The sequence below is a fragment of the Cnephaeus nilssonii genome, assembly GCF_951640355.1.
Source record: "Cnephaeus nilssonii genome assembly, chromosome: 9".
Taxonomy (NCBI): Eukaryota; Metazoa; Chordata; class Mammalia; order Chiroptera; family Vespertilionidae; genus Cnephaeus; species Cnephaeus nilssonii.
In genome coordinates this window covers 4115880-4258745 of record NC_137080.1, presented here as the reverse complement: position 1 = coordinate 4258745, position 142866 = coordinate 4115880, and the positions used below count along the sequence as shown (strand labels likewise).

Here is a 142866-nt window from a genome sequence, read left to right as displayed (position 1 = left end):
TCCCTTTCACAGATACTGCACCTTATTTGGTGTCTCCTGAGAAACTCTCCTGGGCATGGCCTCGGAGGGGCCCTGGCTCCCGGGCACAGCTGCTGGGGTGTGGCCTTAGATAGGCCGTGTGGCCAGCATCCACGCAGCTCCCATAGGAAGAAGGGGCTGGGGGTCTCCATCAAAATCGCAGCCTGGCCTGAACGAGCTCACCAGTGACTGGGAACTATGCTCATTGGGTGGCTTGGTCTCATTTACACTTAAAAAACACACATCTTTTTATTGATTTTCGAGAGGAAGGGAGACGGAGCGAGAGATAGAAACATCAATGATGAGAGAATCATTGATCAGCTGCCTCCTGTACGCCCCCTACTAGGGATCGAGCCTACAGCCTAGGCATGTGCCCTGACCAGAAATCGAACCGTGACCTCGTGGCTCATAGGTCCACACTCAACCACTGAGCCACGCCGGCCGGGCTCATTTGCACTCTTTAGTTCGGTTCAGCTGCCAACCACAGCACGCTCCTCACCCTTAGTGGCTGACACTGGGCAGTGATTTCTTCTCTTGGTTATGAGAGCTTTTCTGATGCACCAGCCCTGACGGTTTTGACTGAGACCCAGGATGATCCGGGCTGTGGGTTAAAGCTCCGTAATCTCCCATGTGAAAGGGCTTTGGATGAGAGAGGGCAAGGCCAAGAGGTGATTCTGGAAGCCTGACGCGGCCTCCTACAGAGAAAATGAATGAGCGGAATGAGCTGAGGGAGTGAGGACAAGGGTATGCTGGATGGACAGGGTGTGCAGGAACGGAACTGACATGCACAGGGCCTCAGCCCTCCCCTTCCGGGTTGGATGGAAGGGCCGGGCCTTGTGGTGCTCTTCACACTGCACTCCCGGGCTCTTCCTGCAGAAGAGAGAACCACAAGCTTTCCTCCTGCCTTTGGCTCGAAAGACCTCATGCAACATGCCAGGAACTCGGAGACACACACGTTAGAAAGTCTATACCTTTCCTAACTTTTACACCTGTTGATCGCACAAGTGGGCCCAGATGCCATCTGCCTGAGAAACATTCTTTGTGACTGCAGTAACTCTCAGAGGGCAGCCACGTTTCCCACGTGTCGTCCAGTGGTGATCGGCAGCCTCCCGAGGCCCACGGAACCCAGATGCGGGCCTCGCCCCCAGCTCTGGGCCAGCAGGTCTGGGCACAGGCCTGCGAGTGCGCAGTCTTGACAAGCGCACAGCCCACACTGACACAGCTGGTCTGGGACCACGTGGGAAAGACTGCGGAAGAGCCCGAAGGAGTGACAAGCAAGCGCGTTTTCCTCCGGCATCCTGGGCACTGGAGGTGCCCTCCGGGGCAGTTTCAGAACCACCAGGCTATTCCACGGCCCCAGCACCTCGCTGGCTCTCCTGCGTGTCTGGCCCTGGGAATGGGCCTGCAGCCCTGACGACGTGGAAGTTCACACTGACACGGGGATGAGCCGGAGCCGCAGCAGGAAGTTCACAAATGCTCCATTTTAAGAATGAGCACAATGACCGGCCTCCAGGCAGAGGTTCTGCTTCCGCTTTGACCAGACCCCTGGGTGCACCTGCTTCTGGTTGCTACGCTCGGCGCCGTTTCCCAGACAGAAAGCTGCCGGCTGCTCCGGGGGACGTGTGCAAACGCCCGTGTGCCAGAGAATCCCGCACCTTTCCTAGGTGGCCCCAGAGATAAGGCAGGCGCTGCTCGACTCAGAGCCCCAGGATCTAAGGCGGTAGATCTCTGCTCATTTTTATTTTACCTTTTTTCAAGTGCTGCGGTGTTCCCCTGTGGGTGACTCACTTCCAGTGGCCGCGGGCTGAGGAAACCAAATGGACCACAGGGTACACGAGCGCGTTCTGAACCGTGCAGCTGGCTCTTTGCCTGCAGGGTGTCTAGTCCTCATTAAGAATTTGTTCCCCACAAACGACACTTCTGCAAATCCCTAAGCACTGAAGGCAAGGCTTCTTTATTATCATCTACCGGAATGTGCCGTGTGTGTGTGTGTGTGTGTGTGTGTGTGTGTGTGTGTGTCACTCTCTCTTTTCACTTGCACATCACAAATGACAGGTAAACCAGTGCTGGTGGAATCTCTCTCGCCTAGTGAGAAGAGGCAGTTTCGAGTGTAAACACCAGACCTTTGCACACTTTGCTGCACATCAGAACCCCCTGGGGAGCTTTTAAAAAGTCCCAACACCCAGGCCACATCCTATGCCAGAGAAGCTGTGATTTCTGGAGACGGAGTCCGGACACCAGTGTGCTTTAAAACTCCACAGAAAACGTCAACATGCAGTCAGATTTGCGAACCAGTGGTCTCAGCAATCAACCGTAGGCACCAGACAATCTTAGAAGCAGCAGGCGCATTCCTGCCCAGGGTGGGAGGTGGGGCTCAGTTTCCCTCCACAGATGAGCGCCAGCTCAGGAGGACTTCCCTGACTCACACAGAAAGTGAGAAAGTTGGGGTGACTTTGGATCTGTTGCAATCCTGTGGTTGAATGGGGCCAGACATTCTTTGTTTCTCTCGGGAGATGGATTCCACTTCCCCACTCCTTGAAGCTGGGCTAGTTTCATAACTTGCTTTGACCAGTAGAACGTAGCAAAAGGGCTGTGGGGTGAGTGCTGGAGTCCAACAGGACAGGTGCTTCACTGGGTGTGGAGAGACAGGAAAAGGACATGGTTCCCAAGCCCCAGGAGCCAGTGTCGTGTTCCTATCGTGTCCTTTCAGTTTCCCAAGCCATCAGCTGCTGACAGCACGCAATCTCCGTCCCTACGTGGGAAGTCATACCTGGCTCTTGTGGAGAGTCCCGCGGTTCTCCAGTGCAAAGGAGGGCACAGTGCTCCCCTCAAGTTCTAGGGATTGGAGACTGGATCAGGAATGAGTGGGACCTTACACCCACAGCCTTGAGGGGCTTCTTCTGGGCAATACATTGATGTAATTCAGCATCGAGAATTAATTAAATGCGAAGGCTTTGCCTTCCACTAACCACTCCAATTGTATCACCTTCTCATGTAGATCACACACACACATACACACACACACACACTCACTCACTCACTAAGGCTCCCATAACACAATACCAGCTGGTGGCTTAACCAATAGACATTTTTCTTGCAGCTCTAGAGGCTACAAGTCCAGGGTCAAGGTGTCTGCAGGTTTGGTTTCTCCTGCGGCCTCTCCCTTGGCTTGCAGATAGCCGCCTTTTCACTGTGTCCCCACGTGGCCCTTCCTCTGTGCGTGAGTATCCCTTGTTCTCTCTGTGTGGCCTCATCTACGCTTCTTAGGAGGACACCAGTCCTACTGGCTTAGAGCCCTTCCTAATGGCCTTCATTTCAACTTAATCACCTGTGAAAGCCCTCTCAAAATACAGTCACCTTGTAAGGTGCTCTGAAAAAATTAGATGTGCATATATATTTTGATTTTTCATTGACAGTAAGTGTGCCTGCATATGTTTCTCTGTCAAGGGGTTAGCATTGCTGTGTCTTATGTCAAAACCTTCGGAGATAGCCCAGCCAGCACGGCTCAGTGGTTGAGCATCAACCTATGAACCAGGAGGTCATGGTTTGATTCCCGGTCAGGGTTGTGGGTTTGATCCACAGTGTGGGGCGTATAGGAGGCATCCGATGGATGATTCTCTCCATCAATGATGTTTCTATCTCTTCCGCTCCCTTCCTCTCTGAATAAAAGCAATAAAAAACCCACAGAGACAGACAAATGGGAGAGGGAAGCAGGTGGCTTGAAGCAGCTCATGCTCACGCCTGAATCACTGAAGGTGAAGGCCAGGAAACTGCAGGAAGTCTGGGGGCTAGAGGCCACTCAGCCCACGCATCCCACACACACTGGGCTTCTCCAGCCTGCATGGCAGGCCAGGCATCTTCACACCCCTCACCCTCGGAGCATGTTCCCTGGAACACAAACCCATCTCCTTCCGCGAGGTTGCTCAAGTTCCTATTCAGAAATAATAATCAAAGAGGAAATTACAAATTTGGCGGTTCTTTTCTCCCTCCTCATTTTAAAACTCTCCTTTCTGTGATAGGCAGACGGGACTTCCTTAAGCCAGTCGCTTAGTTCCCATTTTCTCTAGCTGGAGGCATTTCAGATAAAAGGCCAGGTTGTGAGACACACAAGTCAAACGTTTCTTAACTGAAGGGGAATTCCACAGATAATAGGAAACCTGGGAACAGGAGTGAGGGTGTTTGCGAGAATCCAACATTGTGTATTCATGCACAAACTCAACAGATTGTGTTAGAGAATCTATCCAATACTCGTGTCTGAGGAACCTCCTCCCAAATGAGTCCACAGACCTTTGCTCCTCTTCCCCGGAGGAGCCTTTGGGAGGTGCCAGGAGAGACCTCCCAGACTTCCCCCATGAGGGGCTGGAGACATGGCAGTGGGAGGTGCAACCTCCTGCGGCCAGGGACGGGGAAGACAGGGTTCCAGAGGGAAAATAGGAAAAGCCTACACAGGAACACAGTGACACAACGCTGCATCGCAATCCTCAAACTGGAATTGTCAACAAAAGCAGCCAGATGAAAACCTCAGACCCCGGGGCCAGAGGTCGCGGCAAGAAGACTGGTACATGCTGCCATGTCCCTCCCAAGTCCCAAACGTGGTTTTAATTCTGTGGTTTGTTTGCCATCCTGCACCCAGTTATCAAGGTGGAAGAAATGGGTCCCTATAGGGGCCACTGGTGAGCATAAAGCACGCAGCCATGACTGCAGCTAATGGTGATGGGAGGCGGTCAGATGGCAGGCACTCACTAGCTGGGCCCATCCAGGGGGTAGCCCAGTCAGGAGGGAGGAGGAGCCGGTCATGCTCCAGCGTGGGGGGCTGAGTGGGAGGGGAGAGGGCATTTCCTATGCCTGGTTTTCTCTGTGCTCCATCCGGGAAGTGACTCGGACAGTGTGACCAGAGGGCAGAAGCCTCTCCCAGCTGCCCCTCGGAGGAGCTTTTATGAGAGCTCAGGAAGAGAGCCTCAGCCGTGGGAGCAGGCGGCCGCAGAGCAAGAAAACGCCTGGTCTCTGGGTCTGAGCTGGACGGGGGCTTCCTCACTATTGGTGACTGCGAGAAGCCAGTCTCCCCCCCAGCAACAGGAAGTGATGTGCTGTGACCACTAGTGACCCTTGACTCGTTGGAGGGGATATAAAAGCTTTAGAGTTCAAGTTCCTTCTCATCTTTCTCAGAGCTGGGTGTTTCTCACAGCAATAAGCCTACTTTTCTCTTAAGAGGAAGAAAACTATCCCTAAGTAAGAACTGATTTCCCCTTCTGCCGTGTCCAGTACTCTGCGTCCTTTTGAGTCTGGAGACGGGGTGGCTGTGTCCTAGGACAGTGGGGCACGGCTGCCCGACATCAGAGCACTCCAGGCTGTCTGAGCACCCCTGTCCCTGCAGGACCAGGTCGGTTTCTCTGGAATTCTTCGATTCAGCATCCGTATTTTTCAAAACCTTCAAAGTTTAGAGTAAATCATAGTCCTCAAATGCAAAGGTTTTGTTTTTAAAAAAATAAGGCCAAAGATTTAATTGGAAAAGTATACTTTGTTCATATTCACATAACATAAAAGCTACCAAGGGATTCCACCCCCAGAACTTTCCATTAATAAAAAACAAAACATATACTGAAAACAGTGATGAGAAAATTCAGCCTAAAGTAGAATTTTCCAGAAAGTTAAGGGCAAGTGACAAAAAAAGCCTATCATTGAAAAAGCTGCTTTTCCAGGAATTTCCTCTTAAATCTGTTTGCAGTGAATGTCTCATTTCAAAGATGGATAAACAGCATTTGCCAAAAAGCCCCACCTCCGGCTGCTGCTGAGAAGCTTGGTGGAAATGCCCACGACAGAGTTAACTCAGGCTGACTCAATGCGGGCTTTAAAGAAAAAACGAACAAATGCTTAACAGTAAGAGCACACGTGGGTAACAAAATGAGTAGCAGCAAAGTGACTAGCTGAAAAGGACTGTCTTGATAGCAAGGTCTGAGGGCTCATCCTGCAAACACAACTTTCAAATCAACCTTCCTTGTGATGGCAAGGAAGCGGGTCTCCCATGAGATGATACTATGTTCTGCATGGTCCTGAGCATCTCTCATTACATGATACTATGTTCTGCATGGTCCTGAGCATTTCTCATTACATGATACTATGTTCTGCATGGTCCTGAGCATCTCTCATTACATGATACTATGTTCTGCATGGTCCTGAGCATTTCTCATTACATGATACTATGTTCTGCATGGTCCTGAGCATTTCTCATTACATGATACTATGTTCTGCATGGTCCGGTCTCCCTTAGATGATACTATGGTCTGCATGGTCTTGATCAACTGTGAAAGGAGTGGGAACAGTGTCAGGGGACCTATCAGTTACTGACCCAGCCTGAATGCGTCAAGTAATTGTTGCTCCTTTGCTGTACTTTAATGAGGCACAAAACACTGACCTCACCCACAGCTTCACGTCAGCCCTGCGATAAAGCAGAAATCCCTCAGGCCACCATGCAAGCCCTTTCCTGATGAGGTGACACGTGCCTTCCCAGCCTCACATGTCATGTGCCTTCTACTGGGCCGGTGTTCTTACGCCTCCAGAGAAGAGGCTCAATCACAAAGGACAGCCCCAGAGTCTCCCAAACTCTTCCGGGTTTTGCTTCTCTTCCACTGATGGGCTTTTCCTCTAGGCTGAGCTCTCTTAAGCATTTACAGACTTTATCAAACAAGCTCCTTACCCCTAACCTGGGAGGCGGGAGTTAGTACTCCGTCTCCCTCAGAACCTCCTGGCGCAGCTGCAGGCTCCTCCTGAAGGCACCAGGGTTTGTGCTCTAAACGTGAACAGTCCCTATGCTCTCAGGTTCACGTGGAGCGGAGGTGCAGGCAGATGCCTACTCCTGGGTCACGCGGTTTCTTGGATGTTTTTACTGAGCACAATGTCTGTGAGGGCCTGGAGCAAAGCCACTCAGGGCAAGGCCGAGCTGGAACAGCTCTGCAGGAATGGGGGAGAGGGCGTTCCTCCTCCAACATTTCTTCTCACGGCTGAATCAGGATTGGGTCTTGGGGGTGACGGGGTCATGATGGGGTAACTTACGGAACAGCAAGGAAGGACCCTCAGATGCAAAGTGCAGCCCACCCCTCCGATGCCATGGCTGGCCCGTCGGTATGTGCATGGCTTTTGTGCCTCGTCCCTCTGCTGGAATGCCCTTCCTACTCCTCTCCCATGATCCAGTCTAGTCCTGCCTGAAAGGCTCTCAGATACCACCTACTCCCCACCCCCAAGTCCTCCCCTACTTCTCCATCGTGAGGTTAACTGCCTGTACTGGGTTGAATTGCCACCCGCCACCCCCCCACCCCCACCCCATAAGTCTAAATTCTAACTACTGGTACCTGTGAGGGTGACCTTATTTGCAAATAGTCTTTGCAAATGTAATTAACTAAGGATTCTGAGATGAGATCATCCCAGGGTAGGGTGTGTTCATGAGAAGGGTGTCCTTATGAAAGCTAGGAGACACAGAGGCACGAGGGGAAGCCATGTGGAGATGGAGGCAGAGGCTGCTGCATCGACAAGCCAGCAGTACCAGGAATTCCCGGGACCACTGAAAGTGAGGAAGTGGCCTGGCAGACTCTCGCTCAGAGCCTCCCGAGGGCACTGACCCTGCCGACACCCCACTCTGGACTTCTGGCCTCCGGAACAGTGAGAGAATATCCATCTGTGGTTTTAAGCCACCAGGTCTGTGGTGATTGGCTGCTGTAGCCTCAGGAAACTACTACCCTACCTTTCTCTGGGCTCTTTCTCATCCCACCTGACTTCCTCTTGAGTCCCATCAAATGTGACTCCGAGTTTTACTTCTCACGTCCACGTCCACCTTCTCCTGGCAGATGCAGCTGTTACCCTCGGGTCTCTCACAAGGCCTTCTGCAGTGCTGGTGCTCTGACAGTGTCTGCAGGGCGTGCACGGGGAGTTGGAGCAAAGACAGGTTCATGCTCTGAAAGTGGCTGGAATAACTCAGAAGAAGGCTTGGCCTCCAGGTGGCTCTTCCCCTCCATGGAGGGAGCCAGCCCAGTTCTGAGGCCCCTTTGTCACGTCAGGACTTTGGGGTGCCCTCATCGCGCTAGTGCACTGCAGGCAGCCCTGACCAAGGGGTTCTTTCCCGTGCTTCCCACTGTCCACATTGGCAGCTTCGCCCATTTTCCAAATGATCTCCCCAAGCCCTGCCTTCACCCGATGCGCAGCTGGCTGAGGCCAGGGGCCACGACTTCCTCTTCTTTGAATTTCCATAGCTCGGTACTAAGGGCATAACAATGTCCAGTGAACATCACTTAAAGCCCTTAAGGATTTGGTCTCCAATTAGCTTTTTAGGATCCTTTTGTCTTATTTGTTTATTCTGGCTGCCCCTCCCCTGGCCTAAACTCTCCCACTGCCAGTCAGTGATGCCAACCTCCTGTTTAGGTGTTGAATTCCTCCCCCTCCCTGTCCCCTCAGAATTATGGCCTTTCTTGGAGAGAATATACTAGTATTTACGCAGATAATCAAGTTACAGTGAGGTCATCAGGGCGGGCCCTAGACTGCTAGGACTGGTGTCTTTGAGGGAAGGTGATGTGAAGACACAGGGAAGACAGCTGCCTACAAACCAAAAAGAGCGGCCTGGAGCAGACTTCCTCACTTCCTCAGCCCTCCGGAGGAAGCAGTCCTGTTGACACCTTGATCTTGAACTTCAAGTCTCCAGAACTGTGAGCCAACCAAGCTCTGCTGTTTCAACTCCCCCACTCCCCGACCAGTCTGTGTACTTTATCATGGTGGCCAGAGCTGAGGAATACACTGAGTTCTCAGACACCAGCCCTCCCTCCAGCCTTTGCATGTGCTGGATCCTGTCCATGCTACGCATGTAAAAGCTCAACTCTTGCTGAGCACAGTTACGTGGGAGGCTCTGTGCTGGGAGGTTTACGTGCATGACCTCATTTAATTCTCGTAACAACACGGTACCTGGGATTTCCTCTCCATAAAAAGAAGTGTTGCATGTGCTGGTTGGCCTGTACTGACTTTATCAATGGAATTCGTCTGGCTGAACCAAGAAGAGCAGTTACATGCTTTCCTGATGTCCTAGTGACCACGTGGAAGGAGCTGGTCAAAGGGCACGGCTGGCCATCCTTGGGTGCCCCAGCCTGGTCCAGCATGACACCGGGGCATCTCTTGGTCACCTGATATTGGATGGGTGGGACTTCAAAGATCAGTAAGAGAAACCATTTTTGTGATTTAGAGGAAGCTATTAATGGAAAAAGGAAATCCGTGAGATGCCCAGTTTGAAAGCCTCTTATTCCACATGCCACTGGGGTGTCTCCAAGAAAAGGGAAGTGGATGGCTTGTAGGTCAAGTGTTGAGAACAGTGCTGGGCACGTGCTAAGCCTATGTAACTGCTGGCTGACATTATTACTATTGCTCTGAGAATTCTCTGCCAGGGGAGACTTCTCTGCCACAAACATTAGGTTTAGCTCCTCCCTTGCGTATGCGAGCTGATCCTATAAAGTTTATAGGATCACAGTTATCTATTGCAAGGGTAAAGTGTAAACCGTTTTTGAAGAATAGTGTAGCAAGCAAAGGAAGGTGACACAATGCCGGCTGCTTCCTCCCAAGCCCGAATCTGCGGCTACACACTCTGCAGGCCCTAGTTCCGTACAGTGATGCTCAGTGAGCACCTAGGTTCTTATGTGTGACCCCAACCTCTCAGGTACACGCTGGACCTCCTCATGGCCACAGAGGGACCCCCCTTCTTGGCCCCCTCCTCTGCAGGTGCATGTGTGTGCTCTACCCACAAAACCTGTGTCCACGCTTTGCCATTAAGTGGTTCTCCAGAACAGTTTGAAGTAAGCTGGGAGTTGTTGGGAAGTTTCTGAAGAGACCGAGATCAGAAACTGTGAGGGACAATTCCAACCTTATCAATCATCTAGGCCAGGAAGCCCATCTTCCCTGACCTGGAGTTTCTCTTCAAGAAAAAACACGTAGCAAGTGCCATTGGTGTCAGGCACCTGCTAAGCTCCCAGAATCTCACCAAAGCTGCCTCACTCCTCCATCCTCAACCACATGCGCCGGCAACTTGTTTCTTCCGCCTCACAACTCTGTGCAGCAGATACAGCTATTTCCTCGGCAGAGGAGGACTGACTAGGACAATGCTTGTGCACATGGACATCAGGGCTTTGACATACACAGGCCTGCGATCCGTAAGCGGGCTTCTCGCGGCGTGACTGTAGCACCCCCTTTCAACTCGGTGGGCAGAAGCCTTGGTCGCTCTGACCTTCTGCTGGAGGAGGGAGAGGGCAGCTCCCATTGCCGTGCCAGCCTTCCTGAGTGACAGACTTCCTCACTGGGCTGAGTGCTCACACCTGGGCTCTAAGGAACAGAAATGCTCCTATTTGTCTAACAAACACCTTACAGGGAAAGAAAACTCAGGCCTGAGTCCTAGAATCAGCAGTGAACTACCAAAAATCAACAGTGTCTCCTCCTTTCTTATCTTTGCTCACAATCTGCGTTTTATTCCTTTAAAAGTAACTAATTGGTAGGAAATGCAGGAAAAAGCAACAACAGACTCAGAGGTAGCCCTCGGCTAATGACAGTGCAGACCCTCCTCTGATTCTCCAGGGGAGACATCTGCACATTCTGCTGTGGGGACAGGACAGTCCTGAGTAATTAAGGGGCGGGGATCTTGGTGCTGTAAACCCGCCACTGAACGTGGAGGCCCTCACGGAAACTCGGTGACACAAGGCTAGAGGCCACCGTGCAGAAGACAGCGTTTCCTCGGCTGGTGACGAGGTTGTGTCCTCATCCGCAGCTCTTAGGAGACCTGATAAAACCCCGGAACACGCATTTGAAAGAATACATGCACCGCTACGTTCACTGCAGCGTTATTTACAACAGCCAACATTTGGAAGCAGCCCCAACCCTAACCCTAACCGTGTAGTCCCTGTTCGACTCTGATGTTCAGCAGAAAAACTCCAAGGAAAGCCAGCCACCTCGTGAAACTCCCGAGAACCCCATGCAGAAGCTCGGTCGCTGCTTCTTTCCCACCCACAGCTGTCATCTGAGCAGTCACCACTGCAGAGTCTGGACAGTGCCCAGGGAGACAGGGCAGCACCGGCGAACACTGCTGGGTCTGCAGGTGTGCGCTTGGGGAAGAAGCCATCCCCCACTGGCTCACCCGCCCCGAGATTCCCACCAGGTGCCCAGTTCAGGGAACGGACAGTGCTTGAGATTTGGCACCAGGGACACCTCCCCTCGACAGGGCTGAGGAGGGAACGTCCCTACCCAGCCCCATCTTATGCAATGACTGACCCAGTGGCCAAGTGTTTGATAATGAAAGCAATCGTAATAATGAGGGTGATTGTCCTCTCCATTACTTTTCTTTGAAAGCATCAAAAGTAAAAAAAAAAAAGTCAGCCAAAAGCCATTGGCCCCCACCTCTTAATGAAGAGACTCCTAGCTATGTTGTAGGTGTAAATAAAAAGCATGATATGATAGAGCAAAAGAAAAGCACAAGAGGATCGCAGGCACTTACTAATGAAAAGTTACAGAAGAATTGGAGCTTATTAGGCACTTTGAAGGATGAATTCCTCAAGAAATTAAAAATGGAATTGCCTTATGCTCCAGCAATTCCACTTCTGGGAATATATCCCCAAGCCCCAAAACACCATTCAAAAGAATATATGCACCCCTATGTTCACTGCAGCGTTATTTATAATAACCGAGATTTGGAAGCAGCCCCATACCCATCAGTTGACGAGTGGATAAAGAAGCGGTGGCACACTTACACAGTGGAATAATACTCAGCCATAAAAAGAAGGAAATCTTAACTTCTGTGGCTGCATGGGCCTGGAGAGCATTATGCTAAGTGAAATAAGCCAGCCAGAGAAAGACAAATACCATATGATTTCACTTATATGTGGAATCTAATGAACAAAATAAACTAACAAAATAGAAACAGACTCATAGATACAGAGGACAGACTGACAACTGTCAGAGAGGAGGGGAGTTGGGGGGCTGGGTGAAAAAGGTGAAGGGATTAAGCAAAAAAAAAAAAAAAAAAACCCACAAAAAAACAGACACAGCCAACAGGAGGGTGACTGCCAGAAGGAAAAAGGGTGGGGGAGATGGAAGAGGGCAAAGCGGGATAAATGGTGGTGGAGATACTTGACTTTGGGTAGTGAGCGCAGGTTGCAGTATGCAAATGATGTATCATGGAGTTGTTCACCTGAAACCTGTATGGCTTTATTAACTAATGTCACCCCAATAAATTCAATTAAAAGGAGAGAGAGAAAAACAACTTAAGAGTATAAACGTGTGTTGAAACATGTCTTCTTGACAAGGGCAACCTTGAAAGTCCCCCTTTCGAACTGAGTGGCCACCCCCATGTACCATGTCATAATTATTATAAGGCAGGGAAACAAATTCTGAAAATGCAAGAAATATTCACCCTAGAAGCAAGATAGCTCTTGACTTCTGGACTCCCAGTTCTTTCAACTCAACATGAGAATTGTTGGCAGAAAAACAACTGTGGCTTTGGCACAAAGTAAAATGCTGAGAGCCAGGCTGGGGTGGCCTCCTCATCCCCAGATTTAGGAAAGAATCACTTTATCTTCACTAGTAGATCTGAGCTGGAGAAGAGGAGTGGAATAAATAGCAAGTGCAAAACAAGGGACCCATAAATATCACGTAGCTTCAGCATATTTTCAAAACATCCCAGCCACCCCAGAAGTACATGGCTGCTCCAACACATAATGGCAAACCTTGATGATACCCAGGGCATCAGAAAGACTTCTGCTTGGCGTGGGGGAGAGGTTGAGGGCGGAGAGAGGACAGTGGCAAATCATCGTAGCAATTCCCTCATTTCCCCAAAGATTAACGGAAGGGATTCTATTGGCCATCTGGAAAAAAATCCAGCTATCTGTAGGGCATGCTGACCTGTCAGTCCTAAACATATATATTTGCAACAACATTTTTTTGCTTAAAATAATAAACAAGGACTATGGCTGCATTTAGTTTTTCTCTCACATTTGTGCTACCTTAGGTTAGTCTTAGGTTATTAAGACTGCTGAGATTGAGGACAAATGGCCAATGGCATCCCCAAGTTAGGTACCAAGGACAAGTTACCATGCATTTTTCTATGGTTCTCATCACTGTGCAAATTCATTCTCCTTCAGGTCACACACTCGCAGCCATCAGACTGTTCTTTGGAGGTAAACAGCTATCTACGTCTTCCTCCTGAGAACTGGAGAGCCTCAAGGACCCAGACTTGGTGAGAACAGCTGTCTTCAGCCGCCCCCGCCCCCCACCCCCCGGCACATTTTTGTTCCCAAGAGAGCTGTGTCTTGCAAGTAACACATCCCTCCCTCACTGCCTGCGGCCTGTCAAGAGCAATGAGAGATGCCGGGTGTTTTTAAACTCAACTCCACATCCTTCTACAATTTGAAATTAAAAAAATATGCTCTTGATACTCAACAGTGGCTCTCCCTTCTTCCACTCCACGCCCCCACCATACCAGCCGCTGTGTTTTATGACCTTCATGATGGGTTTTTGCCAACCACCTTCTCCAGGGGCTGGCTTATTTTGTGTTTGTTTGTGTTATTTTGGTTTGTCTCTAGGTGGCTCTCCAAAGGACAAGCCAAATCCATGATTTCTCCCTTTTCTACAAACTTAGCTGACAGAAAGACAAAAGGCTACTTCAACCCAGCAAGATGCCATGCTTTTTGTTCACGTACAAAGAAAATCAAGAAATGGTCAATGGTTTCTCTTCTGGGAGGCAGTGTGGGGTGCTCATCCCTCCAAATCAGCTCTTGGCTTTTTACGGGGGGTGGGAGGCTTTGTTTTTATCTGCATCAAGACAGAAGATGAAAACACAAGCTGTGGAAAAACAAAACGAAGAACACACAAGCTGTGACATACGATTATAAAGTAGTGACATGGGTGCCAGAAATGACACAGCAAGCCGTTTCCTTGCTCTGTAGCTACCCTTCACGTGTGGTCATTAAAGCGTGAAGTCAAATGGGGGAACTCCGATGGCCCGGGGCGGGCAGGGGAAGGCACAGGACGGGCCTTTCCCTGGAGAGGGTCCCCAGGATGTGTGGGGTGGTGACGCTGCACTCTCTGAAGTGCCTGCCACCTTGCCTCACTCCTACAAGGTGATGAAACCACGTGGAGTTGACTCAATCCATGTGTCCTCAGCTGAGAGACAGCTCAGAGCATCCCAGGGACTCTCACATGCCCGTGGACAGCACTGCATTGCTATTCCGGGGAGACACCTTTCTTACCCCCAGGAGTCAGGGACTGTGCAACAGGGATGTCCTCCCTCTGCTAAGAGAAGGTGGCAGCGGCACAGCTGTGCTGTCTTGGAAGAGGTTAGAAATGCAGAGGCCAAGGCTGCATTCCCTCAGGCTAGGGAGACATCGCTGAAAAGGGAGATTATTTGTAAGCTTTCACTAGCGATGGTGACTAAACAGCTGGGTGGGAGTTGCCTATGTATCTGGGGGAAGGAGGAGGTAGGTAAAAGTCAACTGGGCTCCCCAGTTAATGTGATCTTGCTAGTTCACTGGGTTTCATCAAATACTGCTGTTTCTGCCTTAGCCAGTATTCATGGGTCAGGAATCTCATGATTATATCTAATACCACACTTCTAGAACTTTTGCTTCCTGTTGCCCCAAATTTAAGCTCTTCTTGGAGATCTTGGCTTATAAGGGGGGAATGCTTCGCCAGGGGGCCCAGCAGTGGTCCCACTGAATCAGCAGCTGAGGCGGCCATCTGATCAGTTGAGGCTCCTCATGTCACTGAACCAAAAGGAAAAAAGGGGATTACCTGTGAAATCACAAAACATATACGTCTTTGTCTCTGCTCCAGTTCCTGGCACAGAGTTCCTAAATCCTTGCAATGTCCTGAGTGATAAGAGCACTTAGGAGCATCTTTGATGCTAATATCTGGCCTTTGACCCTGGTTCCTGACACAGCTGCTAAATCCCTTGGCCTTTCCTGGGTGATAGGGCTGTCTTTTGTTCTAATAGGGTGACTTCGTGGGCTCCAAGAAAGCTTCAGGATGGGGACTGGTCACCAGAAAGACCAGTCCACGAACAGAAACATAGCATTTCCAGCCTCTTAGCCCTGCCCCCCCCGCGCCCCCTCCCCCCCCCCCCCCTCTCCCCGTCATCCTCTGGGAAGGGGAGAAGAGCTGGAGAGTTAACCCTTTGCACTCGCTTGCTTTTTTCTCGATTCCTTTATTCTACTTGGGATTTAATTTTTTAAATACCCCAGATTTTACAAAGCGCGGCAGTAGAATGAAAAACTGGAGTTTCTTTTCATACAAACTGGATTTTTTTATATTTCAAATTACTGATACATTCAAAGAGTAATTTTAATCTCGATGCTAACCGTGTCGAGTCACACTCGACATCCGAGTGCAAAAGGTTAACAACCCAGTAGAGAAAAGCTTCAGTGGCTGTGCAAGGGGGGGAGAGAGAGAGAGAGAGGATAATTTAAAACAACAAACAGGGTAAGGGCAAATTTTGGTGAGACATATTTTGACGGACTATCATTTATCATGTTTTCCAGAAATGCCTCACATTTTTATGCAAGGAAACTTAGTTTTTTGTTGCTGATTACAGAGCAGAACTATACATCCACTGTGTGCTTCTCTTTTGTCTTTTTCCCTCCTCTTTACTAGGTGTACCAGTTAATAATGCGGATTTTTTTCAATAGATGGAGTTACACATATGTTGATATATATGTGATTTGATATTTATGCTATTTTGTTGTATTGACAAGCTTCAAAACTTCATATGTCAAATTTGCTGAAGGTGTTAACATCATAGATATTTTTACACTTAAAAATGTCGAATTTCGTGCCAAAAAAAGAGCATTTGCGGAAAGTTATAATTCATTACTTTATTTTGAAGAAAAGTGCTTCTGAATACTTCAAGAAGCTTATGGTGAACATGCTCCATCTCAAGATATTGTGAACACTGGTTTAAACGCTTTAAAAGTGATGATTTCTATGTGAAAGACAAAGAACGTCCCGGTCAACCAATAAAGTTTAAAGACCAACAATTACAAGCATTATTGGATGAAGATTCGTGCCAAACCAAAAACAACTTGCAGAAAGATTAAACGTTGCTCAGCAAATTATTTCCAATCGTTTACAAGCAATGGGAAAGATTTTAAAGGAAGGAAAATGGGTGACACATCAACTGAACAAATGGAAAACCGAAAAGTCATCAGTAAAATGTTTCAACGGCACGGCACAAAAGAAAGTCTTTTCCGCATCGAACTGTGACTGGCGATAAAAAGTGGATTTGAGAATCCCAAATGCACAAAATCATGGGTTGATCCATGTCAACCATCAACATCGACTGCAAGGCCAAATCACTTTGGAAAGAAGACAATGCTCTGAGTTTGGTGGGATCAGGAAGGTGTGGTGTATTATGAGCTTCTAAAACCAGGTGAAACAATTAATACTGATCGCTACTAACAACAAATAATCAATTTGAACCATGCTTTGATTGTGAAATGACCAGAATGTTCCAAAAGACACAGCAAAGTAATTTTGCTTCATGATGACGCACCATCACACACTTCAAAACCAGTTAAAGACACGTTAAAAGATCTTGCCTGGGAAGTATTAACCCACCCGCGGTATTCACCAGACCTTGCTCCTTCAGATTACCACTTGCTCCGATCGATGGCACACGCACTTTCTGAGCAGCACCTCAAAACATACGATGTGGAAAATTGGGTCTCTGAATGGTTTGCCTCAAAACAAGAAAAGTTCTATTGGGTCGGTATCCACAAATTACCTGAAAGATGGGGGAAATGTGTAGCTAGCGATGAACATTACTTTGAATAAAGCACTTTTGATGTTTCTCTTGAAATTATCGTGTTTCCTTTGACTACAAAATCTGTTATTATTAACCGGTACACCTAGTACAGGGGGGAAACAAGAATAAATGCAATTCAACAGAGAACATATATATTATATATATATAATGGTGTCTAAATTTCAGACCTGACAAAACAAACTTTAGTATTTGAATTAATCTGGAAGTACTCTGTCATTGAGTACAACCAGGGTTCAAAGTCATTGAAGAAAAAAAAGCTATGTTCACATTACTGGTGCAGAGCAATGCTTTGCCCCCAGTCACACGCACAGAAGTTAAGTAACATGACAGGGAACAAGGTGTCTGCCCCCTGGTTCTAACTCTCACCAGCCTCACAACCTTGACATTTGATCTTTTGTGACTTGGCAAGCAGAGCTAGGAGAGCAGTAGCAGAACTGGGTGGTGCGAAAGCTGTCGTGTGTTCTGTAAGACTGGTCTCCTTTCTTCTGTTCAGTCAATATTTGGTGAGTGGCTACTATGTGTCAGAAACTATAATAGGTGTTAGTGAATAAACAAAGTCTCTACTTCATTGGAGCTTACTGGAGACTGAAAAACATTGTATCAGACTTTACACATGTGTTTAAAAAAATCTATGGATATTTGAATTCTTAATTTTTTATGGAGATATCTTGTTGAAAAGTAAAAAAACAAAACAAAACAAAAAAACAGATCATAGTAGTGGGTGCTAAAGTCCCCAAAATCCAACCTTCTACATATCTAAGGCTCTCCATCTGCCTGTGCATCTTCTTCCTGCAATTCGCTCATCCATTCGCTCTAATGATGTTAGATGAGATGGCACACCTCTCTGCAAAGGCGACGAGCTGCAACGTGGAGAGAGAATGGTGGTATCTATCAGTGGGGTTGGCTGAGGCGCGAATTCCAGAGAAAGGGAGCAGCAAATGCAAAGAACCTGAGTTGGGGAAGAGTGCATTCCCTTTGCTCCCAGGCTGCCATAACACACATCACCATCATTCACCCGCAAGAGCCTCGCCATGCGCGCGTTCACCTCTTCTCTTCTCCCTTATCATGATGACCAGCCATGTTCACCTCTTCTCCCTTATCATGATGACCAGCCGCGTTCACCTCTTCTCCCTTATCATGACGACCAGCCATGTTCACCTCTTTTCCCTTATCATGACGACCAGCCGCGTTCACCTCTTCTCCCTTATCATGATGACCAGCCGCGTTCAAGATCGAGCCTGTTTCCTGAGCTGCGTCCTGGGGTGAAGGAGCTGCGGCTGAGTGCAGCTGCCGTGCAGTGGGCATGCAGCAGGAGAAGGAAATAAACCTGCAGGTGCTCGGCCACTGAGATAATTTGCGTTGTTTCTCACAGCATAAGCTAGCCCACCCTGACACACATTCTTCATTGCGAGGCTTCGCAGATCCTGGACCAAACTGCTGTGCTCGTGCCTCTCAAGATGAGCTGGGGATGAGTGCACTGCCTTTCCCGGTCCAAATGCCCAGCAATCTCTTCACTGAAGCATCTGTTGGGGTTGAACGGCTGTTCCAAAGAGGGCAAGTAAATAAATGGTTGCTCGTGTTTCTCCGATGAGATTGAAAGCCCCCAGTGTACACCCTGGGACGAGCATAATGCCCAGCACAGGATGAAGTTGCTGGAAATAAAAAAAACTTTCATTCATCCCTGCCACCTCCATGTCCACCCTGTGAATGATTCATTTATTTATTTGCAGTATCAGTTTCTTGCTTTGGGGACCGAGTTAAGTACTTGATGCCTCCTGCTCAAGTCCAATGAGATCCTGCCTGGCCGTGGAACTACCGTTGACCTCCACAGGCGCCCCCTTCCCGGAGGCGAGAGCTGCGTGAGGACCAATTCCCAGACGAGCCGGGGAAAATAAGCACACAGGATTCCAATGCTGACAACTGGGCAGCAATCTCTGGGCAACAGAGATGTTTTAAGGCCTGTACTAATTTTAGAAAATTCTACCAGGTCTTCAGTTATTAGAACGCTTTTTGAAGCTCTTCAAATGGGACAATGACAATAGCTTCTTAAAAGATGGGGTGGCCTGGCCGGTGTGGCTCAGTGGTTGAGCATTGACATATGAACCAGGAGGTCATGGTTCGATTCACGGTCAGGGCACATGCCCGGGTTGTGAGCTCAATCTCCAGTGTGGGGGGTGCAGAAGGCACCTGATCCATGATTCTCTCTCATCATTGATGTTTCTATCTCTCTGTCCCTCTCCCTTCCTTTCTGAAATCAAAAAAAAATATTTTTGAAAAAGATGGGGTACTGACGGGGAAACAGTGTTGCCACAGGGAAAGAAATTGCAGGAGAGAGAGGTCCCCTTCGTCAGAAGAAAAGGGAGCAGCGTGGTGGCCTCCAGCTCCTGCTCCTGCCCAGACCTGGGCCTGTCATTTCCGCTGCCCTGGCTCCAAGGGGGCGGCCCTGCAGCGAGTGGGAGGACAGGAAAAGTCAAACCACAGAGTGGGCTTCTGGCGCAGTGGCCACTGTCCTTTCACTTGAGGGGGCTCCGGAGGTGGGGGAGGCGGGTGTGAACGTGAAGGCCCTGTCACGGTTTCCGTGGTAAACCATGGGTTTTCCAGACCTTCAGTTCCACGGCCCACCCCGCTGTGGCCTCCCGGCCCAACACCTCTGCCGCTGCCCCGTTCACTGAGGAGGTGGGCACTTGGCCCCCTTCTCACTGACGCGGGAAAGCACTTCTCAAGTCGGATTTTGATTTGTAAGAGATTAAGGAAAAATAAATAATAAAATCAGAGCTTCGTGCGTCCAGAGCTTGTTCTTAAGGTGGCATTTAATGGGCACTTCCGTGGCCCCGGCACTGGGATCAACATTTTCCATCATTCTCTCTGACAGCCACTTGCCGGTCCTGTTACTACTCCCATCGGCATGGGAGGAAATGGTGGCCCGCTTCGCCCGCCCCCTCCCCCCCTCCCCCGATGGGGCTGAATCCTGCTGCTCCTCACAGGGGCCGCCTTGCATGGCCCTGAAATGTTCAGGCTGAAACACCAGCTCTCGGCTCCGCTCCTACCGGCCAGCACGCCCCACCTACCCAGGGAAGGCCTGTTGGGCTCCTGCTTTGAGAGCCCACGCTGACCTCACTGTCCAGGAGGTGCCTGGATCTAGTGTGATCACAGGAGACAAGGCATTTCTGCGGGGGAGTCAGCGAGGGGTCCCTGGGTGTTTTGGGAGCTGTAAGTATCCCTGTGCACAGTGGGGTGGGGAGGGCGTCAGACGGGAGAGAAAAGTGACCCCCAGGCCAAAGTTGTTGGACTTAGAGCAGAAGGTGTGTGATGTGATTGGCAGTTTCACTGAGCTGATGTTTGACATTGAGGACTGGAAGTGATGGGAGGGCGGAGAGGTGGGAGGCTCGATGGGATGGGAGTCATAGAGCGATGGGCCGCAGATGAGATGGGGCTGGGCAGGCAGCAAGGCCAGGGCAATCGTCCAGAGGAGGGAGGACAAGGGCCTGGAGCGAGGCAGAGGGCACAGGGTAGTTTCCTGGTCGGAAGTCGCTGGAGAGACAGTGGGATTCAACTGGCAGCAGTGGCTTCACCTCCCTTCCTGCCTTCCACCTTTCACCTACTCAGCACTGTGGGAGCTCCCCTGGGTTATGGAGTTTAGCATTCAGGGCTCATGCTTTGGCAGAAAATCAAAACATTTGGTACTTAGTAGAAATAGACGTGAGAGACATGCGATGAGGAAATATTACCCTGGGACAATTCAAGGATAATCTCTCTTCCATACATTTGAATCACCAAGAATTAAAAATGATGCTGTCAGAGAACATGTGGACTGTAATATGGGGAGGAGGGGAAGGCAAATTTCGGAGGCCTCTTTAAAGACCCTAGGTCAGTGATGGCGAACCTATGACACGCGTGTCAACACTGACACGCGTAGCCATTTCTGATGACACGTGGCCGCTGAGGTTTATTAAATACAATTATATATTAAAAAAAAATAAAAATAAACACAATTATATATAACAATTATACATTTATGTTATTTAAACTATAAGTATTGCAAAATAATGTTTTTCTCAAAGTGACACACTACCCGAGTTATGGTCAGTTTTTTGGCGAAGTTTGACACACCAAGCTCAAAAGGTTGCCCATCACTGCCCTAGGTAAAACTGGGTTACAGCCTCCTGGGACCAATAGTTTATTTTATAACTAGAGGCCCGGTGCATAAAATTCATGCATGGGGCAGGGGGATTCCTCAGCCTGGCCTGCACCCTCTCCAATCCAGGACCCCTTGGGGGATGTCTGACTGCTGGTTTAGGCCCGATCCCTGTGCAGTTGGACATCCCTCTCACAATCTGGGACTGCTGGCTCCTAACTGCTCCCCTGCTGGCCTGATCGCCCCTAACCACTCTCCCCTGCCGGCCTAATCACCCATAACTGCCTCTGCCCCGCCACCGTGGCTTTGTCTGGAAGGACATCCAGGAGATGTCCGATCTATCCAGTCTAATTAGCATATTACCCTTTTATTATTATAGACTAGAAGCCCGTTGCACGAAGATTCGTGCAATAGACCTTCCTTCACCTGGCTGCCAGCACCAGTTTTCTGCCGGCACCAGTTTTCCTCCAGCACCAGGGACCCAGGCCTTGGCTCTGGCCACTGCCTTCCACCTTCTTTCAGGGTTGGGGCTTGGACCCCAGCGGCGGTGGCGTGGGGCGGGCGCTGCTGGGCCCTGCGCCGCCATCCATGATCTGGGCGCCTCCGCTGCCCGGGTCCGTCAGTGGCGACCAATCATAGCACCTCCCACCAGCCCAGGTCCCTCAGCAGCAACCGATCGGGTCCCCTCATCGCCCGGGTCCCTCAGCGATGGGGGGCGGGCAGCGCGTGGGGGCCGCCATCTTTGCTGGGTTAATTTGCATAGCACCCTGATTGGCTGTGGGCATAGCGAAGGTATGGTCAATTAGCATATTAGGTAGGATTTATTAGGTAGAATTTTTCCTACAATTTTGTTCTGCAGTTTTTTTACCAGCTCTATCAAGAAAGCTTAGGTCACATCCAGGCCCAGACTTAGGAGGCCCCATGCAGCAGGAATGCATAGGCTCGGGGGATGGGCAAACTAGGTTCAAATCCTACTTCACTGCCTACTCGTGCTGCGATTTTAGGCAGGAAGTCACCCAAGCATTGGCTTCCCCATCTTCAAATTGAGAATAAAAATACCAATGATGGGTTGTTGTGTGGATTGAATTACATAAATATAAAAACGTTAGCACAGAGCCTGGCATATAATCAACAGAGTAAATTCAACCCATACTACCAAGCTCATGGGCAGCGGCATTTGGGTGCCCTGGTAGGCACACAAAGGGCTCGTGGCCCAGCAGAGCTGCCCCACTTAGATTCTCTCTGGAGAGAGGTGGGCAGCCGCAGTTCCTTGTGGTCAGGAAACAGACTGGGCCAAGGTGCATGCAGCACAGAGCTGGACACATGGCAGGTGCGTTTCAGGTCCTGCTTTAACAGCACATTAGTGGCTCACCAGAGGCAGGGGGCCCATCTAAAATAACCCTGGGCTTCCCCTGTCCCCTCCCCCTCTAAACTCTAGGCCTGTCCCATCTGTGCATGGCAGGAGGTACAGTAGTTCCTTTGTTGACACTGGGCCACTTAACTGCCCACATCCGGTAGTGGGACAGTGGGCTGGCAGGGGACTGGTCACGGGGTTCCCCTCACAGAAAGGGCTGTGGGTGCACACACTAGCTTCTGAGAAAGGAAAAGTCCCTTCTTTCCTCTGAGCTAGTCTAATAACGTTCCACAAAGGGAAGAAATAGTCTTCAAAAACTTGTCTTGACTGTTTTTGCACATTAAGAATTTAAGAATCAGTTGTACTTTAAGTATCCCAAGGGATATTGACTGGCACAACAATTATACAGTAATTTGGAGGAGAAATAATAACTTCACAGTTGAGTCTTCCCATTCAAGAATATGGTGCTCTTATCCAAGTCTTCTTTTGTTTCATATTTAATTAAAGCTTTTCCTATAAAGGTCTGAACATTTAAAAATATTTACTTTTATATTTTAATGATTTTGTTTGCTACTGCAAACTAGATATTTTTCCTTATTTTTATTTTTACATTTAAAAACTTTTATTTCCAACTTTTATTTTTTTCTTTTTCTACTCACCTTGATGTATTTTAATTTTGATTCTTTATATTTTTGAGTTAAATGATTGATTCATATATTATGACTCTCTTTTATATTTTAATAATTACATTTTAAAATAAAATATTATCTAACATGGGCTGGTTTTAAAATTTTATATCTAACAGTAAAACATGAGATCCCATTTTTAAATAATAAATTTATTTTTAATAATATAGTTGGAACTTTACCAAAGTTATATTTAAAGTTTTTGAAAACAAAGATACAATTTACACATGCAATTATCTGCAGCTGAATAGAAATTAAGGTAAAAGTTTCATAAGTGAGATATAGGGTGTGTATCTCAATTGTGCAATGACATGTCATAAGAATACTTTTGTGTCTATGAAAGTACTAATGTTGCATCACCTGCATATGAAGTAATTACAACTTCATCTATTTTGAGGTTAATACAAGATTGTCATTTCTCCTTTAATGGTGTTTTCTTTGAATTATGTTTCGTAACCCTTTAGCCTATTATGATTTGATTTGGTCAGGAATAAGAAACTCATTGATAGAATACAAATGACTGTATTTCCTTAAAATTTTAAGACTGCCCACATTTGAATCATTTTGCTTATAGAAAATCAAAATGTCAAAAATTTTAAATGTAAAAAAATCCTTCTCATCAATGCAAATTAAAACAATGAGATATCACCTCATACCTGTCAGAATGGCTACCATCAATAAATCCACAAACAACAAGCTTTGGTGAAGATGTGGGAAAAGGGAAACCTTGTACACTCTTGGTGGGATTGCAAATAGGGGAAAACAGTATGGAGTTCCCTCAGAAAATTAAAAATGGAACTGCCTTATGACCCAATAATTCCACTTCTGGGTATTTACCTAAATAAATCCAAAATACTAGTTAAAAAAGATATATGAATCCTTATATACTCATTGTAGCATTTTTGTAATAGTCAAAATATGAAAGCAATTTAAGAATCCATCAACAGATGATTGGATAAAGAAGATGTGGCACATATAAATAATGAAATATGACTCACCCATAAAAAAGAATGAAATCTTACCACTTGAAACAAAATGAATGGACCTAGAGGGTATTATGCTAAGTGAAATAAGCCAGATGGAGAAAGACAAATCCTATATGATTTCACTTATAAATGGAATCTAAAAAACAAAATAAATGAACAAACAAAATACAAGCAGACTCATAGTTACAGAGAACAAATTGATGGTTGCCAGATGAGATGGGGTTTGGGATCTGGGAAAAGTTAAAGGGATAAAGAAGTATAATTTGGTAGTCACTGGGATGTAAAGTACAGCACAGGGAATATAGTCAACAATATAGTAATAACTGTGTACGGTGCCAGGTGGGTACTAGACTTATCAGGGGGAATCACTGCATAAGTGATATAAACGTCTAATCACTATGCTGTACACCTAAAACTAATATAATATTGAATGTCAACTATAATTGAAAAAAAATTACTTAAGGACAAAAAAACCCTTTTCTCATTAATCTTAATTATATTCATCTTATTTTTGTTATAAGCACTTAATGTACAGCTATTAAAAATTTAAAAGTAAGTTATATGATTTCACTACTTTTTTTATCCATTGCCTACAAAATTGGTTACAAAATTTAGAAAACAGTCTTAGAAATTTATTCCTTATACATGCAAATGGAGTAGATTTGTAGATTCTGATAAAAATTCTCAAAAATTATACTCAATAGCTGTAAAATCTTTGGAATTCCATGAATTAAAAAATATATATTTCAAACTATATTTAAACATAGTCAAAGTATAACAGAAAAACTTCCCATGAATCAATTCTCAAACAGTGGGAAAATTCTAGTTATATTTAAAACTATTAATTATAAATAATAATTATGAAGTTGTATTTTTTCCTCATTGCAGACAATTCGAAACTACAGAAAAATATAAAGAGAATAAAGTTTTGGATAAGTAGTGGGATTTTATAAAGATTCTGGGAGTAACCTCTATTTGGGGGTATATGACAAGTTGTGATTCCACCCCTGGCCTGGAGTAGTGCCCTGGACAAGCCTGTAGGTAGGAAAGTGATCTCTAGAGTCCCCTTCCCTGGCCTCTCTCCACTCTGTGTCAGACCTTTCATGTGTCTTCCCAGCCCACAGGAGCTTTTTCCTGCTCCCCACTAAGCTGCCCTGCAAAAAAGCTTGGGTTCTGGGGCCAGTCTGCTTGGGTTTAAATGTCAGCCTCTCCACTTCACATTAGTGGAACGCTGGGCACGTCTCCTAGCCTCTCCTGGTGTCCCCATCTTTAAGGTGAGTATAATAATAGCACCTGTGCGGGATTCGGTTTTTGGCCTCATCTTCATTCCACTGTAGTAGTATTACACATCCATACTCCTGATGTGGCCGCCTGGTGGGCAGAGTGTACATCCCGGACCCTTGACTTTGGGCTTGACCTTTGGATTTGTTTAGACAATAGAATGTTAGTATGTGTGAGGCAAGCAAAGGCTTGAAGCAAACTTGTGAGGTTTGGTGTGCCCTCTCACACTTCTGCCATCATCCTTAGAAGCACAAACCTTTAAGGTCTCAGAAGAACACTTCACACTGGGAAATGCATGAACTTGACCTGTGTGGTGGATGCCCATGCTCAACTGAGCCCAGTTAGACCAACCAGAAACTAGATGACCTGCAGATGCATGAGCAAGAAGTAAATGCTTGTTTCCATTAAGCTACTGTATTTTGAGATATCTATTCTGCGTCATTTTTGTGACCTTAGCTGACTAATATGGTACCTGATGTATGAGATGATTGTAAAGATAAAATTAGTTAACAGTATGTAAAGGGCTTCGTGTTCATCACACAGTAACGGCTCAGTGAGCATTAGGTTTTGGTCTTTCCAAATCTTCTGTCATGCCCTGGCTTCCTAACTCCTCCTCCCAGTGTGTGATTTTTCCAGTGTGTGACTCTCTTGTGAAAGGCACCCAGATGTCCCTACAATGGTCATGACCCCAGGGTGATTCCTCAGATAGAGCCCCACAGACAGAGGGCTGATACCTATAAGTAGGATCCTCTATCATACAACCACTTCATAGTTTCTGCTAGCAAAAATGAGAACACTACTCATTTCAGAGACTCTTATAAAGAATTTAGAAATAGCTTTTATTTCTACTGCCTTTTTCCTCACCAGTGCTCACCGGAGCAGTTCAGATAACCCCCTATTCCTGTGCACGGAGATTACTTTTTCAATGAAGCCAATGACGCAAGAAAAGAATTTTAACACCAGTTAAGTAAAGTGAGACTTAATGTCAGCTTCCCATTTCTTAATAGTGCCCAAAAGGAGCCAGCGTCTGGCTTTTAACAAGGCTCATAATTCACCTGAGTAATTGTCACTTGCCAACTGGCCATGCGCTGTGAGGCAGTGAGGTAGCTCTGTGGCCAGAGCAGGTATGCAGGTGCGACGCAGGGACCGTGCAACTGCACAGAGCTGCTGGGGGCACCTAAGTGAGGAAGACGTGCGAAGTGATAAACAGGGCATCTGGGCCCCGGTGAGGGCCAAGTAAATAACAGTGCTATTTAAACTTGGCACAAGCTAAATGGAGATGGTGCAGTGGGCTCATTCCTTCCTAAGTGGCCAGCAGAGAAGGTGAGAGCAGGGGCAGCCATGGGAGAGTTTATATTTATCAAATGAAATGCATTTCATGAATAATTCTGAATGAGTAAAAATCCTGGTATGTCTGTTTCTATTTTATCTACTTGAATCACATTGAAGACGTTCTTTTGGCCAGTTTATCACATTATTTTGTTTCAACGACATGAAGAACTATTGATTCTGTAGCATTATAATGGCCATTTTTTTCTCTCTAAGATCCCTAATTCATAAAGAGAGTTTGGATTAAAGCTATGTACTCAAATTCTAGTACTACTTTTGATTACATCAAACAGAGACTGAGAAGAGTTAAAACTTAGTGAACTAATTGTTTTGAGATTTTTAAAATATGACTTCAATTTGGTATGTTATTTAATATCTTATGTTAATACTAGTTAATATTTTAACTAGCTCTTTCATAATTTTCATTACAAATATATTTTGAATGAGAAGGGTGCTGATTTATGCCTCACAGTAAACTCCAATTAGATAATCTTAAATCACTAATTAGATATTTTCCTCTGGTCACCAATGACCTCCCATCACCTAGTACACTGCCCAAATTTTAGTTCTCTCAGGAGGGGGGAGGGGTGAGGCAAAAGTAGGTTTAAATTTGTTCATATGGAAAAGAATACAAAAAGTAATAAATAATAATATAAGAATGAACTGTTTCATGCGCTCACAACTGTAAACCTACTTCGCTATGAATTGCCAATTCCTTTTACCCAATTCTACTTTCCCCCATAAGCACACACCACTTTCCAAAATACTAGATCACTTACATGTTTGACTATTTTCTATCTCCCCTTGCTAGAACAAAAGCTCCGTAAGAGCAGAATTCATTGTCTGTTTTATCCCAAGTGCCTGCCATATAGAGATGCTCAAAATTTCCACTAAATGAACAGTTAGGTAACTAGCACTGTTATCTGGTGGCAGAAACATCAAGGCCAAGACCTAAGAAGAAACAATACTTTTGATGGATCTTACACACCAGATCAAATGACAAATATCAATTTGTACACCTTCATTAGTTTGCTGATTTGCTGAACTTGGGCCTTTGAAGTTCCTTCTGAGCAGCAGAGTAATAAAGAATGCAAACTCTGAAACCTGCCTGCCTGGTCCTGGGGCCCCTCTATCACTGACGGCTCAGTGACCGTGGGAAGTTGCATAACTTCCATGCGTTTCTATAAAACAGAATAACCTTTCCGTGTTGAAGCATCCAAGGGTAGAGTCCTTGGTCTCTTCTCTCTTTTCACAGTCACTTTTTTGGTGATTTTATCTGGTCTCATGCCTTTAAATATAACATATTAATATGATGGCTTAAAAAAATCTGTTCATAAATCCTTTGGTATATCTTTTCCCCAAAGGTGAAGCTGCACTTTCCTTTTTTTGAGTGTGGGCTGGACTTGTTAACTTGCTTCTAAGAACAGACTATGGCACAAGTGATGGGATGTCATTTCCAACTCGATGGGAATTTTTTCTAGAACTAAATGAATTACTACAAGGGAAAGGCTTAGGCCAGTGCTTGGCACAAAGTGAGCACATACTGTTACGTTTGCAACAGGCAGCAGGTTTGCTCTTTGGGCCAGCCCCGAAAATTTCTCTTTTTAAATGGGCTGCCTTGGGTAAGTCTTGATGAGGAAAACTTCCCAAGGTGTGGGAATAAACAGGTATCTGTTGGTCACCAGAAACAGGTAACCTAAATTCCTCTAAAGCCTGCTGTTCGATAGTGTAGCCCTTGTGAAAGGAGTGCTGGGATGAGCTACGACAGCGTGTGAATGAGAGCGCACAGTGAAATCTACGCTGAACTCACATTTTCAGACTAAAACAATGAGAGCCATTTATTTTAATTCAGAAAACATGAGAAATGCACTTACATAACTTTTATTTTAAAAATAATGTTGATGCTGTATTTATTTTATTCTAAAATGTGATTTTTGGAAAAGAAATGACCTTTTGCAGAGTGAAGTAAATGTTGTGATATATTGATAAATGTTGGTAAATATGTCAAGTAAAGGCCTTAAGCTTGGAAATTTCTTAAATACGTTAATACGTGAGTGATAATGTTAAAATACGTTACATCCATAAGAGGGGCAGCCAGGGCCAACCTCATGGACATGTGACCTTGCAGGCACACAGTCCCCAGGCCCAGAAAGCGCTTGTCCTTGGTTTCAGGTTCTGCTCTTTGAACAAAGCACCTCCTATTTTCATTCTGCGCTCGACTCTGCAAATGATATAGCCATTGTGTACTGCTACCGCCTTGGGGTAAAGGACATTTCAAAACCATCTGGGCATGTTGTGAAATACACATTTTTTGTGTTTCATACTATTTATAGTAAAATGCAACCGAAAGCATTTGCCTTTGGCTGTGGAGGCAAAGGGTGTGTGTGTTCTTGTCAATAGAGGCTATCACTGATTTTCATCATGGATGCTAATCACACAGGCCTGAAAAGAACTCTGGCTCAGAGTTCTACATGCTGTCAAAATCAGACATGAAATCCTGTAAAAATATACTAACACATCTTTAAATCGTTTCTTGTTATACATATTTGAATAGGGTACCAAGTACATCTTGCAAACATACATAAGATTGTACTCTACATAGGAGTTTCCCTCCTTGCATTAAAAATTACACAAACTAATGAGTTAGGCATCATTCCTTTGCTTTGGCCATCACGGCTGGTGGACTTTAAACTTTCCTACTTCATTATAAACTCCTGGAGAGCCTGGACCTTCTGTCTTACATACCAGAGTGTAGCCTTCTCTTCTCATTTTGGGCCAGGGGTGGGGCCCCAGAACCCTTCCTGAAAAGCACTAGAGAAAGTGACTCCTTTTCAGAGTAAACACTTACCATGTGCCAGGCCGCTTCTCAGCTTTGTACATGCAGTCCTTCTTTTGTGGACCACAAAAAGGGTTCTATGGAAAGTAACCTCACAGGGTGACCTGATCATAAATTCCCAACTGGGCAGGTGTGGTGAGCAGCCAGGCCCCAGCCCTTCCATGGTTTTTGTGCATCTAGGTCACCGCATCTTTGAAATACCTGAAGGGGATATTAACCCTCAAAACAGTACATAATTTTATCAACGAGCCTGTAATCCCGTGGTAGGCAAACTGCGGCTCTCGAGCCACATACGGCTCTTTGGCCCCTTGAGTGTGGCTCTTCCACAAAATACCACGGCCTGGGCGAGTCTATTTTGAAGAAGTGGCGTTAGAAGAAGTTTAAGTTTAAAAATTTTGGCTCTCAAAAGAAATTTCAATCGTTGTCCTGTTGGTATTTGGCTCTGTTGACTAATGAGTTTGCCGACCACTGCTGTAATCCAATTCCTGCCTTGCTCTCTCCCACATCCAGGTACCTTCCCTCCTTAATTTCAACTAAGTAAAAGAAGCTGCAAAACTATTATTTGAGATCTTGATCCCCAGCATATGTCATCAGTTTGGCTCACATCAACTCTGACAAAAATTCCCTATGGGTTTGGACATTTCTAACTTCAACACTTATCCCATTCCATCCTATGAGGTAAATAGTATTTTTATCCCATTTTACAGATGAGGAAATTGAGGCAGTAAATGGCAGAGCAGGGACTCACTCTGAGCAGTGTAGTTCCAGGGTGTGTGCTTTGATTGTGCACCGAGCATGGGTGAGAGCTGGCCACGGGAAAAGGGAATGTGCCTCCCTGGTGGCCGGAGCAGCAGGAGCAGAGGCACAGAGACAAGGAGGAGCCAGGGCTCTCACAGGGGATGCAGATGCGTCATAGGGCTGGGCCATGGGGTGTGTGGACATCTAATATTCCTAGAAAGTGCTAGCACCCTCGTTTTCCTTTGGAGAAGCAGAAAAGAAGGATCCCGTGGTATCCTTTGAAGCAGTGGGCTGAATGCTCAGTCCAGGGCCTGGAGCGCTGGCTTTGCTACGGGCCTTGCAGCCAGGGGGTGGCCAGGTCTGCTGAGGTCTCGAGCTAAAGTCACCTGGTGCCTCCAGCCAGCCCACAGCGCCCCTCAGTGTAGGTGGTGCACTCATTGCTGACTGTGGCTCTCAACAGACGCCGGGCTCTCGGAGCTGAGTGGGCCTAGCACCCCTTGCTTGTCCTCCCCGTGCGTCCCTTACTGTGGGCGAGTACAGTCTATTCTGAGGAGGGATTCGGGGTGTCACTGGGACGAAACTGAGCTGCGGTTCAGCACACGCTCCGGGCAGACCGGGCAGGAAGGGGCCAGCTCACTCTCTCGGGATGTGCTGGGCAGGATTTCCCCTGCGGCTGTTTGTGTCTCCGGGGATTTCTCAGGGCTCTGAAAACAACACATCCCTGGCCGGGAGGGATCTCGGGGGGAGGATGCCAGATGTGTGTTAATTCTCTGAAATCTCTAAGCCTCTAAAAAACATAATCATGGTGGGTAGGTGTGCGAAGTTCGTTAAAATGTGGCACACTTCCCCCTAAAGCTTAAAATAGAACGTTTCGAGAGAAATTAAAGTGTAAAAGAATTTGTAAATGCTTCTTCAAAAACAAAACAGCGGCACAATGTTCCGGCCCCTCCACGGCTGTCATCGTCCACGCACAGCGAGTCCTCCTCCTTCCCGCAGCTCTGGACCACGCTTTGTATGAGGTCCCTGCCGCTGACGGGGGACAGAGAGCTTTCCCTCAGGGAGCCCCACTGCTTCCCTGATGAATCGCACAGCCGAATGCCTGTATTTATCCCCCTGCTTGTCCTGCCGGCGTGAAATTTCCAGAAGGCTGCCACACATTCATTCCCTTCGCCTGCCCATGTCTTGCTGAGAAATACAGGCGATCCTGTTGGATGTTTATGTGCCCCTGGGAGCATGGCTCAGGCGGGATCCCCCAGGATCAGAGGGGATGTGCCTGGTGTGTGTTGGGGAGCGGGGGACAGTGCTGCACTGGGAGGAACGGGGTGCAGGCTGACGGCCTGCTTCCTCTGGGTAGGACTCGGGGCCGGCCCGCAGCCTCTGGGCCTTACCTTCCCCATCGGTGAAGGGGGTGTAAGGCTTAAGCACGCCGATGTGTGCAACGTGACTGAGGGCGGATGCTAGGCCAGGAGCAAGGCCCCCAAACAGCAAGCTGCCACGAGTTTGACTTAACTGGGTGGAAATTAGCAGAGAAAACACCCAAGAGGCTAACTGCAGGTTGTTTTCCTAAAACCTGAACTTTAAATAAATAATGGATTTACAATAAAGAGCAGACGGAGGGGATCAATAAAGAGCACATCGGGGGGGGGGGGGGGGTCCTGCTTCAGGGAGCCGCTAATAACGGCTTGTTATTGCCTATGTAGGGTTTCTGTGAGAACTTGAACCCGAGGCCATGCTTCCCGAACTCTGTCACTTGGCAGCACACACGACTCACAGCCTGGCGACATTTACACCCCACCCGCGGTGCCCAGCGGCCGCGTGCAGCACCGCCAGGGCCGGCGCAGGGTGGCGCTGCCTCAGTCACGTTCTGAGAAGTCTCCCTACCGTTGAAGAGGCCGAGGCTGTCCTGCTGGGAAACCTAAGCGAAGGACGAGGTAAAGGGTCTTCGTCCCTGCCGCGCTTCAGCAGAAGGGCAGCGCCCGCCTCACCCCGGAGCTCCCGCTCCAGCGGCCGTAGTTCCCGGCGGGACTCCCCATCGTCTCCTAGCGATTCCCGCAACCCCAGAACAGCTCCTTCCCGCCGCTTCCTCACAGCTTGTTCACTTCCGGGTCACTCACCCTGTCTCTGGCACAGACGGAGGACCTGAGCGTGCGTGCTGTGCGTGTGCGTGCGTGTGTGCGTGCATGCGTACGTGCGTGCACAAAAGGAGGGCCGGACAGTGACCTTTCTCGCGCTCTGGAATTAGCCCTTAAAGATGGCCACCTGCCGGCTGTTAAGACTTCCGCTCACGTGCACCTCCTTTCCTTGTAAAGGCAGCAACGCTAACTCCTGGCGGCAGCTCTCTTAGACAGGGAACCTTCTGGTTAATTCGAATGTGGTCTTTGACCAAAGCTGCGTTGGGCTTAAGGACACGGTTTTGTTATTAAAAGCAAACAGGACCATTTCCGGTACCCGGTCTTCTCCGGAAATGAGTGGTGTGGCCCGACCCGGGCTGAGCTCCTGAGGAGCAGTTCCCGCTCTGGCGCCGCTCTGCGCTCTGACCTTTCCGCCCACCACACACCTCCCACTGCCCCAGCCTGGTTTCTTGCAAAAGAAGGAGGTGTCCTCATGTGCTGCGCCCCAAGGAAAGCCTGGGGTTCAGAAGTGAGCTGTTTGCAACGCTCCCTGGGGGCGAATCAGGGAGAGGAACAGGATAGAGGAGTTGGGACTAGAACTCCCCTATCTCTTTGTAAGTGTATTTGGGTTTTCTCTGAATTTATTTGGGAAAATGCCAGATGCCATCCATATACGTAAAGGATTATAACGCACTAGTATGGAGTTCAACTTTGTTATTCTTTTTTTCAATTACAGTTTACATTATTTTGTATTAGTTTCAGGTGTACAGCCTAGTGGTTAGGTAACCATATATTTTACAAAGTGTTCCTCCCCCACCCTTGATATTTCCAATACTCACCTGGCCTGGTACAGAGTTATTACAATACTAGAGGCCCGGTGCACGAAATTTGTGCACTGGGGGGGGGGGGGTGTCCCTCAGCCCAGCCTGCACCCTCTCTAATCTGGGACCCCTCAGGGGATGTCTGACTGCCAGTTTAGGGATAGGGCCTAAACCAGCAGTCGGACATCCCTCTTACAATCTGGGACTGTTGGCGTCTAACCACTCACCTGTCTGCCTGCCTGATTGCCCCTAACCACTTTGCCTGCCAGCCTGATATCCCCCTAACTGCTCCCCTGCTGGCCTGATTGACACCTAACTGCTCCCCTGCAGGCCTGATTGCCCCAACTGCCCTCCCCTGCAGGCCTGGTTACCCCCAACTGCCCTCCCCTGCCGGCCATCTTGTGACGATGTTGGGGCGGCCATCTTGTGACATGAGGGCATGAGGGTCAATTTGCATATTACCTCTTTGTTATATAGGATTATTGACTACTGGAGTACAAATTTGTCTGTCTATCTATACCCATCAGACATTGCCTAACCCAGAATTTTCACCCTCAAATACCTGAGGGGCAGGCAGGAAAGGTGAGTGGGTGAAGAGAGTGGTAGGGAGTGGTGGGGATTGTGGGAAATGGCAGAAGCCATGCTGTGTGTCCAGAGGGGCAGCTCACTGGCCCCACATATGAATGTGCAATCAGTGTTACTGCAATTATTTCAAAAGTCACTAAATCAAAACTCTATTAAATGTTAACTACTTCTAAGCATTTATTTCAACACAGCGGGGAGAAACGCTCTGATCTCTGGCCTAATTCATCTCGTCATGTGCAGATTTAGAGCACACGAAAGCATTCAGATGATTCAGAGCTTCTGGTGATTTGGGCAAAATGTTTGAATACATTTAATATGATATTTATAAACCACATTGACAGTAACAGATCTAAATCTATTTTATAGTCTGAATTATTCATTTGAGCTTTTAAAACTATGGACACAGATAATCCATGACCAGTAAAAGGAAGTAAAGTTTCTTTCTTCAGAACTCTGCTCCGCCAAGTGCTTTTCCACATTTTAATCTTGGTCTAGACACTTCCCCCCCCCCCCCCTTTCGCTTCTCTTTTCATTGCTGTCCTCCCCTAGTTGCCCCCTCCCCTTTTTTTGCATCTCTTTGAGGTCCCAGAAGAGTTGCCCGCCCCTCCTCCCCCAACCCCCCCCCCCCCCGCACCCCACCCCTTTGGGGCTTTAGTTCCACACCCAGAGAGGAATCTGAGTGAGGTCATGAAAAAGAAAGCACCCCGTGTTCACCATATTTCACAACAAAGCCTCCTCAGCGCTCTCACCGGGGGAAATTTTTGAAACGCACTGACATAGGAAACAAGTGATGTAGCAAGTACCTGGTGAACGGAAATAATCGCCCCTTTGCCTTCCCACGTGGTGCTGAATTTCCAGCCCGGGGCGCTGGATGTGGCTTCTCATAGTGAAAGTGCTGGCTGGCCTCGCTCGAGTGACATCAAATCTGCTCCCCCAGAACCTGACGTGGAAAATGACCGAGTATCGTCAGGGTCAGCGTGTGGCCTGCACAAGCTCGGGAGCAGGCCTGAGAGGGAAGGGGAGGCTGCTGGGTGCCTCACGGAGGTGGAGTAGACATGCTCCATGTATGAGGTGCGGCTCACAGGAGCAGGGCACATTTCCCGCCAGGCGCTTCCTCGACCTGAACTCCTTTCCTGAGTCTGTGGGTTTGGCATAAAGGAATGGAGGGCGACCAAGAATCTGGGGGCTCTCTGAATGGCTGGTGACCTTGGGAACAGCGCTGTCAAATTGATTTCAGCTGTAAGGAGCCTGAGCATAGAGCCCACCTTCCCCAGGGGCGGGGTTAGAGGCAGCACGGAGGTGGGTCCTCTGAGTGAGACCACGGGCACACTTCTGTCTCTGCAGTCACGTCTTGTTTGTTTGTCTGTCTATATATTGGATTTCAGAGAGGAAGGGAAAGGGAGAGATAGAAACATCAATGATGAGAATCCTTGATCGGCTGCCTCCTATTGGGGATCGAGCCTGCAGCCTGGGCATGTGCCCTGACCTGGAACTGAACCAGGACCCTCTGGTTCATAGGGCGACGCTAACCACTGAGCCACCGGCTGGGCTCTGCAGTCATATTTTAATGTGGTTTCTCCTGAGGTCCATGTCGGCCTTGTTGCCCAACACGAGGGTTGCACAGCAGCTCACCTTTGCTCATTCCCCTTTTCTTACTATTTATTTTCAAGCTTGACTCCAACCTATAGCATGAGTTGCCATGTCCTTCAAGGGAGCTGACCTTTATTGGACGCCTGCCATGTGCCAGATCCATCTCCCTGCTCCCATTCTTTTGTAACCCTCACAGCATGTTCATATAACTAGACCCATTTATGGATGAGGAAACTGAGGCTCAGTGATGCCCCGTACTCTGCAGCTCACACAGCTACCAAGCGGCAGAGCGGTGAGCTGGAGGAAGGACTTTGCCTTCTTCTCAGGTCCGAATTCCGTCTCCCAGATACTTCTCACTTACCCCTGCCCTTCCTGCTCATCTCAAGCTCCAAGCTCTGGGGGCATGTTGCCTGTATTACTTGAATAGTTTCTGATGGTTTCTTGCTTCACATCTTAACTCTTCCAATTCTGTATCCCCCGCCATCCTTCACATAACTACCTGGGGATTTTTTTTTTAAAGCTTGCGCCCCTCCCAGGCTTAAGTCCTGCCGTGCTCCCACCGCCTGCCTGAGACTGTGCTGGGTGAGGGCCTTCTCAGGCCTGGCAGGCAGTCGCTCATCTGATTGGCTGCTAGCCTGTCCGTCTCCTCTGTTGTCATGCAGATTCACTTCCACAGCCAGCCAGCAGCTGGACGTGGAAGAGGCACAAGGAGTGAATGAAGGCAGGCAGCACAGAGGTGGTGAACTCTGGTCCTTCACTGGCTGCTCCCCCATCACCACCGTGAAGCCGGGGCCAGGCGGTGGCCTGATGGGCAGAAGCAGCAGCCGGTGGGACCCCAGGGCAGCGGCCTCCATCTGGGGCTCTGCTCTCCAGCAGACAAAGCATGGAGCCGGGAGGCCCCCCTTACAGGGTGGCCTGGCCAGCCTCACCCACCTAGCCCCCCTCCCCCCCCCCCCCATCCTAGCAGTCTCGCCAAGTTCAGCAGCTCTTTTAGGATAAAAATGAGCACTCGCTGGGCACCTACGCTAGTCAGCCAGTGCTCCAGGAAACGCTGACCAGGAACTCTCCCCTGGAATTATATTGAGGGTCCTTTTCTTTCCTGCCCCTTTCTAAACCGTATACGAAACCAATAAAAGTATTCATGATGCCTTATAACCAGTGGCAGACACTGTTTATTCTCTCTACTGGGTGTCTGGCCTTTATTTTTTTAATGTCAGAATTTTATTTTGGGGTTACAGTTGCCAGTTTTTTCCTGTGATGTGATCATTCGCCCTTTAATGTTTTTTTTTTTCTAATAATAAGGTTTAGAGTTCAAAATGCTTTCACCCTATCAGCTCACTGGGCTTTCATTCTCATCTGCCTGTGGACTGGGCGGGAACCCTCAGGCCCTCTTCACAGAGGGGCCGCCTGGCTCAGGGCAGGTGAGGGACAGAAGGGTCCGCGGCGGAGGAGGGTGTAAGGCCAGGCCCCCAGACTCTCAGCCTTAGTGAGAATGCCGGCCTGCCCAGTCGGCCTGTTTACTTGTTGAGCGCTTCCTAGACCATCGTCTAGAGCAGGCGTCCTCAAACCACGGCCCGCGGGCCACCTGCGGGTGTTTTTGCCGGTTTGTTTTTTTGCTTCAAAATAAGATACGTGCAGTGTGCATAGGAATTTGTTCATGGTTTTTTTTAAACTATAGTCCGGCCCTCCCACGGTCTGAGGGACAGTGAACTGGCCCCCTGTTTAAAAAGTTTGAGGACCCCTGGTAGAGCCGTCACGGGCAGGAGGCCGCGGCGGGAGGCTCTGTTTGCAGACCCCGCTGGCTGAGGGGCGCCTGGCTCCGGGGAAACACCGCGGGGAGCCTACCGCTGGCTGCCCGGCTCCCTGCCCCTGACGCCCTCCGGGTGCCACGTCTCCACCAGCAGCTCTGGGGGGTGGAGACCTGGCTGGTCCTGGGAGGCAGAGGCGGGGCCGGAGCCCAGGGCCCCGTGGCTGTGGCTGAGGGTCAGCGCGGATTCGCCGGCTTCCACGCACTTTCCAGCTCCCACGAGGGTTTCTTAGACGGAGTCCCGGGGTGGCTTCGTGGGGGAGGAGCACAGCTGTTCTTGAAAAATCAGATTCTCTGAGGGCTCCGTGTCCCCAAGTGTTTAAGCGTCACTCTTCTATAGGAACATCCTGGCTACCTCCGAAGCAGAGGCCCTGAGCTCCCCCGTTTGTGATCGTATGTTGCTGGGCTGGAGACATCAGGGTCCCCTGCTGCCCTTCAGACGCTGCCCTGGGGATGGGGCCTCCTCCACCTGCAGGGGCCCCCAGCCTGGCCGCCTCCACCTGTCAGAACCCAACTCAGATTTCACCCGTGCTCCCGCCGTCCGGGCTCCGGGCCCCTTCCCTAGCCCCCAGCACCTTGCTCCGGCTCCCACCCCTGTCACTGTCCCGAGGCTAGGAACGCCTCGAGAGCAGGACCTTTGTGCACCTACCTGCCCCCCAGCCCCCAGCTCTGTGCCAGGAACACAGACGGCGCTCGGTAAGTCTGTGTGTGCCGTCTGGAAGCCGGGCCGATAGGAGCAGAATGAAGCCAGCTCTGCTCTACGTCAGGTCAGCCGGTCTGGGCAGCCTGGTCCCCACAGACTCGCTACGTGTCATATGAACATGGCCACTGGCCTTTGGATGGTCTAGTCACCATGACAACCAGGGCAGAAGTGTCAGCGACTTACCGAGCACCTACTGTCTGCAGAGCACTTACCGAGCACCTACTGTCTGCAGAGCACTTACCGAGCACCTACTGTCTGCAGAGCACTTACCGAGCACCTACTGTCTGCAGAGCCCTTACCGAGCACCTACTGTCTGCAGAGCACTTACCGAGCACCTACTGTCTGCAGAGCACTCAGCGGGAGGCGCTTCGGAGAGGATGGTGACCTGTGGCTTCGGGAGGCTCACGGGGGGTGAAGGCCTGGATCCTCGCCTGGGTCCCCGGCCACTTCCTCCGCCGGGTGTGCGGCTCCGGGCTCAGGTGCCGTCGCGGGAACTCTGTTTCCTAAAGTGACACAGCCGGTAACGGGGGCCGTTGGCCGGTTAGCCGGCCTCTCTCAGACGTCTTTGAAGCCTGTATCCTGGTATCCCATGTTCTCCGGCCCTCTGTTTCATCTTTCAGTCTTAGGAAGGAGAGCGGACTCGGTCGGCTGAGGCAGGTCACTCGTCGACCCCAGTAGCGACCCTAGGTAGCAGCGCGTGCAAGCACCTGGACGTGGGGCCCGGAGGAGAGGTGACGCCTGTGCTCCCGGCACAGACACCCTTCAACTTCGTTTGCCGCCTCGCATACATTCACCGCGGCAGCAGCTTTCCTCTGACCCGGGCAGGGTTCGACTCTTCTGTAACCGCTCCCACCACGACCTTCCCCCTCCACGCTGGGTGTTCTCTGGGGAGGCAGATGCTTATCCCCGGCTGCCTTTCAACGCCCCCTCCCCGCTCCTCCCAGGGCGCCCAGCATCCCCTCCCGGGTGGAGGGGCGACGCCTGGGCCCTGGCATGCCCGCCCCTCTGGCCAGGGCCCTGCCTGGCTTCAGGCCGCTTCCCGCTGAGCGCAGGAGGCCCGGGGAAGGACAGGGAGCTCCCATCGCCCCCTCCCCCCCTCTGCTCCTGCGGGCTGGGACTGAGGGTCCTGACCCCGTTAGGGTCCCAGCTCAGCGCCGCTCCAGCCCCTAAACAGTAATGCTCGCTCCGCCCAGGCCCCGCTCTGCATCCCCTCCCTGCCTGCTCCCCGGGACCCGAGAGGCCGCACCAGTCTCTGCCAGCACCAGCTCCTTGGCCCATGGTGGTGGTGGTGGGGGGGGGGGGGGGGCTGTGTCTGCAGTGGTCCCCAAGGCCGTTCTGCCCTCCTGTCCCCTCCCCCTTCCCTTCCCAAAAGTTGTGACATCAAACTCACGACTCAAAGGCAGCCATAGGCAGCAGCCGTGTGACCTTCATTCTCAAAAGACAAGCGAAGGCGAGGGAGTCCCGGCGCCCTGGCTGCGTGGCTTCCCCCCAACACTCGGCTGGTGCGGCCCAGCGGACTGCCACGGGAGGGCGGCTGTGGGTGTGGGTGCGGGCGTGGGTGCCTCCCTGGAAGCCGGCCCCTCCTGCGTGGGCCCCGTGCCCGTGAGCCGGGTGGGCTTTGTGCCCGAGAGGGGGGCGGGGTGAGGGAGACCCCGTGCGTCCCCGAGGTGCCCCCTTCCCGAGGGCACTCGGCTTTGCCATCGCCGTCCACTGCCCGTGGCTGCCGTTCACGGCTCCTCCCGGGTCCCTGCTCAGGCCACGTGAGGGTCCTCGAACCCCACCTCCTGCGAGGATCTGACCGAGCCAGGCCTTATGCTCGGTGAGGCCAGCCTGAGGGGTGACCACCCTCCCAGGCCCCAGGCTGGAGGGTGACGGGCACCGGGCGGTGACGGGGCGGCACCTCCCAGGCCGGGTCCTGCCCACGGCCCTGGCCGATGTTCATCCAGTTCGGACCACTCCAGCCGAGGCAGCTGTAAGCGCCCTCCGTGGGCTGTTCCCGCGTTTGGGAGGGCTTTCCTGCCCGCGGTTCTCGTTGGAGCCTCCGGCTCGGTGCCCAGGGCGCCCGGTGGCCCAGTGAGCACTGGCCTTGGCCGGGGACCGCGGCCGCGGACGAGCCGAGCCTTCTCTGCACAGTTCGTCTTGGCGGCTCCATCCCTCTCCGCTGCGGAGGGCAAGTCCCCCGAGGCAGGGACAACTGAGCGAGGCAGGGACCTCCGAGCGAGGCAGGGACCTCCGAGCCAGCGGGTGACCAAGCGCCAGACCCGCCTCTGCTCCCGGAGGCTCCGGGCTCAGAGGTCCCTGGGAGCCTGTTCACTGCCGTGGTTTCACCGACCCGGGGTGGCCCGGCCCGACATGGAGGTGGCCTGGCCCGGCATGGAGGTGGCCCAGCCCGGTGTGGAGGTGGCCCGACATGGAGGTGGCCCGGCCCGGTGTGGAGGTGGCCCGACATGGAGGTGGCCCGGCCCGGTGTGGAGGTGGCCCGACATGGAGGTGGCCCGGCCCGGTGTGGAGGTGGCCCGACATGGAGGTGGCCTGGCCCGGCGTGGAGGTGTCCCGGCCCGGCGTGGAGGTGGCCCGGCCCGGCGTGGAGGTGGCCCGGCCCGGTGTGGAGGTGGCCCGACATGGAGGTGGCCTGGCCCGGCGTGGAGGTGTCCCGGCCCGGCGTGGAGGTGGCCCGGCCCGGCGTGGAGGTGGCCCGACATGGAGGTGTCCCGGCCCGGCGTGGAGGTGGCCCGGCCCGGCGTGGAGGTGGCCCGGCCCGGCGTGGAGGTGGCCCGGCCCGGCGTGGAGGTGGCCCGACATGGAGGTGTCCCGGCCCGGCGTGGAGGTGTCCCGGCCCGGCGTGGAGGTGGCCCGGCCCGGCGTGGAGGTGGCCCGGCCCGGCGTGGAGGTGGCCCGGCCCGGCGTGGAGGTGGCCCGGCCCGGCGTGGAGGTGGCCCGGCCCGGTGTGGAGGTGGCCTGGCCCGGCGTGGAGGTGGCCCAGCCCGGTGTGGAGGTGGCCCGACATGGAGGTGGCCCAACATGGAGGTGGCCTGGCCCGGCGTGGAGGTGGCCCGACATGGAGGTGTCCCGGCCCGACGTGGAGGTGGCCAGGCCCGGCGTGGAGGTGTCCCGGCGTGGAGGTGGCCAGGCCCGGCGTGGAGGTGTCCCGGCCCGGTGTGGAGGTGGCCCGACGTGGAGGTGGCCCGACGTGGAGGTGGCCCGGCGTGGAGGTGTCCCGGCCCGGTGTGGAGGTGGCCCGACGTGGAGGTGGCCCGACGTGGAGGTGGCCCGGCGTGGAGGTGGCCCGGCCCGGTGTGGAGGTGGCCCGACGTGGAGGTGGCCCGGCGTGGAGGTGGCCCGGCGTGGAGGTGGCCCGGTGTGGAGGTGGCCCGGCCCGGTGTGGAGGTGGCCTGGCCCGACGTGGAGGTGGCCCGACGTGGAGGTGGCCAGGCCCGGTGTGGAGGTGGCCCGACGTGGAGGTGGCCAGGCCCGGTGTGGAGGTGGCCCGACGTGGAGGTGGCCCGACGTGGAGGTGGCCAGGCCCGGTGTGGAGGTGGCCCGACGTGGAGGTGGCCAGGCCCGGTGTGGAGGTGGCCCGACGTGGAGGTGGCCCGGCCCGGTGTGGAGGTGGCCCGGCCCGACGTGGAGGTGGCCCGACGTGGAGGTGGCCCGGCGTGGAGGTGGCCCGGCGTGGAGGTGGCCCGGCCCGGTGTGGAGGTGGCCCGACGTGGAGGTGGCCAGGCCCGGTGTGGAGGTGGCCCGACGTGGAGGTGGCCCGGCCCGGTGTGGAGGTGGCCCGGCCCGACGTGGAGGTGGCCCGACGTGGAGGTGGCCCGGCGTGGAGGTGGCCCGGCGTGGAGGTGGCCCGGCCCGGTGTGGAGGTGGCCCGACGTGGAGGTGGCCAGGCCCGACGTGGAGGTGGCCCGACGTGGAGGTGGCCCGACGTGGAGGTGGCCCGGCCCGGTGTGGAGGTGGCCCGACGTGGAGGTGGCCCGACGTGGAGGTGGCCCGGCCCGGCGTGGAGGTGGCCCGGCGTGGAGGTGGCCCGGCCCGGTGTGGAGGTGGCCCGACGTGGAGGTGGCCCGGCCCGGTGTGGAGGTGGCCCGGCGTGGAGGTGGCCCGGCCCGGTGTGGAGGTGGCCTGGCCCGACATGGAGGTGGCCCGACGTGGAGGTGGCCAGGCCCGACGTGGAGGTGGCCCGACGTGGAGGTGGCCCGACGTGGAGGTGGCCAGGCCCGACGTGGAGGTGGCCCGACGTGGAGGTGGCCAGGCCCGGCGTGGAGGTGGCCAGGCCCGGCGTGGAGGTGGCCAGGCCCGGCGTGGAGGTGGCCCGACGTGGAGGTGGCCCGACGTGGAGGTGGCCAGGCCCGGCGTGGAGGTGGCCAGGCCCGGCGTGGAGGTGGCCCGACGTGGAGGTGGCCCGACGTGGAGGTGGCCCGGCCCGGTGTGGAGGTGGCCTGGCCCGACGTGGAGGTGGCCCGACGTGGAGGTGGCCAGGCCCGGCGTGGAGGTGGCCTGGCCCGACGTGGAGGTGGCCCGACGTGGAGGTGGCCCGACGTGGAGGTGGCCCGGCCCGGTGTGGAGGTGGCCTGGCCCGACGTGGAGGTGGCCCGACGTGGAGGTGGCCTGGCCCGGTGTGGAGGTGGCCTGGCCCGACGTGGAGGTGGCCCGACGTGGAGGTGGCCCGACGTGGAGGTGGCCCGGCCCGGTGTGGAGGTGGCCTGGCCCGACGTGGAGGTGGCCCGACGTGGAGGTGGCCCGACGTGGAGGTGGCCAGGCCCGACGTGGAGGTGGCCCGGCCCGGTGTGGAGGTGGCCTGGCCCGACGTGGAGGTGGCCCGACGTGGAGGTGGCCTGGCCCGACGTGGAGGTGGCCCGACGTGGAGGTGGCCCGACGTGGAGGTGGCCCGACGTGGAGGTGGCCAGGCCCGGCGTGGAGGTGGCCTGGCCCGACGTGGAGGTGGCCCGACGTGGAGGTGGCCTGGCCCGACGTGGAGGTGGCCCGACGTGGAGGTGGCCCGACGTGGAGGTGGCCAGGCCCGGCGTGGAGGTGGCCAGGCCCGACGTGGAGGTGGCCCGACGTGGAGGTGGCCCGACGTGGAGGTGGCCCGGCCCGGTGTGGAGGTGGCCTGGCCCGACGTGGAGGTGGCCAGGCCTATTAGCACCTTCCCCTATTAGGTCCCCTCCCCCTCTCCCCAAAGGCCCGCGTGGACCTGGTCAGCTTTTCCAGATGGACAGGGGGCGGGGCAGGCGGAGGGCGCCCCCAGGCCTTGGTGAGGTGTTGGCGCCTCTGCCGGCTGCGGGATGACGGCTGGGTGAGGCGAAGCCAGGCCCCGCTCGGCACAGAGGGAACATGTTTGGGTTTGCGTGGGCATTTCCTTTCTGTAGTGACAGTCTGAGTTTCGGCAGGAAATCCACTGATGTGTCACCACATGGCACAGCCTCGCCTTCCATTCAGCCATGAGACACACATTTCTACACTGTACAACCCACACTGAGCACCCCACACTGAGCACCCCCCACTGAGCACCCCCCACTGTGCACCCCCCACTGAGCACCCCACACTGAGCATCCCCCACTGAGCACCCCACACTGAGCACCCCACACTGAGCATCCCCCACTGAGCACCCCACACTGAGCACCCCCCACTGAGCACCCCACACTGAGCACCCCCCACTGAGCACCCCCCACTGAGCACCCCACACTGAGCACCCCACACTGAGCACCCGGGATGACCCAGAGGCGCAGCGTGGCTCTGCCTGCGGGTCCTAAAGACGAAACAGCGGAACCGGCCACACGACAGCTGTGCACGTACTACACATGCGCTCTTCTGCTAAAACAGGAGGCGTCTCTCTCCTTGTTAGTTTCTCCTTCTTTGTTTGTATTTATGGAACGTTGAGTGCCTACCATGTGCAAGAAAGAGCCACATGAGAAGCAAAAGTCCACAGGATTCTAAGTAGACGTCTCACCTGCGTGGAGTTGCCAGTTCTCAGAGAGTCTCTCTCCAAAATTCATTGGTTGGGATCTTCCCACAGTGCACGGACTCCAGGGGAGAGGAAAGGACACAGATGTGGAAATAGCGGAGGTCTGGGTTCCTGGGGCTCCGTCGCAGCAAGCTCTCTGCTCACAGGAAGGAGGCCGCCGGTCCCGTCATCTTTCCCACGATGGATCTCTGGTGCCCTCTGGTGGCAGATCTGTGCGCTGCCATGGCTATTCCCGAGGCCTCAATGAGGTTGGATAGAATGGACAGTCAGGGTCGGTAGAGGTATTTTTATTCCGTTGTTTCTCCGGCTGGAGTCGCGGCCAATTCTGAAAAACCTCTGAATTCTCTGTGGGATCAAAACTTTGAATTTCGGTGATGATCTAAAATATAAGCCTATTCTGCGTTACGTGGACGGCCACTTTCTGATACACACCACCCTGACATTCTGTCTTCCTCTGTGTGTTTGTGCTGTGGCCACCTGGTGCCAATGTTACTGACTCAACTGCCACGGGAGGCCCCCGAGGCTCGGGCTCCCCGTACCCAGAAAGGCTGTGCAGGCTGAGAACCGCAGGCAGCACCCCGCGGCGTAAGCAAGCCCCACGCTGAAGGCCTGCCTGTCAGCACCGCACTGCGGGGCAGGGGCAGGGGCGTTCCGAAACGTGACATTCTCTCTCATGTCAGGCTTTCCCCTATTGAGTCCTACTGGTGTGCAGTGTTGTTATTATTTATTTTTAAAATGTTTTTAAAATGTGCTTTGGTGATACTGAAGATCTATCAGGTTACACTTTCTCGCATAACTGTGCACATTTATGTGTTACAGTAAACATGAAGGACCCCAACTGGGCAGGTCTGCAAATTCTCCCTTGAGAGGAGTCCCCTGCTGCCCATGCTGAGCGGATGCAGCGCAGGCCGGGGCGTGACGGCGGCCGCAGCATCCGGTGGCGGTCGGTGGCCGGACAGAGGCAGGGGGCGAGGAGCCTTCGGGCTCGCAGGCCTGTGTTCCCTCCACGGGGCCACGGAATGATCTGGATGGAAAACCCATGTGGATTTAGACAAGCCCTGCTCTTTGCTTCGCTTTGTCGGCGGAGACCTGATCTGTAATCATTGAAAAAGAACAGGTAGTTGGGGTATGTTACTGCGTTCCATGTTGATTCAAGTCAAAATGTATTTCTCATTGCTCAGCGCACTGTTCTGAGCGCCGCAAAACATAATGTGATTCTTGCCCGAGAACGCTTTAATAAGAAAATCTGGGGGAACCTGTATGGGATGTTAAAACAATTAAGTGCAGCAAGGTGACGCTGTGGGTGGCTCCCTGGCACCCTTCGCCCCTCCCCCCCCCCCCCACCGGGTGTCTGTTAACGCTGCGTTCCTTCTTCCCTCAGCAATTAGCCATCAGCCGCCGGGCGACCCGGCCAGGAGCAGCCCGCTGCCTGTGTGTGGCCCGCGGCCCTGTCACCCACCAGTGGGGCTGCACATGCCAAAAGCATTGCTACCACGAGAGTGTGCCTGTGTGTCCATGCGTGTGTGCACACGGGCACATGCATATGCACGGTTGTGGGCGGCCTGGTGGTTTGCAGCCACTGTAGGGAGTGAAGCAGCTCGGGGTAGAGTGTGGGTGTTTCGGGCAGCGAGTGATGCTCCACTGGGGACCCTGAGAGTCGAGACTGCGGCGGGGTATCCCTGACTCCGCTGGGACTCTCAGAGCTAATGTGACTCCACCCCAACTCCCAGACACAGGTGTTTTCTAGCCCCAGGCTAATCAGCTGTAACCCAGGCGGTGTCCTTTGAAAGTACATACGTCCCGGATCTATAACATGAGTCGTGTGTACAGGTGCCGGATCTGTGAAAACCAGGATGGTCCCCATTCATTTCCAGCGTAAAGGTCCCTTCTTTCCAAGCGGGCGTTTTATCCTTTACCTGGTGGGTAGGCCAGCTGGTGTGGCCGGCAGTGGGACGATGCCACCCCCCGTCCTCTGACAGGCTGGCCTGGGCTCCCTCACCAGGTGCCTGTCACCTTGGCTGATGTCCCCTGGGCCAGGACACATCACATGCCACGCCCAGCCTCAGGGCGGGTGGGGGAGTGGACACCACCTGGGGGTGAGGGGAAAGGAGCCACAGAGTCACGTGGCAGAGGGCGTGCAGCGAGGGGCTGGGACTCTTTGGGACTCGCCCACATCCAAAGAGCAAAGATGAAAGCACTCTCCCCACCCTCTTAGATTCAGAGTCGGGGTGCCCTGACCCAGTGTCAGGCTCAGTAAAGCCAAGGGCGGCGGCAGCCGGCCCCTGTGGTGGGTGGAACGCCGGCAGGTGCCCAGGAGGGTGACTGCAGGCCCCGCCAGTGCCCTGAGCGGCAGGGGCAGGTCTGCCACCCTGGCCAAGCGGCACGGAGCCCCGGGCGTCTGGGGTGGGGAGAGGGTGCGTGGAGCCGGGGGGGCGGGGGGGGGGGCGCTGCCAGGAGAGGTGGCAGCTGCGCCCGTTTGGCTTCAGCGCAGAGGGAGCTGCCTGATGCTATTCTTAGTCGCGCTCACATTCTTGCTCAGGTGATTCTTGAAATTTCACCAGCAAGTTTATCCAAAACTTGTACAACTCCCCCCCCCCCCCCCCCGCCCCGTCCCCCCGGCATTTATTGGTGTAAGTGACACCGCAGAATGAAAAATATGTGGATGGATTTATGGCCCTGTCCAAGGATGATTTATTCAATCCCTTTTCCCTTGTAGGTGCATGTGGATATTCGGTGGGAGTTCCCTTTCTCATCCCAATTACACGATCAAAGGCAAACACACAGAAACATTTGTAGCCGAGGCGGTTCAGCTTCAGCTCTTTGGATGGAATCTGGCCCCAGAACCCTGGCAACCCCGAGAGCTGACACTGCCGAGACGTGTTTGTGATGGCCCGCAGCCACGCCGCAGGACTGGGGCTCTGCCGGGGATTTATGGAGGCGCAGGCTGCAGGGTGTCCCCACCAGGGACTGAGTGTGCTGGGTGCTCCTGGCCAGGGGGCGAGGCGACAGATTTATGTTGCTCTCTGCTCCTGGGTGACACAGACCTGCCCACCCCTCCATCCTCTCCTCCCCCCACGCGTCTCAGTTTCCCTCTCGACTCCTTCCCTCGCCCCTGTTTCTCTTCCCCCCGAAAGGAGGAAGCAGCGGTGTCTGCACCCCGGTGAGCCCGTCCGTCTGTGAACTCTGACTGGAACGGGGAGCAGCCGGGAAGGGAAAGCGTGGCCGACTTTTCCAGGGGGGCCGGCAGGACGCAGACACTGCAGGACGGGGCTCAGAAACGAGAGGCTTTAACATCATCTCGAAACTAGAGTTTGTAAGATCCCCTTCTTCCTGTTGGCAACCCCCTCCCGCCCGAGGTCCTGGCACGTATTCTAAGGCTTGGCACAGGGTGAGGGACGAGGGAGAGCGCGAGGCAGGCAGTGCCCTCCGTCTCCAGGCCTCTGTTTGCTGGAGGGACAGAGGGGAAGAGGGCGGGAGAGAGGGAGGAAGCGGGGAGGAGAGGCCACATGCCCGGCTGTGGGCCGCAAAAGACAGCTGATCAGTGATTGTCTCATCATTGATGTTTATCCCCTTCCACTCTGAAATCAATAAAAATATATTTTAAAAAATGTACCGGTGGGAACTCTGCCGACCAGTAAGGGCACGTAGAGAGAGAAGGCAGAGTGATGTCCTGGAAGGAATCGGATCCTGTTTGGGGGTGTGAGACTCGAGGCATGAAGCTCACTGGTCCACGGGGCAGGGTATTAGCCCGTGTTTTCATCGGCAGGCCGTGCTTTGCACAGTCCCCCCCCCACCCCCCCGCCGTGGGAGCTGGAGGGCCAGGTGGTCCCTCTGTTCTAAGTGTGACACAGAAGTCCCAGGAGCGCCACCAGGATGGAGGCTGGCGTGTCAGGAACGGGAGGTGTCTCGGTGGGATCGGGTGAACGTGCAGTGGGGGCCCAGTGGGCTCTGCACCCTCGAAGCTTCCTAATGTAGAGGCACCTCCTGGGAAGGGAGAGGGAGGCCCAGAACACTGAGGTCACGGTGCTCTCACCTTGGCGAGACGGGGAGTCAAAGGAGGAACCCAGCTGAGGCACAGAGAGCGAGACCGGAGACCCACACCCACTGCACACAGGTGAGTGCCAGTCGGTGGAGCGGGCGGCAGCCCCGTGCCGTTTCGTGGGCACCTGACACTTTCATGGGGCCCGAGAGGCTCTGCCATGCGTGTGGTTTCTTGTATAAAGTGTCTAATGTCTCAGACCGCCAGGCAAGTACAAGGGTTGGTTAAACCAATAAATAAGAAAAGCCCTATGCAAAAATCACACCCTGACTTTATGCTTTGCTTTGACTTGCTTTACTTGTAAGTTTGCCCAAGGCCACGTCACCCCCAATTCAGAGTGGGTTAGAGGAGTCTTAACAAAGCAGAGGCAGGGCAGCCTCTTATTTTTATTTATTTACTAGAGGCCAGGTGCATGAAATTAGTGCACTGGGTGGGGGTCCCTCAGTCCGGCCTATGCCCTCTCCCAGTCTGGGACCCCTCGGGGGATGTCCAACTGCCGGCTTAGGCCCAATTGGACATCCCTCTTGCAATCCGGGATCCCTCACTCCTTACAGCCCACCTGCTCACTCCTTACCACTCGGCTCGCTGCTCCTTAGCACTGCTGCGGAGGCGGGAGAGGCTCCTGCCATCGCCGCTGCGCTCTCCAGCTGTGAGCCCGGCTTCTGGCTGAGCAGCACTCCTCCTGTGGGAGCGCACTGACCAGCAGGGGGCAGCTCCTGCATTGAGCACGTGCCCTTTGGTGGTCAGTGCACATCATAGTGACCAGTCATTCTGGTCATTCCGCCGTAAGGGTCACTTAGGCTTTTATTATATAGAGTTCACTTTATTTTTATTAACCCTCACCCAAGGATATTTCCCCATTGATGTTGTTGTTGTTATTATTATTTTGTTAATCCTCAGCAGAGGATATTTACTCCATTGATTTTTAGAGAGTGTGGCAGGGAGTGGACAAGACAGAGAGAGAGAAAAACATTGATTGTTTCCCACACGTGCCTCCCCACAGGGCTGGAGATCGAGGCTACAACCGAGATCCGTGTTGTGAACTGGAATCGAGGCCACAACCCTTCAGTACGAGGGCCAATGCTCTAACCACAGAGTCAAACCGTCCAGGACAGGTCAGCCTTTTAAAAGCAAAACATCCGAGGGACTTAATTTTTATGCACATAAATGTTTACTGAGTCCCTAATCTGACCCAGAGCCAAGGGGTCTCCTGACCTTTTCAAGATAAACAAGGTGGGGGCCTGTTTGCTTGGCTAGTGACTCCCCCTCACCTTCCCTTCCTGGTAACTCTTGAAATGAAAGATGGCTGTGTCAGACCCTTGCTTCTTAAGGAACGTCTGTTATTAATTTTGTTTCCTATCTATAATATGGGGAGGATGATATTTGCATTGCTAATTATCAAGGCAATAGAAAATAAGTGAATCCTTGTAAAGACTTTGGCTTTGACCGGAGGAAACCAATGCTTTCTCAGTAGATAATGTTGGCAATAATATTGACAGTGATAATGTGGAAAATGATATCCTATCTAATAAAAGAGTAATATGCAAATTGACCATCACTCCAACACACAAGATGGCCACCCCCATGTGGTCAAAGATGGTTGCCCCCATGTGGACACAAAATGGCTGCCACAAGATGGCAGGGGAGGGCAGATATGGGCAGTTGGAGGTGACCAGGTTGGCAGAGGAGGGCAGTTAGGGGAGACCAGGCCAGCAAGGGAGGGCAGTTGGGGGGGACCCAGGCCTGCAGGGGAGAACCCTTGGGGGGGATGCAGGCCTGCAGGGGAGGACAGTTGGGGGGGACCAGGTCTGCAGAGGAGGGCAGTTGTGGGAGATCCAGCCAGCAGGGAGGGCAATTAAGGATGACCGGGCCAGCAGAGGAGGGCAGTTGGGAGGGAACAGGCCTGCAGGGGAGGACAGTTAGGGGCAACCAGACTGGCAGGGGAGGGCAATTAGGGGTGACCAACCTGGCAGGGGAGGGCAGTTAGAGGTAATCAGGCTGGCAGGCAGAAGTGGTTAGGGGCAATCAGGCAGAGGCAGGTGAGAGGTTGGGAGCCAGCAGTCCTGGATTGTGAGAGGGATGTCGGGGTCCCGGATTGGAGAGGGTGCAGGCTGGGCTGAGGGACATCCCCCACCCCCATCCCCCCGGGCACAAATTTTGTGCACCGGGCCTCTAGTTGACAATAATAATGTTGACAAGTTCCTCATGTCAGTCAAGGTTTGATCAGAGAAGCAGAAACACTAGGGAAGATAGATATATCTCCCTATCTTTCATCTACCTACAGAGTGCTTCTGTCTACTTATAAATAACTGAAATGTCATTTCCTATAGTGGGTTGTCTAATAACTCATTTAGTATTGTTAGACTATAACTGGTTTGTATTAAGTTGCCAAAGGCAGTGGATGAAATGGCTCGGTGTCAAATTAATTTTATTTCTGAGTGGAGTAATTCACAAGGATATGAGCCACAAACGTGGACTCCAAGTATCCCCAAACTGAGTATTCTCACAGGGTCACTTAGCAACTGTAAATAATGATGTCATGGTGAAATGCCAGCAACAAGGAAGGTGAAGCACGCCACAGAAAGTTCCCTTAACATCATGTTTGCCGATGACTTTATTCTCACTTTAAATACATATTGGAAAAGCCAGCTGTCAAAGTAGAACAATGTGATTTGAATCAAAAGCACGTGGAAAAGAATTCAGATTCTCCTCTGGGCAAACGCCATCATTAAAAGGAACCATGTAGGTTTATTACCCTGTATGAAGAAACATGCCCAGGTAACGCATGGACAATGGGAACCAAACATAGCTGAATGACAGTGAGCACTCAACCACCCAAAATCGTGTGTACCAGGGAGAGTATGGAGAAATGCAGTCATGCCCACCACCCACTTCTTTTTTAAAAAAAATATTTTATTGATTTTTTACAGAGAGGAAGGGAAAGGGATAGAGAGTTAGAAACATCGATGAGAGAGAAACATCGATCAGCTGCCTCCTGCACACGCTCCACTGGGGATGTGCCCGCAACCAAGGTACATGCCCTTGACCAGAATCGAACCTGGGACCCTTCAGTCCACAGGCTGACGCTCTATCCACTGAGCCAAACCGGCCAGGGCCCACCACCCACTTCTTGACACACGTCCTGCAGTGTGAATAAAGGAAATAACGTACACTTTTGACGGTGACCTGCTCCTGCTGAGAAGTAAAGAAGAGTGGAAAGTGGCCAGAGGAGAGAGAATGATGATGCTGGGACAGGGGTCTCCAGAGACTTTCCGGAAGAGCAGGAGTGCTATTCGAAACATTTGACAGCGAGTATTGTAATGTAAATTATCATGTAAAGCAGAATTAAATTAATTACCACCACCTGTTTTATAAGATCTTAGAAAGGAAGGTTACTTAAGTAAATAAAGTTGTGTTGTTTTGTTACTAAGATACGTGGAAAAGATTGCCTTTCGTGTGCCAAGCAGTGCAACTGACAGCCGAGAGCCGGAGAAATTGCCAAGCGCCTGAAATAGACTGAGGCTAGTTGCCAAGGCCTTCCGAATGGCGGGCGGATGCGCGTGGACGTCCATGCTTCTTTCATTCCACAGTTAAGAATGGTGTCTGTCTGCCCTACATATATTTTTGATATATACTATTCATCAATTTATGCAATCCCCTTTGTGTTTTTTGAGTGTCCTAAACATTTTTTTTAACGTGAGGGGATAATGAATTTTATCTAATACTAGAGGCCTGGTGCATGAAATTTGTGCACTCAGGTGAGGGATGTCTCTCAGCCCAGCCTGTGCCCTCTCACAGTCCGGGAGCCCTCGGGGGATGTCCGACTGATGACTTGACATACTTAGAGCTGCCACAGAGGCGGGAGAGGCTCCTGCCACCGCTGCTGTGTGTGCTTGCCAGCTTCTGGCTGAGCAGCGCTCCCCCTGTGGGAGCTCACTGATCACCAGGAGGCAGCTCCTGCATTCAGCGTCTGCCCCCTGGTGGTCAGTGCGCATCTTAGTGACCGGTTGGTCCGCTGTTTTGTTGATATGCATATTAGCCTTTTATTATGTAGGATTTCTTGAATCAAATGAGAAGACCATATGGCTTTTCTCCTCTCAACTGTTAGTGTGGTAAATTACACTTATTCTGATGTTAAACCTCCCCAAATTCCTGGGAAAGAGAAAATTAGGGCAAGATATATTTTCTTTTTTATGCTTGGCTGGATTAGGTTTGTTAGTGTTGTTTAGGATTTTTGTATCAATGTTTACCACTTAGATTGTAATTTTTTTTCATCATGCCATTTTTATCTAGCTTTTGCATCAAGGCTGTATTAACTTCATGGAATGCTACCAGAGGAGTAATCCTGCATTTTCCATCTTTTAGAAAATTGGAACAATTTTTTTGAAAGTTATGTAGGATTTGCTCATAAAATTGACTAGGCCTGCTATTTTCTTTATGGGAAAAATTTTTTAAATTCACTTTTCAAATGTATGGATTTTAGAGAGAGAGAAAGGGAGAGAGAGAGAGAGAGAGAAAGATAGATAGATAGATAGATAGATAGAGAGAGAGAGAGAGAGAAAACATATCAATTTGTTGTTCCACTTACTTATGGATTCATTGGTTGCTTTTTATGTGCCCTGACCCAGGATTGAATCCAAAACCTTGGTGTATCAGGATGATGCTCTAACCAACTGAGCTACTGGCCTGGGCTACGGGAAGATTTTTAACTACTGATTAAATGCCTTTAATAACTGCAGGACCATTCAAGCATTCTTTTTCTTCTTGCGTCAATTTAAATAGGTCAAAAATTTCCAGGAATTTATATTTCACATAAGTTCTCAATTCATAATATTTTCTTTTCCTTTTAATACCTGCGGTTTGTGCAGTTATATCTGTCTTCTATTCTGTTATTCTTTATTTGTGCCTTTCCCCCTTTTTTCTTGATAAATCTCACTAAAGACTTGGTTATTGTATGTATTTTTTTTAATATATTTTATTGATTTTTTACAGAGAGGAAGAGAGAGGGATAGAGAGTTAGAAACATCGATGAGAGAGAAACATCGATCAGCTGCCTCTTGCACACCCCCTACTGGGGATGTGCCCGCAACCAAGGTACATGCCCTTGACCGGAATCGAACCTGGGACCCTTGAGTCCGCAGGCTGACGCTCTATCCACTGAGCCAAACCGGTTTCGGCGGTTATTGTATGTATTAAAAACCTTTTTTGTTTCCTCAGGATTTGCTCTTGGTTGTAACTTCGTGTTCCTTTTCATTAACGTGTATTCATGTCTTTATTATGTCTGTCCTTTTTCTTTAATGAGTTTATTCTCTTGTTTTAGTCCTAACTGCTAATTGGACAGTCAGCTTATTTTCAATGTTATGATTTTAAACACAAGTGTTTAGGCTATGTGTTTTTCTCATATGTAAGTAGGTAAGAGTATATATTTTTCACCTTTGCAACATCCTACAAGTTATGATATGAAGAGATTTATTATTGTTCAGTTCTGAGCATTTAAAAATTTCTGTTATGATTTTGTTAATCTTTAATATCCAAAAACATATTTAAATTTTTACATTTTGATTTTGGCTTCTGGTTTCACTGCACTCTGATGAGAGAACATAGTCTGTAAGGGACCTGTCAGGGGCCTCCCCTGCCTCCAGAGCAAAGCCAATCTCCCAGGGCTGTTCAATGCCCGCTATTACCGCTCCTTCGACCTTTAAACCACATCGCCTGCCGACCCCTTTCACGCACCCCCCGTCCAGCCTGAGCTTCTCAAACCCCTCCCGCCCCTTCCTCTGTTGGTCCCTCTGATGAGCATGTCCGTCATGTTCTGGCTTATCCTCCCTTCAAAGTCTGGCTCAAATGCTGACCCTTCCATTTGCCTCCTCAGCTAGACACGCTCTCTCTCCTGGGTGCTAAGCAGCGTGTGTGTGCGCACACACACACACACACAGGACACACACACACACACAGACACAGGGCACAGACACACAAACACACAACACAGACACAGCACACACACACACACAGACACACACACACACAGACACAGGGCACAGACACACAGCACAGACACACACACACACAGCACAGACACAGCTCAGACACATAGCACACACACGCACACACACAGCACAGACACACCCAGACACACAGCACAGACACACATACAGACACACATACAGACACACACAGGGCACACACACAGCACAGATACACCCACACAGTGCAGACACACCCACAGACACACAGAAATATACACAGGCACACAGATACACACACACACACACACACAGCATAGCACAGACACAGCGCACACACACACACACAGAAATACACACACACACACACACACACACACAGCCTCCCCGCAGGTACTGATGGCTCTGCACTTGGTCTCAGAGCTCCCCTCCCTCTCCCCTGCTGCGCTCACGCTGCTTGGTCAGGCCGGCTCCCTGCATCTCTGCAGCCAACCCCTGTGTCCTTCACTCTCGCCACCTGGAATGACCCTTCAGCTGCAGGCGGCATGGGCCAGAGGGTCCTGTGCGTGTGGAAGGAGCGCGGGGAGACCTACCGGGGAGAAGAGTGGTCAGAGCCGCATGGGCGCGGCCCGCAGCCTCTCTGCATGGAGGCGCGGGCTGACGCGGGGAGAGTCAGTGGGCGGCTTCAATGGGCTTTAACTCTTTTTAAAATGTTTATTATTTAATTTCCCCATTACATTTTACCCCCTCTCTGCCCTCTTCTCAGTGGATTTCATTCTTAAGAGCTAGGAGGCTCCTAAAGGAGAGAATGCTTCCAGAATGGGGAAGAGGTGGGGGCCGGATGCTGCTGAGCGGCCAGTCACTGGCTATTTGGGGGCTGACGCTGGGACAGAGAAACAGGGTCCCCTCCCTGGGGACCTACAGAACTGCTCACACACCTTCTTCCTGAGAGCGTCACATACAAAATGACAAAATCTGACGCGGGGGTTCTGTTAGCGAAGCACACGGGTTTGATGGGCACGGAATCCTGGACCATTTCCTCCTGGATCCGGTTGTCACGCAGATGGTAAAGGATGGGAGGGGAGCCCTAGCTGGTTTGGCTCAGTGGATAGAGCATGGGCCTTCGGACTTAAAGGTCCCGGGTTCGATTCCAGTCAAGGGCACATGCCTGGGTTGCAGGCTTGATCCCCAGTGGGGGGCGTGCAGCAGGCAGCCGATAGATGATTCTCTCTCATCATGGATGTTTCTCTCTGTCTCCCTTCCTCTCTGAAATCAATAAAAATATATTTTTTAAAAAAAGGATGGGAGGGGAGCGGCTTCCTGTACTTCTCAGATGTGGCCCCAGAGGCTTGGTTTTAATGCCGATGCGGACAGTGGTGCCTTTTGTAAAGCCAGGGAAACCCAAGCGTAAATAGAGACCTTCGTCCCCAATGCCTCCCTGCGGATGTCCTTGCTGCTCCTCCTGCCCCAGGAGCTGGTGTGCCGCTGGCCTGTGATGCCGAGAGCACCGAGTCTGCGAACGGAGCACCCCTCCGGGCTCGCCCCTGGCTCTGCCCTGCCTGCCGTGTGCACGGGGGCTGGCGCACGCTCCGAGCACCCGGGACCGAAGCCCTATCAGTCCCTCCATCTCAGCTGGCAGGAGGCGATCAGATCGTCCCGGGAAGGAATGTTTGCTGGGCGGGGAGGCAGGATGCCGAAGGGGACCGTGCCCGGGGAGTGTATGAGAGAGGACACCACCCAGGAGGAGAGGGACGGGGGCGGGGGGGGGGGCACCGACACACCGGCTTCAGCACCTTCCCCAGGGCTGGGTGCACGCAGGGTTGCTCAGCCGGAGGCGGGGGTTCCTCGGGGCGAGAAGGGCCCGCCAGCACCAGGACTTCGCCAGGCCTTTCGGAGGCTGGCCTGGGGGCAGCCCGCTGAGTGCGGATGGCAGCGCTGTCAGTGCGCGCGGTCCAAGACGCGTGTGGCTGGCGGGACCTGCCCCGGGCACAGCAGCTCGGTGCCCACCTCTGGAGACCCGCCCATCAGCCGCAGGGCCCGGCTCTCCACAGAGGGTGGGCGGCCAGGCCAACGCAGGCTGGAGGGCAGCCAGACGTGTGTTTTCCCAGCACAATGCCTGGGCCAACTTCTAAATCTGCCAACTGCAACTTGAAGACTGTACGTTTTTGAGATCTCGTCCCACCCTGATTTATTAACGCCTCCTCCCCGCACTGGGCTCTTTAAGTCCACAGCATTAGCGTGAACGCACCCTGATGTTTGCCGACAGAAGTAGGTACACTCACGGTTAAAAACCCTCCTGGGGGGAAAATGAAAGTAAGAGAAGAGATAGGCAACATTTAGAACCATTCCCATCAACTTCTTTGTAAAAAATAACTTTAAAAAAATATGTTTTTATTGATTTCAGAGAGGAAGGGGGGGAGAGAGAGAGAGAGAGAGAAACATCAATGATGAGAGAGAATCATTGATCGGCTGCCTCTTGGACGCCCCCTACTGGGATTGAGCCCTCAACCTGGGCCTGGGCCCTGACCAGGAATTGAACTGTGACCACTTGGTTCATAGGTCGACACTCCACCCCTGAGCCCCACTAGCCAGGCCAGGGCCTAACTACCTTGGCGATCTGGAGTGTAATTTTGTTTGTTGGTTTTTCTCTTACGTTGATCGTGAGCTCTTTGAGGCAAGAGCTGCCTGAGTCTCAGTCCCCCGTGTATCCCCAGGCCCTAACACATTACACGACACAAAAATAGGTGTTCTGTCAGGTCGCATCACGGAGAGATTAATGAGAGATTCCTCTCGCTGAGGCTCAAGCCCCTTGCCCATGGACAAGCGGTGGGCGATAGGACTGGAACGTGTAGCTGCTTCCGCTGCAGTGTGTGTCTCGGGCCTGGGCCCCGGACAGAGAGCCAGCACGCAGGCCTGTGGGCTTCCACATCACAGCCCCAGGAGCAGTCTCAGCTCGAGTCCTTAACAATGCACGTGCTGGGCTGGGCACCTGACACCTTAATCCTCTGGGTTTTGCTGATTCCCAGGGTATTTGCACAAGGGGACTTGCCTTGGCACTGCCTCGCAGCGGAACAAGTCAGGACTTCTGTGCACAGGAAGCTCGTTGCCGCGATGATGGATTTATGGCCTTTTTTTTTTTTTCTTTTGAGGAGCATCATTTCTTTCCCACACCTCCCAAACCCCGAGAAGATGAGTGATGTGATACTGAGGTCTTGTGCAACGGTTTGCTAAGGATCGCTCACCACGCGGAGGGTGAGGAGGTGCCTCGGATACGTCTATACTGGGCTCCGGGCCTGTGACACGTACTCGGGCTCTCGGCTCGACCCCGGTGCTGCCATTGGACATCGGATGGGGGATGTTCAGAGGTGCCACGGTGCCATGGAAATGGGCGTGCACTTGGCGTCAGATGGTTCCCACGGGACTCTCACCCTCAGCAGTCCCTACCGGGGGGTGGAAGAGCCACACAACCCCCCCGGAGCCTTGGTCTTCTCTCTTTAAAGTCAGACGAGTGCCTCTGAGGGCGTTGTGGGAACCAGGGCAAAGTGGATACGGTGCAGGAAAAGTTTGGCAAACATTCTTTCATTTTATGGCTGGCGAGAAGCAGTCCGGTCTTCCTTCTCCCGTGTCGAGGGGAAGTCTACACGCCGACCTCTATTTCCCTTTCCCTTTCCCCTCTGCTCCTGGAGTCCGAGCGACCGTTCCCTCCGGATCTGAATTAATGATCACCCCCAGTCAGTCAGGCACAGTGGGCACCCCCGCTCATCCACTCAGACTTTTAAAAGTTGAGTGCACACCACCGCTGTGTGGGAGTCCTGTCTCATGTCCTGTTGCTGTCCCCACATACAACATGCTCAAACGCAGAGCTCAACCTGACGTAAAGAGCACAGGACAAAAGGATCTGATGTCAGATGATGGCACGAGACACGCGCTTTCGAACTCTGCTGGAGTTTCTCCTGGTCATTTGTGCTTGGTTTCCATTTATCCACACGAAACACGAGACCGGCATTCAAATCTGCCCCACCGTCCGGAAATGCCACGCCCACACGGATGGCGAGTGCTGGACTCTGTGTGTGGTGACAAAAAAATGACCAGCACCAGAGATGCTGGTGATCACAGGCTGACACGTGAAGCTGGGAATAAACCACAGGAATAACCGGGAGGCAGGCTAGTGAAGGGTCACAACGAAAATGCTGACGACTTCCACTCTGTTTTGTTTTTTTGTTTTTTAAATATATTTTATTGATTTTTTACAGAGAGGAAGAGAGAGGGATAGAGAGTTAGAAACATCGATGAGAGAGAAACATCGATCAGCTGCCTCCTGCACACCTCCTACTGGGGATGTGCCCTCAACCAAGGTACATGCCCTTGACCGGAATTGAACCTGGGACCTTTCAGTCCGCAGGCCGATGCTCTATCGGATAGAGTCTATCCACTGAGCCAAACCGGTTAGGGCCACTCTGGTTTTGATAAACAAAATAGAAGCAACAACCTGGAGCTTCAGGAACCATGTGAAAATGGTAACGTCTGTCAGGACAATAGTGACGCTCGAGTGGACTAAGAATGGGCTTGAGAGGAAGAGAACTTCGGGGAGCTTACTGGTATGTTTTTGAGATGGCCAGGCCCAGGACAGATGACTGACTTTTAGGTCAGGTTTTCTGGAGTCTTTTAAGCCTAAAAGTGGTGACACCTTGTCAGTTTTTTATCAGACGAACGGAGAGCGGACCCTCCCTGGGATCCAGGAGGGAGGTTTCTGGAAAAGAAGGCTGTAGGGCTCTGCGCTGTGTGGATGCTCTCAGGCCAGCGCTCAGCTGGGGGTTGAGGCATGATGCGCTGCTGCTGCCGAGGAGCGGGGCTGCGTGTCTCCCCGGCTGCAGGTCCCTGAGCGACCGACCGTCCGCCCTCCGCAGAAGGACAGATCTGCTCCCGTTTGGGCTGTCAGGCCCCGGAGGGCTGACTCGCCTTCGGGCTGTCAGCTTCAGCCGGGGCAGGTCTGCGAGGAAACCCGGGCGGCGGACAGCAGCGGCGCCAGAGCGCGGCCCGCGGGGCGCAGGTGTCCCCGTGGCCTCCAGGGGCGCTGCAATCCACGCGGAGGGCCCGAGGCTCCGAGGCGGGAGCTGGCCGACGGCAGGTGGGATCCCCAAGAGGGAGACCCCAGGCGGGTTCACGAAGCAGGAACTGGAGGAAGCAAGGCCAGGCGTCGCGCACCGGGCTCCTCGCGCAGAGAGACCTGCCTTTCAGACCAGTTGGTGCGGCAGCAGGAGGCGCGGTATCTCAGGATAATAAACCCCTCTCCTGGTGCGGGGGGGGGGGGGGGGGAGGCCCGGGGAGGGGGGTGCAGGGGGAGGGGGAGGCCCGAGGAGGGAGGTGCAGGGGGGAGGGGGAGGGGGGAGCCGAAGGAAAGACCACAACGTGCGGATGGAGGTGAAGGGGACTGTCCCCTGTCCTCTGTCCCCAACGTTGAAACCAGAGGTATTTATTTAGGGGGACAAGGGGCATTTGTGGGTGTGGCAGCAACTGGACGCCACGGACCATTTCCGAGCCAGAAAACGAGAGATTAGACAATGGACGGAACCTCCTCGGCCACTTCGTCCCGCACAGCTATCGCCCAATTTCTGAAACGCCAAGCGGGATTCCGGGGCTATCAGCACCTCGAGCCGGGCTGCCGCCCCCGCCACCCCCGCCGCCCCATCGCCCCGCTGCCGGCAGGGGGCGCCCGCGCGCGACTAAAAGGCGCGGTCGGCGGCGGGCGGCCTCAGTGCGGAGCTGGGCGGCCGGGACGCGGGCGGGGAGCGATCGGCGCGGGCAGGGGCGCGGCGGGCACAGCGCAGAGCGCACAAACCTGCACGAACGGCGGGACCCGACGGTGGCGCCTCCGCAGCTCTGACTCCGGCCCAGCGCCCACCGACCAGCCGCCGCCCCGCGCCCAGCCCGCCGCGCACCCCGGGCTCCCCATGGCGCTCGAGGCCGGGGCGCCCCCGTGCGCGCGGCGCCTGCTGCCCTGGGCGGCGCTGCTGCTCCTGGCGGCGCTGGTGCCCGCGGTCTCCGCGGCGGGAGCTCCAGGTACGCGCAGCCGGGGCCGGGCTGCCCGGCTCTCCGCGCCTCCTCCCCGCTTCTCTGTCCACCTCCACACACCGCCCCCGCCTGTCGCTCTGGGGACCGCCGCCCCGCTCCGTGTTGGCTGCGTGTCGTGTCACTAACCTGTGCGTCCTCATCGCTCGCGGGCCAGGGCGCGGAGGGGCGGATGGGGACGCGGGCTCTGGGCACCCGGAGTCCCGCGCAGGAGGAGGGAGCGGGGACGCCGTCGGCGCCAGGGGCCCTCCGTTTCATCCCTGACACCGACGTTCCCGCGCCCGGGAGTCGGGAGCCTGGAGCCTGGAGCCAGCTTCCCGGGAGAGTCAGCAAACGTGGAGCGGGGGGAGAGCCACTTCTTGGAGTTGCCGCGGGGCGGGCGGTGCTTTCCTTTGCCCGGCACCCTCTCCCCTCCGTCCACCTGCCCCGAGGCTGGGGTGCCCGCTGGTGGCGGAGAGGCAGGACTGGCCGCCCCAGAAGCGCGCGGAGGAAGGCGCGAGCTGCCGCGGGCGGTGGGTGCCGGGGCGCCTGGCGGGAACCCAGGAGCTGCGGGGGGACCCTGGTCGTGAGCGCGGTGAGAGGCAGGGGGCGAGTCGGCTCCGGAGAAGCTCACCCTTTCCCCGAAGGCTGAGGCTGGGGACGGGTGGTGGCCGTTTTCTTTGGGGACTGAGATGTGAGCAGCGCGTTTCCGCAAATGCCAGCGGGGTGCTGTCCGCTTTCTGGCCCGTCTCCCTGGGAGACGCGTTTGCGGTGGGTGTGCTGGTTTTATCCCCGCGCCTCTGGTGCCCTTGTTCCCACTTCCTGTGCGGGCATTTGCACGCTCGGAGCCCGTGCGGCTTTTATTCGAGTCACCCGTTTGCAGGAATCCAAGAAGTCGGCTTTTTTTTTTTTTTTTTTTGGTCCATACTGCTCCCTCCCAGCGGGGTTGTGAAAACTCAGATCCCAAGGCGGGCTCCTTTGTAAAGGAGGCTGCTCAGTGTCCCTGTGGCCCTCTGGCTGCCAGGGGAAGGGAGCCGGTTGGGGTCACATGGCCTTTTGATTCTTTGCGGAGGGCGCATCCTGCACGTGCTCGCTGCCGGTGTGCGCCCAGGGCTGGGGTGCCAGGTGCCACTTTTCTCAAAAAAGACAGCCCCAGGTGTGGTTGCTGCTTTCCTCTCTGGTAGCCCTCTCTGGGAAAGCCGTCGCTGAGTGTGTTGCTCGGTGTTTAACAATAAAACTAAAGCCTTTCGACGTCTCCACCTACGACCCACGCTTTTTTCTCGTTCCTCAAGGAACCTTTTCTGAGTGTTGGAAGAGTTTTTGTTTCAGAAGGCGGACGGCAATGGAACCGATGCCAGGCTGGCTTCGTGCTGGTTCCGGCTCTGTGCCTGTCAGATTCCGCTGCCACCTGCCCAGGGCGCCGCCCGGTGCGTCTGTCTGCGGTGGGGGCGCCCGGCATCTCCTTCCCTGGCCTGGGGCTCTGCGGGGCTGAGTGAGAAATGCTGGGGCTGGAACCCTGGCTGGCACCTCTCTCCCGTGCGTTGACGTGGAGTTTGCAGTGAAAGGATGCCCAGACGGGACAGGGACAGAGGGGGACACGCGCAGTCGGAAGTAGATGTTGCCTGCGTTCACACGGAGGAAGGAAGGAAGGAAGGAAGGAAGGAAGGAAGGAAGGAAGGAAGGAAGGAAGGAAGGAAGGAAGGAAGGAAGGAAGGAAGGAAGGAAGGAGCAGACGGGCCAGCCCCGTGGCGAGCTGCGGGCTGGGAAAGAGATCAGGGGGCACGTAATGTGTTTCATCTGTTCCTCTGGAAGGCGTCCTGTCTGTATGCTGAGTCTGACAGCAAGGCCTGGCCACGGCCGCCCTCTCTGGCTGAATCAGTGCCTGCGCCCAGCAAGCTGCTGGAGTCAGGCGCTCCCCACCTCCCAAATCCTTTGGGGCCAGAATCCCTCCAATGAAACAGGCAGAGCCACGTAAACAGTGGCAGACACCACAGCTCTGAGGGACTTTCCTGAGGATAGAGGCGGTTTGCAGGGCGCACTGAGGGTCTAAATAAGCCCTTCAACTTGGTGGTCAATTAAAACACAAAACAAGCAAGTGACCACCCCCCCCCTACTCCCCCACACACGCACGCGCACACGCACACACGCCACGCTCGTGCTTGCCAGGAGACCTTTTTCTGAAAACATACACACACTCACATACATTTGTAGTGGTTTTCTTAGGGGAGCTGTGGGTGATTTTAACTTTTTCTTTAAAGCTTAAAGACCCTTTCAGGGAACCCGCAAGATCAGAGCTATTTTCAAAGTGATGCTAAGACACGCCTGCCTTTTCCGCTGCGTTTGCCGGGAAGGCGCTCGGGCTTGGTGGGTAAGACCGGGGCGCTTTAGCGCGAATCCGGGCGTTGGCACCACAATGAACTGGTAGTCATGGCGTGTTCAGCCTCTGAAGTTGAGGGAAGATACGCCAGTTTCAGTTAAGAATGTCCTCGGTGCAACAGTAAGAACTGTGAATTTGGCCCAATCTCTGCCCTTGCTGTTCTGTGTGAAGAGGTAGGAGAGGCACACAAAACGCTTCTGCTGAAACCGCGTTCGGTGGGAATCCCGGACCAGCCCCGGGCGATGGTGTGAGCTGTGACCCGGCCTAGCTGCGCCCCCAAGAACACCACGCTCACCAGAAAGAATGACCGCAGACCATCCAGCTTTTCTGACGGGAGTCTCCGCAGACAGCTCCTCAGAAGTGAATGCAGGGGCCTGCACTGCAGGGACACACCTGCTGGGGTGTCTTGCCAGGGGCAGCATCCGAGCTTTCCGGTGGAAATTAGAGTTGCCATCTCCAACATCACTCATTTAGGAGCTTTTTATACTTAACACCTTTCCTAGCAAGGTCCGCGGCGGTATCAATGGGTGTGACGTTGAAATACTGTTAGAAAGCATGTCAGCTTGTAGTTGATCTGCATCACCAAGCGAACCTGGTGTTACCAAGTTGTTACCAAGCCTGCCTGTCTGAACAGTCCGTCCAAAACTCAGGAGCCCAAAGGACTTCTAATGTGACCAAATGTAAGCATTTTCTTTATATGGTTTCAGAGCCCACATTGCAACTAACCTTGAAGAAACTTCTACTTGATGAGTTTTGGGGTAGTAGCATAGATTTTTCCAGAATAACCCATAAGGCTGTTACAGTGCTTTTCCAACTACGTATCTCTGTGAGGCTAGATTTTTTTCCAGATGCTTCCCCCAAAACAGCAGGCTGCAGTAGACTGGAGGGATAGTGGACAGGAGGTCCTGCCGTCTTCTATTAGAGATTTGCCAAAATGCAAAATCTCTTCTCAGTATTTCTTTTTGGTTTAGAAAACAGTTATTTTTTCATAAAATAGTTGTTCTTTTCTGCAAAAAGCTTTATTGTTTCATTTGGTCCAATGCCTGGGAGAGGGCTCCAGGGTGGTTAAAAGAATGGCCAGTGGTTTCGGGGAGAGGCTCAGGCAAAAGCCAGACTCTAGGGGATGCAGAGGGGCCCCTCCAAGGCCTCGGGGCTCCACAGGCTCCTGGTCGTGCTGGAGGGTGAGCCTTTCGAAGAGATCCTCGCCCAGCCCAGCCTGGGGGCCCGCACCCTGTGGAGGGGATTCAGGTGTCGCCCATCTCCTTGATGAGTTTCACCTCCTCACCCCGGAAGTGGTTCTCCAGGAAGTCCCAGAGATGAGGGCCTGCAGCTCCCAAAGGGCCTGGGTCAGGTCCCTCTCCAAGGCCAGGGCTGTCTCCATGGCGCCCGGAGTTCTGCCCACTCATCTCGGGTGGCGTCAGCGTGTCCTGGAAGAGAACTCGGCCACCCCGTTTTGCATCTCATGAGACCTGGGCGCCCTTGCTGGGAAGAAGGGGCCCCGCCCTCGAGAGCCCCCCTGGTGGGGGGGGGGGCGGGAATAGAAGCCCAGAGAGAGGTGGGTGTGGGAGGCCCGCGGGGGCAGGCTGGCCAGGCGGTTGACGGCAGCCTCCACCTCGGTGGGAGAATTCTGACAAATTTGGGAGCTCATGGTTGTTCAGCAATGAGAAGTAAGGTAAACAAACAAACAAACAAACAAAACAGAAAACGGTGTTGGCTGGTCTCAGAGGCTGAGGGTGGCTGCGGTGGTTCCGAAGGTGGGGACTGGGAAAGACGGCGGAGGGTGGCCGGAGGCTGGAAGAAGGGGTGTCCCTGGGCCTGTTCCGTCCAAACACTGTTGAGGCAGGAGACAGATCCGGGACCGCCGAGGGCATTCCTAAGACAGTGTTTTTATGTCAACATGTAACGGTTTACTATCGCTATTTTAAATACATCAACACAGAGTTTAACCTCTTCCCAGTTTTAATTTCCGGTCCATAGTTATCGGCAGATAAAGCCCACGTGAACAGCCTCTGTAAGGTCCGACTTTGTTTAAGAGCAGGAGGGCTCTGAGAACAGAGTTTGATACCCACTGGTTTGTGGGCGGGAAGTAGGCTCAGCAGCCGGACGCCCGGGCTGGAGCCTTGGGCTGTCATTCACCCGCTGCGTGGCCCCGGCCGGTGAGTCAGTCTCCACTAGCCCAAGCGATGTCTGTGGAGGCCTCAGGGGCTCTCCTGCGGCCAGCCTGCCTCCAGCTCTCCGTCTGCTCTCTTCTCTTCCAGAGGAGGGGTGAGCACACCTTCCCTGGTACCTGTGCCCCGGAGCCCACGCACGTGAAAGGCCTGTTTTACTCATCAGCTGAGCACACGGCTCATGACTGTGGAATTAGAGGTTGTGCCAGGCTTGGAGAGAGACAATTCATGTCCCTGGAAAGACAGTTCCAGAGCATTATCAATACGTCCTCCCAAGACCATTCATCTCTTTATTTCAGTCATAAAGGCTCATTCCCTGAACACAGGCAGGGGAGTGGCAGGTTGCATTACTTTCTATTGCTGTTGCAACAAATTACCACAAACTTGGTGGCTTCAAATCAAACAAATGTATCATCTCAGAAGCTCGAAGGGTCTCGTGGGCTAACAGCACGGGCTGTGCTCCTTCTGCAGGCTCCAGGGCAGAAGCCAGCCCCCCACCCCCCAGCTTCTAGAGGTGCCATGTGCCCCCACTCTGAGCCCTGCCGGCAATCACTCCCCTTATAGTCATAGGTTTCCCACCTTCCTGTCTGCTCTTCCGCATACAAGGACCCTTGGGATTACATTGGACCCAGGGCCAATCTCCCCGTCTCCAGACCTTTAATTTAACCACACCCGCGAAGTCCCTTTTGCCCCGGGAGGCCACATGTTCACAGGTTACAGAGAGGCGGCCAGGCCGTCTTTGGGGGCCATTATTCTGCTGTGGCAGGGTTTCAAGGGGAAACCCATCACGCTGTGCTGGTTGGGGAGCAGACTTCTTTTCACTGTTCCTTGGGCAAATTGGAGATTTCTTGAGCGACAATTAAACCTCTCATCAGGAGCTTTTATTTTAGTTAGAAAATGTAGAGGGGGTATTTAAAGGTATACAAATGTAGGTGATAAAATAACATATGTGTACAAGTACTTACTTGTTAATAAGAATATTTATGTTAGGATACACCAGAAACGGAGCGTGGGTGCCTCAGGGGAGGACTGGGTGGCTGGGGCTGGGAGGCATGTTGCTTCCTTCTTTCTTTTACTAATTTAGTAGACATGTGCTAGAGCACGTGGAACCAGGGAGGTATTGATTATGCATATGAGCAAACATTCTCTTTTCCTTTTAGAAGTTATCCTTGTTTTAGTTACAAGGAATATGAATTAATTCAAATCTGGGGAGTTGTGTTATTACTAAGAAACATTCCCCAGTATGGTGCAGAGGGTTAAAATTTAGAAGTTTTGAATGTGGCATTTTTGTGCCACTCCGTGGTAGGTGACATCATGTGGAAGACAGATTTTCTACCACATTTTGTCCTAGCTCCTGTCTTCTCGGCTCAGGCAAGGCGGCGCTTGCGCCCCTCGGCCCTCAGAGGGCGCTCCTGGCCTTCCGGCGGCCTTCCCACTGCCCGCTGACCCCAGGAGCTGTGGCTTGCTACATTTAGGAGAATTAGGTCAAACATTCAGTTATCTGCTTTGGTTTTCCCCTGGTGTCTGTCTTTTTTTCAAGGTTGCCACTTGTTATTCATTTCCCGCTGACCATTGGTGAGAAAGAATTCGAAGCCTAAACCTCACGCTGGTCAGCAGGTTCCTGCCAAAGCTGCAGCCGCTGGTGGTCGGAGGAGGGACCAGGGCAGGAATGACAGTTTTGAGTGAGTTTTGATTAATCGGTCTCATGACGTATCCCCCCTCCACCCTCCGTGGATTCTTTTTGTATCTGGGGGAGTGATGGAAATCCCAAGGCAGGTTTATAACTAGCAAAACCCCCGAGAGCTGCATGGAGACTCACATTCCCTCCTGGGTCTCCTGTCCGGAGCTGGGTCTTGACAGCGGCTGGGCATTAGTTAGAGCGGAAGGCAAGGAAGGGTTTTCAGGGGGAGGAACAACCATGTTGCCTGTGGGAAGGCACAGAAGCCAGAAGCTGCGTGACATGTTTGAGGAAACAGGAGTGTTGGGGGTGGCCCCGGCAAGGTGGCCCTGGGGTTACAGTGGCATTCAGGGTTGGAGGGTCAGCAACCACCAGCTCAGGAAGGTCCTTCAGCCCTATCTGAAATGGCTCATGTGTTCTAGAAAGGCCCCATTTGGAGCGGGTTCCAGGGTGCTGGGAGTGCCATGCACTCGAGGTGGGCACATGGGCAGACTGTACAGTTAAAGAGAGCTGAGCAGTTAGTCCAGGGGGCCTGTGGACAGAATTCCACATGGTTTGTAAGGGGAAGAGCTGTGTAGCTGTAGGAGTTGCTAAAACCCCACGTGCTAAGGCACTGGCTCAGAGGGGAAAGCAGTGGGTAGAATGGATGCAGGTGTTTACAGCTGGAGAGTGACGCTCCGCTCTGACGGCCCGCTAAGCATCAACTCCTCTCAGGGTTCAGAAGCCATTTCGTCGCGGACGGGGGGCTGGTTAGGACGGGGACGAGGCTGTGCTGCTCTTGGAAGAAGGGTGGGCAGTGGGTGCCCGAGCGCCAGCCCTGAGGCTGGAACTAGTCAGCATCGCAGCAAACAGTGTGACCAGAGTGTGTGTCTGTGGCTCCGAATCTGAGATGACGCCAAGCTGGTCTGGAGAGGAAACTCCATGGACAGTCAGTCGCCTGTGGCCAGCATCCCTGGGGCTGGGCAGGGTGAGGGAGGCCCGAGGCCCGAATGGTCGGGTGTGGCCTCCCAGGAGCATGAGAGGAGGGACCCCCACCGGGCCAGGCAAGGGCCGCGGGGCCCTGTGAGCCCCGGGCTTACTGCGTTCACTGGGGCTCAGTTTCAAGGAAGCTTGACGTGGCCATTATCAGGCGCCCGCCGTGGTGCAGTCCTTTCTGCCGGGCACACGGGCCAGCGCCTTTAACGTCCCCATAGCTATAGAAGGCTGTTTTAAAAATGGTTTTAAAAGTTTATGAGATAGTTGAAGATTCACATGCAATTGTAAGAAATCACGCAGCGATCCCGCGTGCCTCCCACCGGCTCTCCCAGTGTCTTCTTCTTTTTTTAAAAAAATATATTTTATTGATTTTTTTTACAGAGAGGAAGGGAGAGGGATAGAAAGCCAGAAACATCGATGAGAGAGAAACATCGACCAGCTGCCTCCTGCACACCCCCTACCGGGGATGTGCTCGCAACCAAGGTACATGCCCTTGACCAGAATCGAACCTGGGACCTTTCAGTCCGCAGGCCGACGCTCTATCCATTGAGCCAAACCGGTTTTGGCGCCCATGTCTTCTTTAAGAGCTCTGGTCCTGGTGGATTAAGGCCAACCCTAATCAAGGTCATCTTAACTTGATGACACCTTAAAAAACCCATCCCCAGATCCTGGCAGCATGTCCTTTGCGGGGGGGGGGGGGGGGGGGCACAATTCACCCATCACAGGTGGAATGCCAGCCAGCATGCTCCCCGTGCGTGGGTGAAGGGATTCACACGGCTCCCGGCGCTGGGGAGGGTGGGACTACGTGGGCCGCACTGTCAGCCCAAGTCCCAGAGTCCCACGCACATCCCGCGGGCCCGTCCGCAGCTCAGGCCTGGCGAGAGCCTTCATCCATAATGTGAGCGATGGCCATCCACTCGGAGCTGCTGTGGGCGACCCACTGCCCCGCTGGGAGCACAGGCCACACACACTTAATAAAGACACTGGGACCCACGTGGCCGGATAATGGCATCACGGTGGCGAGTGTGGCCAGTGCTCAGCCCTGGAGGCTTCACACAGGGACACAGAGTTCCAAGGTCATTTGTCTGAGGGCTTTGCCTGGAGGGCGCACTTGGATGTTGACTAACCGATGCCTTTTTTTCCCTTTTCAGTAACATTTCTGCCTTTCTTTCACACAGATTTTCTCCTCCAGCTGAGACTTGTAGCAGGTGCGAGGAGCAGCCTCGTTCTCCCACAGAGGCCTGACCCTCTGACTTCTTACGCGGGGGAAGCTGCCTCCGCTGGCAGATGCCCTGGCCCTGCTGCTTTAAATGCCACTTTCTGCCCCGCCCCCATCTCCTCCTATTCCTTTCTGATGGACGGGCAACTGAGCATCTGCCTGTGGCTTCTGGCCACGTCTGCTTCGTTCACTGTTTCATACCTACCTCGCCACAACACTGGTTTGGCCTGTTGTCTAAGGCTGTTTCTCAGGGAGCTTTCTGGGGAGGATGAGTGGTGATTTTAACGACAGTAATGCCCAAGCGTTTAACATAGTTAGACAATGACTTTCACATTTTGGGAAAAGGAATGAATTTTTCGGGAGTTTTTTTTGGCGGGCATGTCAAGCAGTTTATAAGCAGGCTGAGTGTAAGCCGGACCAGAAGGCAATGGTAGTTCTTGAAGAAACGATTGCTCAGCTGCGAGTTGAATTTGGAGAATGTGCAAATGATCCCACAAAACCTGGGAAGGACCGACCGGCTTCTGTGTGCAGGTCTCTGACGCTCAACAGCAGCGCGTCATTCCCTGCCCACCAAAGGCATCTTCTCTCCAGGGGCCCTTGTTTCCTCATCGTCGTTATAAATAAATATATCTGTGGAGTTCCTCCAATTTCATTTCCCCTAAACCCGTGGTCGGCAAACTGCGGCTCGCGAGCCACATGCAGCTCTTTGGCCCCTTGAGTGTGGCTCTTCCACAAAATACCACGGCCTGGGCGAGTCTATTTTGAAGAAGTGGCATTAGAAGAAGTTTAAGTTTAAAAAATTTGGCTCTCAAAAGAAATTTCAATCGTTGTACTGTTGATATTTGGCTCTGTTGACTAATGAGTTTGCCGACCACTGCCCTAAACCATTTGGGAAGCTCATGACTTACATGGGAAACATCCTTGTTTTTCCTCTGGAACAGTAGCTTTCGCTTACATTGGGTCCTGGATAAAATGGCCAAGAGCTTAAAAACCTTAAATCCTAATGAGGAGGTCCCGCCAGCTCTGCTGGTGAAACTCGCTCTAATTTCTGGCCGCATCCTTCTCTGGACAGATGCACTTACTCAAGTCCATGGCATCGCAACAAGGAAAGCACTGACATTGTCAAAACCAAACCCCTTAGAAACAGCACGCAGAAAGAAATTCAAGTTAAAACAAAGCAGCTTGCACTTAGAAATCAAGAAGAGCGGTGACTCGATTTTATGGATTCAAAGATGGTGACACCAGGTGGCAATGGGCGGAGCTGCTGAGAACACAATGTCTTAATAACGGTGGCCGAACAGGTCAGGGGATGGCTTCTCTCACTCACCAGTAAGCCGGGGAGCAGAGGCTGTCAGGGACTCCGGACCTTCCCATTTTCCCACTCCTGCATCCCAGGCCAGATCATCCCTCTCAGACTCGTCACTTCATGTTCCAAGATGGCTGCTGCACCTCCAGGTATCATGCTGACATCCCAGAGCGGGGAAAGGAGGAAGAGAGAAAAGGCCAAAAGCACATGACAGCAGATCCTGACCCCTTTATCATGCTTTCCTGGTAGTGGCAGCAGCAGTCACTTCCTCAGAGGTTTCATTGGCTGGAATTGATCACATGGCCACCCCTAGCTGCAAGGGATGCGGAGGGTGCTTCTTGTAGAAGAAGGCAAGGGAAGAAGAAGAAGCTGGGGATGGCTCTGGGGTACCCATCCACAGTGTCTACCAGGGCAGTGTCTGAATTCAAAGCAAGCTGCTAAACTGTCATAAATCAGTTGGTAAACTTGACTAAAGAGACCAATAAAAAACTTAACTTTAATTGTCTCAGAAAACATCTTGAGGGGGAAGGCAGATTCGTTTTTAGAGTAACCTTTGGACCTGAGAATTTGATTTCAGTTTTTCCACTGTTATTTTGAACCAGAATTTCTTGCTGCTTCATTTTATTTTCCATGTTTGTGTTTTTCTGCTTTGTGGCTCTTTCCCATGTTAGGGGGAGGGTGGAGATAGAAAAGATAATGAAGGGGAAAAATGTGAGGTAAACTATATTAACAAATATTTGGACTTTCTCTCTTCACCTGTTTTCCCCAAATACAAATAACCTAGAATCTAGAACATTCTGAGCAAACGTTGTCCATAAGGAGCCATTACCCTTCAGGTAACAGTATGGCATTTGAACCACAGCCTTTGTTTACCAGCATCACAGGATGGCGGCTGCGTCGAGGGCGCCTTGGGTGGGAGGTTGGGGCCAATTCCTGAGGAGAAGGGGAGAGTGCTGCCTGGGCTCCATCAGGCTCTTTCCTTGGGAGGTTCCCACGTGCCTCCAGGGGTGCCTGGGGGCCTTGGGCAGGGCCAGCTTGTGAGCAGCACCAGGGAGATCAGTTTACTGAAGCCAAGTGCGAGGCCCACCTCTTTCTGTGATGCGTGGCCCCCTGAGACTCTTCAAGGTGGAGACACTCACAGAGACCGAGGAGGGTGGCGGCGGCACTGGCAGTCTGGCGAGAATAGAAATGGATTCAGACAAGCTGCACTTAACGACTGGGAGATTTTGATGGCTCTACCATTTGGCTTCTTTGAGCTGGTGGGGAAAGATGTGATCACCATTGTATTCAGTGGCCATCTAGCGCCCTTATAATCACATTGGCATGTATGCATGCTAATTTGGCCTTTTAGTGAGAATAAATGATGCTTTGTTATCAAAATACTGGAGAAGGTCTGAGGGTGGGAAACAACCACGGAACTCAGGTTTCGAGGAGGCCATGGCAGAGGTGGGCAGGGCACAGCTGGCAGCTCTGTTCAGCAGGAAGCGCTGAGGGCAGTGAGGGACTGGTACCCAGCCACACCCAGCAGCCTGGGGCATTGGAATCTTCTAGGTTCTCACTGCACTGGCTTACCCCCTCACCAGGTAAACAGGACAGCACACGGGGCATGGGGGTAGAATCCAGTCAGTCACCGTGACACGGGGCGATGGATTGGGTTTTGAGGACTGTGGACTAGGGGTAAAGTCTGGAGAGCCCTGCGCCCCGGCTCCTCAGGGGACCAGGCCAGCTGCTGGCCTTGGTGTTTATCTCTGATGGGAGGACCGTGCTGTGGGGCCTCCCGTGGTGGGGTCACAGGTCCTGTTTGCAAAGCTCTTTCAGCTCCCTGGAGTGGTTTTTAAGTTTAAAGCCTCCAAAGACCTGGATTTTGCTTTCATTCTTTATTCTGTTACCCCGAGAGAGCCACGCCAACTGCGGAAAACTTTCCCTGAGCCCCAGGCATGCTGAGAAAGGCCCGCGGAGGCATTATCTCAGTCCAGCCCGCGTCTCCCCGAGCAGCCCTCCAGGTGGAAAAGCAGCCCCCCAGCTCAGAGCTGTACATTTCACTGGGATCAGGCCCTTCCACCAGGTTGCAAAACAACCTCTACTTTCTGTTCTTTCTTTCCTTTTTTTTTTTTAGCGAAGGGTCATAATTATTTGGCAAATACGATCCCAACATCCATTTGAAAAATTATTTAAATCGCAGTCATTTCAGTGTCTTGCCCACATGTTGCCAACCTTCTGGCTGCCCCTACATTTTGGACTCCTCCTGAGCTGCCTGGTGTCTTATGGACAATAGCTGGATTTTCCCACCTCTCTCGGAACCCGTCTCAAAGTGGAAGGTCACGTGGGTGCCGGTCCCGGAGCTGTCCTGCGATGTTAGCACATCCCGACCTTTCCTGGCCGACTGACTGGATTTTTGGTCGAACACTCACGGTCTCACTGAGATTTGTGTTTTCTTCATTTCAGGGTCTGGGAAGTATTTGGCGGTTTCCAGTGGAAAGTAAAACTAGAATTTCAAACAAAGATGAAGCAGGGAGACTTACATAAACACGAGGGTTGGTTGCATTAAAGAGCAATCCTTGGAATACTTAAATGATTTTTGAATTTTTGGGGTTTTAAGGGTCTAGCTTATTTCAAAAGCCCTTAACATTCCTTCGGGGGTTTTCTTCTTAACCGAGGCTGGCTTTTCCTGCTCCCGAGCGATGGGAGCCTGGGTGGGCTGCCCGGGCGCTCGGCTGGGAATGGCAGCCGGCCCCGCTGGGCTGGCTCGTGCCTTCGGTTCTTTGGGTGTGTCGGCACTGGCAGCCTTTTGGGACCAAACGTATTGGCTGCCGGGGTTGCTTCAAAATGTTATTTTCGACTTTCATAGAAGATCTTGATTAATAGCCTCTTTGTCCGTTAGGGTCTGACTTTGAGTGGCAAAAACCCAAGCTGAACTAATCTAAATCCCAGAGTTTCTTGGCTTTGGAGCTGCGTGCTGGAAAGTGCAGGGGTTGAGTGGGCCCCGGGGATGCCTCGAACCAGGGCTTTGCTGGTAGACGATGCTAGGATGTGTCCTGCACACAGCACATGTTGGAGTCGCTGCCTCACAGAGACTCTAGCATCTCGGGCTGTAAGAATTTAGGCGAGTGGGAGGCTATGGAGTCAGTTATTTTACTCCAGGCCATCCTGAAGCTTCAACACCAAGTCCAGGCAAAGGTGGTGGAGACCGGGTTTGCTGAGAGAACCCAGACCCCATCTGGGCAGTTCAATGGGTCTTCTCTGGCTGAGGAGAAACAGAATCCATTTGAGAGGAAAGAAATGTGGACGTTAATTTCTTTAGATTGAAATGAAGCCTTAAGACCGAGTAGGCTTCACCCTCGGACTTGAAATATACCTGGGAATTCTGTCATGGGAGGGACTTCTGTTGAAATTAGGACGTTGCTCTGTGGCTGCTATTGTATTATTGGATTTCTCTGTGCTGTGATTTCAACTCCTTGCTGAAACTCTGGTGGGCTGTTGTGGACGGCATGAGCTGGGCAAAATTTGGGATTGGAATGGGACAGGCCAGGAATGGATTTTCTGCCTAGATGTCAACTTGGCTTTGGAGTTGGCTAAAGAATGAGTCTTTCTCATTTTTGAAACTGGGGGGCGGGGAGGGGAACCCCCACTCAGGAAGATACTTGGCGGGTCAGTGCTTAGTACTGGGGAGGCCCCGGAAGGAGAGGCAGGTGGTCCTGGTCCTCGCTCTGAAGGGAAGCCACGACATGACCTCAGGTTGACAGTCATGCCCAGTGGTGTGAGGGCACAGCCTGCAGGGATATTAGGAAACGTCCACCTGTCCTCATCCCTCAGTCCGTCCCCTCAATGAGGTATTTGTCAACGAGATCATGCCTCTCGATGGAGTGTACATGCCTTGATATGTCTTCACTCATCAGCTTGATCTTTCTGGTCCTTGGAGGTGTTTGGGTTGGAGACCCTCCATTGACCTCATCTGTCTAAATCCTCCTAACATTTTTTCCTTGAATCCATCGGCATTTTACGTGAGTACCAGATATGTGGGCATACTGGTTGCCAAGAGAGATGCCAGAGTGTAAAGATGAGGGAGGGGCAGGTGAGGTATGTGCCCCTGTCTACCATGACGCATGGGCCATGAAGATATTGGTCAGGCCAGGCTGGCGCTGGGGACCTAGCTCTGGACTCAGGCTTCTGAGAGGCTGTCAGCCTTGGGGGACCCTTGAGGCCGCTCTGCAGCAGCTGAGGACTCTGGGCACAGATGTTGCAGAGCCACTGGAAGCTTGGTTTCCATCCTGGCGTAGACGCAGCCCCACACTTCAACCTTGAACCGAAGTGGCCCGCGTGGATAAGACCTGGAGTGTGGAGCTGGGTCAGAGTGAAAACCAGGCGCTGGCTGCACCCTCATGTCCCGTTCCCCAACAGACAGGCAGAGGCCTCCTGGGAGCCATGGCATGCAGCCGTCTCGCGTGGCAGTTGCCAGGTATCAGAAAGGTCACCAGAATATCATCTTGCCACTCGGCACCTGGCAAAATATTGTTGAATGTGGATAAAGGTCACTTGTATGAAGCATGGCAACGCCTCTGTCATGGGATGAAATGGCCCGAGCCACAGCAGACCCAGTGGTTTCCTCCTTCTGTCTGGAGCACCTCAGCACTTGTCCCCGTCAAAGACAGCCTTGGGTGGGGAGAGGCGGGGAAGGACACGGACAGGAAATTCTTTTTACTTCACCCCAAATCCCTTTGCTGCAGCTGAAGCTCATTTCCTCACTTTCCATCCCGTGGGGGTGAAAACACCGCTTGCCAGGGCCCTAACCTGCCATGTGGGCTCTGTGAGGAACCAGTGATCTCTCTTGGGCCTTTCATTCCTGGGGCACTGACTTCGGGTTTGTCCTTTTTATCTGTAGAGCGGCTGTTCATGGGAACAGAGCTTTGCAGATTATACCCGTTAAGAAGGATGAGAATGCTGAACACTGTTCAGAAGGTCATGGGCTTCGTTTGTCCAGCAGAGAGGGTGGTCTGTTGTAAGTTTCTGAGCACACGTGAGCATAGTAAGGAACCACGTTGTCATAGTTCACCTTTAGCTCCCAGAGTGTGGATCCTGTAACACAGAACCCAGCCCGCAGCCCGCAGCCCCTGAAACCAACTTCATCTCCTTATGCCTTCACTTCACATTTAGGGGATGAGGTCACGAGGCCTACACAGTATGACTGTGAGTAGAACGTATTGTCATGCTTCTAGCCCCAAGAATTAGCTTTCGGAATCCAAGTTCATGCACATTGGCCCTTCCTCTTCTCGTCCAGTCCTCTCTGCGTATGGCAACGATGACGGTCACTAGGAAGCATCAATCATGATATCCAACTTAAATATCAAAGTCACTGGGAAGCCGGGGAATGCAAACACCTCCTACACAAGTCACTGCAGTGTCTTTTCACTTGGCCCCATCTGTGGGTGTTGGGGTTATGGCGAGAGGAGGTGTGGGGCTTTATTGGCCTAAGGACCTCAGAGAACCTACATTCAGAACTTATAAGGAGACTGACCCCAAGGTTGCCCCGAAGGTATGATTTCAGGGTCTCCCAAAGGCCTCTGTGTTCAAAATCAGCCTTCACTGGGTCCCTGTGTAAGGCCTCAAATGCTTATGTTGGGAAGACATGCCTCGTGCTGAGGTTTTGCTGTAAGGACGCAGATACCCGAGAGGGCACGAGTCACGTACTCCATGTATTCCAGAGAGGAGGGGTGAGGACACCAGCACAGGGGAGGCGACTAGGGGTGGGGGCAGGAGTGCCCCCCGGAGAGGAGAGTGGCGTGGGAAGCTGGGGTAGACGGTGGAGGAAATGGCTCACACAGCCATGGGTTTCCCAGTTGGCTCTAGGAGAGCAGTGGCTTCCTAGATTAATTCATATTCAGGGAGTGTGGTCACTGGTCCTTTATGAGCAGGGACAGAGTCGGGAGGACTGTGAGCTGTGGGAGCTGGGCAAAGCAGCGTTGGCCTCGGCTCCTGCCTGGTGCAGCGTGTGGCTCGTGGTAGCGCTCACCTCCCTGCTGCAGGCCCTGCGCTCCTCACCTGCAGCCCGAGGGACCAACAGCTCCTCGCAGTTGCTGTGCTGTGAGCACCTCCTGCAATGTAAGGTTAGGCGGGAGGCACTCAGGAAGACCCCTTTTCCTGTCTTTCACGCGCCCATTTTTACGTACTTAGTTTTACACCATCTGGCTTTTTAAAAATATGTTTGAATGCTGGCGCAGCCACATACTGAATTGAGATGTTGCTTGATGGCACTTGATCACTGGCCAGAGAACAGCCTTGGCCGGTTGCTCAGTAGTTAGAGCGTCGGCCCAAGGACTGATTCTTGTCAAGGGCAAGTACCTTGGTTGTGGGCTCCATCCCTGGCCCAGTCGGGGTGCATGTGGGAGGCAACCAGTCGATGTATCTCTCTCACATCGATGTTTCTCTATCTCTTCCTCCTTTCTCCCTCCCCTCCAGTCTCTCTAAAAAAAAATAATGGAAAAAGTATCCTCGGGTGAGGATTAAAAAACATAAAAAAATAAAAACAGGAGAACAAACAAACTCATTTGTGGACACACATGGAGATGGGGCGGGAGCCGGGGGCGCGGGGGGGGGGGGGGAAAGCAGAATGAACTGACAGGCATCAGGCTTTGGCAGCGTGTCTGCTCCTTGCCCTCCTCCTGTGTCCATCTCACTGCAACGGGTGAGATGTTGCGTCTCCTGACGCAGGGCTCATGTAGCCATGACAGCGTGGGTTCTCGGGTGAGTTAGAAGTTATTCTGTGTCGTGTCCCAGGAGAGATGCAAAGCATTGCGGGGAGAACCCTGAGTGCCCTAGTATTTACAGGGTGTCTGTTCCGGTGTCAGTGATAAGAGTAGATGGTTCTCAGGCCCAGGCCGCTGTGCGCGGATTGGATCACACTTGCCCCGTGGAAAACGTGGGGGAGGGGGGTCCCCCCTCACTGCAGAGTGTGGGCCACAGCTTCTTCGGGAGATTGGAAGCTGAACCGTCAGGAAAGCGTTGCTCGCGCATTCACTCGTTTCCTCCCCTGGGAGAGTCGCTCTGTGGTTTCGGAGACTTGCTTTGTCACAGCTGTCTTTGGTGTGGAGATGGGAATCCTGGAGCGATGTCTGCTGTCTCGGGAAACAGGGATTGGTGGCAACTAGAACAAGGTAGGCGACAGGGGCAGAGGAGGTGGAGTTCTTAGGGAGCCTCAGGGGAGACACAGGGACCCGAAGAGGGGGCACCCCTGTTCTCCGGCAGAGAAAACCCTGCAGGTCCTCATGGGCCGGGAAGGTCCGCGAGAGCGAATGGAGAGCAGCCGTGAGCGCTCACCTGCCGTGCCCAGAAACAGTGAGCGCTCACCTGCTGTGCCCAGAAACCCTGCTGCTGTCCCCCTGGTCTCCCTCACCCTTCCCGACAGGTGGTTTCCTCCCCCGAGCCTCTCCCACCGCCCGCCCCTCCCCCATCGCGGCCCCAGGAGCTCCTGCTGAGGCTGGGGGGACCGCACGTGGGTTCCACCCGCGCTTTCGGCTCCAACGTGGCACTTTCTGTCTCCGATGCTTTGAAATCATTTCCATAACTTTTTTCTTTCATTCTTTTTCATTCCTTGAGTTTCCCTGCAGGGAGGCCGCAGGAGTGCTCTCCGTTCCCACATGCTTTACTCCAGAGGGGCCGGCAGTTGTGGGAAGGGTACCCGACGGGCATCGCATCAGCCGTAGGTGCCCTGGGCGGGACGTCCGTGCAGAATCAAACCCCGTACTAACCACCCTGTGTGTCATCACCAACACCCTCCCTCCCCTTTCTCCCTCCACGAGTGTCCACATTCATTTTCCTTAATGTTACTAGGTTTAACGGGTTCTGGCTTTCTTTCTTTTTTTATACTCCCTCTCCACCCCGACAATGCCTTGCATCATTGAATAATCAGTTTCAGATCCCGGTTCGCCCCAAATTTGACTGTTGTGTGAATTTTTACCATCTATTTATGTTATGTGGCATTGCAACATCACTTACATACTGTGTTTCATTTTGGCTAATTTTTAAAAATTAAGAAAAAAATTTTTTTAGAACCTCACAATTGAAGATAAAAATGTAATGTCCTTGTTACTAACTTGGTTTTCTTCTGTGACAAAACAGGAAACACTTAAGTTAGCTCCCTGCAGATAAAACCAGAGGCGTGCCTACCTCCTCAGGCGGCGCCTCTGGCTCGTTGTTCGCAGAAACCGGTGCTTCCGCGGCCTCAGTCAGACGCGGTGCACACGCTTCCCGGTCAGGAGCGCTCCTGTCATTCTCCTCAGAGGCGCTGCAAAGGCTGTGTCCCGGCCCCATGCAACATACTTATTAGCTATAAGGAGTCACTGAATATCTGAATGCCTCTGGGGAAGCGGTCAAATGACCAATTCGGTATTCTCGCACCAGCCCGGCAACATAAGCCAGCGGAGAAGGCCTAGGGTTGATTTCGGTTTGTTTCACTCTGGTTTAAACTTACCACCCACAGTCATCCAAAAACACTTCAAAGCTTGTGGGTTTGGTATGTTTGCGTTGCTGTCATACTGTAACAATGTCCAAACATGCCCGCGCTTAAAGTCTAAAGGATCAGAGTAAAAGCCATTCGCTGTCTTGCTAACAATTCAGAGAACATTGGGAAAAGTTCCTTTCCCCCGCCTGCCATTCCCGTCAGTTGATAGTTGCGCTGTTTGCATAGCTGACCACCCACTGAAGCCAAGGCACGTGAAACTGCTGTCCACTAAAAAGGGCCTGAAAGTCACGTGGGACCCACCCAAAGATGCCACCAGTAGGCCCGTGGAGCATTACAACATTGCCTACGGGAAGTCACTGAAAAGCCTTAAGTACATCAAGGTGAATGCGGAGACGCAGTCCTTCCTCATTGAGGATGTGGGTAAGTGACCCTCCGGTCTTGTTCCCAGTCAGAGCTAACGGAGCACCTTGTTCCCGGTGCCTGGGAGCCAGGGTGTGGCCAGGCTCACGAGGCTCCTTGGGAACGGGAAGCCAAGCGCATGAATCTGTTGCGTAGCGGCCTTCTTCCTGCCGTGGGCCTTCCCGCCCTACACTTGAGCTCTAGTGTTCCTGGGCCTCTCTCCCCATTGAGGCCGGAAACAATTCTTAGTTTTCTGAATGTGCTTTTTTGTCTCGTGGACACTTGACTACTGGACAACTGATCAGGAGATTTCTCAGTTATGAGCCATTTTACAATCAGGGATTTCTCCGGTGACACGTCCCGGTAAAGGCGTGTGCGCTTAGCCACATCTGTTCAAAGGTGTTAAATTTCTCCCCGTGCAATTCATTCTGGAAGCTTGGAGCATTTTAAATTTTGCCCAGATACGTTGTGCAAGTGCAGGTGCAGACGGGTTTGAACGTGAGCTTTGGGTTGCCTCCTGGGGGTCTCTGTCTTCGGCCCTTTTGGTCCCAGGGGCCTGCAACTCCATTTACTCTCAGCCACCTCATGGCCCATCCCCAAGATGCACCCTGAGGAAGTCAGCAGCTGTGACATGCAGCTGTCCCCGAGCCACATTAGCGTTTTGCCGCCTTCCTTCAGAGAATCGGAGTGAACAGTGCTCCCCAGTTTCCTGCCCACAGCCTGCCACACGTTCCTTCTCCGCTCTGAGCTACGGCATTAGGCTTTCTGGGCATCGGGGCAGGAGGTGCACAGAAGGGAGGCAGGAGGTCAGATTCCTTCCTCCTGGTTCCATACATTCCTCTGAATCTCTCCCACATCCCTCCGGCCCCACAGAGTCCAGCTGTGGGTTAAGGGGAGGGTCTACTGGACCAAAGGCAAGTGCAGGCTCACATTTGCTTGCTCAAAGCTTGGGTTGTTATGGCTGCCGCCGAGAAGGAAAACATGCAAATGGAGAGACTCAGAGCTCACTGAGCAGCAGTGTCTCCCAAGCAACTCCGATGAGTTAACTCAACGGAAGCAGAGACGTGTATTAAATTTCTTTGAAATACAAATAAGCTCAGGACGAAGAAAGTGCCTGGCAGAGCATAATTTCACATTCAGTTCGAACCTGAAGCATTTCCCAGTCAGTCCGACAAGTCGTGCCAAACCCTAAATGCCACCAGACCCTGCCATGTCAGAAAGAAGCCATACCAGTCCCGACACAGCAGGTGTCCCCAACAGTGTGGCCTTGCGGCTGTATCCTGGGGCTCTGGCTGGAGAACTGAAGCCCTTAGGGGAATGCTCCTCACTCTGAGGAAGGCACATACCAGGATGGCCTTTGATAGAACTAACTCAAACCTCTCCAACATCCATCCCCTCGAATGCCTGCCAGCTTCCATCTCTTCAAGGGGCTGGCTCTTCCACTTACCTTTCTTCAGACAGTAACTCATATTGAGGAAAACCAGCAGCACTAGAGTTTTCTTTCAAGGTGGCGAGTTCAGGGCACACTCATGTCCTAACTTGGTGTCTTGGTTCTCTTCCGCAGCCCAACACCTCCAGCAGCTCAGCCAAAGACACCACTGCCATTTGACCTTGACCCCTAGATCCAAGTCAGAAAGTGAAGCCCAATTATTTCGAGATTAGCATTTCCAAGATTCCAGGAAATATTTTTTCCTAGGTATTTGTTGAAAGAGTCAAAGACCACATGCAGACACAGCAAGGGGACTGTTTAATTGTGAGAAGGAACATATTTCACGAAGCTTTATTGATTGCAGTGAAGATTCCCCAGGTGCTAAATTTTATGAGTTATGTTGACATTTTCTAATTATTTTTGAAGATTTCCATTTGGGGCTTTCATGAGGAAATGTTGTTTGTAGTTACGGACACGGTCGGTTGAAACATGGATTTAGTGGGCAGTGTGTTCCTACTTCCTACATTAATGTCACATTAAAAGGCTTAAAAGCTTTTTTGTTGACTGTTCACAAATCCAGGTTTAATTCACATGCCATGTATTTTGTAATAAATAAATGTTGTGTTCTCTGGTCAGGTATGTTTCAGTTGCATGGGAGGAATGTTAGTATTTTGGCTAAAAATAAAGAGAGAAAGCTATAGTTAGACTTGTCACTAAATTCAAATATTTATATTTGGTTGTAACTGGTATAAGGAAGACAGCGAATCAAGCTGTCGTTCTTGGAGATTTGAAACGGGGCTTGATCCAAACCGTGTGTTTCAGAGCCGGGGGTAGTGTACTTTGTGCTGGTTACTGCAGAAAACGACAGTGGAGTGAGCCGGCCCGTGTACAGAGCGGAAAGCCTGCCTGGTAAGTCTCACCTAGAATTGGAGGCTGTATTTCTGTTACTAAGATTGGGAGTAACGTCCCTCCCTGCTTCTTCATGTCAATACAAGTTTAGAATCATTAAAGAGTTCCTGAACAACAGTATTTTTAGATTTATAGAACAAGCTGACAGACTAAAAACTAGGAGAGATTTATCCCTTCTTTCATAGTCAGTTAATGTAGGTTGTTAGTGTTTTGTCCTAAACTTTTGAGTGCTCACTAGAATAAGTCATGTGCAAAAGACTAAAAGGATGTGTTGTCCATAGAGCTTAGGTGCTGTCACTATAATGGCCCGAGGTGATCCCTTTCAAGCTGTTGAAAAGGCCACTTAGAGCAATGTTAGGGATGCTGTGAACAGTTAGGGATGCTCTGAAATGTGGAAGCTTCTCTGGTCCTCGTTTCTAACTATCAGGTTGCATTTTCCTAATTTAGGAGGTGAATGGATCCAGATTGATGGTTTCCCCATTAAGGGTCCAGGACCATTTAATGAAACCGTCACAGGTACTATTTGCTCATCCGGTTCATGTCTTCACTGAAGCACCATCTCGCAAGAGGGTTGTGCTTCTGTCACACACATGTGCTCACAAACCTTCATCCAGTCCCCATCGCTGAACTAACACACACGCCACAGTGTTGGTCAATCTGCCGTGCACCCAATGGACCAGCCTGCAGCCAGTGTCGCTCATTTCTCACTGTTCCCTCATGTCCTGGTGTGGGGAGGTGTCTGTGTCTACATCTGGGGTACCCTGTGCTATTAACAGGCAAATGTGGTGGCGGAGATGGCAGTCCTGGCCTGATGGGCATGTTTGCAGCTCTGTGACCTGTGGATGGCATGAGGAGATGGGACCCACCAAACGGTGGCTTTTATTGGCTAATCCGCTGCAGCAAGTCCTTCTTTTCTTAAAACCATGGGCTAGTTGGTGATATGCTAGATGACCTGCCTTCCATCTCTGCTCCATATTTGTATATGTATGTTTTATCATTTGGATGTTGGTGTTGTCTAATCACGTGGTTTTATTTGTTGAGAGAAGTGTTGACATTTCTGTGTGTTCCTTGAATATATTTAATTAATGATGCAAAATGATGCAAAATGCCTGCAGTTATTTTCGAGTATGTTGGCTACTGTCTCGAGGCAACAGGGAGAGGAGCTGTTTTATTTTCATAAACCATGTATTTAAATACATCAATCTTACGCTATTGAGAGGAAGGTGAGTATATTAGAACCAATGACTCGAATCTGCTTCTCAGTTAAGATTTGGTGTGTGTGGGCAGCATTCAAAGTCTTTTTATGTGGAAAAGGAGGGAGGAATAAAACATTAGAAAAGGAAACTGGCTTCGGAGGAGGGGTGATATGTTCTTCAAATATGCCGGATGTCAGGTGAGCGTGGGGCGCTGTGCTGGAGAGGCCTGTAGCGCTGCTGAGGAGGGAGTGAACGCTGGAGGAGAGAAGTCCGAGGCAGACCTGGCTTTAGGAGGCACGCGGGAGTGCGAGTTGGAGGAGAGAGGGTACATGAGGGCGAGGCTTAGGAGAGATGAGCGGAAGGCGAGGAGCACAGCTTGGAAGACACGGGCAGTGAGACAGTCAGAAGGTGGCACACCGAGGCCGTGTGTAAAACGGGACAGGAAGTGTATTCCAGAGGTTTCTACCCCTGAAGACACACAAGTAAACATTCACAAAGACGCACACAGCTCCCTTCGAGATGCAAATCCACACCCCTTTGTTTTGTCCCCAGGAAAGAGGTGTCCAGGTCCTTTCAGGTTCTGGATCCTATTATTGACCTCCCTGCAGACTTCTCTTCTGAGGTTGCCTTAGCTTTCTCCTGTCCCTGGATCTGAGCTAACCTGTTACGCACAGAGACAGGCACTGGGAGGCGGGGCCAGGAGGCCCGACTGCTTCCCACAGCCAAGGACGCAGCCTTCACCCAGCTCTTCCCTGGGAAGTTTTAGGCTCATTGGGATCATATGCAGTTTCAATACCGCTGCCTCAGGGCATCCTCAGCTAATACTGGGGCCAGATCATGGGGCCGCCGAGAACCAAATTACCAATCAGACAGTGTCCTCTCTTCACAGAGCAGTTTAATTAAGGTATTCGGCCAATAGGGAATGAATATTGTCTGTGGCATTATTTCCTTGTGCAATTTTAAGTTTTATTACGTATGCAATTTGGAGAGCAAAACTCAGTTTCTTGTTCATGGCCTGGATGGTGAGCCCCTCAAAGGCCGGTCTCTTAGATTTACTCATCTCCGCCTCCCGGGCCGGGAACACGCACCTGGCACGCGCTCAATACGTGTTTAGTGGAAAGGCGTCGGAGGCTGCTTCCTCTACGTGTGCCCCGGCCGGGCAAGTGTGTGTGGGCCAGGGCCGTGTCGGAGGTCAGGGTCACCTGTAGGTCAGCTGCTGATGCTGGGGTGGTCCGGGCAGGCCAGGTTGTCCGCCACTGAGTGCTGCTCTCATGCACCTGAGACCCTAATTCGTGCCTCTGGTCACTGGGGCCTGGTTGAGGAGCGGCGCTGACTGCCCCTGCGGACTGGAACTCCTCCAGGCTGGCTGGGCCGTGAAGAGGACTCGTTTACACAGTCAGGTCTGCGCGCCGAGTCCTGGCCCCGGGTGGTGTCCGCGGTGCAGAAGGGGGTACAGTGGCAGTGGCGGCCTGCCCGTGCAGTGGGGGTCCGGCAGGGCTCCGAGTGTGACCCCGGTACAGCCACGCTCAAGCGCTGGATGGCTGGAGCTCTGAGTGGGGGTGCGGGTTCCCTCACAGGGGTGTCCAGATGGAGTCCTGATCCAAGTGTCCAGACCTGTGGTTTTGGTATTCTGGGCCCTTCCTCAGGGCCCATTCCATGATCTCAGTCTTGACACGGCACTTGACGGAACTGTCATGCTGCAGTGAGTCCATGCTGGATTGTCAAAGGCGTCCATAAGTCCGCTCTGCTCCTGCTCCCCAGTCGGGCAGCCGGGCCATCGCGTGGCTGACCAGGCTCTTCCTCAGATGGTCTTGCCTTGGGACCCTGAAGCATGACCACCTGTCAGGGGACGAGCAATGGTGGATCTGGGGGACACGTGGGCGACCTCCCCTGAGGAGCTCCTGGCCCCGGGGAACTTAGCCGACGTTTCCTGTAAGTGGGGACCCGTGGCAGGAAGTCTTGGATGGTGACGCCAGGTGCCACAGACCAGATCCTTTGCTAGAGGCATCCGTGAGGCACCGGGTTAATGTGGGCTTCACATATGCTTTACGTGACTTATGTCACAAAACACAATACGCTACACACCATGCTCCAAGGGAGGAAAACGGGGGTCAGTGGGAGCCTCAGAGTCACGCAGCCAGCGGGTAATAGACTGGGACCCGACTTGAGAGCCTGTGGAAGCCCAAACCAGAAGCTACCAAGCTTAACGGGCACCGAATTATAACCCTAAACGGACAAAGCGTCGTGCTGAATTTGGGATTTTTTTTCAAGAACAGGTTTTGATTCTGTACAATTTAAGAATATTTGCCAGTTTGTGTAGCTGACAACACAACTTAGGAGACATGGGTGTCTGGCTTTCTGAAGTCTACTCTAATCTCTACGGCCCTTGTTTTCTCTGCTGACCCTCCGAGTGGACGGCTGTAATTAATGGTATCATCAACCGGTTCTGAGTGAGGCCACCTGGTGCCGTGCTGAAAGCGGCGGAGGTCCCGCGTCCTGCCACGTTAGAGTCCACTCAGCAGTCCACTCGGGAGAACGGGATTGCTCCCGGCAGTTGTGACATTGTTTTCCAGATAAAAGACTCCCTGGGATTTATTAGAAAATTTCAGGAGCCTTCCGCGAGGCTATTCCATTTGGCTTAGACAAACACTTAAAAAATCTCAGCACCAGTGAATTCGAACCATCTGGATAGTTTTTCTTAGTGTGCACATCAGCTTAAAGAGGATTACCAGATAGTTGTAACAGATCCATAAAAGATGTCTGACGGTATGGATAGCCCAGATGGGGAAGGGACTTTCTCTTGAACTGTGTGAATGAGCGTCTCTGTCATCCCCAGAATCACTTGGAGGTCCTTGATTTTTATAGAAGCCACACCTTGAAAGGGAGCGCTCACCTTGGAACCTGAGCACAAAACAGATCAGTTCACAGAACCCAGTGCCAGTGGCTACACTCCCAGGTGCGAGGAGAGTTGTATACAGGTGGCCCATTGGCTACACAATTGGACTAAAAACCAAAACCCTTACTAAGTCCTACTTGGGACAGTGGGGAAACGTTTGCTGGGCCACTCCCTGGCACGCTCCGAGGACCTTCAGGAACGGGATGCCCAGTGGCTCCAGCTAATGTGCAAAGGGATGTTCCCTTTGGCAGATCCGGAACTGGAACCAAGTGTCCTGCTTTCGGAAGAGCCATCTCCAATGGCTACTGATTTACTTACTGCATCACTGGAATTCATACTAACCCGTGGCATTAGGTTGTGTTCTTCTATCTTAGCCTCCTGGGAATTTTCCAGTCTAATACAATTAGGCAGCATTGATGATGGGGTGAATGTATAAAGTGGATGAAGAATGCCGGGGAAGTCCCTGGCTTACATAACTAGAGATTCTCTCACTGGCCTAATGGGATCCCCAAATATGACTAGGATGTGGTCCGCTGTCAGCAGTGGACAATGTAGTCATCACATGGTCTGTGCCCTTGTTCCCAAACTTAGCAGTTCTTCATCGATGTAAAAGCAAAGCTTTAAACCCTAAGTACTGGCCCCAGAGTGTGTTGCTTTGAGAAAGCTAACAGTGAGAGTGTTTCTTGAGCTTGATCGTTTTAGCAAGAGGATTTCTCAAAATGTAGAAGAAGGAACAGCGGAGACAGATGGCAGCAATGGCGGGGCAGGCCCAGGTCTGTCTGGAGGGCACATTAGACATGTCAGAAGAATTAAGATCCAAACCAGAAGCCAGTTACTGTGTAGGCCGGAGTGGTTCACCGCAAAGGCCAGGAAAGCCCTTCCCAGCTTTACGAGGAGCTTCCTGCGGGGCGTCAGCGCAGCACCTCCTGTGCGCTTGCTGAATTGTCATGCTGACCTCTAGCTCTCAGCAGAGAATATACAGTTTTGGACTTAAAGGGGCAAAGGAAGTAGATGAAAAAGAACATTTGTAAACACTCAACACTTCTGGATGGCCGTCTCACGCATGGTATGTTTCCACTTGAAGTCCTCAGGCCTCTCGGCCTGAAATACGGGAGGAACACGTGCACCCAGGGTCGGCGCCCTTGGGGGGCAATGTTCTTTCTGGAATTGCTTACCTAAATGGATGTTTAAAACCCAGCTGCGTAATTGTTGCGGCTCAGTCCCTGGACAGACTTTACGTGCCCGCTGGCGGACTCCGAGGGTATGCTGTTTAATAGTTTCTGTGTCGTATTTCTTTAAGAAAAGGAAGTGCCAAACAAGCCCCTGCGTGTCCGAGTCCGATCCTCAGACAACCGGCTGTCCGTTGCGTGGAAGGCGCCACGCCTGTCTGGAGCCAAGAGCCCACGCAGATCCCGGGGTTTCCTTTTGGGCTACGGGGAAAGCGGCCGGAAGATGAATTACGTTCCACTGGCCCGAGATGAGCGCACGCATGAGATCAAAAAGCTGGGTGAGTTGGATGTGAACTGGTGCTCAGTATTCGATGAGCTTCCCCATCACTTCGTATTCAGAAGCTCGTTCTGACCGACGTCACAGCTCAGTTGTACCGTTTACTCTGCAGGTATTAGAGTTATTCAGAATTATGTTCTGTCCTGTCCTCCGCCTGTGCCCCCATCCCTTTAACCTGCAGTCAGCGCAGGACACGGCCGCCTTTGCGTGCTCGCCCGGCAGCTGCTTCCTGGCCTGCAGCACAATCCCTGGAGTTGGGGCCTTTTCCTGGACATGGGATGGGCGCTCATGCTTTTTGCCTCTTGGCTCTGCTTTCACCGTTTTGCTCCTTAAGCTTTGCCTGAGATCCTAGGACACTGGGCCTTGGGCCCCGCGAGATGAAATGTGGGGGCAGCTGATGAAGCCTGCCAATCGGCCAGCTTGCTGTCCTCCCTCTTCGCAAAGCCTTATTGGGGGGAAGGAAGCACTGGCCGTGGAAGCTGAGGGGACAGTCGCCGTGACCAGAAGAGGTCTGTGCATCATTCCAGGCTGGGTCAAGGCCCGGCCTTTGCTGCCTTGGTGGTTGACAGGCCTGGACATCAATGAGAGAGACACGTCAATGTCTTCTGTACTTGCCCCGACCGGCGATTGAACCTGCAACCCAGGCATGTGCTGACCGGGGATTGAACCGGCAGCCTCTCGGTGCACAGTATGATACTCAACCAGCCGAGCCGCTCTGGCCGGACTCTTGGTGGTTCTCGATCCATGCTGGGTCACCGCCCTCCAGGCTTAGCTACGTAGGCACGTCCCCGGATCGGGAGATAAATGGCAGCGTTCTTCCTTTGATGACTTGGCGTGTTCCATTGTCAGTGGCACCAAGGCATTCAGGGGTCTGAAGTGAGTCCTCCACCAGGCGCTGACCTGGCACTGTGGCTGCTCTCGTCTCCTCTCCCTTCTGTTTGATGGCAGTTAAAGAGAGTCACCCCTTGTCTCTATTTAGAAATAAGAGGAAATCGGGGGACTTATGTGGGCATATATGCAATCCCCTTCTTTTTAAAACCTTGTTCATCTTTCTTTGATGCTCATGAGATAGAAACCCATTTTCCAGGAATAACTGGTGAAAATCACCTCCACATATCCTACCATAACAGTGTTCTTCTTGAGTTTAGTTCCTACCATGCTTGGGCTCAAATTTATTTGTCCGGAAGAAGGGGGATGCCCTAGAGAGATGAGCTGGGAGGAGGGAGGGGAAGGGGGCGGGGGCCGAGGACAGAGGGGTGTGTCCCGGGAAACCAGCCGCAGAGCCTCACTGCCTGCGCCTCGTCCACAGCCTCCGAGTCGGTGTACGTGGTCTCCCTGCAGTCCCTGAACTCGCGGGGCCAGAGTCAGCCGGTCTACAGGGCCGCCCTCACGAAACGGAAGATTTCAGGTATGTTCCTAAGGACGCCTCCGGTCAGCCATGGTCCAGTGTGACTTCATGTTGTTCCCAAATGCTGCTGGCCAGGCGACGAATTCCATGGATTTTCTTGAGGGTAAAGGAAACAGCAGGGCGGACTGGGCCACATTTTGGATACTAGTGTGTTTCTTCTCTACTCAGAGGGTAAGGCATTCTTGTGATGAACTTTATTTCTCTGTATATTCTTTATATCTTTACTGTGCCACATATTTGCCCTAATAAGAGCAGCCAAACATTTATTCCATTTAAGGGCACAGTGTGATCCACATGGAAACATCCCCTGGTGACAGACTGTGAACAGAGAGAGAGGAGTGGATGGGGTAGCGTGCAAGAATGCAGGGAAACTTTATTTCAGCTAAACTTGAGTAACAATGGCAGTGAGAAGAGTGAGAGAAGATGTAGGGATGGTGTGCTGATAGCCTGATCTAAGATATTTTTTCCACATTTGTTCACAGATATTTTCTATAGTACTCATATATAGCAAATTACATATACCTTTTCTGGTTCCTGGGCCTTACTTAAAGAGGTAACCTATAGCATAATTATTTTCATGAACTTATTTGTTAATTATAATTTTATATTACACAATGTTATTATATGTTATATTATTATAATTTTTACATTGCATAACAGCAGGCCCACATACAGGATGTTTCACCTTTATTAGTCATTAGTTGCTCTCCAAGAAGTCACTATATCAGTTTCCTAACAGGCTAAATATTTCCACTTTTTCCTACTTATAGTTAAAGCCACAAAAAACAGAACAACAACAACAAAAAACAAACAAAAACACCCCAGAAACCTAACAGACTCAAAAGCCAAAGTGAAGACATCTTGTGAGTTTCAGTTGGTTAGTGAACAGAACTGTAAGCCTGTGTCTGTGATGTATTCTATCGGAAACCGCAGGCTGAATTCTCTTTTGTACCGGAATATACCTGTTCATTTGCCTTGGCACCCCATGCTCTGAAATGTGAGGACCCGGAGCCCCACGTGATTCATGCTGTTGTTGGCACCAGAATTTTCGATTCATGCCACGATCGCCAAGGAAATGATTCCCTGAGCTTTTCTTCCCTTAAAGTTTTGCTTCCTGTAAAAACTGTATTATTTCTCGGAAACTTCCAGTGTATGTTGAGGAAACACTGAGTTACTGGGAGTGTCTCTGACCACGGCACAGCCTCCCTTTTGTGCTTTGTGTCCATTGGGTTGGGCAGTTTGCAAGTGAACTACCCATGTCTTAGACCAGTGATGGCGAACCTATGACACGCGTGTCAGACACGCGTGGCCATTTCTGATGACACGCGGCCGCTGAGGCAGCCGCATGCCGAGGATGAAACATTTGCTGCTCCTGAGGAAGAAACATTTGCGAAATAATGTTTTTTTCCTCAAAGTGACACACTACCCGAGTTATGCTCAGTTTTTTGGCGAAGTTTGACACACCAAGCTCAAAAGGTTGCCCATCACTGACTTAGACTGTACTTGAGAAGGGCAAGCGTAGAGATTCAGGCTTCTCTCCAGTGACCAATCAAATCATTGCTAAACTTCCTGTTCACTTCATTTCATCGACATCACGCATGAGCAATTTACTGCACCGGGTGAACTAAACTCGGGGCCAGAGGAACCAGGGTGGAGTCTACTGTCGGGACAGCCTTCCCACGCGCCCACTGTCATTTCAGAGGAGGACGAGCTGGACGTCCCTGAGGACATCAGTGTCCGGGTGATGTCGTCTCAGTCTGTGCTTGTGGCCTGGGTGGACCCCGTCGTGGAGAAACAGAAGAAAGTTGTTGCGTCCAGGTACTTTCCTGACGTCTTTGTCTTTCTTTTGTGTGTGAGAGACGTGGGTTTTGTGGCCCCAGAGAGACATGCATTTACTTGAGGGATTTGATTTTCTGACATATTTGAGAGCTGGTGCTTTTTGAAACTGGACAATAGACTGTCCTGTGGCAATGCAGCTAAACTTGAGCGTGGCCACACATTCCCCACAGGCCACACGCTACCAGGGCCTCGTGTGTGATGCACAGGGCGGGACCTCACATCTCGCCTTCTCCGCCTTCTCCTGTGTCTGCAAATGTCCTAGATCCTATTTCTCTCTTTGCCCCCTTTTGCTTTGCTGTGCCTTATTAATTCTCTATTTTTAAAAAAAGTATGTTTTTATTGATTTCAGAGAGGAAGGGAGAGGGAGAGATACAAACATCAATGATGAGAGAGAATCATTGATCGGCTGCCTCCTGCATGCCCTCTACTGGGGATCAAGCCCGCAACCAGGGCATGTGCCCTGGCTGGGAATTGAACCGTGACCTGGTTCATAGGTCGATGCTCAATCACTGAGCCACACCAGCCAGGCATTAGTGATCTATTCACGTGTAGAAGCTACGGGCCCATGTGGGGAGGCGCCTGACCCTTCCTTGCGTTACCCGTGAAGAGTGGCAGCAGGAAGGCTCTCAGGAGAGAGGTGGGCATGCGTCTAACCCTCGCGCCAGCAGTTCCTCTTTAGAGTCTCCAAGCACCACCCTGCCTCACGTGTAGCTCACTGTGCATAACATGAATGCATTTTTCTCAAGCCACGACGTGGTGCTATTCTGATTTTTATATTCGTTTGCAATAGCAATAGAAGAAAAACCAACCACAAAGTTAAAAGAACTTTCGTGTCAAAAAGGCCACTGGTGAACACCAGTTCCAGTCAGTGGTAGATTAAAATAGTCACCAAAAGCTGCTGGGTCACGTGACTTAATAGTTTATACAGCCAAGAGACAGCCACAGATTTGGTGGCTCGTCATTACGTACTAATCTTTGAACCTGTCCGCAACCAGGAAAAGTGAATGTACTTTATAAAACGAATGAGACATAATGCTGAGAAATATATGCAACATATATACTGTTATTTGATCGAGCTAGAGTTTCCGTCTGCCTGCTAGTGAAAAGAGACACCGCTTCCTGTAAAGACCTCTGAGGTTCACAGGACTCTCTCGCGGTTCATGGCGACGCTCTCCCTGCCCTTGGCGTCCTCAACATGAACGGCTCCTGGCTCCTGGGGGCTCTATGTCCAGCATCGTGATGAGAACAAAGAGGGCTGAGTTTTCCCGTGTCCCCTGGTGTGCTGTCTGCACGGAAGTGTTATCCTGCCTTAGTGACTGTCACAATGACCAGCACGTTTCACGCACCAAGTGCTTCCTACCGCACAGTGTCCGCAAAGACCTCTCCGTGGCAGCGCCCAGAGCCGAGCATGCCTTCCTTCCGGGACTGGGGAACGCTCGCTCATCGTGTTTCTCTCCATGACAATCTCACACTCGCGGTCTGTTTATCCTCCTCATCCCGCTCTGTCTGACACACTGCTGCTCCTTCTCATGGCAGGAAGTTTACTCAAGACCCCTGCTGCCTCCCCTTCACCGCGAGGAAACATGCCTGATCTGGCAGGAAACGAGTCTTTTTGTCTTTCTTTCCTGGAAAGCCAAGCTACCTCGGGCCAGTTCTGATTCTTACCTTGCCCTCTCCACACTGCACACGTGCACAAACACGCGCACACATGCGTGCACACACACCCCTGATAAGGCACGTGCCTCATCAAAGCCACCTCCTTCTCCCCCCGCCTCCCCTGCCCTTCGGCATCTCTGCTTCAGCTTTTGAGCAGTATGAGTTTCAGGTCGTGAAAAGTCATCTTCCCTGTCTGCTTTCAACACCTTTGAGCCCAAAACACAGTCCCAAGTGTAGGTCTTTGTGCTCCGATTTCCCCGTTTCCCTTGAAGTCATCGTTTCCGGGGAAGGAAGAGCATGGAGGAGCCTCGTGTTCCGTGGCGGGGAACGGCCCGGTGCACAGCTGCCCGTCTCCTTGCAGGCAGTACACGGTGCGCTACCGAGAAAAGGGGGAGCTGGCCCGCTGGGACTACAGGCAGGTCTCGCACCGGCGCGTGCTGATCGAGGGGCTGCTCCCAGACACCATGTACGAGGTCGCAGTCCGCATTTCGCAGGGGGACCGGGACGGCAAGTGGAGCACCTCCGTCTTCCAAAGGACTCCGGAATCCGGTCTGTATCCAAATGGCCTTTGGGTGGTCAGTTTGGGAAAACCCCTAAAATAAGATCCAAAGACGCTTTAAGGAGCCCACAGTGATAAAGGCCAGCAGAGGCATTTTCAAAAGGGAAACAACCCTAAATCTTGGCGGCGTGTGTACCTATGAACACGGAGAAGCTGAGCAACCATTTCCCTGGGTCCACGGCCCATCCTTCGCTGGCGGTTCCCATGAGCTCGTGATCCTGCCGCGGGCAGCACCGTGCATCCCGGCGTGGGGCACTGTGACCCCCCGGCGTGGGGCACTGTGACCCCCCCGGCGTGGGGCACTGTGACCCCCCGGCGTGGGGCACTGTGACCCCCCCGGCGTGGGGCACTGTGACCCCCCCGGCGTGGGGCACTGTGACCCCCCGGCGTGGGGCACTGTGACCCCCCCCGGCGTGGGGCACTGTGACCCCCCCGGCGTGGGGCACTGTGACCCCCCGGCGTGGGGCACTGTGACCCCCCGGCGTGGGGCACTGTGACCCCCCGGGGTGGGGGACTGTGACCCCCCGGCGTGGGGCACTGTGAGCCGCCGCTGGACGTGCACGCAGGAGCCGTCCGTGGCCCTGAGTGTGGGGAGAGGTCTTTCCTGAGGCTGAGGCTGTATTTGAGTCTGGGGCCAGAGGAACTAGCGAGAAAGTTATAATTACGTCTTTTTAAACTGTGTCTTTATTTTATAAAAGCCTTGATTTTAATTTTCTTGGAATATATCAATATTGAGCAGTGAGGAAATTCCGAAAAGCATTTCGCTAGCTGTAAGCTCACTCTCCGAGTTGGAGGCACCTAGAGATCACCCTGCCACCCGAGAGCAAATGCAGACTTTCCTCTCGTTCTGATAGAGGTGAACAGGCGGCTCTGCAGTAACGGCACGTAAGGACCGCGTGCCGTTTGCTGGAAGATGCACGAGGGCGTTTTCAAACCTTGGACCCTTGACCTTGCTTTGCAGCTCCTACTACGGCTCCGGAGAACTTAAAAGTCTGGCCAGTCCATGGCAAAACCACAGCTGTCACTGTGGCGTGGGACGCCCTGCCTGAGACGGAGGGCAGAGTGAAAGGTAGGAAGCTGGCTGCTGAGGGCACGAGGTGCACATGGGAGCGACGTCCCCCACACTGTACTGACTCCGTGCACCGGGTCTCATCACAGGCCTGGTGGCTGCACTAGGAACAGGGAAGCAACACGTCTGTGCGGTGCTAACCCAACAGACGAGGGCTCTCACTGCCGGTGAGATCAGGGGGTCGTGGAGATGACTTCCACCTCTGTATGCTCGAGGACCTGGGTCCGCCATCAGAGGGTGTCTCTGTTTTTGACTGTATGGGAGTGACAGCCTAACCTTTACCCACACGATGACCCTTGTTTTTCATTTCCGGGTCTGCTCGTTGTGCCAGTAAGATCACGGCAAGTGGGAGTGAGCAGGAGCCCCAGGGGACCATGAGTGTCTTGAATGGGACCAAAATCTTTTTAATGGGATTGAGAACTCAAGTAACAAAATCAAATGGAAAATTCTTTTCCTATTTGTCAGCTTTTAAAATTAATTACTTTGGGGGAGTTGAGGAAAATATGACCTTAAAATAACAATACTGTAGATTTACAAACAGGATAAAATATTAACAAATAGTTAAATTCAAAAATGTCTGTTGAGAATACTAAATAAAAGCACAAATCTTTCTTTTCAATGTAAAAACATCTAAGAACCTTCCAGAAGTCCGTACGTAGGAGATATTGTGAAGGGCGTACTGAACTTTTCCCTTGACATCACTTATACAAATGTACCCTAAGGGTACTTTTTATTGTTACACAATCTTGGGAGACAAATTTAAGTCTTCAGAAACTATGAAACTTCGTGTCCAGAAACTATGGAAAGTTTGTGTAAGCTTAAAGAAGTCCAGAAAATGACCACTGATCTTCCTTGAGAATTTCTTAATTGAAATGAATGACTTGTTCTCTTTTGTACACAACTGTACGTTACCTTTGTTGACCTGTGAGGACCTTTTCATGGACAATAGAAGGAAGGTAGACATGAGGTAGTCTTTTCTAAACTGAAGGCTTTCCCACTTCTGGTTTTTTAAAGAAGAAAATACTGTGTTATTCTTACTCATTTTTTCTCTAGTGGAATAAATTAGAAACAAATGAAGAAATGTTTAGTTGGCCCTTTTAAATAATTCTTTTTATAAAAATCTGAACATTGGCTCCTTCTGGACTAAGTATTGTTGTAATGCTGGGAAGTGAATAAGGACAGTTTTGGGCCGACTACCCTTTTTAGTTATAAAACCATCCATCATTGCTCCTTTAGTGACATTATTACCATGCTGCTTTTATTTTCGTTCCCTCTCCCACGTCTTGGTTTATGCTTCTCTCTTTCTGGTGAAAGAAGCTCCCGGATAGTCAATTCAATATTATCAGAAATAATAATAGCTACTGAGTTATGTCCAAAAGAACTCACGGATTTTCATAAAGGTGTGGTGATGGGGTTGAAAATTCAAAATTATACCAGGAAATTTTTTTATGTCTGAGAAATATAAAACACAATATATTTTGACATGGTTAACTTTTTTCCAAATGAAGTGAATCCATAAAAATATCTGAATTACCAAATTTCATAGACAGGCATTCTTTTAATTTTGACTTTTGACCATCACAAATGACCAGTTTATTCATTTTCAACAAGAAAGCACAGTTCTTTTCTTCCTACAAATGCTTTAAAAAACACTTTTTAAAGATTAGCTCATAGGTAAAAGAAAAGCTTTTCCACGCCTCCATAGGAAGTATGACAATTGCTTGGTTTTTCTGTAATTCAGTTTTTTGTTAGCTCCCAGTCATATTAATTTGATAAGTTTTGTAGATCTTGAGTTCACTGGGAGGAAATAGGCAGGACAGTTTTTAGTTGAGGGTGAATATTGTGCTTTAAAACATGGTCCATCCTGCCCCTATGGTCCCTCCTGCCCCTCCGGTCCATCCTGCCCCTCCGGTCCATCCTGCCCCTCCGGTCCATCCTGCCCCTCCGGTCCATCCTGCCCCTACAGTCCATCCTGCCCCTACAGTCCGTCCTGCCCCTACAGTCCGTCTTCGGGACACAGCACTGTTTTCACTGTCCTCCTTCCAACCGTCTGCCAAATCATTTCAGAGTACATTCTCTCATACGCCCCCGCGCTCAAGCCCTTCGGAGCGAAGTCCCTCACCTTCCCTGGAGAGACCACTTCTGCCCGCGTGGACGGTCTGCAGCCGGGGGAGCGCTATCTGTTCAAAATCCGGGCGGCCAACAGGCGGGGAACGGGGCCTCACTCCAAAGCCTTCGTCGTCGCTATGCCAACAAGTAAGCATTGCGTGTGCGTCTCTCCCCGCTTTTTGTTTCCCGTGTTGCATTCTTTATGAATCATGGCTCTTGCTTGGGTTTTCATGGTATTTTTTAGGCTGAGTTTGCAGTGATTTATAGAACATTTGATAGGCCCTTTAGAAAGCAGTCACCCCAAGGACTAAAATGTTATTGATTGCTAATAACATTCATCACTCTTTCGATATTACACAAACATGAGAGTATGAGTTTTGTGATTAATCTTATATCGCTGTGTAACTTGGGGTTATGATGACAGGGAAAGAACATTTTTACAAGTGTACTGTGGCATTTCTAGTTGTCAGCTCTCTTCAATTTCCAAATAGCATTCGAAATGCGTAGCTTGTATTCCATTACTTGGGAGTGCAGCTTGACTCAGAAGAACTTCAGTACCTTGTTTATCTGATCGGGATCAGAACCAGCAAGTTAATGAAACCCAGAATGGAGCGGACTGGTTCTGGATGGTGACTCCGTTCTGCCTCCCCCATTCACACCATATTGGTGGTTCTCTCCTCCATGATGTGCTGTGAGGATCCCCAGGGCACCCCAAAGTCACACAGTCTGTCTTGGAAGGAAATGAAATAGATGTTTGCTCCCGGCTGCATTCCCCTTTGCTACACCGATTCCCTGCCGGGACAGCACCCCTTTCCTCATTCAGTTCTGCTCTCAACAAAGGGTAAATCACAGGGTACACCTAGTGTTTTGCCTACCTCAGGAGCCTTTTTATTTTTGGCTCTATTTTGGAATTACAAATGTATTTATTACTAAAGAGATTTTCATAGAGAAGGAGAAAGCAAGTAAGGACATGTTAGGGGGATAGGGAACTCTTTGTAATGCTCAAAAATTAGAAATTTGTTGCTCACCCAAGTCACTTCCCAGGCATGCAACACATCCCCACGCCTTTATGTGTAGAGATCATTTAACATTTTATACCAGGTTCCTATACATTCCTTGCCTGAATTGTCAAGAAGGGCTATGCGCATTTGTAACACACTGAGAATTCGTTTTATTACCAAAGTCCTATGTAAGATCCTGCTTTTGCAAAACCAATGGATGACTTCAAAGTACTCATTTGGGAATTCCTTCAAATACTAAGCTGTGACTAACCTAACTGCAGTCACAGAAATTCTCACACATGTTGTTCAGAGCTACATCTACGGCTTAAAGCACAAGAGGCCTTTCAAAGCGATGGCTGTAACAGAAAAGTGTCCAATGTTCCCAAGAATGAGACGTTGTCAGTTAAAATCTCCGACCTGGAACGCCTCCACGGCCATCTTTGACACTCGCTTGGTGCCGCAAAGCTTTTGAATCTCGTCTCTGATGCAGATTCTTTCCCGTCTATTGCAGCCAGGACCCCGGAGGCCGACGCGATGGACAGCTGGCGACAGGAAACCTCGCCGCCCTCCTCTCCGCCCCGGGCCGCGCCCTCCAAGGACACCCACGTGCCCGCCGCTCCCCGGGGCCGGCACGCCCAGGACCCTCCGGACTTGAAGAACCAAATCCTGGCCCCCGGGGGGGTGCCCGGGAAACCCCAGGCGGCAGAGCTCACGGGTGCGGAGGAACTGGACCCCCAGGGGGACCCCCCGACGTCGCCCTCCGAGACCCAGGACCCGCAGCGCCCGCCCAGGCCGCCGGGCAGACCCGTCCACCCCGGCCTGGCCGGCCGGACTCCGGGGAGGGTCCGCGCGCCAGTGCCGCCCCGACAGGAAGGGCTGGGCCAGCCCGGCTCCTCGCCGCCCTCCCACCCGCGGGGGGCAGCCCCGTGGGCCCCCCACTCGCCCACCGCGGGCGGCTCCCGCCGCCCCGCCCACCTGCCGCCCAGCCCCGCCGACAACGACTCGCTGGACGGAGAGGAGGACGAGCCGGCCCCGGGCGCCCCGGACCTCAAAGCCGCCGCCTCCGCGCCCCCGCGGCCCAAGAGCGCGCCCGCCCGGCCCCGCCACCCCCACCCCGCGGCCGGCCCGCGCGCCAGGGGCCCCCAGGGCGCCAAGCCGGCGCTGCCCGCGCGGAGGGCGCCCCACGGGGGGGCATCCCGGCTGCTGCCCCCCGAGCCCCGCGGCGGGACGGATGGCCACGACGCCCCAGCCGCCGAGGCCCACGCGCCCTCGCGCCCCACCGAGTCCTCACCGGCCTCCTCGCGCCCGGCTCCCCGGACACAGGCCCCGCGGAGGGCGGACGGGGACGGGGACGGTGCGGGGAGACCCACCGCCCAGACGCTCCGGGCGCGGCCCCCGGGACCCGGCAGTGCGCCCAGAAGCCGGCCCTTCGCCGCCCCCGGCAGGCACCCCGGCAGGTTCGGCTACGGCCGAGGCCCCCGAGTCCAGCCCCCCAGCTCCCCGGCGCCCACCCGGACCCCCCAAGCGCACGCGCGGGGGAGCGCGCACCCCGCGTCTGACCTCGGGCCGGGCTCGGACAGCGAAGCGGAAGACGAGAAGCCACTTCCGGCCACGGCGGTGCGGGGCCACGTGCCTTCCTCCGCCAGGCAGCCCGCCGCCCGGGCCGGGGACCCCCTGAGACGAGGCCCCCAGCGAGGGGCGAGCCCGCAGCCGAGGGACCCGCTGGCGGGGAACCCCGAGTCCGCCGGGGCCTGGGCCGCCGCGCAGTCCCAGCACCACCCCGGGTCCAGCGCCCCCAGGAGGCAGCCCGCGGCCCCCCAGGCGGGGCGCCCCCACGGGGACCCTCACGCCTACGGGTCCCGAGGCAGCCAGCCGCCCCTCCCCGAGCACCCCGAGAGCAGCCATGGCGGGGACCATGGCGGGGACCGCGGCGGCAGCACAGGCGCGGAGACCCCGGGCGTGAGGGCGGCCCCGACGGGGAGCGCGGGCGACGGCCTCCCCCGCAGACCCGCAGGCGCCCCCCCGAGGCCCGGCGCCCCGCACGCCCCCGCCCGCACCAGGGCCCCCGGGCGCGCAGGGCCCCGGGCGGCGGGGAAGAAGGACGCGGCCTCCAGGAACGAGGCCCTGACCGCCAAGTCCCCGCAGTCGGTTTCGGCCGAGGACGAGGAGGAGGACACGTGGCCCCTGAAAGGCGGGAAGGACGAGGACCCGCTGCCCTCTGTTCCCAAGTGGCCCCCCGCCTCCGTCCCCGGGGGCGGCGCATCCGCAGACCGGAGCGGCGCGGAGACGGAGAGCCCCACGCAGCGGCCGCCGCCTCCAGGCAGCGCCCCCAGAGCCTCGCACCTCCCGCCCAGACACCCGCCTCGCAGCCCCAGCGCGGCCAGCGCCCCCGTGGGCACCCCGGCGCGGCCCCGGCCCACGACGCGCGCCCCTCCCGCCGCCGCCCCCACGCCCATGCTGTCGCTGCGCCAGCGCATGATGCACGCCCGCTTCCGGAACCCGCTCTCCCGCGCGCCCGCCCGGCCCTCCTTCAGACCAGGTACCGGGTGCTCTCTCTGGTCCACACGGTGCTCGGGGCTGTTGGTAGCGATGCCTGGATGGCTGCTGTGTCCTCCGGCGTCTGCCCTGCGCAGGCCCCGTTAGCAGCTTTGCGGAGGTGATGGAGTCCTCCTCCTGACCTCCTCGGAGGGTTTCCGGGGTTTCTCCTGGTTTCCAGGGGAGGCGGTGGGGCTGCAGGGTCTGTGCGGCTGGCCCAGGTCAGAGCGCCAGGAGGGCCGAGCGGTGTCCTAACCCAGCCCCGGCCGCTGCCCTGGCCCACGCGCCCCTGACCCCCCTGCTCTGCACCAGGGAAAGCAGGATCCCAAGTCAGGTTCCTGCACTGGGGCCACTTTGAGCTGTTTCCGGGGCCCCCGTACATTTAAGGCGTCAGTGAGACATGCACTTCCTGTGGGCCTGGGTCGTGTTCTTGTTGATTCTGCACACAAAGCTCTCAACCGAACACTCGGGGCAAACTCGGATGTCTTGGCCATGAACTGCTTAGACGCTGCGCTCAGTGGATGCTGTTTAAAACTGGTAGGAAATACATGTTCAAGACAATTGTCACCGAGAGTTGGAACAGGCGGGGGTGTGACTTACACTGAGGCGCAGGTAGACAGCTATGAACTGTGAACTGGAGTCTAGCTGGACCCCAGGGCAGGACCTAAGTAAAGTTTTTCCCAAGTCTGCAGCCTGGGAAGTGGCACCTGGCGCTCTCCTCGCGTGGAATAGGGCTTGACAGAGCAGCTCCGAGTGAACAATTGGTGTTTGCTCATCTGGACGAGGTATGGTTAGGTTAGCTCACTGGAAAGACGGAGCACGTGCCGCACGTTGACGCCAGGTTCCGTTAAAATGGACTGTCTTAAGCCAGCCCGAGACCCTGGTAACAAAAAAAACCTCACATGCCCTTGTACAAAGTCCTCAGTAAATGTTCAGTTTTCATTAACCATTTGCGCCAGAGAAATAAGTCTCTGACCTGCAAGTCGTTGTCAGGGAGCCCAAGCCCTTGACCCCATGCGGGGGCTGGACCACAGAGTGCGCCCCGCAGAGCCGAGGGGAACTGCGGCTGAGAAATGGCAGGAGAGAGAGGAAGGGCAGGAGACAGGACTAGGCGGACACAGCAACCGAGAGGGCCGCTGGCGGGACCTCGTACTTCCTCTCCGAGCAGGTACTTCCCAGGCGGCAGAGCTCAGCAAGCTGAGTCAGCCCGTGCATTTGTACTTGGCGGTTGACAGTGGGGACTGAGTCGGCACAGGTAAACCTGCTGAGGAGAGGAGGACAGCAGCTAGACATTTCAGAGACAGTTTTCTCCAACTTCCAACTGGTTAAACTAAAGCTACAGCGATTACAGCCTTTAATCTTCTTCTGGATAATTTACTTACACTGAACACTCCCATTCCTCCAGTACAGTCAGAAAGCTGTGACTTTACTGTATTCTTGACATTCGTATTTGTCACGTAGAAGTCACAGTTCCAGGCGTCCTCAAACTACGGTCCACGGGCCACATGCGGGTGTTTTTGCCTTTTTTTTTTTTCCACTTCAAAATAAGGTATGTGCAGTGTGCATAGGAATTTGTTCAGAGTTTTTTTTAAACTATAGTCCGGCCCTCCAACGGTCTGAGGGACAGTGAACTGGCCCCCTGTTTAAACAGTTTGAGGACCCCTGGTTTAGACTATCGTCATCTCATGGACATGAGCTGTTGGTGTAAAGTCCTGTTCGTGTTTCTGTTTGAAGTGATGTTGCCGCTCATAGGTTGGCAGGAAGCCAACTCCGTGGCCTGTGGCGTTGACCAGGCTCTGTTGCTTGCTTCCTGGGCAGGTTATAACGGCGGGCCCAGTGTGGAGGGGAGAGGACTGCCCGACACGGATGGAAAGCCCAGCGGACAGAGAGTTATCAATGGCCCTCAAGGAACAAAGTGGGTAGGGTGAACTTCTTTACACATCTCGGTTGTTCTCATGCTGTTGGGAAGAGGAAAATGGTGGGCGTTGTGGAACAATCACGAAGCAGTCTTTTTCCTCCCTTTCTCTGGTTTTAACCACTCATCTGTCAATATGCTGCACTATGGGCATTCTTCCAGCGACCAGAGAGATCTCTGCTTGTCCCGAGTGACTAGTTTTTCTCCTCAGAGCTAACAAGATGAGGCCAGGGCACTCAGACAAAGGTATGGCTAACCACAGCCGTGACAGAGAACTTGAGGCACAGCCTCTCAAATGAACTTCTATTTTCCCAGTTGGTTTTTTGTTTAGTTAAGGACACATATTTTCTGCAAATTGTCTCAAACCCTTTGTCAAAAGGAATCAGAGTGAAAATAAGTGAACAAGCAAGAAAACCCTGAATCAAACAGGCAATTTTTATCAGATCACCTTTTGGACCTTCCAATAATTGTTGTTTGTCTAAAATAACAAATAGGTGTCAGAATTTTATGTACGTTTAAGTTAAATGACTAACTTCTTGGGTTTAAGATAAATGTTTACGGATTTTAGGTGGCTTGAGGTTAATGGGAAGAACACTTTATAATATTCAGAGATTTGAAATATTTTTTCAAAGAATCTAAAAAATATTCACGGTGGAATTCCCAGTCAACACTTCCCATTTATAGCAATAAGGTTTAGGAAAACATATTGGAATTCATAAAATGTTCAGTACAGGTTATATAAAAGATAGATCTTCTCATTTCTCAAAGGAACTATATTTATTCTAGGAAGAAATACATATTAAAGCAAATATCATGTAAACAGTTTTGAATTGAACTGTATGGATAGATTTCAAAAGTAGGGTCTATATCAATGAGCCTTATTTTAATTACTGAGTCAGGACCCAACAAAGTGGCCTGCTGGCAGGGGCTCCTTACTGGTCCGGTCATGCACAGTCGTGGTTCTCAAACTTCAGTGTCAGAATCCCTGGGGATTTACCAAATATGGTCTCAGGTATGGCCAGGTAATTTGCATATCTGACAAGTTCCCAGGTGACACTGAGTCTGCTGGCCTGGGATCATACTTTGAGAACCACTAGTGTGGAGCATGAGTTTGTTCCTTCATAGAGATAGCAATACCGTTTTTTTCAAGTTTTATAATTCTTTAGGGTATTAGCTTTTTGCATACATACTATATGGGGCAATTTAATTCCAAATTAAGTTGTTTTTGTTATAGTAACCTTGATTTTTCACATTAACAGAAAAGTAGAAGCGTATCATGTTTTTAATGTATTAGCAATGCATGTTCATTGCAAGAGGTGGAAACAATTCAGAAATACATGGAAAATATCAGAAGCCGTTCCAAACCCCTTTTCAAGGGTCATCACTGTGAGTGGTTTGGGATGTAGCCTTCTAGGTTATTTTCGCTGCAGTTTTAAGCTTATAGACATAAATGAATATATTTTTATTTTTGAAAAATAATCACCCCTGTAATCTGAATTTATATCAGGATATGCCAATATATGTAGAAATTTTCGATCCTTTTCACTGGCTGCATGGTCTTCCACTATATGGATATGCCATAATGTCTTTAATCTCTGCCCTCCATCAGTGGACGCTTAGGTAGTTTCCTACTTTTCAGCAGCACATACATCGTACTCAATGGTAGTTTGTACATGTTTTGTATATTCTAGAAACAAAATAATTGACATGCTGCCTGGGTAAGCAATGATAATAGGAACTACAGTTGTTTGACACTTTATTTTCATCCAACCTTATGAAGGGTGCTGACAAAAATAGTGTTTCCTACTCACTTCAGTGGAAACTTCATGCATGTATTCCTGCAGTTGGATGAATGTGACCGTTTTGAATGTCCAATATGGTCTTTAATCTGTGTCGTGGATTTAGGTGGTGGATCTTGATCGCGGGTTAGTATTGAACGCAGAAGGAAGGTACCTCCAAGATTCCCACGGCAATCCTCTTCGGGTTAAACTAGGAGGAGACGGTCGAACCATTGTGGGTAAGTGAGAATGGTTCTTCAGGAACAGAGTGTCCTGGCTTAGCTGTGGAATAACAACCTCTTTTCCTCCTCGCCCTGATTGTTAGTGGGTGCCCCCGGTCTAGTTACCTTTGGCCACGCGCTTTTCCTCGGATAGAACTGTCAGCAACATTTCCAATGGAATCCACCCTCTCAGGCAAGGTGGCACTCAACTTTGTTCTGGAAATTGGCAGCCTCAGGCAGGAGTCAGCCAACTCCGACCCATTGGCCAAACCCTGCCTGCTGCCTGTTTTGGTATGGCCTGTGAGCTCAGAAGAGTTTTCACATTTTTTAAATGATTGCAAAAATAATCAAAGAAGGATAATATTTGTGACATGTGGAAATTACATGACATTCACACTTCAGTGTTCACGCCCAGGGGCTCATGGGACATAGGAGCACTCGTCTGTGCGCTGCCTGTGGCCTTCGTCCCCGGCAGGCCAGAGCTGAGTGGTCACAACAGGCAGAGTCTGGCCCCTAACACTTGAAGTGCTTCCTCTGTGGTTTGTTACAGAAGGCATTTGCCACCCGGGTCCCAAGGCGCACTTTCCTCCTCGGTGTAGGGCTGAGAGAGGAGGGAACCGCTCTCCTGACTAAAGACTGAGCGTTGTTCGGGGTGCCGGGGCAGGTGGATGACGGTTATTAACTTAGATGAAGCAGCACAGAGTGATGGGCAAGATGGGGAGCCCGGGATGTCTGGGAGCAGCAGGCATGTCTGCCTCAGAGAACAGCCTTTCAGTGACCCTTCCTTTGCCTTTTTACTGATTAAAAGACAAGAATAAGCTTTCAGGAGACATTTCCACTTGCTTTCTACTTCCTCTGACTGTGTCCCCTCGTTGCACAGACTGTATTTGATCTTGTTTCAGATCTGGGAGGGACCCCCGTGGTGAGCCCCGACGGGCTCCCCCTCTTCGGGCAGGGGCGACATGGCAAACCCCTGGCCAGTGCCCAGGATAAGCCCATTTTGAGTCTTGGAGGGAAGCCTCTGGTGGGCTTGGAGGTCGTCAAAACAACCACCCGGGCCCCCACTACCACCACCACCACCACCACCACCACCACGACCACCACCACCGAGAGACCCACTACTACCCCTCGGCCCACCACGGCAACCCTGCGGCCCAGGACCACCACCCGCCGCACCACCACCACCACCACCCGCCGCACCACCACCACCACCCGCCGCACCACCACCACCACCCGCCGCACCACCACCACCCTGCGCCCAACCACCACCATCCGAACCACCACCACCACCACCCCCGAGCCCACCACGCCCGTCCCCACCTGTCCCCCTGGGACCCTGGAGCGGCATGACGAAGACGGCAACCTGATCACGGGCTCCCGTGGGGCCCCGGAGTGCGTCCCTGAGGAAGGTAACCGTCTTCATCTAACGGTGGCCCACGCCACTGCCTCGCTGCCTGTCAGCGGAGGGTCCTACAGGCTGCAGGGAGGGGAGGGAGCGGGTCCGGGGGGACAGAAACTAGGGTGTTTCTAATCCTCCAAGGTTTGTTCAGCAGCACTGTGCCATAGCCAGGGTTGTCAAATTTAGCAAACAAAGATACTGCACAGGACATGCTCACAATATAAATCACTTGTTATTTACCTAAAATTCAAGTGTAACTGGGCATCCTGTGTGTTATCTGGCAGCCCTTTCCACAGCCCAAGTCAAAAAATTAGCTAAAACGTGGGGCATTATTAGTTTGGACTAGCATTTCCAAAGTGTGTCCCCTGCGTATCAGTAGGTTAGTATTTGTTAGACAGAAAGATGGATGAGTGGATGGATGGACAGATGGACGCACAGGTAGGTAGAGCTATGTAGCCTATATGCATATGGTTCTGTGATTAGCTGTGTGATTTAACCAAGGTTAAATGACTGTCTTACTGTTGGACCACTCGGACCGTCTTTCAGTCTCCTTGTGCGTTTCCGGGGAAAGTTGTTTCCCAGCACGTTTGGCAGGGGACACTGATCAGCAGGCGGGGCTTCCCCTGGGGGAGGGGGCGACACCAGCTCCCTGCTTTTTGACACCCACTCGGGCCGTCCCCTGCCTGTGCGTGTCTTCCTTCTGACAACGGAGCCGGGGCCGCGGGGTCAGGGCGCGTGGAGCCGAGACGCCGTCATCTCCGCCGCTTTGGATGCGGTCACCGCGCTGCGTCAGGCTTGGAGGAGGCCAAGTCCTCTTCTTCCCCGCAGGGAGAGGGCAAGTGCGTGTGGCCTGCAAAGCTTATGTCTTTGTAAGCTACTGCAGAGGGAAGACCTTCATTTCAGCCGTCACTCGCAGACCTGGAGTTCTCACACAGCATCGCTGGCCATGCCGAGCTCCCGTCAGTGTAACCTGAGTGCCGTACCCGAGGCGGGCATTCTGTTGGAAGTCAGTCTTTCACGAACAAGTTCCAAATAACCCGGACTACTTCCCACCTGAAAAGCTCACCCCCAGAACAGGAATCACCCGAGGAAGAGGAGGGGACCTCACTGTCCGTTTGCCCCGTGAATGCGAGTTAGACTCACCTTCGGATGCCTGGGGCCAGCATATTATGCACGTTCCTCAACCTCGTCTACATGCATTAGCGTCTTATTTTTAAAAATTTGAGCTATAATTAGAGTGTTTACTTAATCATTAGTTGTAAGCAGAAGAGTGACTACTTTGGATTTTGCTTTCATTGCCATTATCAATATTTTGAATTTTCTTTTGCTGCTTTTACATAGGCTTTATTGATGTTCCCTCATTTGTTTTGTATTTTTGGCCTCTTATTTGGCATGAAAGTGGATAATTTTCTTGGCATGTTGTTTCTCCTTTTCTTTGCAAATCATGATATATATTACAGGGTGGGCAAAAGTAGGTTTACAATTGTGAGTACACAAAACACAGTTTATTCTTATATTATTAACTTCTGTATTATTTATTTGTATTACAACTGTAGATCTACTTTTGCCCACCCCTGTACATATATTCTTTTCTGCATCCATGTCCCTTCTGTTTCCCTAATGTTCAAGTGTCAATAATAACTTGCCTCTAGGCAGCATTTTCAAAATAAGTACAAATAAATACAAAGCCTTGGGAAAAAATTAAATGTAGGGGAAAAGTTCATCATCTTTAAACAAGATTACAATGTATTATAATTAATTCCTTTAAAAAATCAGTTGACCCTTAACACGGGTTTGAAAGCACAGGTCCACTTATATATGCAGATTTTTTTCAATAAAAACTATAAATGTATTTTCCTTACGATTTTCTTAACATTTTTTCCTCTAGCTTACTTTATCATAAGAACACAGTATATAACATATATAACATACAAAATATGTGTTAATCGACCGTTTGTGTTATGGATAAGGCTTCCGGTCAACAGTAGGCTCTTAGTAGTTACGTTTTGGGGGAGTCAGAATAGACTCAGGTTTTGACTGCACGGGTGGTCGGTGCCCCTGTCCCCTGCGTTGCTCAAGCATCAACTGCAATTTGAAAATCAGGTCACAGTTACTCTAGAACAGTGGTCGGCAAACTGCAGCTCGCGAGCCGTGGTTTGCTGCTCTGTTGACTAATGAGTTTGCTGACCACTGCTCTAGAAAATCCTGCGCATCGTCTATAAAACGCAGCCGTTTTCCCTCTCTTGGCTGAACACCTTGCGGTGGCCTCGATGTGCCAAACACTCTGTGCGCTGTGCTGACTCAGCGGAGAGACGCTTCCAGAAGGGGCTCTGATGGCAGCAGAGCCACCGCCCGGCTCCCTCGTCCTCTGCTCCGAGTCTGTGTTCTCTCACACCCCTTCTCTCTTATTGCATTGAGCATACACTGCGCACGTCCAAGGCCTGGGGTCCATGTGGACACAGTTAGTATTTACCAAGTGACTTTGCAGCCTCGTAGCCCGAAATGCTTATTGTTGTGATAATTGTGATTTAGGACCCCTTTCCTTGGAAACACGGCTTTAAGATGACGCTCGGGGAATAACCTTGTGTCGTTCAGCCGTCCCAGCAATGCAGGAGTGTTTCTGTCCTTCTGCACTTGTCATGGATGCCGCCCTTGCGTGTATCTCCCTGTGGGCGTGGATGCAGATGACACGCTTGTTTCCAGCATATTGCTGCTTTCACCTCTGCTCCTTTCTCTGTCTCCACATGCGCGCACACACGCACACACACACCCACACACACATCCTTTTTGCTTGCTCTGACTTTAGATACTAAAGTCCTTGCAGTAGAGAGCGTGCCTTCCTCACGGTACCTGATCCTTCATCTTTGGCGTAATCAACACCTAGAGCGACAGGCGTCCTCGTTTCTACCTGTGGAGGAAGGGCCTTGGGCTTCAGGTTCCCTCTCTGCAGCGGGTCTGATGAGGTCACGTGATTGGAAACGGGAGGCGCCAGCTGAGCATCTCTGACCATTTGTGGGGCCTCTTTCAGAAAAGCCGTCCTGATGGAACGGCCCCACGGGCCACGGCTCGCTCCCAAGACAGAAGAGACAAAGAGGATACAAAAAATTCACTGGCGCCGGACCAGCCGTACACTGGGCAAATGTCCTTGCTTTCAAACGACTGTCATCCACCTCCTCTCTGAACTTCTCCTGGGAATAGTTTTTATAGTCTTCAAAAATAGCTCTGGAGCGAAGGCCCTCGTTTTTTGGAGATACTTTGCACTCGTTGTTTATGGCCATTTGAATAAACCACTCGAGAGTAAACCGTCCACCGTGGTTGGTGGCTGGCAGTTACTTTTATATGAAGAAGTGGGAGCTTTTGACATTGATGCAGGGTTGACTCACACAACATCCACTTTCACGTAGTTCCAAGTGGTTGAAAAGGCATCAGGTGGGGCAAATTCTGATGGTCAGCTTCAAAAAATAAATACACTTCATTCCACCTTGGAAGTAATTTTACTTGGAATCAAGATGGTGCTATTTTGGAAAAATCTGCCTGACTTTGTTCTTAAAGAAGGAGCACTGCATTGCTCAATGTGATGGTTACTTTTGCCAGAAGACGTAACTGTCGCTCACCTGAAGAGGTGACCCCACCATTTCTGTGACCTGCTGCTGGGCTGGGGTACTTCAGCGCCTCCAGGAATTATACTTCCCCCCTGGGAATCCACGAAGGAAACCCTACATTTTTCCCTTTCCTTGTTCACTCTGAGATGCAAAAATTGTATGATTTATTCATTTGTGACCTGGCCAAAAACAACAGTGAAAAGAAACGGGTCTGAACCGATAATGAGGACAAACAAGACTATGTTCTTAACAGTTAAATGGACGAGGGGAAGAGGCGCGCTCCTGGAAACAATGGCAGGATGGCCTCCAGCCAGGTGCCCTGAACTTGAAAACGGCTCAACTCGACCCAGCCCAGGAGTAATTCCTCTTGGATCCAGGCATATTGACATTGGAATGACCGAAGGGAAATCATGTCTAATGGTTTTTCGTGAAACGACCATTGTGAGCCCTGAGGGCGGATCATTTGCTTCTCTCTTGTGGACACCATGGGCCCCATCAGAGCTTGCCCAGTGTTAGCACCACGGGCCCCATCAGAGCATGCCCAGTGTTAGCACCACGGGCCCCATCAGAGCATGCCCAGCGTTAGCACCACGGGCCCCATCAGAGCATGCCCAGTGTTACCACCATGGGCCCCATCAGAGCATGCCCAGCGTTAGCACCACGGGCCCCATCAGAGCATGCCCAGTGTTACCACCATGGGCCCCATCAGAGCATGCCCAGCGTTAGCACCACGGGCCCCATCAGAGCATGCCCAGTGTTAGCACCATGGGCCCCATCAGAGCATGCCCAGCGTTAGCACCACGGGCCCCATCAGAGCATGCCCAGTGTTACCACCATGGGCCCCATCAGAGCATGCCCAGCGTTAGCACCATGGGCCCCATCAGAGCATGCCCAGCGTTAGCACCACGGGCCCCATCAGAGCATGCCCAGTGTTAGCACCACGGGCCCCATCAGAGCATGCCCAGTGTTAGCACCGAGCGGGTGAAGCGGGTGCTGGGCGTCCCCCAGGCCCCGGTGGCCTCGGGCTTTGCACTGTGTTCCTCGGAAGGGCCGGCGGCCAAGGCCCTCCGCTGGTGGGTTTGTTTTGGCGCCGTTGCATTCACGATGTTATCCAAACCAGCCTCAAAGGAGGCCAGTGGGATGACTCTGTTGGAATCCTGGGGAATGATCAATGATTTTCTAACAATGAAAAATTCAAATTGGTGCCTATAATCTTTTAGGGAAGGGGGTTTATACACTTTCTACTCAGTTGCGCCTTTATTAAGCTGTGGAATGGTGATTCTAATAGAGCAGCTTAAGGTTTACAAGCGATTTCATTACTTAGTTGAACATTTAAAAAGTGGAGACAGTTTATGAAGGATAAAGTACACAGTCTTTGGAGCCAGAGGGTTTGAAGTTCAAATTCAGTTTTAGCTCTGCCTTCGCCAGCTGTGGGACCCCAGGCACACTGTAAATCCTTGGTGTCCGTGGCTGCCAAGTGGGTATAAGTCCTTGCGTGTATCTTCTGAGCAAGCGCAGGGGGCCCTGACTCTGAGGACTTACTCCCATGAACCGGCCACGGGGGGAGAACCACTGTGCCCTGGACAGCATCCTGAGCCGCCTGGGAAGAAAGCCCGGGGCCTGGGTGACCCCTTCTCCCTCCCTCTTCACCAGATGATTTCTCCGGATTGGAGACGGACACAGCCACACCCACGGAAGAGGCCTACGTCGTCTATGATGAAGGTACTAACTGGGTTTAAGCACGTTATTTGGATAATTCCTTTCCTGGTGGGAGGGCCTTCTTCTAATCACCAAGTAGATGTTCTGAATTGCCGTTTCCTTCAGAACTCGGGGGAGGTGGTTGTACCCCACACTTCTGAGTGACCCCCAGTACATATCTGATCCAAAGAAAAAGTGTGCTTGGTTGAAAATACAGCTTCCAAACAAGGGCCCTCTGCTCCCCACCTCTCCCTTCAGCTCCTCCTCCTCCAGAAATTCTGGAGCTGCCGGTCTGAGCACCCCCCCCCCCCGCTCCGCTCTTTGTAAAACTGACCAACATCTCCGCTTCCTCTCCTGGCTCTTCACATTCCTCCCTTTCCTCTCTGTTTCTGATTCCATTACAAATGCAATGCTCCGGATGTGTTGACCTTTTAAAGCACAGAATCGTTTCAAGTAAGGGCAAGCTTATAAGATTAAGAGTACAACATGCCTTGGGAAACATCTGGAACAGTTTCCCAATGAATGGGAACAACGGTGCTGTTCTACTGACGGCCCTGCGACTCTGAGCTTTTTAAGCTGCCTCTGCAGTTGGAGAAATCCATGTCGGCATCCTGTCCCCACCCTGGGCCAGCCTCTGACACTCAGAGGTCCTCACTCTTGCCCTTCACCTTGCCTGCTATTAGCCATCGCTCCAGTGGTCTGAAATCACACATGTGGGAGCAGTGTCTCCTTTGCTGCGATCATAATACAGTTGGATGCAGTGGTTGAATCTTGCAAACAAAAATGAACGTACGACATCAGACGTCAGGTGTCAGAAAGAAGGGGAAGGTTCCTTAGCACCTTTGCCAACACTGTGCCGCGTCCCATTACCTCTGAGCAGCTGGAAAGGGAGCAGTTTTATTTTCTTCTTTGAATGTTAAAAGATCATTTCTCTTAGTGGAATTAATCCCACCTCCGCCTCAGAAAAAAGCCAAAGATGATAAATGGGGAAAAAAATCAAGTTTATTTTGTGATGGGAATCTGTTATGCTCTGGAAGGGGAACTAATTTAGGTAGAGATTGGCTTGGACAAGGACCAGGAAGACCGTGCTAAACTGGGTGAATTCTAAGGCTCTCTCCAGCTTTGATTCAAAAACTTCATATTTTCTGGTCATCTGTGGTTCTTTTTTCCCGTCCTCCCTTCTCTCTGCAGCTGCTTTCTGAGGGGACTGAAATGGGGGGAAATGCTGTTTTATTAGGAACAAATTATGTCTGGGCACGGCATTGATCGTGGGGTGCGCACGCACGCTTTAGTCTGGAGTGGGATCGTAGAAAGGTCTCTTCTGGCTGCAAACAGCGCTCCTTGGCAGGGTGCCCAGTGACACCTTCATCCCGTTTCAGATTATGAACTTGAGACCTCAAGGCCACCGGCCCCCACCAGGCCCTCCACCGCGGCCACCACGCCCGCCGTGGTCCCAGCGGAAGGCACCATCAGCTCCTTTCCCGAGGAGGAGTTCGACCTGGCTGGGAAGAAGCGGTTTGTTGGTAAATAGAACTTCCTTAACCTGAGAAACGGGTCTTAGCGTGTGCCCTCTGAAGACGAGCATAGCCAATCCCCTGGCCTGGCCGAGGAGGCCCGTTTGGAGCAGAAACTTGCCCAGAGTGAAGTTCCATTTGGGGCGATCAGTGAGTCGCTCCTGTTGAGACCACAGGGACTCTCTGCGGACAGCAGGAGAGGGGCGCATGTTGGGGACACTTGGAATTCGACAGAGTAGAGATGGTGGTTTGTGTGGCCTGAGAGTGAGGGACACGTAGGGAGCGTCAGGTCAGGAACACGAGTGTTTTGTCGTGGCGACGTCTGAGACGAGACTTCCCCGGGGCTTCGCCTGCACGTTCAGTCCTTCCCCGGAGATGAGCGCCGGCTGATTGATGGCATCCCAGAGCCAGCGCCGTCTCTCTGAGTCACTGCCTATCTCTTCATTAGCCTCACGGCCTTGGGACCCATGAATTTCTCCTGCTCCTTTTTGGCAGTTATGGAGACAGTTTCGAGAGGAAACTCTGTTTTGCTAAACCGTGTTTCACTCCCTCTGGGAGTCTTCTTTTCCCACGTCCTTAATGAACTTCACTAACGAGGCACTTAGATCAACGTCTTACTAAGTGGAAAAAAACAATATATGACTAAGTAGACTGGCAATGGCTTAAACTAATCTCACACTTTTTTGTTTCCAAAACAAATGTTCTGCTATAAGCGGAGAACAGCTCCTGCCAGCCAAGATGTAGTGCCGAGTGTCTCGACTACACGCACTTGAAGAATGAGAGCAATTAATGTGAGGCGGCCTTCCTGCGGGGAATGCCAGTGCTGGCCCGTGGCATTCGGCAGCCGGCCGAATTCACCAAATCGGACGCTCTCTCTAGTTGCAGGCCAGACTCGGAACTCCTGTCAGCACTGCTATCAGCTGTCCCAGAGAGCTCTGCTGAAGACAGAGGCTACCATTGTCTGGCTAAGTCCATGTGTCTGTAATCTATACAGCATAGATTACTCTCCAAAACTTCCAGACGAGATCCATGGACAAGCCCTAAAGGCCCAATTTTATACAAATTATTGGAAAATAGAGGAGCTAAAAATTGCTTTTGGTCGTAATGGCCACTGAGAATGAGAACCGGCACCAAAAGATGTAGTGGAACTTTTAGAAACTACTAGAGCCCTGGCCGGTTTGGCTCAGTGGATAGAGCGTTGGACCTTGGACTGAAGGGTCCCGGGTTCGATACTGGTCAAGGGCACATGCCTCTGATGCAGGCTTGATCCCTGGCCCTGGTGGAGTGCATGTGGGAGGCAACCAATTGATGTGGCTCTCTCACGTAGATGTTTCTCTCCGTCTCTCCCCCTCCCTTCCACTCTCTTTAAAAATCAATGGAAAAATATACCCGAGTGAGGATTAACAAAAGAAAAACTACTGCTAGTAGAATGAGAGCACTCTGGAGCCTGTGTGTATAAAGCCTGACCCTGTTTCCCTGGCATTTCCAACTTTTTGTAGAGCGTGCATCTCAAAAAGCTGTGGGCTGGAGGGAGAGCCTCCTGTTGGGCCCTTCTTTCCGCCCCCCCCCCCCCCCCATCAGTGTCAACAGACTCAGCAGGGCATGGGACATCAGTCCAAGTCCCGCCTTATTCCTGATGCCCTTGTACCCACTGGGATGTGTGTAGAAAAACCTCGAACCTGTTCCTAAATGTGGGTAGCTATTACTGTGCTGAGCAGAGTGTTGTAGAAGGCTGTTTAGGCCTGGCCTTTGCAGACATTCCAGATGGGTATGGGGGTCACGGAAGCCCCAGGGAAGGCCTCCCAGGACTACGATAGAGGTTGTATATCTGGATCAGTGTATATTACTTTCTGGTCCCAAGACTGTCCAGGGAATGAATTTTGTTCTGGGCCTGATTCACACTTTTCCAAATGTTTGGGCATAGGAATGGTGAAATGCTGCAGATCTAACTTATGTTAAATGAATTGCAGTTTGGGGATCTTTCAAAGTAGCTGTGAGGCCATAGTCATCAATGTTCATGCGGCAATAGCATCTTTTGAAACCACGAGATTAACATATAAATGGGTGGATCCATTAAGGAGAGCTAGGGGTGTGCTTCTGGGTTTGGGATCAGGGCCGATGACCTTGGAACCTCTGTCTAGCAGGGAGACTGAATGATTGGTCTATTCCATGGAGCAGACCTTACGTTTCTGCCTCCAGAGAAAGCCTTCAGCAATCTGATTGGGTATCTGTGTTCTTTTACAGCTCCTTATGTGACGTATCTAAATAAAGACCCATCAACCCCTTGCTCTCTGACCGATGCTCTGGATCACTTCCAAGTGGAGAGCCTGGATGAAATCATTCCGACTGACATGAGGAAGAATGACCTGCCTCCTCAGCATGCACCCCGCAATATCACTGTTGTTGCTATGGAAGGCTGCCACTCATTTGTCATTGTGGACTGGGACAAAGCCACCCCGGGAGATGTGGTAACAGGTGTGTCCAAGGCAGATGTTCAGAGTTCCCATCAACATGTAGGTGGGACATACAGATAATAACAGATGAACAGATGAGGATGAGTATACAGATGGATGGATGGATGGATGGATGGATGGATGGATGGATGGATGGATTGGATAGATGGATGGATGAGATGGATGGATGGATGGATGAATGGATGGATGGATGGATGGATACATGGGTGGATTGGATGAATGGATGAGTGGGTGCATGGGTGGACTGGGTGGATAAATGCAGATGTCTTCTTTCAAAAGGATGAAATATAGGCAAGTAGGGAAGCCCTGTGGGGCAGTATGAAGAGCACTGGATGGAAGTCAGAAGTCCAGAATCCTAGTCCAAGATAGATTTGCATGACCTTGAGCTACCTACTTCATCTCCCTGGACGTTTGTTTCCTCTTCTGAAAAATATTGTTACATCTTTTGCATTCTGTAATCCTGCAAAATGGCCAGGGAGTCCCTGTAGCCACTTGTAGGATTAGATCCTGCAGTAGGATGGATGATGAATAGCTCCTACCATGTGCTACCTTGTGACTCTGCCTCTTCCATCTTTCCATGCCTGCTGGGTGCTTCCAGATCAGTCTTAGTGCTTCTGAATTCCTTATGTGGGAATTGGATGCGATGGAAAAAGGCCCAGGCATCTTTAGCCTCTTAGATTCTTGGCCTGTGAGATGATCATGAGTTCATCTGATTCTGCCAAGGATATATTTGAGGAGAAATATATTGAAGTAAGTTTTTACAGAAGAGAATATTTTCTTTGAAGAGACCCTTCCTTTGTGAATGATTTATTCTGAGCCTGCAAGTTGTATAAGATTAAGGGATATGTATGTGTGTGGAGGGGGGCTAGGTGGGTGATGGTGGTATAAGTCAAAGTTTGACATTATCTGTCACTGTTATGCTAATGTAGTTCATCAAAGTCAAAACTTATAGTACTTTTGCTTAATGTCCCTAATACTACCTCTTAAAATGAGGAAAAAAATATTCAAGAACATCCAAAAAGCAACTTTTCTTACGGAGTTTGCACAGTAGCGCAAAAGCCAGGATGAGGGACACAGGAAAGAATGGCCCGGGTGGCCGAAACCGGTTTGGCTCAGTGGATAGAGCGTCGGCCTGCGGACTGAAGAGTCCCAGGTTCGATTCCGGTCAAGGGCATGTACCTTGGTTGCGGGCACATCCCCGGTGGAGGGTGTGCAGGAGGCGGCTGGTCGATGTTTCTCTCTCATCGATGTTTCTAGCTTTCTATCTCTCTCCCTTCCTCTCTGTAAAAAATCAATAAAATATATTAAGAAAAGAAAAAAAAAAGAATGGCCCAGGTGTTGTGCCAGGTGAGGTTGCAGGGCCCAGAGGAGACATGATGGTGCATGATCAAGGAGTCTGAGCCTCAGGTGTAACTAACCGTGCTGGTTACTCCAGTGTGCATGCTGCATGGGCTGCTGCAGCCAGTATCTATGAAGTCCAACATGCTTCTGATAGGAAGCAATAAATCAATGGAAGAAGGAAAGCTTGCAGTCAAAACATCCAGAAAATTCTTTTCCTCATTGACTATGGTTTTATGAAGGGCAATTTTGAAAATCAAACAAGCAAACATACAGAAGAATAATTGAAAACCTTACCTTACACTGTTTGGCTTTTGATCTCTTGCACAACAGAGGTTACTTAACATAAGTATACCACTGCTCCCTGAGCCCTGGGGCTTGAGAAACATGGCTGAAGGATGAGAGTTACCAGTTATCCTTCAGTGATCACCCCATTTGAGGACCCCAGGGAAGCTCTCCATGTCCACCATGACTAGGTGTTATTCGGGCTGGCTGGCTGCTCTACTGCTCCCTGAGTCCTCAGCTCTTAGTCTGGTGTCGGACCGATAGTGGACATGCAATAAATACCTGTTAAATGAGTTCATGAATGAACTTGAACAAGATTTCAGCCCTCTCCAAGACTCACTTTTCTCATGTCAAAGTGTGGCTAGTGATACCCATGTAGTAGCCCCAGGAGAATTAACCAGGGAAAAACGGAAAGTGTTTAGCATAATGTTTGGCACGTAGGAAGTGCTTGACAAGTGGTTTCTTCTTTTGTGTGTAACATAAGAGATCTAGAACAGAGGATGTGGGCAGCTGTGCCACGAACTTCGCTTGGCCTTCTGAGGCAGCCTGGGCAGGTGTCAGGGCCGAGGGCCCACCCTCTGAGGTCTGTGAATAGCGATGAGGCAGAAAGAAGAGCTGCCTGACTGCTGTCATTAGACATCAAGGTCAAGGGCAAGCACAGGTATTCAGCACGAGAAATCACAGGGAGCCTTCACCAAACAGGTGAGACCTCAGTGATTCCGGGGTCTTTCAGCCACACACGCGTACATGGCATTCCACAGTGTCTTTGTTTCGTGTGAGGGACGGTTGTGTGTGTCTCTACCAGGAAATAATCTTAACGACTTGTGTGGCCATCACTTCTCTCTCCCTCTGCTTTTCCTCTGCAGTCAAGATGAGGTGGGTTACTTCTGAGGAGATGAGGGGGTCAGGGGTTTGGGAGATTAGGAGGAGGAGGACAAGTGGGAGACTAGCAGGTCTCAGGAAGTGTCGTTAATTTTGTCACCTGCATCTGGATTCACCAGAAGATCCCAACATTACACCCCACCCGCACCCAGCACGCAGCGAGCTCTGTGGGACGTCTCCCGCAGAGCGGCCTGCACACTGTGGCCTCACCCCACCCTCCTCCGCGGGGTACCCCTTCTGCGTCGCGTGTTCCTTCATGCTCACTGGGTCCTTCCTTCTCCCCACCGCAGGCTACTTGGTTTACAGCGCGTCCTATGAGGACTTCATCCGGAACAAGTGGTCCACGCAGGCTTCCACGGTCACGCATCTGCCCATTGAGAACCTGAAGCCGAACACAAGGTAGGGGCGGCCGCCACGGAAAACCAAACGAGACCCGTGGGCGCAGCGACAGGTGTCCCTGGGCTGCAAAGGAGAAAGCTCCATCGGAATGTTTTCGTGATTTCCTTTGCATCCTGGTTAGTGCTCACAGCGTATCCAGGAACCCTCACACAGGACATGGGGTTTTCTTGGAAGAAGTTCCTGTGTGTACTGGAATTGTTAGTCTGTCGTGTTGACATTTTGTTCCCTGGTTTCCAGAGACTCAAAGCTGCCTGCCACGGGGTCAGAAAAGTTGTTCTGATTGAGAAGGAAGCGATCCTTTTGTCGTCGCCCGCGTGGCGGCGTTAGACGGCACACCCTCCACGTGTGCCATTAGTGGAGCAGCAATTGCTAAACATTTTAATTCACTGGTACTCAAGCTCTATGACGCAGAAGTTTAGATCATTCCAGGAAATGCATTTTATACATTAAAATAGGTGACAACCACGTCTTCCTACACCGGGCAAGTGCTGGCTGGGCAGAGGGCCATCTGGGAGCCAGAGTTTACAGCCCTCAGTGGGAAAAATACAAAATGTATTCCCGGGTACAGAGTGGGGGAGTACGCATTTCCGCTTTTACACCATCTGGTTTTGAGGATAATGACCATCAGGAAAGCGTCCCTGGCGGGTGAACACGGTGGAGCACCGAGCACGGGATGGCGGAGCAGTGGTGTGCTTGAAAACCAGCTCTCTGGGGAAAACACCGTTCCCTGGTCTTTGGTGTTTGCAGTGCTCCCACCGGGGCCATGGTTCTCATGCCTTACCAATCGGACTTCAGAAGCCGTTAACCAGGAGGGGGGTGGGGCAAGGCCAGGTGGTTCCAGGCAGAAAGTTTGCTCAAGAAGACGGTGCGTTCTCGGGAGGAAAGGAGGCCGGTGAGGCAGGAGGGGTGAGAAGGCTGGAGGCTAGGCGCTGGTCCCAGAGGGCCTGCGGCGCCCCTGGGGGCTCTGTCCTCCTGTCCACCCAGCAGCTGCCTGGTGGACAGACCGGGAACAGCAGCTGCTATGGTGGCCTCCCCAGGATGCCTTCCCGGTCGTTCGTTCTGATGGGGAGTGCTCCCCAGGATGCGAGCACTGTGCCTCCTCCGACATGGATTCCTCAAAATCACTCTGAACAGCGGCCAAACGTTCCGGGCCAGGGAAACGCTGTGATGGGAGGATGCTTTCCCCCCGCATGACCCTAAAGAAGGAGGAGAAAGGGGATTAGCAAGTCTCTGGGGACTCCCTTTAGGAACCACATGCATCCTCCATGGAGTCTGGGTTTTCCACCTCATCGCCGTCCCCAGGCTTCCAGACGCCACCTTCAGGGTCCCCCGCATCGGAGACACAAGAAGCCGATGATGCAGAGGAGCCGGAGTGTAAATCCAGCTGTGGCTCTTTATGGCCGAGTCTTGGGTGTGACTTTGTGTGGGTGCATTCACCCAGCTCTGCCAGCTCACTTTCTGGAGCGCACATATTCTACTCCACACTCAGAGTCCGATGACTTGTCACTGGAGTCCATTCAAAAGCAGGGCCAAGAGCCTATAGAAGGCGGCAAGGCATGGATCGCACCTGCCACTTGGGCAAGGCAGACCCTCTTCAGAGTATGAAGGTATATTTCAGCTCATAGCAAAAGCTTCATGTGGTTTTGAAAATAGGAACTTCACTTTTTTTTCATGATTCCAAGTTGCTTTTCAGCGCAGCGTATTTAAATTTACTTGGACACATTAGGTGAAGTTCAAGTGGAAGCATGTCTTTGGAGTTGGGCCACGTGGGCTTTGCGAGGATGGAGTGATTATGCGCCGGGACGGTGGGTCTGGAGATGCTGAGGTGCCAGAGGGAGGCCCGCTGATGCAACAGAGCCTGGACCAGCTCCTCTTTGTGGGCCGGCCTCTCCGTGCACAGCTGAGCGCGGCGCTTGGGAAGGGCATCAGGCGGCTCCAGTGGTGGCTCGAGAAACAGTCAGGAGAAATGTCCCCTGTAGCCTCAGGTTTTGATTTCCTTTTACTTGAGGAAAAAAGAAAGTATCTGTAAAGTTTAACCAGAATCATAACATAGCCAGACCCGCCGCTTGACCCAGGAAAGGATGCCGCTGGGAAAGCGTGAACTGCTGACACAAGATCTGGAGACCCGTGTTCTCAATTGTGCATCTTGTTTTCAAATGAAATTTTAGAAAGCTTTCGCTTCCTAATGAGATGTGACTTTCTTGAAAGGCTTCAAAGAAGACTGATTTCACTGGACTGATTTCACAGCTCAGCCATTGCGACCAGCTGTTTCATCAGACACAGTCACGTCCTGCCGTAACGGTGAGGCCGCGGCTCCTGGGTGATCGCAGGTGCTCGGAGGTGTGGCGCCAGGACACGGCCTTTGCTCTGGATGTCAGTAACTCGCCTTTAAAACCCAGTGCCTTTTCTTCAGCGATGTCATCTGTGCGCCTGACAGAGAATTCTGGAACTGAAGTGTGACTCCTCTGGTCAGAGCCACGGGGACAGGCTCGCCACGAACTCTCCAAAGTGGTGGAGAGCCGCACGCGCAGGAGGTACCCCTTCCTCGCCTGCAGTGGCCCAGGACAGGAGGGCACGGGGGAGGGACACAGCTTCACAAAGATGGAGTGGGTACGCGTGGTGCTGGGCCCGTCTTTGCAGCCACCGCTTTTGTCCTGTGGCTCCCAAGAGAGCGAAGCAAGATGTCCCGGGACTCCCACCCCGTGGGCCTAGCAGCCTCCCTCCGGGCGGACGAGCTGATTCGGACGTGTTCTTGCTGCCGGTTCTCTGTTCCAAGACCGAGGAGAACCCTCAAGCAGCTCTCCAGGCTGCACCCCCGTCCTGGACTGGCTTCTCTCCTTGAGGCGCAGAAGCCCGGAACCCTTCCAAGGCTTCGGAGCCAACCACAGCGCTTGTCATGCAACCAAAACACACCGGCTCCCCGAGGACCCAGCCGCTGGCCGGTTCTCCCTCTCGGCCACGGGCATCGCGGGTCACGCCGCCTGCTCCTCCGCGCGGAGCCCAGCCGCTCCCTCCGGAGCCTGCCCTCCAGCCGGCCCAGAGCAGGACAAGAGGAGGTTCCACGGCAGAACCACCGGGTGCCCCGGGGACACACTCTCAGTGACGCCCCGCCGGCTCCCATTAGCCACAGGTCTATGTTGTTCAATGTATTATTGTGAAAAGTTATTAGAAAATGAGAAAGTTCAGAGAACTATGAAGAAATAGCAGGGATGTGTGCATTAGTAAAAAAAAAAAAAAAATAGGACTCAAAGTCTGCCACAGAGTAAGTAGTTGGGAAGTTATGACAGAACTTAAACAGCGTCTCTCTCAGAAAGCGTTTTCTTCCAATTCCAGGTATTACTTTAAAGTTCAAGCCAAGAACCCGCAGGGCTATGGACCCGTCAGCCCGTCGGTCTCGTTTGTCACGGAGTCAGGTACGGCTGCCTTCACTTCTCATTTCTCCCTTTTCTCAAAAACAAATAACTTGGATTAATGACTGCAATAGAACAGAAACTGGAAAGTTAGAATCCTAACTTTTCCGTTTAATGAATTCATATTGGCTGTTGCTTTATTAAATAAACATCACTTTCTGCTAGGCTAAAACTTGGACAGTAATATTCAAAGTAGTCTCTTTTGGAAGTGCCTGGGAAACGGAAAGGTCAGATTCCAGTGAGAGGGGGAATCTGGTTTTCAGCCACGCAGGAGAGAATCTGAATCTCTCCGCAAAAGATTTCGTGGCAGAGGAAATTTTTTCATTGCAAACAGCTGAAGAGCATAACTGGCCTGAGGCCTGAGAGGAAGCTGCTTCTAACAATGAGTTACGTCTCTAAGATGCTTATTTAATTGTTTTTTGAGATTTTCTTTTCTTTTAAAAAATATATTTGTATTGATTTCAGAGAGGGAGAGGAATAAAGAAATAGAAACATCAATGATGAGAGGGAATCATTGATCGGCTGCCTCCTGCATGCCCCCTAACGGGGTTTGAGCCTGCAACCCAGACATGTGCCCTTGACCGGAATTGACTGGGACCCTTCAGTCCACAGATCAACACTCTATCCACTGAGCCGCACCAGCTAGGACGAAGACGCGTTTTTAAACCAGGAGATGAAGATGACCTTACTTGACGTGGAGAGTTTAATTAGTGAAATACTATTCAGAACCTGATCGGGTAGCTCAGTTGCTTAGAGCATCGTCCTGAGACACCAAGGTTGCAGATTCAATCCCCAGTCAGGGCACATGCAAGAATCAACCATGATTGCATAAATAAGTGGAACAACAAATAGATCTCTCTCTCTCTCTCTCTCTCAAATAAATAAAATACTATTCAGCCTTACAAGCAGCGTCACTCAGAGGGTGTCCCTATGTCGGGAGTGCTGGTGTGCAGAGCTCTGAGGCCCTTCTATTAAATGTGCCCGGTTCATGGTCTGAAGGGCACAGAGCCGGCCCTGGAGACAGTTCCGGGGTCGCAGCCTCTCCATGTGGGAAGCCACGCTGGCGGCCTGGGACCTGAGGCCACCTTTAGACTCTCAGCCTGCCAGCTGCACACCGAAGTAGCAACTCGAGCTTCTATTTGGTTCTATTATTTCCTACATGTAGCTTGTCCCAGAGCATATGTCATTGGAAGATATTTTTAAATGCAATGACTTGAAATCTACTGCATCAAAATATGGGGAAGAAAATGAAATCTTTGTGAAAATATGCTATATACTGGAAATGTAGGCAAAGGACCTCAACAGCATTTTCACCTGTTTCATCTAAGAAGTGTGTTTCTCATTAGTAATCAAGAAGAAGGAGTAAGAGGAAGCCATTATCAGTGGTTAAGGTGCTAACATAGGGAATGTGCCTATGTGTATGGCTGCATTTCCTAAAAAGAAAATGGACTTTTGGCAACTTTCAGAATCAACATGATAAAAATCTATAGGAAGAAAGCCAAATTATTCACATTTAAGCATCTATCAAGAACCTGATGTCTGAAATCTGAGCGTAGGAAGGTACACGTGTAGCTCATTCTCATTTATTCCTCAGCAGCATTCCTTGCATGGCGGCTGCACCAGTGAGCTTCTCTACTCACCTGCTGGTAGACATTGGGCTGTTTCTGCTCTTTGACTATGAAAAATAAAGCTGCTGTGAGCATTCATGAATAAGTGTTTGCCGGGACATGTTTTAATTTCTCTTGGATAAATTCTCAAGGCCACAAAGGATGGATTGTACAGTAGATGCATGTTTACCTTTTTAAGAAACCACCAAACTGTTTTCCCACGATGGACACGTTTTAAAACATAATGGGTATTTCATTATTTTGTAGTACCCAGTGTCAAAGTATTATCTTCAGAGACCCACAACTTCTATAAAAATCAAATGAAGTATTTCTCAAAAGAAAATGCTCAGAAAATAAAAACTAAAAAAAAAGTTGGCCTCTGACAAATAAACCGTATATTTTTTCTTTGCCTACTCCAGTTGGGTTAGCCATCTTGGTTATAGTAGACATTTAAGTATTCTCATGGTCGTGAAATGTGATAATGAAGTCTTTTTTTTTTTTTTCATTCTACAGACAACCCTCTGCTTGTTGTGAGGCCACCGGGTAAGTCTGTCTTCTTGATAAACTTCATATTTTAGTAATCATGTTGAATACTGACTATGAGATTGTTACAATTACAAGTGCTGGACCATTTTTGCATTTTTATAATATTGTGACAACATCGGTGGTTTCTTTGCTTCCTTCATCCTAATCCAGGGAAAAGTGATCTGGGAATTTTTTAATAGCAGCCAGTATCTATAAAAAAACATTATGGGTGGCCAATATCTCTGAGAATAGATAAGTTTATTTTCATTCAACCCCCTTTGAATATTTTGAATTGCTAAAAAGGTAGCAAAATGAATTAGCGTGTAACAAAATTTTATTTTGTTTTTAAATAACCTGAGAAAGCTCTATTGCTCACGTTCAGGACGGGTCTTATGAATGACAAGAACAGTAGGAGTCTATGCAGAGGGACCTGGTGGGGGTAGGATGGCATGCCTTGCAAGATCAACTTTGCCTCTATAGCTTATTTCCCTTGAGGCCTGATGCCTTTTTCTTGCTCTGAGAATCTCTTAACTACGTTCAAGTAAAAGGAATCCACAACTGTGTTTCAGTCCTAAGAAGGCAAAGGAAAGAGAAAGAGGATGCCCAGTGGGAGGTGGGAAAGCTTTGCTCAGAGAAGCCCTGAGAAAAGAAGGCCCAGCAAATAAGTCAGATCTCTAGTACTTGGTGCAAGAACAAACACTGGCACGCCGTGCCCTGGTGTGTTTTTGTTGTCAAGGCGGGGAGCCCATCTGGATCCCATTTGCTTTCAAATACAATCCTGACTACACGGATTGCCACGGCCGGCAGTATGTGAAGCGGACATGGTACAGAAAGTTTGTGGGCGTCATTCTCTGTAACTCACTGCGGTACAAGATCTACCTCAGTGACAACCTGAAAGGTAGGTGTTTGAGGCTGGCTGGCTGTGGGAGGGTAGGAAAATTTTTTATTTTATGAGCTACTCACTTGACATAGCAGGTGTGTGAGGATATATTTAGGTTTAGCTCAAATACAAACCAGCTTGGCAGGCTCTGTTTTAGGGCGGTTAGTTCCTACACGGGCACCCAGAAAGATACATGTTTTAAATCTCCTACCTTTTAGAAATGAAGTCCAAAATTCTGACATAAATTTAAAGGCCAATTTTTGCTGTTAACTCAATAACAGGTATGAGTATAAGCTGGAAGTAGTGAGGAGAACATTCCCTTCATATCCTGCTACTGGCACAACTTTACAGAGAAAAAGACGTAGATGGTAAACATACATCATCAGTACCATTTGTTCGCTGTCCAAATAAAAACTACATTGTCTTCATCGTGGGTGGGAATTAAAACAAAAGATAACATACACACCTTGACCTACAAACATTTCAAAATGCCATTTTGCCCCAGCTGGCTTTGCCTCATTCACCTATGCAAATTTGTTTTTATTTACTTTTTTTGTTTTTGCTTTTGAGTTTTTCCCTTTATTTTTTATTGTTGACACTATTACAGATGTCCCCTTCCCCACCCTTTGCCTGCCTCCACCCAGACCCCAATATTTTTTATTTCAAAATTTGCTCAGTTTTTAGTAAATACATTTTTCAATTTTTCCTCATCTGGTCTATATTTTATTATGGCTTTTGGTTGTTGGTTGTTTTTTCTTGCTAGTGGTATCATTTCAAGATAATGTCAAAACAAAATCTCCCTTACAATCCTCCACTCTGGCAGTTTCTCAGTGTATATGCCTCTCCCAACACTCACCGTCTGTGTCTCTCCCCCTTCTCCTGTGATTCGAATTCCTAGAAGAGATGCACAGCCTTCAGCATCCCAGGGTTGAGAAAAACAACTTTGTCCTACTGTGCAGCTGTGTTTCAGCACCACGGACAGTGCCTCAGGCCACAGACACACACACTCTACTAGTTATACATGAAAATAGGTTCTTCTATTTGTATAGATCTTTGTGCCTTTCACAATGCAGCCTCTAGACTAGATTAGTTTCATCTGTCCTTTTTTAAAAAACCAAGGATTTAAAAAGTATACAATTTATAGTCTGAAACTGCCCGTAATATTAATGGTTTCCATTTAGTGAACACTTGTTAAGTATTTAGCATACATGATCTCTGACACCTTAAACACCTATGGGTTGGCGCCATTATCACCAAGTTTCAAACGCGGAAAGTATGACACACAGGTTTAGTAATGTACCCACTTCAAATAGTCTCCAAAGCTCGTGCAGACTCCTAAACCAGCTGCGGCACTTTTTGAACAGTCACTGACTTATCTTATTCCTTCGTAAGACACATTCTACAGCATCGGAGACAGCTGGGGGAGAGGTGAAGACCATTGCCAATTTGTGGATTCACACCTGGATGGAAGAACGGGGCCTCAGTCCTACATAGAGGCCCTCCCCAGCATTCAAGGTAATGAGAACACAGACCTGGCATATCCCACTGGGGGTGAGAGAGGAGGGCTGATATGGGGAGAAAATTCGCCGTGGGCCTGCCTTTGGTGTACCGATTGAAGACAGGTTGTTGGCAGCATTATAGCTCATGACAATCAAACATGAACAAAATACACCTACTGTGTGCTGGAGTTGGGTGAGCCTAGGGAAGGTAGGGATACAGTGGAATGAATATAAGACCTCATCCCTACTCTCAGGAAGATGGTCCATGAGCAGAAAGAGAAGCTAAGTATCTGACAGGCAACTAACAGGTACAACTTAAACTGTAGAGAGTGACAAGAGTTATGTCACATGGTCGTCCTGTTGTTAGGCGATGGAGCAGATTACAGCCACTGTCTGAGTGTGAGGGAGGCCGGCCATCGGGCGCTGTGGGAAGGTTTTCGGAAGAGACAGTCAAAAAGAGGCCTAGACACGCACAGATTGGAGGGCCTTCGGGGGGAGAATGGCAGGAACAGAATAGGAAAATAAGTGCCAACCAACCATGACATGCTTCAGGAGACAGTGTATCAGCTATCTGATTATGGCGGTTGTAAGGTGAGACAAGTGCACTCACCTCAAATGTGAACACCTTGCAATATGTTACTTCCTCCCCCACAAACAGACCATCAGAACTGAACGGAGTCAGCACTTTCCCCTCATGCACTCAGTTCTCAGCAATCTGGCATTTTCAAGACATGAGATGTTTTCTGGTCCATTGACATTTTTAGCTCGGGGGGGAAATGGTACCAAATTACTGTATTTTCCGGCGTATAAGACGACTTTTTAACCCTGGAAAATCTTCTATACGCCCAGTCATCTTATACGCCGGAAAATACGATATTCATTTTCAAAGAAATAAAATGCACAAAACAATAAAATAAGTGTATTAGGGTTCTCCAGAAAGACAAAACCAGTGTGTGGAAGGGAGAGAAAAAGAGAGAGAGGTGCTTATTTCAAGGAATTGCCTCATATGATTGTAGAGGCTGGCAAGCCCCGAATCTGCAGGGGCGCCAGCAGGCTAGAGACCCAGGAGAGTCAGTGTTTCAGTGTGAGTCCCCTGGCAGAACGCTGTCCTCTTCATGGGAAGTAAGTCGTTTTCTTTAGAGCCTTTAGCTGATTGGATGAGGCCCACCCCCAATACGGAGGGTACTCTATTTTACTCAAAGTCTGCCGATTTAAATGTTAATCTCATCTAAAAACACATGTTCACAGAAAGACCTAGAATAATAGTTGACCAAATATGTGGGTCCCATAGCCCCTAGCCAAATTGAATACAGAAAATTAACCATCAAAATAAACATACTAAATATAGGGTGTCCCAACAAATGTATACACACACTTTGAATAATTATAAAGGCAGTGTTTATTAAAATACATTCCATTTTCAAAATTGAGCTATCAGCTGTTAAAACATGTATACATTTTGGGGAGACACCCTATAAGCACTTATATGGGTATAAAAGTGCTTTTCCAAAATCACCTTACTAACACCAACTCAGGTGTGATTGACAGGGGTTTGTTACCAATATCAGGACTCCTTTATTACTCTTATCACTTAGGAAATCCCATGGATTTTAGGAACTCTGTGCCGGGAACAGGGATGAAGACCAAATACATATTTCTTACTGTAAATTGCAGTATCACAGATAAATGTCTCTCCTCTTTCCTTTTCCTATTCCAGGCTACTACCGCCAGTATCGCCAGGAGCCCGTCCGCTTTGGCAACATTGGCTTCGGGACCCCCTATTACTACGTGGGCTGGTATGAGTGTGGCGTCTCCATCCCAGGGAAGTGGTAACCAGGGGACGAGCATGCGGAAAGCTCGCCCTGCCCGGCCCCTTGACTAACTTGCACTGAGGCCTGAGCAGGAAAAGGAAGACGGTGTCTGTCCCAAGCCCCTCTGCCCCATGTCAGCAAGGCCACGAGGTGGACACTGGATATTTGGGGCATCTTCATTCTGGACTCAGCCCACTTCCTGGCCTGGACCACATGGGATTCAATGTTGCTGTTCAGTTTGCTTCTCCACACGTTTTGCTTATAATAGCACATCCCAGAGACAACTAAAGCACACGGCTACCAGGGATGCCCGCTGATTCGGGGCGATTTTCACACTTCTTAGGCACAATATCCAGACCATCGGTGTCTCCAGAGAACAGCAGAAGCTGGCTTCATGGAATGCTACACACTTTCTTTTTTCATCGGACTCCTCCCAGACCAGCTGACGTTATGCTCCTGGTCTTCTATGCAGTAGAACTGGATTACTCAAATCATCACCCAAGGAAATACATCCCGCTTAAGATTTATCCCATGGACTCACCCACTGCTAGACCAAATGTATCAAATCTTTGTAAATTCTCATTTTGATATATATATATATATGTATATATGCATATACATATCCCCACTTGTCTGCAAGAACGTTGATTGAAAGCGCTAAATTTGTACCTGTTTACTAGATGAACGTGTGTGGGACTTTTGGAGCACAGGTGCTGTTAACGAACATCTTACCGAAGTGTCCAGAGCATGCGTACTCGGCAGTGGAAAGCCACGCCTCCTTCCTGCGAGTGCTGCTGAGCTGTGGGTGGCGGGGATACTGCCGCACGGATGGCAAACTCGTTGCAGACCGAGTGCCTTCTCTCTTCCACGCCCGTGTGGAAACGCACGGCTGTCTCTGTGGGGACATACCTCATGTGTTTCCAGATTCAGACTTTAGGTCCCAAATGATTTGAAAATCCAGTCTTAAAGAAACTCCTTTCCCTTTCCTGCCCATCTCAGTGTCGACTTCTTGAAATAAAGCATCTTATCCCTCTTCGCCGCAGCACACGTGAGTTTATTTAAAACACGGTGTCTGTTCCATGTGCTCCTCCGTGTCCCCAGCAGCTCTGCGCAATGAAGGGCTTGTCTCGTGCAGGTTTACACGTAAGAAAAGCAGGCTTGGGGATGGGTGAGAGGTGGCTGGCGTTACCCTCATGTGAAGGATGTCACGCGGGATGCAGTCAGGCTCCTGGAGCCAACCAGTGTGGTCCGGCGCTGTGTTGAGGGGAAGCCGGTTGTATCGTGTAGGCGTGAAGGTAGAACTTACAAGCAAACAAGTAACTTTGCAGGCCACTGCATGGGGGCTGTGATGATGGACACTTCCCTCAGCTCCCACCATCCCCTTTGCACAGTGAACAACAGTAGAGACGGTGTGAGCACACAGACGGCTGGAAGAATAGAGAATTCCTTAGGAGGGCAGACCAGACGCCCAGCTCCCGTGCTACTCGCATGTTCATTGGCAAAATAGCATAATGTTCTCTAGTTCCATCCATGCTGTTGCAAATGGTAGGAGTTCCTTCCTTTTTACAGCAGCGTAATATTCCATTGTGAAGATGTACCACAGTTTTCTAATCCACCCATCTGCTGATGGGCACTTAGGCTGTTTCCAAATCTTAGCTGTGGTGAGTTGTGCTGCTATGAACATAGGGGTGCATATACCCTTTCTGATTGGTGTTTCTAGTTTCTTGGGATATATTCCTAGAAGTGGGATCACTGGGTCAAAGGGGAGTTCCATTTTTAGTTTTTTGAGGAAACTCCATACTGTTCTCCACAGTGGCTGCACCAGTCTGCATTCCCACCAGCAGTGCACGAGGGTTCCTTTTTCTCCGCATCCTCACCAGCACTTGTCGTTTGTTGATTTGTTGATGATAGCCATTCTGACAGGTGTGAGGTGGTACCTCGTTGTTTTGATCTGCATCTCTCAGATGATTAGTGACTTTGAGCATGTTTTCATGTGTCTCTTGGCCTTCTGTATGTCCTCTTTTGAAAAATATCTATTTAGGTCTGTTGCCCATTTTTTGATTGTGTTGTTTTCCTTTTGGTAAGCTGTATGAGTTCCCTGGAAATGTTGGAGATTAAACCCTTATTGGAGATGACATTGGCAAATGTGTTCTCCCATGCAATGACAGGAATCTTTAAGTAGCTTTTGGGGCTCTTGTATATGAAAGGGGGATTTTGCAAAAGAAGGATGTCTAAAAACACCTTATATTTTACTCTTATTAACACTCAAACATACTTCTGTCAATAAAGATCTCTCAGTAAAAGTGAATTTTCCTAATAAGCAGGTAACTGGTTTGGGCACCCCCCAGCCGGCCATCACCATCGCCATCAGAGGGAGAGAGGCTCCCAGCTGAGGCCCCTGGGAGAGCCCGCAGTTTGCAATTTCCTGCGTGTTCCCTCGGGTGTGAAGCACTCATTAGCCATCAGTGCGCTCCAGACCGAGTGCTGGGCTGTCCCACAGCCGGCCTGGCCCCGGCCTCCTCTGGGGGAGGGGGATCCGGCAGCACAGAGGTGCAGGCCTCTCCTTGGCGATCCGCACGCTTCCCAACCCCACGGCGTGTGCCGCGCCCCTGTCACACACCAAAGGGCTTCCTCTCACTCCTCAGAAACACGTGGAATCCCTGGCCTTCACTCACGCCATGACTACCGAGCCCTGTGATACCTTAGGCTGTATTTCATTATAGGAATCGACTTTCATTAGAAAGAAATGCTTGTGCCCTGGCCAGTGTGCTCAGTGGTCAGAGCACCAGCCTGCGCACTAAAGGGCTGTGGGTTTGATTCCTGGTCAAGGGCACCTTCCTGGGTTGCAGATTCCTGTGAGAGGCAACTGATAGGTGTGTCTGTCTCACATCGATGTTTTTTCCTCTCTGTCCCCCACTCTCCCCCACTTCCACTTTCTGAAAAAGAAAGAAAATAAGAAATGGAAAAAATATCCTCAGTTGAGGATTAACAACAACAAAAAAGTGTTTGCAAGTTTTGATGGAAATTACTACAAACCCCAGATGATAGAGCAGCCAAAACAAAAACACCGGCTCTAAGCCAGGGTGGTATTATTACCAAATTCTGTCCAAATGTGGTTACGTCACGGTTCACATGAGTGCTCGTGGCCACATCCAGCCCTGGCCCCGTGTCCACTCAGGAGGCCGCGTTTCAGGAACGCCATGGGCCTGAAAGCCACTCGTGTCGCGTCAGGAGGACATCAATGGGGCCGTTTCACCCATTTCCAAGGCTCTGAAGAAGCAGCGACTCTGCCAGCTCTGGAGGCGGAAGTAGCACGTGTGGGAATGAAAGGAAAAGAACACGTGAGGACACAGCGAAGAGCGCGCCTCCGGGGAAAGCAGGGAGGTGTCCGCACCGAGAGGCCGGCCATAGAACGGGAACGTCCGGACCCGCGCCTGGAGGCTGGCCTGTGCTCACGGGGCCTGCGAGCCCGGAATGGCTTTTTGACGGGTTCGAAACCAAACAGACAGACCAGCAAAAACCCAGTGGTAGTCAACAGAAACCGTATGTGGTTCACAGGCCTGAAATATTTACTACCTTACCCTGGGAGAAAAAGTGTGCACAGCCTTAGGTTAGAGTTCTCCTGGGGTTCAAAGACGGTTTAAGCAAAGGCCTAATTAAAAACTATCACATCACATGGGACTTCATAGATGTTGGCTTTCCTCGTACTTGAGTTACGTTTGGAAATTTATGGATATACCTCAGGATAAAAAAAGTGGAGGGATTCAAGTGGCTAGAGCGTCGGCCTACTGACTGAAGGGTCCCAGGTTCGATTCCGGTCAAGGGCATGTACCTTGGTTGCGGGCACATCCCCAGTAGGGAGTGTGCAGGAGGCAGCTGATTGATGTTTCTCTCTCATTGATGTTTCTAACTCTCTATCCCTCTTCCTTCCTTTCTGTAAAAAAATCAATAAAATATATATATTTTTTTAAAAAGTGGAGGATTTCATTGAGGGGGGGACGATTCAAAGGTGGATCTGAAAGCTGTTTGGGAACTAGTCTGCTCTAGAAAACGTTCGAGATTCATGAAGGGCGGCGGGGAGGGGGGGTGCACAGAGCTCCCCGGCACCACATGGCCAGTCTGGCTCAGCACCTGTGGGCTCCGACTCAGACTGAGGGAGGTGGGGGGAGTGGACGCAGCCAGCTCGTGCCCTCAGCACGTGGGGATGTTTGGAAGCGACGCAGGCTCTCTTCTGGCCCAGCGTCTCTCCACCCTTCCTTGACGTGCTCAGCTGTCGGTGGCCTCCGTGCCAGGGAGCGTGCGGACATGAGGAATACGAAGAGCCATGTGCACCTCAGTGGTCAGTCTACACCAAACCAGCACTGGAGAAGCTGGCGTGTTGGAAAGCTTGGGGAACGATACCTGCATGACGGGCTTTGTGTGCGCTGCGCTGTGTGCTGACATCTCCGTTGTTCTAGCTTCACCGGAGCGCAGCTGCTCTGAGACTGTCAATTCCGTTCACAGCATTTCTGGTTGCCTCGCTGTATCGGAAATGTTTGTTTGGTGACCACAGCTCTGTTCGTTTTTGATGCTGAATTGGAAAATGCTGTTTGTCCTTTGGGAATGTTCCAGTTAATGAGGAACAGATGGTGGTCTGAGAGGTACGGAACTTGTTGACTAGTAGGAAGATCCTCTTGGTGTACAGTTAGGGCTCTCTCTGTAGCAGGGAGATTTCTGAAGTAACGTGGAATGATGGAGTGGAAAATAACTGTATCGTAGTTCATAGTTCAAATACAAGGTAGTTATTATCAATGCATCCATGTATATACATCTGTAACAGACAACTTTATTAAGTCCTTCCTAAGTGTCAGGGACCCTTCTGAGTACAGATTCACTCTTTGGTGTTTTTTTAAAAAAATTAAACACACCAACCATTTTATTGAGGCGTGGTTGGCATACAAAAGGCTGTATATAATCAATGTGTACAATGTGATAAGTATATACCTGTGAAACCATCACCACCATCTGTGCCAGAAACACACCCATTACCTTCAAAAGTTTCTTCCCACCCCTTAATGTATTATTGTGTGTGTACGTGATAAGAACACTTAACATAGGGCCTGCCCTCTGCGCAGGTTTTAAGTGTGCGATACAGCATTGTTAGCCACAGGCCCTGCGCCGTACAGCAGACCTCTAGGCCTTACTCGTCATGCATGACCAAGACAAACACCTCTGCCCTTCCCCTCCCCAACCCCTGGCAACCACCATTCTACTCGCTGCTTCCACAGTTTATTTTAGATTCCACAGGTAAGTAGAATCATGTGATATTTGTCCTTCTGTGACTGGCTTATTTTACTCAGTCCTCTGGGTTCATTCATGTTGTCACAATTGGCAGGATTTTTCTTATTAAAGGCTGAATAATATTCCATTGTGTGTGTGTGTACCACAAGATTTATAGTGTACACTCCTGAATTTTGACAAATTTATAGTCATGTAAGCACCACTATAATGAAAATGGACAACAGTTCCATTACCCCCCCCCACACACACACACACACAAATTCCTCCCCCGCACCTTCCCCCCCCCCCCCCGCCCCACCTGTCATCAACTGATCTGCTTTCTGTCTCTGTTTTTGCCTTGTCTAGATGGTCATGTAAAAGGACAGTTCTATTTCTTCCTTTCTGATCCATTTGCATCTTATTTCTTTTTCTTGCCTATCACTCTGGCAAAGACCTCGCTATATTGATGAAAGAAGACATCTTTGCCTTGTTCCTGATTCTAGAAGGAAAGCTTTTGGTCTTTCAACACCAAGTATGATGTTAGCCAAAAGCCAAGTCAAGTTGACACGTAAAACACCATCATAAACTGGAACTCCGAGAGGTCGGGGATGTGGCGTGCTGAGCGCCTGGACTCATGTCCAGCACACAGGTCAGGGAATGCCAGACTCCGTTCTGGGCCATGTGCATGCTCTAAACCCAACGCAGGGAGATCCACTCCCAGAGTTACACAGCAGGAAGGGGTGCAACTGAGATAATTACTCAGAAGACCATTGTGAGGATTGAGCAAGGTAATTTGTTTAAAGTACTTAGTGCCTGCATGTAGTCAATATTCAATAAATTGCAACTATTATCTGATGAACGACAGTGTATCTCAGTTCTCTGGTCTTGAAGAGCCGACCACATGTTCATAAATGCATGCGGTTTCCTTCACTTGCCATGTTATGGTGGATGAACTGCTTAGACTGTTATGGACTCATGAATCATTCAGAAAACATCGTTCATATGCTCTGGGTTTGATTAAAATTCAAGTGCATTTACACATCCCCTTTCTGCAATTTCAGTGCCATCCACCTAGTAATAGAAACTGGATCCCTACACTGATGACCCATCTATATCTCATTGACTAGAATTCCATTCAGTTGGAGCCAAGAAGGCCGTCTTTTCTTTGTGAAAAAAAGCAAAAGCCATACTTTTGCAACTGAGGAGTAACAAAAATCTGAATTCAGCCTGAAATTCTAAACTCACTAATTTTCAGTGGCTTCTGACCTGGGCCTAAAGGGATAGCCCTCAGTTTATAAAATATTCCTACTTGCTTGGTTTCTGCTACGATAACTGGTGCAAATACAGACATCTCTAGATTCACTCCCCCCAAAAGCCACCAAGATGCTCCAAGACCTTTCCCAATGTCTCACCAAATGTGGCTGATGGGACCTCCTCAAAGCAAACCCCTGAATTGTGACACCATCATAAAGTGATTTCTTAAATTTCTTCCATGAGGGAATAAAGTGTATGCATATAAGATAGGAGTTATAACGTTACATACGCCTGTTTCTACAGGAAAATCAACTTCACTGCTGGTATACAAGTCTTTTGGAGAAAACCCTGAGTGAAGACTGCCTGTATAGCTTTTTTCAACATTGTAAACCGCATTCAGCCGGGCCTGGGCACCGGGAGAATTTTCTAGGCACTTACATTTAATGATTCACATTTGCAGTTATGCAGGTCAATACCGAGCTTTTGAGCATGCATCAAGTTGAGGGGTTTTGAGACTTGAAACAGAAACAACCTTGACGGATACACTTAGGAAGACCATGAACAGTGAGTCACAGACTTGCCCACCCCTGGGGCTCCCCCAACACAATTCTTAGTTACCCAAGTAAGAGAGGTAACCAGATGGCAACAGTGTGCGCTGAGTGACATGGGAATGGATGGACCCGATGTCTTAAGGGCTGAATTAGTGAGCGAAGGTGCTGGGGCAGCTGAGAGACAAGAGGGACTTTTGTGATTGACTCTCAGCTCTGCGACCTCACCTCCGCTCCTTTGCTGATGTCCCCTCTTCAAAAGAGCCAGGAAGGCTAAACTGCCCCTCTTCCCACACTCGGCCAAGGACTGATTGTGGGTATGCCCCCAGGATCCATATGTTGAACCCCTAAATCCCAATGTGAAGGTGTCAGGAGACGGGGCCTTTGGAGGGTGATTAGTTCATGAGGGTGGAGCCCTTAGAAGACAAGACACCAGAGGGCTTGCTCCCTCCCTCCCCTGCCATGCGAGGATGCAGCCAGAAGGCGGCTGAACCAGGAAAAGGGTCTCACCAGGATCCGACCACATGGGCACCCTGACTTCCAGCCCCCAGACGATGAGAAATACTAGTAAAGGTCTGATGTTCAAGCCCCAGGTCCATGGGATTCTACTTGAGCAGCCAGAGCAGACTCCAAAACATTCTCCTCTCTGCTTTGCATGGAGACGAGGAAGCTGTGGAGGAGATCTGGGAGCGAAGGAGGAGATCTGGGAGCGAAGGCTCTGGAAAGAGACAGTTAACTAAAAAATGACATTTGGGGAGAGAAACGCCGCCCGCGTGGTGCTTGCAGGTCTCTGTGGTGCCAGCTCCTTTCTGTGAGCTAATTCGTTCCTGTTTCTAACCGTCCATTTCCAAGTGTCTGAGGATCAGTTTCTCATGATCTTTCCCAGCTTTTCATGATGCTGATAGCTCGGCAGCCAAGGACAGCACAACCACAGAATACATTTCATTTTGCTTAGATTTCATTTTGTTCCAAGGCCCTATGCTTTGACACCCTACAGACAAATTTTTTGGAAACCCTGTGCCAATTTAAACTAACTTGTTGGGAGATAGTTTCAACTCTAGAATGTTTTTATTTTTTGCTGCAAATATTTTTGGCCTCTGAGTGGATGTGTGTTCCCTGTTGAGTGTTTACTTTGATGTTTCATTGGAGATAAACCATTTAATTCAACTTGATTTGATTTAGTTCAACTCAGCTAAATTCCATCACACTTATTAATACCTACATTTATAGATATAGCAATTTGCTAGGCATTTCAGTCCCAGTCCCCAAATTTGAAAACTCAGAGTCTAATTGGGAAGAGGGGGAAATCAAAGATAATTTTTAAGCCAAAGCATGGTGCTTAGGAGAGGACAGGGCCGACAAAGATGAGCAACTTCACCACACTCTCCCGCCACGTCCATGGCTGACACTGCGGGTCATCGCTGCATCAGCTCTGTGGCCAGTGGAGTCCCAGCATCTTCCTCAGTCAGCATTACCCAGCGACTAGCAGTGGTATGGTACCTGAGGCCCTTATCCAATCCCTGGAATTAATTACACAAATGCTCAGATGGATTCCAAAATGGGAGAACTTCGCTTGGGCCTGTGTCTGTAGGCTCTGTGCTTAAGACAACAGAGTAGCTTGGTAATTTCAAGGATTTGATGGTTGAGAATGAATTAGAAGAGAATGAATCTTTACTGAATTTTTTCCAGTCGACTCACAAGCATGAATTTATACACAGGACTACAAAGAGGCATTTGGGAGATTAATGAGAGAGTTTTGAAATCTGAAATGGAGACTGTAATTTCCAAATCTGCAAAGTGTATTGAGACTCAGATGAGCAAGCTCCCATTGTACTTTTCCAGTAATTAATCATGTGATCTTGGGCAATTCTCAACCCTTCTGTGCACTTGAGCTTCACCATGGGTTAGGAAGTGTAATGTTTTTACAGCATTTTTAAATAAATGATCTGGATTCGGCACCCTAATATAAATAACAGATAAAAGTGCAAAGTGTCTGGCTGAAGATGAGGCTTGGAGCCTGGCCCTGACCCCCATTATCTTCCCCTCAGCCTCCCCCCCCCCCAATCTTATGGAATCCTCTGGAATTTCTGCAAGGAATGTTAGCAATTAAGGAACACATTTTGATAACTAAACAAGAGGTTCTTTAAGTACTGTTCCAACTCTGTATGTGTTAATGAACATAAATCAGCTAGATCCGACTCTATACAGTGTGCCAGGCATGATGGCAATGACAAACTCCGGAACTCCTGGGTCTGAGGGGAAGATGAGCAGATGGAGCACATGATCAGGCCTCTGCTTTGCTGTGGGCACCGCACCTCCACACACTCACTCATGAGGTCCCCATATTGGACCTTCTGTGTAGCCATCTGATTGTTTTCATATTCCTCTGCTCCCACTGCGCGTGACAGGCTGCGGTCACCTCTGGGTATTTAAATCCGAGGAATGAATAATCTTCTAATGGACTTGGAGGCCAGATTGTAAGCTCACTCTGTCTTTAGCATTTTGACATTTTCTTCTTGACACCAGTTCAAAAACAAATTAAAAGACCTTCCAGGGGCTGTATTTATAATGCCACAAACAGACTCATTGGATCCTGCACTTCACTGGGCCATCAAAGAGTCAGGGCCTCTGAAACGTACTGTGTGGCTACCTCCTTTAAATCATATATAATTATATATCCTATCTAATAAAGACAGAATGTGCAAATTGACCATAACTCCACAACAAAGATGGCGGTGCCCACAGCCAATAAGGAGGGAATATGCAAATTGACGCAACAAGGTGAGAGGTGGAAGGGGGCTCTGGCCAGAGTGAAGGCGGTGCCAATAGCCAGGGGAAGGAAGGCCTATTCTTGCACGAATCTTCATGCATCGGGCCTCTAGTGTAATTATAAAGGTTTGTGCTCTAATGGTAGCATAGGAGGTGTCTGGTGATTTGGTTCTTGCATTCAAGGTCTCCAGTTGCTCAGGCCTTGACCAGCTAGGGGGTTGCTGGAGAGTGTTTACAGGTTCTTTACACCATCCCATTTATGAATTCAGTCTTACTGGATTTGAAATTGAACTCACACAAGGTGAAAAAGGCAAATTAAATTAGTTCACAAAATCCTGCTTTTTGATCGCTCACTCATAAATAGCTAACGAGACCTCTCTAGAACATCCCTTCTGGTATAAACTCACAATTTTGCAAGCTCTTATGTTTCTGAAGAAAGGGGATTGTTCATAGGGGACCCAGGGCCTCACACAGACCCTAGTAAGCAGCAAAAAGAACACGAGGATAAAGAAGCTTAGCCAACATCCAGCCGGACTGGGAACCAATGTCAGGCGCACTCGCTTGAGCTGGAGGTGAGGAGCATTAGAAATTATTTTAAATGAGAATTCTCTTTAAAAGGAGAGGAGTCCAAGGGAATCGTAATATGTTGGGCTCCCAGCTCAGGAAGAGGGTTTTGGAGCTGGAGAACAGATCAGACTTTCTCTAACTTGCATTTCCTTGTCTGGTCTCCACCCCAAAATGCTGACAATGCTGCAGCCCCATGGACCGCTGTCTCGATGGACAGAGCCTTAGGAACCCCCTCCCAGGCCGCCTCAGACCTCCTGCACTTGAGTTTCTGCGGCAGCTCCTAGGAAGAAGGAAGTTGTAAGCTGCCTATGTGTGCTAACACTTGCTTAGTGAACTCCTACTTGTCCTTCAGGATGTAGCTTAAGCATTGCCTCCTCAGGTAGCCTTCCCTGACTTTGCTATAGAATTGGCGGCTGATTGTAGATTTGCATGATTATTTGTTATTATCTGTCTTCACTCAACCAAAACTCAATGAGAGCAGAGTTTAATAGAATAGTTAACATTTACTGAATATTAATACCATATGGACATGTATTGGTTCACTTGATTCTCAGAGCAGGGATTCTGCTAGGTGCTAGGAAGTTAAAGGTAATATAACCTGTCACCACCCTCTGACCTTAGAGTCTAGAACAATGGTTCTCAGGAGAGGCCATTTGCCCCCCAAGGGACATCTGCCTGGCAGTTTTAGTTGTCACCCCTGGAGGGAGGGGTGTGCTGGTGGCATCCAGTGGGTAAAGGCCAGGGATGATGCTAAATATCCCACAACACACAGGACAGTCCACAGCAAAGAGCTACCTGGCCCACAATGTCAACAGTGCCGAGTTTGAGAAACCCTGGTTAGGAAAGTGAAATCATGTGTAAGATTCTACGTGCAATCAAGTGTTAGCGTGTGACGGAACCGGGATCGTGGGGACGCGGTGGGGACTCAATGGACAGGGTGACCAAATCTATGCGGTGGGGCCAGATGGGGCTCATGGAGACTCTGGAAAAGGGGGCCTCGGAAGACGAGCAGGTGCTGCCCTGGCGGATGGAGGGTCTGGGCAGGCAGCTGCACGAGCCAAGGCCAGGGGCAGGGAATGCTGTGGCCTCTTAGGGTCCGGGGGTTAGTGCTGGTTCCAGTCCTGCTTTTAGAGGAGTCTAAGCTCCAGTTGGCCTTTAAGAACTCATGCCTCTAAATCAAAACAAGTCGCCATCAAGTTTTAGTTTGGGCACGGCAGTGAGAAAACACTCTCATCTAAGGGAAACCCCAGTACTGATTCTGAAGTGTGTTGCGGCCATTCAGTATTTCTGATTCTCTTTGAAGGGCAAAGGTCAAGTCAATGAAATTGGCTTTCCCACCCGAGAGCTCCGAGTTCTAGTCTGAGGAGGACAGAAAAGTGAAGTAATTGCACAGCAAGCCTCCCTGGCCACAGAGCACAGTGAGGTCAGCAGCCGAGAAAAGAGTTCTGGAATTTGCTAGAACTTCATGCACTTTTCCTGGGGCCGTCACTTTGCTAACAACTCGCACTTCCCTCCCCCCGCCTCTCCCGTCCTGCAGGATTGACGGCAGCCTGAGCAGAGCCTCTCCGCGGGAGACCCCCTATGAACAGAGGCTAGAAAGATGTTTCTGGAAACGCTGCCTTGTGTAGTCAGAGCTACATGTACGCTGGCCCAGGGAAAAATCAGGAATGAGATGTCAGGATAAAAGAAAGGCCTTGCTCTGGCCGGTATGGCTCATGGGTTGGAGCGTCATCCGTGCACCAGTCTCGGGTTTGATTCTCAGTCAGGGCACCTACCCAGGTGGCAGGTTCTTTCCCTGGGGGGTGGGGGGGGCACATACAGGAGGTAACTGACTGATGTTTCTCTCTCACATTTGTTTCTCTCTCTCTCTCTCCTTCTCCCACCCTCTCTAAGAATCGATGAACACACATCTTCTGGTGAAGAGGAAGCAAGGGAGGGAGGGAAGGAGGGAGGGGGGAAAGAAGGGTCTGAATCTGAGAACACAGGAGAAATGTGCTAAGTGGGTCCCTGAACAGGAAGTGAGTCCCATAAAGCTCTGGCTGATGCAGCGGGCGGACTCTCCTGACAGCCTGGCAGATATTCCACCCTCTTCTCGGGGCACAGGGTAGGGTTACAGGAACATCACGTGCTGGGTAAGTGATCAAACCAGTAGAAACGACAGCATAAAAGCTGAGAGCTTTGGCAGGTGTGAGCTTTTTCAGAAGCCTGGCTTGCAGCCGAGCGGCGCATCTCTGAGGAGGCCCGTGACACTGGGAAGGGGAATTTGTACTGGGGGCCCCCCACTCGCAGCAGAATGCCAGTGCCCGCTCCCCGGACGGCCTAGCTGGCCGCTGGCTGCCCGCGCCATGGGGCAGGGGAGCCCAGAGCCCGTGTTCAAATGCAGGAGGCCGCACCCCGGCCACTGCTGGCCAACGGACCGGAGGGGGACCCCGGCCAGGGAGGGCGAAGGCGCGTGTGAGCGGACGGGGAGGGTGGGAGCGTTTCTGAAGGAGAGAGGGGCTGCGGCACTGGAGGAGCGGGCAGCGGCAGGGGCCACCGATGGCCTGTGGGCAGGAGCTTCTGCCGGTCACACTGTGTGCGGTCACACTGTGTGCGAGAGAGGCAGCCGCAACGCAGGAGCTCAGTCCTCTGGGCAGGGAGCATCGCCCTGTGTGGCCCACTGAGCCGGGCCGACGCCACGTGCCTGTCGCAACCACCAGAGGAGGGGACGCTTGTGTGAAGGGGTGGAAAGCGTATCCCGTGATTTGGAAAACTTGAGTTGTTCTTTACAACCACTGCCTCTCGCCGCTCTCACTTTACGGGCTTCTTCCTTCACCGTCAGTCTTTTCTCCTCCTGCCCATCTCCCGGGGAGGGAGACTGTCACTGCGGGGCCGTGCTCTGGGGCCGACCCCACCAGGCACCAGGGGCCTGAGAAGGGCCTGTGGCTGAAGCCCCCCCAAGGCCGGCTCCGCCGCCCCCGCCCCCGCCCCGGAGCCGTGGCCTTGTTCTCCCTCATCCCACCGCCCATCCAGCGCCTGGACGCCGCCTTCTCACCCACGAGGGCGCTGTGCCCGCTCTGCTTCGCTCGTGGGGACCCGGAGCCCGCGGGCAGGAAGGCCATTTCCTTGCTCCCCGCTCCCTGGGACAGTGCGGGCCCACCCAGCACCGCCAGACAGTGCGCTTCAAGGCACAGCTCTTGGGGCCCAGGGTCTCCACGGGGGGGTGGCCGGGGGAGGGCCGGTGGGGACCAAGAAGCGCCGTGGGCACAGCACCCGTCTGTCTGCTCTGGCCCTGCCCAGGCCGGTCCACGTGCCGCCCCCTCACGCCCAGGTCCCCACCTCCCACTGGCAGAGCTCAGGTGGCCTCAGGTGGTCTCCGCTCCCCACGGGAAGGTGCGCACGTGCGATCACGAGTGGGCGGGTCTCCCCTCTCCTCGCCCCTCCCCCTCCTCTCTGCCTCGCTTGCTTTGATTCCACTCTCAGCTCCTTCCATTCTAGATCTGTCTGTCCTCACCCTCGGTCACCTAGGCCCCTACTCCTCCCGATGCCTGAGAAGAGGGAACACACACTGACATGCTTCTCCCCCAACGGGCCTTCTTCGCTGGGCTTCCCAGGGATCGTGTCTACATGGGGCCCCTCAACCCACCCAGAGGCCCCACTTCCTGCCAACGCGGCTGCTGGAGCCAGAACCCCCACCTGCGGCCGGCCAGGCGGCTGTGCCGGGAGAGAGGGTCCCACACCAGCTTCGGTGGCCTCTTGGACCTCAGCGGCTGTGGCGGGGCAGTGTGGGGGGCTCTCCTGGCAAACGTGGGCAGTGTGGGGGCTCCTGTTCAGGGCCTGCAGGCAGGTTTCTCTTTGCCCACAGCGCCCAGGGCAGCTTGCTGCACGTGCCGGCCATTGGTATCTGCTTGTTACGGCCCAGAAGGCAAACCAACACCGAAGTGTGCTGTGAGTTTTTCATAAATGTGGCTGTTCGGGCATTTGAATAACGGTGCTTGATGGGAAATTAAAATGAGGTATTAAAATTTAAAAAGTAAAACATGTCTTAAAATTTAAGACTTTACTTTTTAAAACACTTATGAAATAGGCCTTGCCAATTATCTAAGAGCAATTCACGTGCACAAATACTGATGGCAGGGCTAGCTAAAGGGCCCAGCGCCGTCTAGACAGAGATGGACTTGGAGCGGCTCGGACTTGGAATGAGGGGAGCCCTTCTGTCAGCGGAGGAGCGGCACCAGGCGTCAGCCTCGGTTCAGGCCTCAGTTCTCAGTTCTGGCTAAGAGAACTCGGGGCCAAGACGCAAATTATCAGAGAGTTTATTTAGAAAGTCAGAGGAAGAAGTGAGCTGTAGAAACCAGCTCAGGAACTGTTTCAGCAGAAGGGCCCTGGAGCTTAGGAGGGAGAGAGATGCGCCTTGAGAGATGGAGGGAGGAGAGGTTTGGGGAGTCGCAGGGGCGGGGAGGGGGTGAGCACCCCTGGGGAAAGAAGGAGGGGGGAAAGGCGCTAGCGTGTTCCATAGGGAAAGCTGGGTCCTCCATCCTGAGGGCTTATTTTTGGTAAATTTTTTAAAAATTGATTTCAGAGAGAGGGAGAGAGCGACAGAAACATCGATGAGAGAGAATCATCGATCGGCTGCAGCCCCCACGCCGGACATGGGCCCTGACGGGAGTCAAACGGCTGACCTCCTGCCCCACAGCGGCTGGGCCCTCCCGGGGCTTTTATAGAACATTCATCAGCTCTCCTGGTGTGTCTCCTCGGGGTCGTGGTCTCCACTGATTGGTCGGCACGGGGGTCATTAGTCAGTGCAGCTGGTCCTAATGTCAGCCGTAGCGCCGCCCTGCCTGGTCTTGCTGCTCTGCTGGGCCTGGAGCTGGAACGCAGCGGGAGCCTGCCTCTCCCCGGGGCTCATGCTTCAGGGCGTGGCTGTGCACGGGCTCGGAGTTTGTCCGTCGTTAGGCGCCTGGGGCTCTCCCTCCCGGACCTCTACGCCTGGCCCATCGTTCCTGAACTGCTCAGTTATAAATGAGCTGTTATTACACTGATGAGCACGGCTCTCGCCCAGCTCAGCAGGAGTTACTGGAGCGCTGCTTCCGAGAGCAGCTGGTGGTGCCATGGCTGTGGTGCTGATAGGTGGTTGCCTGTGGATTAACCACTTCTGCAGACAAACATTTAGAGCAAAAGCAGGTGGAGGAGATAAGGTGGGAGCCGAGCCACAACAAGGTGTATCTGGAAGCTTTTCTGAAGGCACTTTAGCCGTAACCAAGGTCATCCTGCTTTTTCTGTTGAAGGTCAGCCAATCTCCTGGGACAGGGGTGACTGAAAGTCAGAGCCTGCATCTTCTGAAGTTAGTTCCTAGGATTCTTATGTTCATCTGCAAGCTACATATTAGTCAGAGTCCGCATTTACAGAAACAGTGTCAAAAGAATGGTAGGGCCTGGAAGGCATGGCTCAGTGGTTGAGCGCTGACCTATGAATCAGGAGGTCACAGTTCAATTCCCATTGAGGGCACATGCCCAGGTTGTGGTCTCAACCCCCAGTGTGGGACATGCAGGAGGCAGCCGATCAATGATTCTCTCTCATCATTAATGTTTCTATCTCTCTGTCTCTCTCCCTTTCTGAAATCAATAATAAAGATATATTTTTCAAAAAAAAAAAATGGTAGGGCCGAAACCGGTTTGGCTCAGTGGATAGAGCGTCGGCCTGTGGACTGAAAGGTCCCAGGTTCGATTCCGGTCAAGGGCATGTACCTTGGTTGCAGGCACATCCCCAGTAGGGATTGTGCAAGAGGCAGCTGATCGATGTTTCTAACTCTCTATCCCTCTCTTTTCCTCTCTGTAAAAAATCAATAATATATATATTTTTTTAAATGGTAGGGTAGGTTACAAATCCCCACTGTTACCGAACCAGCATAGAGCAGCTCAAGGTAACACACACTACTATTGCCAGGAAGAGAAAGAGACTTTTCCAGGAGTCTAATGCAATCGAAAATCTACCCGCAAACAGATTCTTTTTAATTCCCTGTAGTTATTTTAATGTTCCGGCCACACATGGTTTTGTTTTTTGTTTTTTAAGATTTAAAGGTAAAGCACCCCTCCAAAACTGCTTCCTATCTATCTAGAACTGGCCTCTACAAATGCAGAGTTCTGGCTGTATTTTGTAGGGCAGGGAAGGAAGTTGTCTTGGATATTGATAAACAACAGATAACAGGAAGTATTTGCCTGCTGGAATCATGTCCCCTCCCTCTCAGATAAAGACCTCCCTGAGTCCCACCCACTCTCTGATCTTTTCTTTTGTCTGGACCTGAAATGAGTGAGCCAGATCCGTGGTATGAACATCATCCTCTGTGGAAGGCTGTTGGAAGATGTCCGGGTTCCGGTGCCTCATTAAATCAAACACATGTTCTGAGCAATTAAAACACCCTTAGAGACACTATGTTTGCATGTCTCTCTTCTAACAACAAAGGAAACTGAGTGAGTGAGATCGGACGTCTGGGCCTCATTGCCATCAGCAAGCTCGGGAGTCCTCTGAGAGTTCAGTCTGCTTCTCGGGTTTCCTGTCACTTCTTCCAATACAGACTCTCCTCATTTCCAATGTCTCGGGCTCCTCCTTCCCTGACCTCGGAATTCTCTCACTGGAATATTGTCTGGCTCTCAAGAAGGTTGTGGAGCGTCTGTAGCCTGACGCCTCCCTGGTCTGAGAGGTCCTGTGACCTTGTCAGTGGCAGGCTGGTGAAATCATGAAACA

General features: G+C 51.4%; 1 protein-coding gene across 2 annotated transcripts; it reads left to right on the top strand.

The window, feature by feature from the left end:
* Positions 1 to 59539: 59539 nt before the first annotated feature.
* On the top strand, positions 59540 to 126775 carry FNDC1 (fibronectin type III domain containing 1). Of its 2 annotated transcripts, XM_079780393.1 has the most exons (23): positions 59540 to 59832; positions 78224 to 78418; positions 80649 to 80735; positions 81183 to 81251; positions 86128 to 86334; positions 87643 to 87741; positions 89442 to 89559; positions 91598 to 91785; positions 92757 to 92864; positions 94932 to 95120; positions 96486 to 98513; positions 100328 to 100428; positions 102330 to 102441; positions 103326 to 103832; positions 109078 to 109146; positions 110502 to 110645; positions 112881 to 113111; positions 115906 to 116014; positions 119348 to 119427; positions 121545 to 121574; positions 122293 to 122454; positions 123829 to 123951; positions 125653 to 126775. In XM_079780393.1, exons 1-23 carry the CDS (start codon positions 59724 to 59726, stop codon positions 125766 to 125768), a joined length of 5181 nt encoding a protein of 1726 aa, XP_079636519.1. In that variant the 5' UTR covers positions 59540 to 59723; the 3' UTR covers positions 125769 to 126775. The 2 variants fall into 2 exon arrangements, with proteins under 2 accessions (XP_079636519.1, XP_079636520.1); XM_079780394.1 differs by lacking the exons at positions 78224 to 78418; positions 80649 to 80735; positions 81183 to 81251.
* The last annotated feature ends 16091 nt before the right edge of the window (positions 126776 to 142866 follow it).

What these genes read in the sequence shown, in the direction of transcription:
- FNDC1 (XM_079780393.1), top strand. Translation starts at nt 59,724, where the DNA reads ATGGCGCTCGAGGCCGGGGCGCCCCCGTGCGCGCGGCGCCTGCTGCCC. An exon ending in CACGAAACGGAAGATTTCAG is followed by an intron (nt 87,742 to 89,441) that starts GTATGTTCCTAA and finishes CTGTCATTTCAG; the next exon opens with AGGAGGACGAGCTGGACGTC. An exon ending in CCCGGGAGATGTGGTAACAG is followed by an intron (nt 113,112 to 115,905) that starts GTGTGTCCAAGG and finishes TCCCCACCGCAG; the next exon opens with GCTACTTGGTTTACAGCGCG.